General features: G+C 40.2%; 1 protein-coding gene and 1 pseudogene across 8 annotated transcripts; one reads left to right on the forward strand and one right to left on the reverse strand.

Moving 5' to 3' along the window:
- Positions 1-9,553: 9,553 nt before the first annotated feature.
- On the reverse strand, positions 9,554-65,625 carry MTDH (metadherin). Of its 8 annotated transcripts, none has more exons than XM_028109535.2 (13): positions 64,916-65,625; positions 52,689-52,790; positions 39,492-39,576; positions 38,595-38,771; positions 37,119-37,184; positions 35,659-35,745; positions 32,907-32,993; positions 30,599-30,697; positions 24,678-24,802; positions 18,814-18,921; positions 15,806-15,946; positions 13,309-13,465; positions 9,554-12,676 (listed from the first exon to the last, which is right to left on the reverse strand). In XM_028109535.2, the coding sequence occupies exons 1-13, from the start codon at positions 65,294-65,296 to the stop codon at positions 12,606-12,608; spliced, it is 1,686 nt and encodes a 561-aa protein (XP_027965336.2). In that variant the 5' UTR covers positions 65,297-65,625; the 3' UTR covers positions 9,554-12,605. The 8 variants fall into 8 exon arrangements, with proteins under 8 accessions (XP_027965336.2, XP_027965320.2, XP_027965327.2 ...); XM_028109519.2 differs by having other exon boundaries at positions 35,509-35,745; XM_028109526.2 differs by lacking the exon at positions 37,119-37,184 and having other exon boundaries at positions 35,509-35,745.
- Positions 65,626-116,489: 50,864 nt separating this feature from the next.
- On the forward strand, positions 116,490-117,182 carry LOC114216060 (complex I assembly factor TMEM126B, mitochondrial pseudogene; annotated as a pseudogene).
- Positions 117,183-144,179: the final 26,997 nt, after the last annotated feature.

Consider the following 144,179-nt stretch of genomic DNA (forward strand, 5'->3'; position numbering starts at 1 on the left):
TGGACTTTGGATGATAATCATGTGTCCCTTGTCCTCCCCCAGCAACATATCACTCTGGTGGGAGATGTTGATAATGGGGGAGTCTGTACATGTGTGGGCACAGGTATATGGGAAATTTCTGTAACTTCGGCTCAATTTTGCTGTGAACCAAAAACAACTCTAAAAAAAATAGTCTCTGTTTAAAAGTCATTTTAAAATCTCATATATATGTACGTATTTTCTCTTAAGACCTTCAACTGATCGGATGAGGCCCACCCACATTATGTGTGTACGCACACACACACGCACCTGCATTTTATTGGTTCCAATTCTTTGGAGAACCCCAATAAGGGCCTTCTCTGCTTCTCTGCCATCACTGACTGTCTGTATCAGTGGTTTCTATGTTCAGACGAGTTTCTCTGGAACACCTCTTTATTTGGCTGGGATGGTGGTGAAGAATACCTCCTCCTTCCACCTTACAGAGAGGGGAGGGAAAGCCACAGTGAGCTCTAAGCCAACCACATTCTACTCTTGTGACTCTCTTCCCATCTCCCCTCCACAGGTGAGAATTTTGGGTGAGAATCGGGGATTGACAAGATGGGAGAGCGTGGACCAGAATGGTGCCTGGGGATGGCCGTTCTTTTTAGAATGTGGGGTTCCTTAGTGCTCCTCAGTCCTCAGCTGTAGACCTCAGTGGTCAGTTCCAGGACAATGGGAAAACTTCAACTCAGCATCAGTGAGAGTAAGTTTTCAGGATGCTACCAGGCATTCCTTGAAAAAGAAGAGTTCCAAGTCCCCAATATATATTTGGGGTAGCTAAGTGAAATAGAGTTAAACACTTTCACACCAGGTTTCTCTGAAACTTTAACACAATGATGTGGATGGCAAGCTCCTTCGAGAGGAAACGACATGCTGGGATTCCTGAACCTTGACTCTGGAACTCAGCTTTGAGACTTAACTAGTAATAACTCCCAGAAGTGTTTCTAGAACTATATTTCTAGAACAGTGGGTTGGGAAATAGGGAGTTAGCGAGGCAGCTGAGATCCTGGCTCTCCCTTGCTCCTTTCCAACTGTGCAGCCTCTCCGGAATTTGGAACTAATTACTTGACTTCCTGAGCTTTTGTGAGCATCTGAGGATAACATACACAAAGCACCTACTAGAGAATCAGTGTTCCATAGTGATAGCTATTATTATGAATAAGATCTGATGTTCATGGATATGGAATCAACTCATAACCCATCCTACCATCAGTAGGTATATTTTACCAATGACTCTTTTGTTGTAAGAACAATTGAATGTGTGATATACTTTTAAGGGGTCTAAATTCTGAATTGTGGTTGTTTTTTTTTTAAGATTTATTTATTTATTTGAGAGAGAGGGAGAGAGCACTCATAAGTTGGGAAAGAGGCAGAGGGAGAGAATATTCAAGCCTACTCCCCACTGAGTGTGGAGCCCAATACCAGCTCAATCTCACAACCCCCAGGATCATGACCTAAGTCAAAACCAAGAGTCCCGTCTGCTCAACCAACTGAGCCATCCAGGTGCCCCGGAATTGTGTGTTTAAAAACATTTCTGCTATCATCACTCTTTATTTTTCTCTGTTTCAAAATTGGCACATGGAGGAAATCTGAGCATTTTTCCTAACTCTAAGGTCTGGACAGTTTTTATGCTGGTCAAGTTAATTTTAAAGAGATCAGTGAAGTCACAGAGAATGGTTAAATATTAGAAAACTTGATTTCCTATTACAAACATGCATTGAGTAAACACAATTTCCTACAACAAACAAACAAGTAAAGCCGACAGGACATGTCCTGAGTTAAGAGGGGTTGGGATATAATTAGATTGTCCCCATCCTCTGCCCAGCCCCCTTCTCAGGGGCAAGAGGGGACTCTGAAGGGGGAGTTTCTTGTCTTCTTGCGGGGAGGTGGAGAAGAAACTGCCTTGTGATGATCATTCAAAACCTCAGCCCAAGTTTCGGTCAGATGTGCTCAAGTCCCTTTATCTTTACTTTTGTGCTCTATGAGACAGTACAGATTGGCTGAAAACTGGTGTTTTTTGTTAGTTTGCAAAAATACCACCACCTCAGGGCGCCTGGGCGGCTCAGCTGGTTAAGCGACTGCCTTCGGCTCAGGTCATGATCCTGGAGTTCCGGGATCGAGTCCCGCATCGGGCTCCCTGCTCAGCGGGGAGTCTGCTTCTCCCTCTGACCCTCTTCCCTCTCATGCTCTCTCTCTACCATTCTCTCTCTCTCAAATAAATAAATAAAATCTTAAAAAAAAAATACCACCACCTCATATTTTATGTGATTTATGTGATGAAATACTTTGGAGTCCATACATCTATTATTACTGTATTACACAGCATTGAAGTTAAAAGCTATATAACATTTAATCATTAAAGTTCTCAGAAAGGGAGCTTCTTGTACATAAAATATTTAAATTTATGATGATAATATACAGAGTACCATACATTTTCCAGGAAAGACGTTTACCCCCAACTGACTACTGTTTATATTGTTGATGTCTTCGGGGCATGTGATTTGTAACATCCTCCAGCCTCTTATCCTCCCTGTATAAGAAAAGACAATGGCTGGGGCAGTACTTTGTGTTCAGAGTTCAAAGATTCTCAGTCTCTCAAGGATGCTGCTGTCAGAATCTCATGTTCCCGATTTTCATCGAGGCTGTGTTAAAAATGTATTTATTTATTATTGTGGTTAGAACACAACATGAAATCTACCCTCTTAACAGAATTTTAAAAATATTTTAAAGTAAGCTCTACGCCCTACATGAGGCTCGAACTCATGATCCCAAGATCAAGAGCCGCACGCTCCACCGACTGAACCAGCCAGGCACCCCCACCCTCTGAACAAATTTCTAAGTACACAGTACCGTATTGTGGATTAGAAGCACAACGTTGTACAGCAGGTCTCTAGAACTTCCTCGTCTTGCATAACTAAAACTTTGTACTCATTGAACAGCAATTTCTCACTTCCCCAGCCCCTGGCAACCCCCCGTCCTGCTCTCTGTTTCTAGGAGTTTGACCCTTTTACATATCTTATGTAAGTGGAATCATGCAGTATTTGTCCTTCTGGGGTGGGCAGCATTACATTCAACAGTACTTATCATTTCACCCTGAAAAATATCTTTGTTATTTTGCTAATATATCTCCAGTAACCACTATCAGCCCAGAACGCACTGGCCTCACCACATTTTTTATCACCTCCCCGTAGGGTGCATAAGGAGATGAATATTCAGAATGTAACATTCACTTCAGTTATTCAGACGTGATGGAGCTTTAGGTGATAACAAACCAAACCAACCGTCCCGAGGGGAGTTTATGGTCTGTTATGCAGCAGCAAAATCTAATGTGGAGACCAGAGCTCACCTTGGTCTAAAGCCTTACCTTCGTCTAATTTAATAATTAATAAATCACCTGATTTTCAACAGACTTGAACTTACTTTCGAATTGGCCTTTGTTTTGAAAACTTTGCTTTTTGGAAATGCAAAATGGTACATCCACTTTGGATAAAGAGTTTAGCAGTTGCTTAATAAAGAGGGAACAAGCAATTACCATACAATGTAGCTAGCAATTTCCCTCCTGAGCCTTTAGCATAGAGGAGTGGAAACTTGTGTCCATACAAAAATATGGACACAAATGTTTATTGCAGCTTATTCATAATAGCCAGAATCTAGAAACAATCTAACTGACCCTCAATGGACGAATGGTTAAACAAGCTTGGTATGTATATACCATGGAATGCTAACCAGCAACAACAGTGGTAAGAAAAGGAATGGGCTATTTTTGATACAATAATTTGGATTGATCTCAAGGGAATTATGCTGGGTGGAAAAGGCCACTCCCCAAAGGTACAGACCACGTGATTCCATTTACATAACATTTTTAAAATGACATTATAGAGAACAGAGCACATGTTGCCATGGGTGAGGGTCAGGGGTGGGGCTGGGAAAGCAGGTGTGGTTATAAAAGGACAGTGGGGGGGGCGGGGTGAGGGGCTGTTGTGTACCTTGACTGGTGCTGACTACACGAATCTACATGTGATAAAATTGCACAGTAATAAATACCCACAGAGAAGGGCGCCTAACACTGAGGGAATCTGAACAAGATGGTGGATTATATCGATAACCGTTTCCTGCTTACAATATTGTCACTATCATTTTGCAAGATTCTATCTTGGAGGGAAACTGGGTAAAGGGTTCTGTATTATTTCTTAGGACTGCATATGAATCTACATTTATCTCAAAATAAAAAAGTTTAATTGAAAAACAAGGCTTTGCTTGTAGTTGAAGATATTGCAGGGAAAGCAATCCTTTAAATCTGATAGACCGTTACAGAGCAAAGAAAAGTTTTCCTCCGTTTCTCCTGAGGAATATCATACATGGCAAAATAGAACTGTAGGCCTCAGGAAAGTTACAAATCACTTCTGTTACCAAGAAAGCAATTTGGTATCAGTCTCCTCTAGAAGTCAATGAAGGAGAAGAACAGCATGAGATGAGAGTAACCTCAATTCTCAATGAATTCCAAAGATGAACTTTTTAATCACTGTTCTTATTTTTTAAGCTCAGAATTAGAGTCTGTACTTATGCAGTTCCAGACTGCAAATTGCACATCAGCCAATCTTCCATCCCTGCTCTGTGGAAGGCACTGCGGGGGTGAGGGGGGCAGAAAGATGAGACAAGAAGGTCTCCAGGAATTTACAGTGATATGAAGGGTAATGAGTACACCTCTGAAGAGATACAGATAGAGGCCAGGGCTGTGTGTGTGTGTGTGTGTGTGTGTGTGAGAGAGAGAGACAGAGAGAGAGAGAGAGAGAGAGAGAGTTAGAGATGAGGACTAAGGAGACAAGGGAAGGATTAGAGGAGATGGTATTTATTTATTTATTTATGAATGATTTTATTTATTTATTTGACAGAGAGAGACACAGCGAGAGAGGGGCAAGGGGAGTGGGAGAGGGAGAAGCAGGCTTCCCGCGGACCAGGGGCTCGATCCCAGGACCCTGGGATCACGACCTGAGCCACCCAGGCAACCCTCCCCGAGCACCTCTTGATGGGGACCTGGGCTGTTTTCCAGTCTCTGACTAATACAAGCAAATGCTTAATGTATAAGAAACTTCGTATTTTTGGCATTGTCCTCTTGAACTCGGTGCTTCCGGTGGTGGCCTCCTCGGGGCCAGCCTAGAACCCACTTCTCTAGCCCTTTCTCATTTGGAAAATAGCCGACAGGGGATGGGGTGAGGGTCGAGGATGCCCTGTGTTCAAATCGCCACCTTGTGGTGGTTTCAGATTCCTTCTGAAGGTTTTGTTTTTTGTTTTTAAGATTTTATATATTTGAGAGAGCACATGCGCACGCACAAAGAGAGAGAGAGAGCACGTGCGCATGGATGAGCACAAGCAGGAGGAGGGGCAAAGAGAGAGGGAGAAGCAGACTCCCCGCTGAGGAGGGAGCCCGAATTGGGGCTAATCCCAGGACCCTGAGATCATGACCTGAGCCGAAGGTGGACACTTAACCGGCTGAGCCCCCCAGGCACCCCTCCTCCTGAAGGTTTTTAAACCTACCTCGAGGTGGGCAGTGGCAGACAGCCGGCGCTGGAGGACTGGAGGCCAGTCCTGACCACTTCCCAGCAAAATTGCTTGGAATCAAAAAAAAGCACTGAGTGAATATATGGAATTGTTGAATCACTATATTGTACACCTGAAACTAACATAACACTGTATGTTAACTACAATGGAATTAAAAAACCTTCACACATTTTACAATAATTAACTCAAAGTGGATTATAGATTTAAATGTAAAAGATAAAACTAAAATTTTTAGAAGAAAACAAGAGAAAGTCTTTGGCACCTAGAGTGAGGAGAAGAGTTCTTAAACATGACCCCAGAAACATGGCCCATGAATTAAAAAGTCAATACATTGGACTACAGCAAAATTTAAAACTCTGGCTCTGCAAAAGGCCCTGTTAAGAAAATGAAATGACCAGCTATAGATTGCGAAAAATTATTTGCAAACCACATATCTGGCAAAGGATTTTTTTTCATGGAAAATAATGAAGGACTCTCAAAATCCAGTAGTCAAAACACACCACCCAACCAGGAAATGAGCAAAACATCAACAGACATTTCACCAAAGGTGATGTACGGATGGCAAATGAGCATGAGAAAAGATGTTGAATATTATTAGCCATCAGGGAAATGCAGATTAAAACCATGATGAGGTATTACTACACCCCTATTGCAACATACTGTACAAAAATGACACTATCAAATGGTGGTGCTGGATGGCCTGGGTGGCTTAGTCAGTTAAGCATCTGCCTTCGGCTCAGGTCAGGATCCCGCTGTCGTGGGATGGAACCGCACTTCGGGCTCCTTGCTCAGCGGGGAGTCTGCTTCTCCCTCTGCCTGCTGCTCCCCCTGCTTGTGCTCTCTCTCTGACAAATCAAATATAAAAAAAAAAAATGGTGGTGCTGATGTGCAGGAACCGGATCTTTCGTATATTACTGTGGGAATGTAAAATGGTAAGCCACTCTGGAAAAGGATCTGGCAGTTTTTTATCAAACTAAACCTGGGCTTACTGGTGGCTCTCCTGGCCCTCCATGCTTCTCTTGTGCTAGCATTTGTCCCCTTGTCCACCAACACCGGCTTGCTTGTCTGTCCTCTAGGCCGGTAAGACGAGCAATTGATCTGTCATGACGCCTTGGTGACTGCCGAATCCCTGCCCTAGCGCAGGGCCTTGAGCCGTGGAGATGCTTAGTGCTGCGGAAGGAAAGCGCAGCTTCTTGACTGTTGACTTGGGAATATAACACGTGACGTGCGTCGGCACTGTTCGGCTCAGCCCACCTTCTCTATAAAATGGGCAACACATCTGACACGGATCCGTTTATTTATGTGGTCACTGAACAAATATTTTTTGGAGCAGCTAAGTCAGCCTTGTTGTAGTTCAAGGAGCCAAAGTGAGCTAACCAGACACGGTGTCTTACTCAGTACTGTGTTTAGAACAAATTCCTACCAGCAGATCTAAGCCTTGCTGGGCCCACCCTCCTTTCTCCGTCAGATGCGTTTAACGCTATGCTTTTCATTTGTTAGGTTATTTTTCCGTCCTTTTTTAAAGACTTTAGTTTCCATTTGGTCTTGTATTTTTCTTGAAAAAATTTTTTAATATTAGACGCTTCTACTTTTTCTCTTCTGACGTTAGTTTTAAAATTTTATTATCTGTTAATACCGCTCCAAGACAGTCTTGGCTAGTAGGTAACCCTGCTCTGCTCTGATTTCAATTGAGATGATTTTAGTATTTCCCTTGTTTTTGTTTTTGTGTTTTAAATCTAAATTGGGAATGGCTATTGGATTTTTTAAAATACTTCTTCAGCAGTGTCATGTGATCATAGGCCTTTTCTGCTTTAAGTTTGTGGTGAAATGAAATGTTACTGGATTTCCTGATTATCAGCCCACACTTGCATCTTTCATGGTGTTCTATTCTGTTGATAAATTATTGGATTTTGTTTGTTAATAACAGGAACGTCCCCGGGCTTTTGGCATTTGGATGTCCCCCTTTCCACTTCCAATACTAAGGCGGGTTTTCTTCCGTCTTGCATTATTGTGAACATTTCAATTTTGATGAGAAATGGGAATAGCTGCAATTTCCCCGGGTAATCCTGTATTTTAGTAAGTTGTTATAGTTTCAAAGAGAAAGAAATCATCCATAATTACACTATCTGAAGTTACTCACAGCTCCTGTTTTGCCATAAACCCTTTTGTGGTGTTCGTCAGAAAATCGTCAGCCCCTCAGCAAACTTCACCAGGAATCCGCACCCTAAATGGGCCACGTGCTGCTCTTCTGACTCCCGGGGGCGCACGTGGGTGGGGGGAGCTCCTGATGGAGCCGCGCTAGCCTCCTTCCTCATAGAAAAGCTGTCGTGCAGACTGCGCTACACAGCTCTGGGGGCACCATTCACATTCAGCCATTGTGCCTCCATGTACTTACTACGATTTCCCAGCAGATGGCAGTGGACCGAGGGGCGCCAGTGAGGCCAGGACTCCCCTCCGAGACTGGCTAGAGGTTACTTGGACCCACTGCTACTCTGGGCATGCAAAAGGGCCCGTGCCAGCTTGGGGTACCCGAGAGCAGCTATCTTCATCCGTACCTTGCCCCCCAACCCCGCCTTGACCCTGTTAGCGGACAACAGCAAAAGTCAGGCTCACCCCCAATTTCCCCTCTGCTGGTAAGGTTCTAGTTCTTAAGCGGAATGGGTTTTCAGAGGTGTTCATTTTATTATGCTTTATACTTTATGTACATGTTACATATATTCATTTTGAATGCTTTGATACAATAAATAAAAAAGGAAAGCACACATATACAAATAAGAATGCCAGTATCATGGGGAAGACCTTGTATCTGCTGAAATTTTTCTTCAATTAGCCTATTCATAAATCTCAGTACTGTTAACTATTAAGTTAGCAAACATGTCACAATGTACTTCCTGTCTTGATGCTAGAGTTAGAAATCCTTCTCCAGTTAAAGCATTTAGAAAGAATAGTAATGTTTTTTTATTTTTTAAAGATTACTTTATATAGCAGGGCAATTTTTCTACTGGAACTCGTAACTGACAGTTGCAGTAGAGGCATGATAGCAGGCTACTTGAGTTTCCTTCAACCTGTCTCTAGAATTTAAAGCAGGAATTGAATGGCAGGAATTTCTTCCAGAAAGCTGTTACATGTAAGTTTGAACATTACTAGCTGCTGCTCTTGAGCAGTATCTGAGAGATTTCAGAATTTCTGCTCTGTTGCAAACGCTAAAACCTGACCTTAGAAAGGATGCCTGGGTGCAGGAAAAACGCAGCGTTAGGTCCAACCCTGTGACAGGGACCGCTAGCTGGGCTCGCTGTCCACCTCCCCACTGCTTCCTCCGTAAGGAATCCTGGAATGTTCATTGGCCCACGACAGCCAGAATAAAGACTATTATTTCCTGTTCTCTTTGTAGCTAGTAGGATCAAGTGATTAAGTTTGAGTTGATGAGCCTATGTGGCGTAACTCGAGAAGTGCTCTTAAAGACAGGGGCGGCATTATCCAGCTGTGTAGCTGTCGGCAGCCTCGACATGGAAGCCGTGTGTTGCGCGTGGGGGGGACCGCGGTCGAGGGAACCGGGAGTCCTGACCCTGCAGTGCTGGAGCAGCGCCGGACCGCCTTCCCAACTTTTCCACGCACGCACAAGAAATAAACTTGTATCTTGTTTAAGTCACTATTTGGGGACACAGCCCAACTAATAAATAGTGTCAAATTTGAGTCTCATTTCCTTAACCTAAAACGTTGATGCAAGTTAGACGCTGCACCTGATGGCGGGTGCATCTACTGCTTAGATGACGGACGGAAGCGGGTTCCCACGGAGAACATCGTGCGTCACAAACGGCTATTTTACGAGGTGCTGAACTCCAAATATCTGACCTCCCACTGGTAAAGCGCATCTGTGGTTTTTGAAAGCATCAAGATCAAAAACTAATTGCCTTTAGACTAGCTTAAGATGCAAAGTGACTGAAGTCCCTTCCCATAAGAGAACTGTAACGAGCAATTTAAACAAAACAAAAATGGTTTGTTTTATTTACAATACTCAATGCATTTTACAAATAACATATTTGCATTCCCTAAGTCTTTTGGAAAGTAATTCCAGTTTGTGCAATGAGTTTACAGAAAAGTCTTAAGACATCTCTTAGACATCTTAAACCTAAATTCTCAATTTTGAAAGATATTTCACACTACATTAACAGAGGACTGTTTTTAATTAAGAAAAATTAAACTCTGTAGTTAAATATTGCCTTTCAATTATCTTTAACCCAAATACAAACTGGATTAGCCTGTGAAATAATACCATTAGATTTGGATAAATTATTTCCACTGCTTCCCCCACCCCCAAAATGCATGCACAAAGTAAACATGGTAAATTACATTAACGACATGTTATTTCAACACTTTTTTTTTTTGGACTCTCTCAACTATTGTTTTGCTCAATCTGGGGTACAGATAGGTAGGATTCCAGTCTGGGGAAATCCTAAACCCCACTCCAGAATAGGGAAGGATTTTCAGTAAGTCTGAGGAGACAGGTCAGGATTAGGGAGATTTCTAAGCAGGTTCTCCGAGGAGGCCTCGTCTGCTAATTAGAACCAGGTTCCCCTTCAGGCCTGATGAAGCCTAAAGGAGTCAGTTATCTCCCTACTGACAGTCTGGGGAGCATCTAATGCGAGTCTCCAAAGGACAATAGGTTCCTCTGTCTCCCCTCTTCCCTGAACCGCTACCTTCATTTTAGTGCCTTCTAAGGTTGATGATGGACAAAAGTTCCTGTGTTCAGATTCCAGAAACTGATTTAATGCCATATCAAGATCTTCTGGAACAGGTAAAGAGCAATGAACAATGACACTTTAATTGTGCAAGAGTTTTCATCTCATGCATGTGAAAAAAAATTTTATCACTCATAGCTGCCATCTCTTAAAACATAAAATCCACGTCCTCGCTCTTGAGCTGGAAAGACAAGAGACATCGCCACATCGGATCCACCCATTTAGCAATGCACTTCTCCATCTCCACACTAGATCTCTCCTTAAAAGACAGTGTCCCTAACATCCACTGTCGGTGGCTGTCTGGGAGATACTGAGCCAGAGAAACAAAGCCCAACATTTGACACAGCCAACAAAATTCTAAGATAAAGAAATGGTGAGGTAGAGTTGAGAGAGTTCAACTGAATTTTCTGAGCATATATCTTTTGGCACATTCTAAAATTATACAGACTCCTTCTCAAACTCTCTGTGACACCTTTACAAAGTGCTGGCAACTTCAGGAATCCTTGATCTATTTAGGAAACATCTATGTAAAGCTCACAGAATAAAGTCATTTGAAGAAATGAATTCCTGGCAGTTGAGCTTATTTACCCCAATATTGAAGCAAATAAACACAATGCTATCCATTTGCTGAATTTATTTAAACAAATCAATTTAGAAATCTCATAGAATGAAACAAGACTTCTGACATGTAAACATACTGCCGTGTTCCTGAAACAGATGGTAACACCTGATAAAAGTTAATAATCGCTTGTTAGGAAAGCTGTCCATTAATAAGGCCAGTCTTCAGCAGTTACTAAAACCATTGTGTTTCTTTAGCTTTCCTAGCGTGACAATGCAATACTATCAAACCACAATCAGATCTAATAAAAGACAAGATTGGATGGACAGATCAGTACCATTGGTTACAGCTGTTAAACAGTTTCATTCTTGGCGCCACGTAAAAACAAGCCAATCACATCAAATAAATCATGGCTTTTTTTCTTTATCACAATTCACTAAGTGATGTTAATTATGGTCCTTGTCAAACACGTTTGGTAAAGGCTATTTACAGTGTACATGGCTGAGCATGCACTATTTATAGTTACAAAGATACCTGCCAGTTTATTACAATAGAATTACACAGTGCCTGAAAATGGTGAAACATCTCACACGTCATTTAAATCAATAGTTTCAAGCAGAAAACGTTCCTTATGACCACAATTGCAATAATTACATGAAAATTCTTATAAAAACACGAATCCCCCTCAAGAAATTGATGCATATTCTACGCACTATAGGTTAAGGCAGTAAAAAAATGTATTCCTGATAACTGGAGGTCTTGACAATGTCAATTAAAGCTGTCCGACTCTAGTTTTTCATTCTCCATCGTATACTCAAAGTTCTGTCTGTGTAACTAATCTGTGAAAGATTTCATTTTTAAAGTTGAAGAAGTATTAGCAATGAAGAGAAGAGCTGACGTTGGAAAAAGAAACTGCTAGGGAAAGGGAGAAATGTTAAGTTGCATTTTGCCTGAAAGTTTTCAAATTCTAAACAAGAGCATTATTTGTGAGTCTGAACCTTAAAAGTATAAAACAAATACATATAGTTTACCTTTCTTAATTTAAAATATACTGAACTTTGAACAATTCAAGTAATGTAAGACTATCAAAAATAACTTCATAAGCCATACAAGCATCAACTGCATGTTCAATGTTTTTAATTAAGAACTTTTTAAAAACTGTAAACTAAACCAGGAGTTTAGTTAACAAATGGTAAGTGACCTTTTATTTGCACTTGTGATTCCTTTAATACAAATTGCTACCAACATATATGTAAAGATATGGCAGATTATGCATTTGATCAAAGCACTTTGATTTAAGCATAAAACAGATTCAAATGGTTTAAGTTCCGTGCATAAAGATCGCAGATGCTGCCTACGCATCCGCAGGCAGCTCTCTCTCTAATCAGAATCCTTTATTCCTCAGCTGCAGATGAGACAGGGCACAAGCTGTTGTAAACAGGGCACTGCTGTAAAACCAGGATAATATTCTTAAATTAAGATCATTCTCGTTCAATTGAAAAGACTTTCCCCAAGTGTCTTCCAGCACTGGAGTATATTCTGCTGACCTCTGAATTTCATAAATTAACTTTCCTTTGATTCCATTTTTACGGTGGTTGTGTTCACAGTTTTGTTCTAAAAATTGGTTTGAATTTATATAAAACTCTGTACATGTTCACAAATTATTGCATAAACAGCATAATCTTCCAGACAGTGTTTGAAAACACATGTCCAATTCAGGAAAAATATATTCACGTTTCCCGTCTGGCTTTTTTCTTCTTTTTTATTTGTTTGGGAGATTCCCAGCTAGTTTCAGACTTGGCTAAAGGGAAAAAAAAGAAAGAAAAAACAGGAGTAAATACTGTTATGTCTCAAAAATGTAAAGGTAGCATCAACGGAAACATGCGTTGAAATAGCTCCGCCGGTAATGCTTCAACCTTTGTGTTTACATCCCCAGCCCCAGTGACACGTTCTGTAGGTGAGTCCACGGCTGCCGGCCCCTTTTCCTCTGAATCCCAGTGTATTGTTTTTTTGTGACATGGGAGGTATTTCACCGGTTTTGATCTAGAAAACCCACCATTTAATACGGCTCAATCTGAGTGATGAAAGTGAAAATGGGCAAAAATGGACACTGAACAGAGCTGAAGGGAGCAACGGAGGGAAAAAAGGCACAGAACGATTCCCAGCCCCAAGAACATGCGCACAGGAAAAGGGAGGGACCAGACAGACAAGGGCATGTATCAAATCCTCCACCGTCCATGTCCCTGGCCACCCCCTCTTGCTTGGAGTGATTTCAGTCCCTGGGCCCTCACAGCTGAGGTCCACAGGGTTCCAAGAAATCCAGCCTTTGCCAAGGAAGGAAGGATTATCTATCAATCCATCAGCCTTCGAAGGTATTAACGCTTATCAACAGTACAAGAACACACAAAAGAACCAAAACGGAGGATTACTCACTCTGTGAAGGAGGCACACTATTTTGCTTAGTATTTGACTTGGATTTATCTGTCTCTTGTAGCATCGGTGGCACTTGGGACGAACTCTTGTCAGAATCACTTTTTGATAAAAGAACAGATGGCTCGGGAGAAATAGCAGGTGGAAGAGTCTTGATAGGCTATTTTGGGATAAAATTATCTTAAGTTCTTTTGTAAAAACTTTCAAATAAAATTAAATATCATAGTAACACCAAGAGGCTGTTCAGGAACAAGTGAATACTAACACCGTTTCCAAACAATTTACCAGCGGAAGCACTACAACTCGTGCCTGCCCTCTAGCGGCATAACCAAATAAATCCTTACCCACAATAACAAATGGACGAAAGTATAAAATTAGAAGATGTTTACGGAATCTCAAATAGGGGTGAATAATTCCATCTCCATGAACCTTTACATTTTTCTTTTTCATTACAAATATAATGATTTTATATGTTTTAGTAACTCAATGTCCACTTCTTACCAACTCTTTAATTCCTCAAAACTTTTTCATGTGAAAGACAGAAAAAGGCTAATTTCTGAAATGCCAATAGGGGATGCTCCCTTCTCTGCTTCTTGAGAGGTAAGGTTAACTCAACTCAAACAGGGCAGCAATCACTTCCGTTTCCTACCCACAGAAAACGGCGGCCTCAGACAAAAGCGAACTATGGCTACTAGTCCTATCCATTAAAGGAAGCAGTAAAACTCAGGTCCAAATTTCCAGAGTTCTATCCAGTCTTTTAGTGAAATCATAATGCTGAGGGCCTAGGCTCCTACGCCTTGCTTCTCCCCACCAACCTGGAAGCAGAAAGGCCTCTGTGAGACCTGTTAATGCATGGTCAGGAGAGGTAAGGATGGAAACCCCAGTATTTGGAGTGCCTTGAGGCTGTAACAGAGATCATCAATTCATCCTTAGCCTTATCATCATGATTGAATATAGAAACAAGGCTAAGTGATGTTTCTCTTGCCCCTTGTTCCGCTAGGCTTTGTGGGTGTAAGAAAGCTCAATGGAAAAGGAAACAAGAAGAGGAAGCTGTGTGCACGCGGGTAATTACTAGGATTCCTTCCTTCTGTTTCAGGTATCTGAAAGAAGCTGCATTTGTCCTGCTTGGCTCAGCTTTCTTATTAGTGTTCTCCATATTTATTTCTTACCCAAAAGTTTTAGTATTTATTTCCAGTATTCTTTCTCCCCTCTATTCTCTCCACTTAATCTATGATAAATCACAGAAGGACTCAAATAGTCTTTACAAAATGGCTTCTGAAAATGACTTACTAGTAAGTAAAACATCAAAATGTCAAATGACCCTTTGTTGCCCTACTATTAAACCTATGCATGTACTGAGATCACATCCTTACATCTCAAAAGGGAATTCTTCTCTTAGGGAATTAAAAGCAGCAAATCCAAATAGGAACTATGGTTAAGATTTTATTTTGGCACAAGACTGTTACCAATTACTTCTTTTGGCGGTAACTCAGGTTCTTCTTTTTTAAAGATTTTATTTATTTGACAGAGAGAGAGACAGCGAGAGAGGGAACACAAGCAGGGGGAGTGGGAGAGGGAGAAACAGGCTTCCCGCAGAGCAGGGAGCCCGATACGGGGCTCGATCCCAAAACCCTGGGATCATGACCTGAGCTGATGGCAGACACTTAACGACCGAGCCACCCAGGCGCCCCTAAAGATTTTAAGTAATCTCTACATCCACTGTGGGGCTGGAACTCACAACCCCGAGATCAAGAATCATATCCTTTACCAACTGAGGCAGCCAGGCGCCCCTGTAACTCAGGTTTGTGTCTGAAGCTGTTTCATTAAATATGTACACTTCAAAAAGGCAGATTTTTTTTGATCTGCTTTGCTCTCTGATATATCCTCAAATAGTGTGTGGCAGTGTAGTGGGTTCTCAATAAATTTTTTTGAATGAGCATATAAATGAACCATGCAACTCTAGTAGGATTTCATAGATTTCTATACAATTTACCTTTTTAGAAATTACATTTTAAAAAACTATGCATCACTGGCCTAGACCTCTTGTAAAATGATCCTTTCTGACACATCAAAATTTTCTATCAATGGCACATATTTCAAGAACCTGTCACCAATTTTAAACAAATGTTAAATTTTGAGAGGTTGGACCACAGTCATTATATATTATGGCATGCTTTTAGGAAAATGCAACCAGTTACATTTTCTCTAAGCCATCTATCCCCTGTATGTTTAAATATTTAATAGGAGAAAACATAGTCTATTGGTTCTGGTTTCACCACTGTCAGGCAGCTTGGGACTAGTTATTTAAGTTCTCCAACCTCATTTATATAATAGATCTTACCTTTCTCATGGGGTTGTTATGAGGGTTAAATTAGTGTATTTAAAATACTCAGCACTTTAGTGATTAGCAATGCTTAGCACTTAGTACTTCGATAAAATATGAGTTATGACACAACTCTCAAGTCATCAAAATTTTATTCCTTAAATATCAAAAAATTACCTGGCTATTTTTGATGAGTGCTTCAGCTGGATCACTAGTGCTTATGGTCTTCAAAGAAAAAGCTTTTTCCTGTTTTGGACGGACTTTTGAGGTATTCACTGGAAGCTCTTCCCTAATCTCTTTTTCTAATTCTTCTGTGTCCTACAGAGAGAAGTAGTCTATTAAATGATATAAATCACTCTTTTTTACTAATTAAAAATCTATCTGGTTTGTAGTGTTAATGTCCAAAAGATATTCCAAGAAAATAATTTCACTTCAGTAACTGTCCAAACAGCTTAACAGAGCATATAAAAACAATCATTCAAAGATTTAAAATATACAGGTACATCTGGAACAACAGTGATCATCCCTGCTCTCGCCAGGGACTTAAATCAATTGGGAATTAAAAACCAATACACTCCCATCCCCAAATGCAAACCATTCTAATTTACTAAACCAACTAAAACGAAATAAACTAGAATTTTGTCTTTTAAACAAAATACACAGTGAATTAGGTGATACTCGAACTAAGACTTTGGAAGTAACATTTCAGTTAATGACTTCTTCAAGGAACAAAATATTTGTACATAAATACATTCTGTAGATAAATGAGGCTGACACAGTAGAAAGTACTTTTCAGTTCTGGTCTGCTGCAGCCTCGCTGTGTAGTGTCAAAGACAAATAATTTCATTTCCCTGAACCTTAGTTTCCTCCCTCAACTATAAAATAAAATGTGCCTAGATAATTTCTAAGGTCTTATCCAAGCTTTAACATTTCCATTCTTAGGCCATCAGACTTTATTTTTTAAAAAAGATTTTATTTATTTAACAGAGAGAGAGAGAGACAAAGAGCACACACACAAGCAGGGGGAGCAGTAGAGGGAGAGGGAGAAGCAGGCTCCCCGCTGAACAGGGAGCCCGATGAGGGGCTCGATCCCAGGACCCTGGGATCATGACCTGAGCCAAATGCAGATGCTTAACTGACTGAGCCACCCAGGTGTCCAAAGGCCTTCAGACTTAAAAAAGTTTCAACAAAGCAATTCTAAAGCACATTACATGCTTAGGTATGTGAAATAAATATGAAGTAGAATACATTAAACAGGACCATCGTTGCTAATTGTATTGTTCTTTAGCCAACACATACATATAAACCACTGGCTAGGATGATCTTGGAAGTTTTCTGCCAATACCGATATTTTATAAAACTTGTTCAGGATGGTAGTGGGTTTAGACAGTAATAGAAATTTTGTTGTGAATTTAAGTTGAAGAGTAGCTCTGGAAGTATATATGTAGGATTTGCCATCTGCACAAAATTAACGTGATGACATCAGTGAGTTTTACCCTAAGCTGTATCCTAACAGTAAGACGCCCGCCAACCACGTACCCACAACTAAAAAGAACAAATTCCCAAATGTATTACGGACAGGATACTATGTTCTATGAACCTGACACAGAATTTCACGGTTGTCTCATTTAATTCTCAAAGCAACCTATGCAGTTAAGTCACTTGTACAAAGAAAAACAAACAAAAACAACTAGTAAATGGCAAAACTGAAATTTGAATACAGATCTGACTCCAAAGCCTGTATACTTACTCACTGTTATTTATTTAAAAGATTTACTGATTTAAGAGAGAGACAGAGGGAGGGAGGGAGGGGCAGAGGGTGAGAGAGTCCCACGAAGACTCGGCGGTGAGCGCAAAGCCCGATGAGGAGCTCAATCTCACGACCTGAGATCACAACAGGAGCCAAACCGAGTCAGATGCTTAACCAACCGCGCCACCCAGCTGCCCCATACTCGCTGTTATTTTTAAAAACCTATCAAACATTTTTAAAAGGAGTATCAGAATACCAAAAGAACTTCCACAAGTTAATGACCTTTGCCAGTAAGTTGAAATTTACAGATTACATCTGTCCGACAAAATTTCTTTTTAAAAGGAACTCATCTAATCCACAAACCAGAAAAGCAATCTTTAGTAAAGGCTATAAATTTAAGGCACAGAAGTCCAGGAAAAGTTTGGCTAAACAGAGTTCAGACAGTATTACCAACAAAAGACAGCTGTCAATAATGGTTCTCGTCAGACAGCTCAGCTAACAAGAGAAGCACCCTTATTATGTAGTGTATCCACTGAGCTCAGTTACATATATTACTGTGAGAAAAAACTAGCACTGAAAATGGATTAGTGTCATTTATGATGGGCTGTGCCTCCCTCAACAAAAAATGAACGCAACATGTATTTCCTTATATAGCAACTTTTCCCAAAGAGAATAAATAGGAAAATTACTATGTAGGCTATCCTCTAGAAACTCTGGCTATCTCCCACATTTAAAGGAATAAAAACAAGTAGCCACATGTTTGTAGGTAAGGAATAAGATTTTCATAATTTGTAATATAATGGTGATAGTGCTTTCAAAGAGAAACCCATGCATACTTCTGGTAATCTAGTATGTTTGCAATTAAAATACCTTTGTTTTCATCTATATTGTCACTTAAAAATTTTCCCAATAGGAGAGACCAATGAAAAAAGAAGGAAAATGGAGGAGTGACAGAAATAGAAAGTTTCTGTCAGAAGCCAACAAGCAGATGGAAGATACTAAGTGAAGGTATTAAGAGGATACTAAGTGAAACAGACAGCAGACTCAGAGTGACACTCCACTTGTGACCCACATGTTGTTCTGAGCTAAAATTCTAACTTGCTAAATTCCAGTTATTCAAAAGGCATTTGTGTATGTGAGAAATACACAAGGTTACCTCTTTTTCCATTTTACCTTAATATAAATCAAAATGCATCTAATTTAATTTATTACTTTGGGGTTTACACCTTTGGTATGATTTTTTTAGAGCAATACAGTTATTATTACAGTAGGATATAGAAGATCTTTAAAACATTCTGTGACTTTTCAAATGCTCTGCAAGTAAACCTATCTCCTAAAGTGTCTTTTAACTCTACATATTCTTAGTACCTGCCTATTATCTTTTCACATTTGAGCAGTAGGTGCTTAACGAATGACATCTGTTTTGATACTCTACCTGTGCTGGAGAGTTATCTTCACCTTGCTTCTTCTTTTTCTTTTTTTTCTTTTTAGATTTCCCAGTTGGAAGAGCTCCCTCTCCCTTTTCTTTATCATCATCTGAAACCTGATGTTAAAAACAAAAGTATTAAGTGAAACAATTGGTTAAGTTTTCATTATTCAGAAATTATGGAATAATTTCATTCATTAGGCTCAGTCTTTATCTCCTAAATGCTAAGTAAGAATTAGTAATGAGTAATAAAATGGATCTAAAATTACATATTTAAAAAGAACAAAGTACACGGAACTTCATTCCCCTATTATCTATGATAGACCACCTTTTTTATTTTTTTTTACATATTTCTGATTGTTTTTATATGCTCTGTTAAGAGAATGACAAGCTACCGAGTGGGAGAAAATATTTGCAAACCATATATTCAACAAAGGACTCGTGTCTCAGACTATATAAAAAACACTAAAAATTCAACAGTAAACAATCCAATTAGAAAATGTGTAAAAGATATGAACAGACATCTCACAGAGAGAGGACAGACAGATGGCAAAGCAGCACATGGAAGATGTTCCACATCATCAGGTATTAGGGAAATGCAAAATTAAAATCACAGTGAGTTCACTCACACCTACCAATAACGGCTAAAATAAAAAACAGTGACAAGCAAGTTCTGGCAAGGATTCAGAGAAATACGATCACTCATTCTAGCCCCAAGCCAAAAACAATCCTGATGTCCTTCAACAGAATGACTGAACAATCTGAGGCATATCCACACCATGACTACTCAGAAGTAAAAAAGAACCAGCTAATGATGCACACAACAATCTAGATGAGTGTCTAGAGAATTATGCTGAGTGAAAAAAATAACAGTATGAAAGGTTACATGCTATATTATTCTATTCATAGAACATTCTTGAAATGATAAAATTATGGAGATGGAAAGAGATTACTAGTTGCCAGGGGTTACGAGGGGGGTGGTGACAAGTGGAAAGAAAGGGTGGCTATAAAAAAAAGGGCAACATGAGGGGTCCTTGCAGGATGGGAATGGTTTCTGTATCTGACTGCATTAATGTCAATATCCTAGTTGTGATACTGCTCTCAAGTTTTTCAAGACGTTACCACTGGGGGGACTGGGTAAAGAGTACAGGGGATCTCTCTGTATCATTTCTCACAAGTGCCTGCCACTCTACAGAAGGCTTAATTTAAAAAAAATTGAATTTGAGATGGAATGTCATTGAAAATAACATTCTGCAGGACGAAAACAGTGATCTAGAACGTTAAATTAGTATTCATAATATCCCTTCACACATACCATATAGTTGACTTCTCTATGAAAAAGTGCTTTTTGTTTCTTCTGCACAGATGGCAGCCAACATTCCTAGCCTATCCTTATAGGATGAGATGATGGGGTAACTACTATTTCTCCGCTCAGCAGCATAGTCATTAGGATGACTCTGGAGGTCTCATGAACCACCAAACAGTTCACAGAAATTACTAGCAGATGGAAAAACAAAATCCTACACAAACTTAGCTAAGAGATGTTCAGTACAAGTTGGTTGCCAGTTGTGGAGAAACTTCCACACAAGTTTTCACCGTAAGCTCATTGTGATTAAAATACCACGTGAAAAAATGTATCCTATAAGGAATATTCAGGTCACAATGACTCTGGGCAGCCTGCTTCTCAGACAATTATCATCCAACCATAAGAGAACCGTAGTTCCTGACTGATGGCAAAACACTATTTTTGTTCATGGGGAAAAAGGCTGAAATCAACTCCATACCATCTTTTAACTCGCACAAAAGAACTGACGCTTTGACACATTTATTTTAGATTATTAAAAGACATTATTGATAAACTTAAAATTCCATAAACCCTTCCCAATCCCATTTCCACACCACCTCCCCTGGGGGTTTACCCTAGGCTTTATCACTACCATGCTAATGGTCTACCATTACCATTACCACGAACCTCTTTTGTGTCCCTCCAGTCAAGCTTCTTTTTATAAATTCTGGTGTGTTCACACATACAAAATTTATATAAATGGTATCATACTGTATCTTTCCATAAACCTGTCCATCATTCAACGTTTTTGAGATTCTATTCATGTTGATATTAATGTAACTTGTTTCATTGATTTTTAACATCTAATATGTGATTGTACAAACCTGTCACATTTTCTTTCTCCATTCCTCAACTGATGGGCATTTAGATATTGCCCCATTTTTGCTAAGATAAATGAAAGACGATCTCCAAATATACTCAGAAAAAGAACTGCTATGATATGTAGCAGTCTTTACTCCGTTCAGTGATTCTACTCTGTCATTCTGATGATCAGGCACAAGGAAGTTTCAGTTAAAAAACAGATTTTTGGTTGCACATTCACTAAACATTCAACAGATACCAGAATGATTATGGTGTGTGTTAAGGTACCGTACCAGGAAGCTTTTCTTTCCTTAACAGACTTTATTTTTTAGAGCAATTTTAGGTTCACTGCAAAACTGAGCAGAAGGCAGAGATTTTCATGTACTCCCCACCCCACACATGCACAGCCTCTCCCACTATCACTATCCCTCCCCAGAGTGGGGCATTTGTTACAACTGATGAGCCTACACTGACACACGATTATCACTCAAAGCCCTAGAATTTACCTTAGGGTTCACTCTTGGTGTTGTACATTCTACAGCTTTGGGAAAAATGTATAATGACATGCATCCACCATTACAGTGTCTCTACAGAGTAGTTTTACTGCTCTAAAAGCCCTCCATGCTCTGCCTGTTCATCTCTCTCTCCCCCAAACCCCCTCGACCTTCATATTACCTATCAACTGCCCCCCTGTACATTTCTTTACACCCTTAACAATAAATCCCATTACTACCTCTTCCTTCCTGTGGTCTCTAAAGATCAGAGGTACTACCATCCTACTATATTAAAGGCCAACCCACAATCCACTCATGCCTAAGAGGTACTACCATCCTGCTACATTAAAGGCCAACCCACAATCCACTCATGCCTAAGATTCCCCTACGTCTACTGCCAGGAACTTACTCTATTAGTCAAATCTCTCAGTTATGTTTAGCTTTTACTTTACTCTAGATCCTTTCCCTTTGTGACCACAGATATGTTAAAGCAGGGGTTGACAAACTACAAGTCTGGCCCGATGCCAGTTTTTGTAAATAAAGTTCATTTCCCTATAGTCTACGGTTGCTTTTGCACTACTGTATGGGACTTTAATAAAAAGTTTACCGACCCTGTACTAAAATCTCTCCTATCATTAAAACACAAACAACCCCCAACAAAACCCTTCCTGATACTACAGTGTGCTGTCATCCACTACCTCTCCTCCATTTCTATCCAAACTTACTTTAGAAAAACCTTGTAATTGTTACTACTCTTTCCTAACCATTTACTCAACTTACTGCAATATGGTTATTAGTCCAAGATTTCTTTTTTTTTTTTAAAGATTTTATTTTTTGACAGAGAGAGAAAGTGAGAGAGGGAACACAAGCAGGGGGAATGGGAGAGGGAGAAGCAAGCTTCCCGCTGAGCAGGGAGCCCGATGCGGGGCTCGATCCCGGGACCCTGGGACCATGACCTGAGCCGAAGGCAGACGCTTAACAACTGAGCCACCCAGGCTCCCCTAGTCCAAGATTTCTAACGAAACTGCTCTTAATTACCAGAGAGCAAATGTCTCAGCCTCTGTGACCCAGAACTCTCTTCCCTCAGTCTCTTTCATGGGCTTTTTTCTCCTTAAAAGTTGGGAGTTTCCCAGATTCCTATGTTCATTCCACTGCTCTTTTCAAGTCTACAGACTTTTCCTAGATATTTCACCTACGCTCAAAGTGTTTAACAACCATATACTAATAACGTCTAAACACATCTTTTCCCTAAGCTTTAACGTGGCACAAAACCAACTTCTCTTTGGCATTTGAACAAAACGCTCTGCATTTAACATATCCCAAATGGAACCAACCACCCTTCCCCCAATTAACTAGCCTTTGCTCCTATATTTTCTCTGTTGGGAGGACTACTTCCACCTTCCCAGTTACCCAAGCTAAAATCCTGGAAGTCATTTTGATGACTCCTCCTCCATTCAATTCTTTTTTCTTTTTTTTTAAATTTTATTTTATTACGTTAATCACCATACATCACATCATTAGTTTTTGATGTAGTGTTCCATGATTCACTGTTTGCATATAACACCATTCAATTCTTTTTTTTTTTTAAAGATTTTATTTATTTATTTGAGAGAGAGAGAATGAGATAGAGAGCACGAGAGGGAAGAGGGTCAGAGGGAGAAGCAGACTCCCCGCCGAGCAGGGAGCCCGATGTGGGACTCGATCCCGGGACTCCAGGATCATGACCCGAGCTGAAGGCAGTCACCCAACCAACTGAGCCACCCAGGCGCCCAACACGATTCAATTCTAATCATGTTCTGTGGATTTTATTTCAATGTATTTTTCAAGTCTGTTCTGTATTCCGTGTACCATTCTTACCACTACTGTCCTGGACTACTAAGCAACCTCTAAACTGGTCTTCCTGCCTTTTCCCAGATATGCCTCCACCTTTTTCCACATGGGCTACCAGTGTAACCCACAGAGAAAAAAAACACTTTAGCTTAAAATCCTTCCATTACTTACAGGATAAAATCCATGGTTTTAAATATGACATTCAAGAACTTCTAGGATCTGGTCCCTGCCTCCCTCTCTAGTTTAATTTCTGACGACTCTTTGTTTCGCATTCTGCTTTTACCTTCAGGATGCTTTTGCTAAAACTCCCAAGTGCTTCCCTAATACCCAACACATACTGTAACATGACTTTTACCTGCTGATGTGCGGGTCTCCTTCCTCTCCTCCCTAACCAGACTGTAGGCTCCTGGAAGGCAGTAATCGTGTCTTATTACCGCTTCTCTACTAACCAATCAATACCTGACTTATGGCAGATGTTCAATTAATATTTGTTGAATACCAACAGCCCTATTATCTTCAGAGACTCCTTGACTTTCACCCTAATTCCTATAGCCAACCAGATGCAGTTTGATCAGGAGCTTTATATCTCTGGTAAACACCACTTCCATTTATTTTTCAAAGCTATCAATTTAGTTCATTATCTCCTACCTGATTCATGTAACTGCCTCTTTAACACTTACCCCAAAATAGTACAAAATAGCTTCCCAAGCTGCTTGTCTTTCCACTGTATCCAGCTTAATTTTCCTAACCCCAGTGATGATTAGGTTATCCCTAGTTAAAAAGCCGCCAACAGGTTATCATCTACAGAATTTCACAAAAATGTGGCAAGGTTACCTATCATTCCTTTCATTTATTTACTGAATGCCAAGCATGTTGCTAGAGCTACAAAAATAAAAACTTCATGGTCCCTTTCTTTAAGGAACGTAGCCTAGAAGGAATGTACTTTTCATCAACTGATTCCACACATGTGTACTATTTACCTCTCCACTAAATTATTACCTATTTTCTTGCCTTGATGGTTTTTTCATGGTGTTCTCAGTCTTGTCTGCTGCTATGAACCCTTCCTAAATCTTTCACTGGCAACTGATCTAGTCTTCTCTAAACACACTAAGAGTTGATATAATACCAACTATTATTAATTCTGATAAGAGGAAAGGAACTGTGTTTTCTTATCAGTGCCTAATAGTGCTTTCCACATATCACAATTCTCAATAATTTGTGGAAAGAAAAAACAGTGATACAGAGAAGGCATGCAGGCATAAGGATTGAAGCAAATATAATCAGAATGGCTCAGAAGCAATTCTACCACTGGATGTATTTATAATACAGAATGTAACCCCTAATAATTATAATATAGTTGGGTGCACAAAGAAATAGACATACCCGCCAATGCCTTTACTCACTTTTTGATCATCAGGAATTGGTTCCTGGGACTTTAGAAGTGAAGCTCTTTCTTCATCTACCCAATTTCCCCACTCTTCTGCTGGTGCATTCCAATCAGAGCTGGGATCAGCAGAAGACAGACCATCTAAAATTTAACAGTGTGAATTAGGAATCTATCATTTCTGCCAAAAACTAAAACGCAAAAACTAAAACTCCTTATGTTGAACTAAGCTGTATTTTTAAACTATTGTTCTTCCTTCTTTCTCCCAAGCACATTTTAAGAGCTAGAAGAAAACCCCAATAACATGATGGTAAAAACCTTTGTCCCACTTGTGCTAGGCACATCATATGGCTAATTAAATGGAATTTCTAAGAAACTCTAGGAAACTTAAGAATTACCTATTTAATTTCACTCTCCCAAATTCCTCTGTGATCAAACACCTGACTTTGCTCTGTTTGTACTGTTTATGTCTAATTTGGTCTGGGTCCTGGTCATTTTTTTTCTCCTCCTTGGTCATTCCATTTTTGTACTTGATTTATTTTCTAGGGTACAGAATTAGTGAATCTTGAACAGCAGTGCCAAAATTATGGTCCCCATCCGTCCTTTTACACTACACCTCCTCCCCTCCTTAGGAGCTTTTCAAGATTAGGTTCTTCAAATTCACCAAGTCACGACAGAATAATGTCTTCTTTCTTCTTTTTGGGGAAACAATTACTTTGTGACTTTTAATGGTTAATACTTCATCTGTACCTTCTTACATTTTCCAGATTATTCAATGCTACTTTTATCATTCCAAAATATTCAAGTCACTTTCAGGGTTTCTATCATCTATTCTCAAGAATAAATTTATATTTCAGACCTCTAGATTCCTCTCTTTCACTCTAAAAGGCACTGAATTTTACCTCCTTTGGGAAGCTATCACTTGCTTATTCTAAAAAGGGAAAACAATCTTTGGCTTTATCCTAGTTAAGTAGCTCTCAAAAGTCAATTCTTCTTTCCTCTCCCTGGATTTCTGAAATGCTTCCACATCACTTCTGCAATGACTACTTACAGCCAGGTTTCATTTCCAGTGGTTTAAGATGATAGGGGTTAAGCTCTATTTCTAAATGGTAAACAAGTCATTCTAGCACTGCTTTATTGAAAAATCCAATCTTTTCCCATTTATGTCAAACGTTATTATTAACTACTGAGGTCTTTCACATACACTTCAGCCTGTTTCTGGAATTTCTATCCTATTTCACTGATATATTCCTGGGATGGTGCCATATGTGACTCTGTAATACTTTTTAGTAACTCAAATGACAAATCTGCCTGATTCTTATTTTCTTTGCTGTTCTTATTTTTTTATGTGAACTCTATTATTTTTCTTTAAAGGGGAGGTATTATGATACCTCATGAAGGCTTTAAAACCTATGTTTCAGAAGAATATAATCTGGGAAAATGCTCACAGAAAAAAAAATAGACAAAATTGTCTTTAAAATATGATCCCAAATTTATATGAGGAAGAGACTGAAGAAAATAATACAGTAACAACAGATATATCTTAATAGTAGAATTGCAGGAATTTCACCTTATTAAGCACTTACTATATATTAGAACCTGAGCTGGGTAGGTACTAGACATACAAAAATGAGTACAATATACCCCCGCCCCCAACATGGAGCTCCTGGTCTTATCTATTCAGAGATGAAGATAGGTAAGTACAAGAGACATTTAAGTACAGAATGAGACTTTCTGTCACAAGGGTATGGAAAGGGAGAAGAGGGGTTAAAACAGTAGAGGATGGAGAGAGACTGAAAATAAGAACTGGTAGTCTAAACATGTAACAAGTGATGACAACTGTGAAGTATGTTACAATAAAGGAAGTCCTTTCCTAAATTTACTACCATTAGCAGGAATCCAGAGGCTGTACTGCACGGTACACCCACATTGGGGTTAAGGGTATGGACCTTGGAGTCAAATAGATCTACATCTGAATATTGATCTAATAACTATGTGATATGGGTCAAATTTCATAATCTTAGTTGGTTATACACTAACTCTCCAGGATGACTGAGAAGATATTAGATACATCTAAAGCAGTGCACAGCAATGCAGTATGTACTCAATGAATGGCAGGTGTTCTGTTTATGTAGCACTTATGACATTAACAATAGAAAGCCAGTTTCTAAGCTATCAGGCATACACAACTAAGAATCTGTTTCTTACAACCCTGGTCAATCTTTCAGTAAGATACATTTGGTGTGTCATAATGTAGAAATCATTTTTATAAGTATAAAGGCATCTAGCAGATATCTGGAACCAATTGCTCATCTTACATTAAGCATTCATTAAGAACACTGTTAGGAGATCTGAATGTCACAGGTTTTGCTTAAACCTCACAAATAAGAAATGCAGATTTGGCAAATTGCTCTCCATAAGCCAGGTCTCTAAGGCCTTTGGCCAGAAAACACACTTTCTTTTATAGGAAAAAAAAGTTTAGACAAGTGGGTGGGCATTATACTAACATATAAACTATTTTCTTTCCTTTTTTTTTAGATTTTATTTATTTGACAGAGAGAGACAGCGAACATAAGCAGGGGGAGGGGGAGAGGGAGAAGCAGGCTTCCTGCTGAGCAGTGAGCCTGATGCGGGGCTTGATCCCAGGACCCTGGGATCATGACCTGAGCGGAAGGCAGATGCTTAACGACTGAGTCACCCAGGCACCCCATAAACTAAATACGGTGGTGTGGGGGGGATAACAGGTAAAAATCTAGTAAAGTATTTAGTAACATTACTTTTTTAAAGGCTTAGATAACCAGAAAGGCTGGGGAATGACTGCAGCCTACGGTTTAACCCATGTAAGAACATTAACAGAAGCACAAATCTCTATTGGCTCTATAAAGGTTTATGGTGATTTTTTCCAGGTTTATTGATTTCAGTTTTGTTTTCTTATTAACTGGGATCAAATAAAACTACTTTATAAAACAAAAGATTACCTAAACATAAAAGTTGTCACCAGGAGACTTTTCAACACATAATTCTTAAGATTCATGGGCCTAATATGCTAAAAACTTCTTTCCTTTAAGGAAACTATACAGTATAGTTTCATTCACTGGATAGTTTTCTCCATTTATAAACAGAGTAACTTCTCATTTCTCAAAATTTTCCCATCAGTTTGCCAATATCTTTTCAAAGAGCTGTATTAGTGTCTTTTCAAAATGGTAAGGAATTTATTTAATTTGCTTGAATAATGCTTTAGGTTTAAGCATCTCATAGCTAATCTCTTATTTTATCTCAGTAAAAAAATGGCTGTCAGCTGCTTCTGGTCAGAACTTTAGTATTAACTTTAATACAACAAAACAATTATGTTAGAAAGACTCTCCAGTGTTCAAACAGACAATACTAATTGACTCCACCAAGTAGACAAATGTTGCCCCTAGAAGAATATCAACAGCACCACAGCACTTACTGAATATTCAGGCAGTGTTCTAAGTGCTAATATTTATATACTTTATTATTTAATTCTCTCAACAACTGTGGGAAAAGAACTATTCTTTTTACAGATGATGAAACTGAAGCATACAATGACCACGTACCTACCTAAGTTTATGTCAAGGCTAAGATTCAAACCCAAGTAGTCTGTCGTCAAAGCTCATGCTCTCAACCCCTAACTATGCTGCAGCAATTCGCTCACTCTGGTGTGCCAACAAAAACAAAGTTCTATTCAAAATCTGACTTTTTACAGGGGTTATGATGATGATGTTCGTTTATGATCCAGACAACGGATAAGATTAACATCTGTTTTTAAAAAATTTATCTTCTGTACTTTAGCATCTTAACTTTATATTCAAGTGTTTGGGTAAATCCAATGCCTTTTTTTCAGATAATGATGTGTATGCCTCAAACCAGAGGGTCAATATATTAATCATATCACACTATGAAATGTAAAGCTAGCGTATGTGTATACATACACACACACACACACACACATATACATACTCTGTGGATTAGTAATCTCAAATACTAAATCATGCATTTTGTAAATTTAGAAGGAATAATTAAGTGCACGGAGTACCAAAATTAGCCACATTATAGATGATAAAACAAAAAATAAAATTCACAGAGAAAAATGAGGTTAAAGAGAAACTTTGGACTTAAAAGGCTGCAAAGAGCCTAGCCAATGAAAGATGGTGTTTCTGATACATTTAAACTTTCAACAGAGTCCTGTGGATACATCTTTTTCTTCAGTCTTTTATTTCGGCAGCCAATCATGTTTTTCATGTTATAAGAATTCTAAAATGGATAAAAGTGGAGTAATTCTGTGCAGGCAGGGAAGCCTAGAGCCCTGATGCTCAGCTGTCCTCCGTCTCAGCCCATAGCTGCCTCACCGCTATTCTCTGCCATTCCTACAACCCACTCTTCAATTCTATCCTGCACAGAGCTGATCTTTCTTCCCAAAGTGCAGAGACTTTATTTTCCAAAATCATTACCTTCACATCCTGTTAATACCCTGGATTTATATGGTACTTTGTAATTTACAAAAAGCTTTCATGTTCATTCATTACCACATTAAAACCTCACAACAATCTACAGAAGTAGATGGGACAGATTATTTGCTCCATCTTACAGCTCAATTAATCTAGATTCCAAGGTAAGTGCTTAAGTCAAGCCGTATAAGGTACAACGTTTTAAAGTGAGAACTAAAGTAGGAAATACCTTCTTCTCAAGTAGCACGCCAACCCCACCTCCCTAATCTTTAGCCAGCAATTCAAGGCTTTTTATGGCCTAATTTACCTTTCCACCTCACTTCCTTTAATCTGTAGGAACTGTGCTTTGGTGAATCTACAGAGACTAAGTAATTTACAGACTAATTTTTGTACTGCATTGCAAGTGTACCTTCGCGATTACAATCATCACTAAGACTGGACCCTGTGGTGGTTAAGAGCATGAACTCTGGAGCCAGACTACCCAAGTTTGATACCACTTCCTCCACTTAACTAGCTGTGTGACCTGGGTTAGAAAACTTTGCTTTGCCTCAGTTTCTCCATCTGGAAAGTGTGGGAAAAAAACACGTACCTTGTAGAACTGTTGTAAGCATTAAAATAAGCTAATAAAATGCATAAGACTTAAGACGAGTGCCTGGCACAGTCAGCGGTTTGCTTTTCTTATTATTACTACTGAACACCTCTGTATAAAGCACTGCACTACGTACCGAGGATCCAAGAGTAACTGAGAGTTGCTATTTTTAGAGGGTTTCATTTCAACTCTACTTGAAGAAACACAAGATATTCTTCAAGAATTTTTTTTTTGCACTAGCCAAATGGTGGAGAAGTCCACAAGGTAACATATAAATGCTAAATAAATAGAAAAGAATGGCTGTAAAAATTCTAAGGAATACATTCTGAGGTTTGAGGTTGTGTGGGAAAAAAAAAATCTCAGATATTTTTTTTAAGTGAAGATGGCATAAGTTCTCTGAACATAAAAACCGTATTCTTTTTCCCTCCTCCTCCTCTTTTTTTTTTTTAAATAACTCTTGTCATTAACCTTCCTAAGTTTCTACTGGGAATCAGGCTAAGAAAATTATTTTATAATACAAAATTTGCATACCTCACAAACTGAAAGCCATTCCTATATATTATATTCACTCTATTATACTAAAACTAAGAAGAGAAACAGAACGTTCATATAAAACAAAAAATTTTTAAAATAAAAAACTATAGAGCAACTATAAGAAAACATGTTTAAATATTGCCTCAATCACAAAAAGTGTAAATTTAAATTCTACAGTTATTCAAACATCAGTTTACAAGTAGTATACATCTGGTATTAAATTATATTACTATGGCCTAAGAGGTGAAAATTAGGATTAAAATTAAAACATAAAGCATGAATTTAGGGTGCTAGAAAGGAAATTCTGAAAAAAACAAAAACAAAAACATAATTTTTAAAAGGACATACTTAACCCAGACCATTCATCATCGATATAGGGTTGATTACGGCTAACATCCCACTGATAATCAGAAGTGGTAGAATGAGAAACTGGCTCAGCAGTAGACCCTTAAATGAAAACGAATGCAATAAAATTAAAAATGGAATTTTCTAATGATGCTTCATAACAATAGTTCTATACTTTGCACACGGAGTCTAAATTATTTTTTATTTCCCCTAAAAGGAAAAATTCAGACATTAGAAAAAGAGTTAAGATAAGGAAAAGTAGAATTGAGGGTAATTTCAGATTAAGCATGATAATCACTTGACTGAATTCACTGCCTGGAACTATATATTGTCCCTAGTACCAATCTATTCGATTTTGTCTTTTATAACACATATTTCAAACTGATTATCTACAAATTTCAAGAAGGTGAAAAAAGTTCTATTTTTGTTCTTAATGAAAAATAATAAAGCACAAAAGAAATCCTGAATGTTTCAGGATATGCCTATAACCTGAGAACCTTGAAAAGAGAGAGCTAGAAAATATCTAGGTTTGCTGGAACCTTCTGCCTAAGAAAAAGTTAAAGAAACATGATTATCTAGAGAGGTGAGAGACAGAGGGAAGCCAGTGGTTTAGAGGCCAAGTTAAGTTCAGGTGCACTTAAAGAGAAGAGACTATTATCTCCTAAGTTCCTTCTGTTTTCATTTTTGGGGAGGAGGTGGGGTGAGAATGGGGTCACATAGTTTTTAGAATCTGATGAAAGCTGTGATGGACTCTGTCCAGAAGCTACACAAAATTTTGCAGATAATTTTGGGGGCACAGCAATTCATGGGTGCCAGGTCAAAAACCCTTGTTCTATAGCTATAAATTCATTTTAGAATGCAAACATAAAGCAAGGATTCTCCATCAGGAATACATATACCCCAGACCTTCTGAATCACAATTTTCACATGTACTGGAATCCTTGGGAGACTCTGATCCTCACTTTGGATTTGCAGCCACTGATACAAAGAAATGGTTAAGAAAACCTGTTACTGTAAAAGACTTACATACAATCATGTCCTCTTATAAAAGTCCTTCCTAACTTAAACGTTTTCACCTGGTTATAGATGATTTTACCAGCCTTCCATAATATAATGGCTTGATACATACTTAAAGTAGTTATGTATTTTTTAATAAAAAATTTAACAGTAGAACCCTATAAATCCATATATAATTAGTATATTAGCTGCTTATAAGCACCACAGTAACACTACTGCTATTTCTTTAGCAGCCCATGCTGCTTTCTCTTTCTCTGAATAATGAAGAGAATAACATCTGTGCTGTACCAAGTCACCAAATGAAAGACGCAATTAATTCTATCTCTGGAACTGAAATGTAGTCTATGAGACCAGGGGCTGGCAAACTATGACCCACAGGCCAAATGCAAACAGTCCCTTTCTGTGTGACCCATAAGCGAAGATCAGTTTTTATATTTACAAATGACTGAAAAAAGATCAAAAGAATAGTATTTCAAAACCAGACACAGCCATCTGTTTATATGTATCATCTCTGGCTGCCTTCCTGTTACAATGTCAGAATTAAGTAGTTCCACAGAGACAGTATGGCCCACAAAGCCTAAAATATTTATTATTTTGCCCTTTACAGAAAAAGTCTGCTGACCCCCTAGTTCTAGTGACTCCAGACACTGTGGAGCTACATAATTAGTACACTGGGTCCATGAATTCCATAGTGAACAAAATGTTACAAACTAAACACCTCCCACATTTATGTAGTATTTGTTAAGTACATATGAATTCTACATGATTAATAAAAGGCACATCCATTACAGCATTTAAGTAATGCTGAATTGGTAATAGTTTATTAGTAATACTGTATTTTCTAAATCAATAGATACTCTAAGTAGAGTTATTATGTGAGGTTCTACATAACCTAAAAGGCTTAGATATAAACGCATGATGAATAAGGGAATAAGGGCAAATAGAAATAGCAAACTGCAAGTAGAAGTATGGTAGAAATACACTAGTAACAGGAAAGTATGACCCTGAAGGAAAGGCCTTCTATTTCTATTTGTCTGTGTGACAAGGAACTTTCAGTTATGTTATGCCACAGAATCTTCCTATCTTCACTACAGAAAGGAACCAAGCCACTTGCAGGTAAGAATTTAGGTCTTCTTTTCTCCCCTTTTATTAAGGCCTCCGCTACTTTATATTATATATCTGTTATTTATGTTGATAGCAGTACTTGACTCCTTCATTTTTCAAATAGCATGAGCTACAAAGAATTTAAACAGAAATTCTTTTGTTAACTAAATGAAAGACTGTTTTCACATACCAGAAACAGCAGAGTTAAGTGTGAGAGATGCAAAAGAAGAATTCTGTTCAGAGGTATTCATTCCCCTATCCACACTAGACCAAGCAGCTGTTAAAATAAAGAACGTCACTTGGAACCTTCAATTTGCAAAAGAAAAGTTGAAAGATATGTACAGATTTAAACTATGATAATAATATTTAAAGATAACCTTGGAAATTAGGACAATACAGCAATAGCTACTATTTCTATGACAGGCCAAGCTCTTCATACCAAACACCTCTAATCCTAGGGTAACCCTCCTAGGCACAATTTCAGAGTAGTTAAATGACTTTCTGACAGCCAGAAAACAGCTGAGCCATGACTGGAACTTAAGCTGATTTCCAAAGCCTATGCCTTTCTCCACTTTAGCAAGCTACCTTATTATTTACCATAATTATGCTACTACTTGGGGCCAGGCACCGAACTTGGTACTTGACTTTCATTACAGCCAATCCTCACAACTACTGAAATAGGAGGTTCATACAGGTTAAAAAACTAAGCCTGATTTCCATAAAAGTTATTATGTGGGAAAATAGGGATTCATTCCAAATAGGTCCATTTCAACTAGTCCACACTCATTCTACTATACTGTACTATTTCCTCAATACTTTCAAGCTATTTCTTACTTATATAAATGAGTATTTTAAGGAACGTATACATCCATGAGACCAGTCACACCAGTCTCTTCTTAGTGAGTCACTACAAACCCAATTTAATATAGTTCCCTTTCAATTTCAACAAAGGTCCTAATCCACTTAGGCAGGAACTCTAACCTGCTGCTTAATTTTATCTGTAGCAACCATTAAGCAAGTACCATCTAATTTATGTCCTAATTATGAAAATGCTACATAGCTTTTATAAGTAAATTGCAAATATCTGAAAAGGCCATAGTTTTTAACATTACTCGATAAAATCTGATGATCTTTTGTTAAATATGAAAGGATGCTTTAAAGCATAGACATTTCTGCTTTCTTCACTATGGAAAATGAGGCTGGGAATTTAGGGACTGTTTACTTCCAAACAAATTTTTATATTTCTACACAATTTCTGGACATTGTAGGGAAGAACAAGCTTAAAAATAATTATCAGTAAATGATCTAGAGTTTGCTTCTTGGGGACAATAGTCAACATGAATCTTTTTAGGCTTAAAAGTGATGGGAAAAGCAAATAACACTGGAAGAAAGTTTTTTTGTACTTAATCACTAAAAACTCTGTAGTGTCTGTTGCTCTCCCAAATAAAAGAGATAAAACAAAAATATCTGCAATAAGCGTAACAGAAAAAAGTATATGTTTAATGTACAAGGAATTACAACTTGATTAGAAAAAAAAATAACTGAAACAAGAGGCCATTAGACAAATGGGCAAAGAACATGAATAGACAATTCATAAAACAGAAATGACCAAGAAAATTGTGAAAAATATTCAACCTCATTTAACCAGAACAATTTATGTATGTATTTTTTGTTTATCAAGTTAGAAAAGATTTTTTAAATAAGAATACCCAATCTTGGTCAGCACAGGACAAATGGCACTCATATCGATGCTGACAGTATAAATCAGAACTACTCTCTTAGAAAATACTTTGACAACGTGACAGAGCACTGTATGTTTATACTCCCTTCAGCCCAGTAACATCACTCCCAAGAATCTATCCTAAAAAAATAACCCGAAAACAAATATATTAATGCAATGTTACTTACAATGGTTAAAAAACAGAGAAAATTCTCTTGATAATATGGGAATAGTTGAATAATTTATATGCTATGCTTATACGATATATTATAGGGCCTTCAAATAAAAATCCTTACAATAAGGAAAATGTTCATGTTATAATAGTAAGTGTGTGTGTGGGGGGAAGGGACATAAAAATGCATTATCTAATTTAGATTATGTAAAACAAAAAACAAAAAACAGAAAAACTACACAGGAAAAAAAAGACCATTAAAGAAATATAAAAAACAGTGGTTGTCATTGGGTGGTGTGATAACAGTGGGTTTTTCCTTCTCTTTTAAGTTTTCCATATTAAACATGGACTTCTTTTCTATAACACATACACATACATACACACACACACACACACACACACACACACAGGAATTAAGTTGTTTATTTGATGGCTTTCAACAAGAATAAGCTTCTCAACTACTGTCTTTATCTTTAAAACCGAGGAGAAAAATTAATTATATATACTGCAAAATAGTATAAAAGTGGATGCTGTAAACTTTTATTATTCTTATTTAAACTCAATAGAACTGATGAAATTAATCAAAAAGTCTGCTCACACATTACATTTATAACATCACTAAAAATACACAATTATACCCCTTAGCTACACTGATAATCAGATGTGATAAAAGTATGTGAGAACACTAAACAAAGAGCGAGTAATACATGCTATTATTGACTTTTTTAGTTACCACTTTGCTCTATGTGAAGGTTTGAGATGAGTTAGTTATTACTATTATTTCTGAATAGCTTTACTCATTTTTCTACTCATGGATTTTTTTTTTCATTCCTGGAAAATTCAAAATGTACTGGAAATAAGCAATTGTAAATGAACTTAAAATTTTCTAACACTTCTTACCAATGCCAGAAAATATTGAACGGTCACTCCAACTCCTTCCCCAGTCTTTTCCATTTACATTAGCATCTCCAGTGTCTTGACCCCAGGCAGATGGCTCACTTTTCCTCTTGCCTACAGAAGCAGGTGAAACAGAATTCCACTTCTCCTCACCTGCACTGATCTGTGAGGAGAGTTTTACAGACTTTTCATTCCAGCCTCCTCCATTTACAGTGAGGTTTTCGTTCAATCCTGAAGGAACTTAAAGAAAAGAAAAGAAGATTAAAAACTGATACATAACTCCTTAAAACTGGGATATTTTCAAATTTCTCTGATTGCTTGGTTTATATTTATCACTCATTTTTTCCCCTACTGTCCTCTAAACAGCTTGAGCTTTAAAAATAAAAATGATGTCCTAAAAGTGACATGACCACCGTGGATGACTTTAATTTAAAAACTAAGAGTAGGCTTGAACTTTATATTTTAATGATGTTTTCAACAGCAGAATGACTTGCTCAAAGAAAGTACAAAAGAGCAAACAGGAAAACAACACATATTCTGCTATGCTCAGAATACTCACCCACTAAAAATATGAACACTTCTCCTTAGTTCCACGTTCTTTTCTTATTTACACACACACGCACACACACACACACACACAGTATAAGGCAGTGATTCTGAAACCTGGCTGCACGTTAAAATCAACTGGAAAATTTCTTTAGACACTGGAGCCTCAGGCCAGACTAATTAAAATCAGAATCTCTAGGGGTGCCTGGCTGGCTCAAGTTGGAAGAGCATGTAACTTTTAATCTTGGGGTGGTGAGTTTGAGACCCGTGTTGGGCATACAGATTATTTAAGAAAATAAAAATAAAATAAAATAAAATCAGAATATTTGCATGCAGGTATATGTACATATGTGTGTGTGTTGTTTTTCTAAGCTTCCTAGATGACTGTAATGTGTAGCCAGGATTGAGAACCATGGGAATGAAGGAAGCTGACAGGGTTAAAACAAGCCTGAAACAAGAAGGTGCTTTTCATTTCTGAGTTTATATTTTACTACCACACTTTTAGTTTGCAGGTAAGGTATATCCCTCTACTTAATTCAATCTTTATCATAAACAAGTAAATAAAATATATTTTCTAATTGTGAAGCACGGTATAACTTCAGACTGTAGTCCATTTATTGTAAAATATTTGATATTGTTAAGGAAGCAATTTAAACGATTATAGGTATTAAGGTTGTTTTTTTTTAATAAACGGGTAAAGTCTTTTATCCCATATATGCCTATATTAAAACCAAGTCCTCCACCACCCCAAATCTTTCTTTTCTCTATTGGCTTACACAATGCAAGCAAGAATAAAAATCGCATGTAAACTATTACTAAAAAAATGTTTTTACATATGGGGAGAGGGAGAAACAACTAGAACATACCAAAGACTGTTAGGAAGTGGGAATGATTTTTCTTTTTATCCATTTTCCAAAATCTCTGGATTGTGATTATGTTACTTTAGTAATTAAAAATCATTTCTAAGCCTTTTTTTCCTTCTGTATCATTCATGTGAGGAAACAGACATGTATATAAGTTTCTATTTTGATGGGCCTTCAATTTAAGTTACATGTAATTTCTCTCACCCTGAAGTGTAGAATCTCCTTTTCCAGACTTAAAGTTGCTAACTTGGACATTTAGATGAGAATCACCTGGTTGAAATAGAAATAAAATTTATTTAATACTAAATAGGCCACTATGCACATTAAATTAGGAGTTAACAAAGAAATTAGTTTTCACTTATTATTTTTAATAAATTGTTTCTTCAAGTACTAAATTCTTATACTGGAGAAGAGTTTTACTCACAACACACTTGACATATCCTTAAGGAACTGAGTTCTATACCATATTCTCAGTCAACTAAAATGGCAATATAGGAACTAGAAAATCGCTTAAGTATATGTAGAGTCTGCTGTTCTGTAATGCTTATGAGATTCTTTGAAGTAGGAACTGGAAAACTGGGGCTCTGTAATTGGATTCAACTTTGCCACCTCTCAACAATACCAGCTGCCTTTTCAATAATCCTGGAAGCAAACACATCCAACTTAAGAAGAACACTGCCAGTATTTGGGACCAGGACTTAGGAAATATGGCAAGAGGTACGAATACATATTATAACAAAGATACCATTTCTCTGACACTAAAAGGCATTTAATGATTACAATGTATCAAAAAGCCAGCAGACACAGGATTGTGCTAGCAAGGGAGGCATGCACAAGACAGTGAAAAAGGGTCCCCAACACAAAGGAGCTCTAAGGCATGGCTAATATGTAACAGCGAAAATGCATAAATAGAAGTCATTGCTGTACCAAAGCAATACATTCCAGCAAGTCATCAAGCAAAAAAGTAAAATATACCAAGGCTAAGAAAGTGGTCTGGAGACAAATGCAGGGTGAGGAGGCAATTAATAAAAAGGTGAAGAAAAGTCAATGCCCAAGTTGAATACTATCACTCTGCAGACTGATGTCTTCAGGGTAAAAATGATGGCAATGTAAAGAGCTTTAAGAAGCCATCAGTACTGGATCGTGTGAGCACTTGAAATACTTGGGAAGAGTACCAGCTCAACAACCTCTGAAGTTTCAGTCTAGCTTTATCAAACACCTATGGCATTCTCAAAAAGTTAGGGTGATAAGAAGTCCAGACAGAGCCTGCACTATCCAGATCATGCTTGCTTCATCTTGGAATGAAAGCATCCAACATGCAGAAGAGTGACAAATAATTTTATTTAATAAATGTCTTGTCCACTCTAAGAAATGGAGATGTAAGAGAGTTGCAGCAAAGCAATGCACACAAGAAAAAAAGGCAACATCATTTTCTCATGTGACTCAAGGCAGAAAGGCAATTTTAATTTAGCAGGCCATTCATTAGGCGGTACGTAACAAGTAACACTGCTAGTCATCAGGTAAACCAATATGTGGTCCACAGTGCTCTCACGAAGAAGGGTATATCAGCACAATGATGTAAGCAGTTCAAAATAGTCAAATTTTGACATAATGATATTTTGTACATCTGATTAAAAGGAGCTGGATTTGATGTATGACTCTTATGTTCCACTAATATACCTTTATTCTTCTTGGAACCAACAGGAAATGATGCAGTTGTAAGTTGCTCGGTGGGAACTGTGATGGTATTTTCTATCCCAGGGATAGTTGAATCCAATGAACCAGAATCAGTCTGCACCTTATCACGTTTACGCTGCTGTCGTTTCTCTCTGTGACTAATTTTAGTTTCCCAGGCTCCTGACATAGCCCCAGAAAAAAAAGTGTTATTCAGTAAAGGGGAAAACAAAACGTTGTAGTTCTGAGGGGGGAAATGAGGCAGGGCACATAAGATATCATGATAAATTAAAAGAGTAAACTAAAAACCCAGGGTACTGATTATATTAATTTATCCTAAGAATTTATTCTAATCCCAATATGTTGTTTTAGCAGCTAACGGCCATTATTATTTATTCTGGTAATTTTTATCAACTGTCACCTATGATTTAGGAAAAATGATAACTATAAGTCATCCTGTAGATCTTTTTATCCCGCTGCAGAGAATTCAGAGTGTTATAAATAATTACTCATAAATGGGTTTATTTGGTGATGACAATAAAGGGCTTCCTCAAGAATTTTGTACACAGCCTTCTAGGGACAGTGTATTTGAGAACAAAAGGGGAAAAGTCCAAATCATATTTCTAAGAAACAAAGACAAAACAATTGCTCAAGATACTGAGCTAGACCTTAAATCTCAAAGTGGTTCCCTTCAGGAAAAGCACTATTAGATTCTTATAACTTAGATTAAAAAAAAAAAAAAACTGTTTTCTAACAATGTCACAGATCTGTACATTAAAATCTGTAATTATTAAAAGAAAAGCTAGATACAAGATTAAGCGACACAAATGCAGCTTTTATATAATGCACCATGGTAAAAAAGGATTAAAAATTTTTCTATAGTCCTTTCACTTGCTCAAGTACCTTCATCAACTTCCTTTCCATCATGGCGTGAACTGTTTTGCACTGCTTTAGCATCTGACTTTGATTTCTTCTTATTTTTCTTTGACTGAAAGTAAAATAGAATGTTACTTAATATTTCATTATGTTTTTGAAAAGGTAGGAGTCAGTAAGATACATAATGAAATGTATGATGCTGACAACCAAAAAATTTAATGTTTGATTAAAAAACTTAACATTAAATGGCAATAATAATATGAGGTTACCATTTATTGAGTGATTACTCTATGCTAAGTACTTTGCACTCATTTTCTTTATTCCCTAAAAAAAAAAAAAAATCACTAGAGAAGGTATTATTCCCATTTTAGAGATGAGGAAATGGAGACTTAGAGCTGTTAAATATTAAATAGGCTGTCTGGGGTCACATTAAGAGCTAGTAAATGGTAGAGTAAAATTAGGAAATAGGTCTATCTGGTTCCAAAGTCTGTGCCCTTAGAAACATGCTACCCTAACTTACATCATAAATAAGGTACTATAATATGTGTTCAGAACAATAAAATAAAAACCTACTGCTAATGTTCAGAAAGAAAATGATGCACTGATTATTGGTTTTTGGATTTCGTAAAACACATTGCTGGAATACCCTACTGTATAGCAAATTAGTGAGTCAACTGTACAAAGTAGATAATATTTTGTCAGTTTCAGAGCAATGTGAAAATACCTAGGATTCGTATATGGTAGATGTTTAGTATTTAGTAATTCATTAAAGAAAAAATATCTACACACACAGAAGGTAAGGATATTCTGAAATAGCCTTCCAATTCCCTTCCGCTAATATTTTCTCTTCTCAAAAGCTCATTAAAACCTCATAAAGCCATGATTCCTATAGATTAGTGCTTCAAGAAGAGTACTAACATTCATGAAATAGTGATTTTATTTATAATTTGTATTCACTCATTTAACTATTTATTGAGATTGGCTACACATATGTATTATTGTACACTATCTTAAAATTAAGTTTACCACCAAAAAGACTGTATCTTGATAGTAAGCCTTTTTCATGGGTAAAGCAGTAAAGGATAGTAAGTAATGAATGACAGCTCTTAAGAGTGATTAAAAATTCTTTGACAAAAGGAGTAAACACAAACTATTCAAAACAATGTTTTTTTATTTCCCATAGTTGATCTGTACTTGTTTCTTTGCATGTTCTCATGAACATGTATCACGTCTCGCGTACTGCTTTATTACACCTACCAAACCAGGCTCATATCCACTTTATAAAAACTTTACAAAAAAGAGGCATCATCTACATACCATAATATTTATCCTTAAGTGTACAATTCAGGGGCGCCTGGGTGGCTCAGTTGGTTAAGCGACTGCCTTCAGCTCAGGTCATGATCCTGGAGTCCCGGGATCAAGTCCCGCATCGGGCTCCCTGCTCAGCAGGGAGTCTGCTTCTCCCTCTGACCCTCCCCCCTCTCATGTGCTCTCTTTCTCTCTCTTTCAAATAAATAAATAAATAAATCTTTAAAAAAAAAGTGTACAATTCGGTGGTTTTTAGTATACTCGAGGTTGTACAATTATCACCATTATCTAATTCCAGAATGATTTCATCATCCCGAAAAAGAAAGCTGGTACCTAGTATTAGTCACTCCCCACTACCCTCTTCCCATTGGCGTCCACCACCAGGCCACTTTCTGTCTGTCTGTCTCTCATATCCACTCTCAAGTACACACAATACCTTGAGCACTTTTCAATTACAGTCTAAAGTAGGGGTCAGCAAACTTTTTCCATAAAGGATCAAACAGTAAATATTTTAGGCTGTGCAAGGCATATGTGTCTCTACATGTAGCAATTGTACAACTCTGCTATTATAGCATGGAAGTAGCCATATACAATATGTAATTAAATGGGCATGACTGTGTTCCAACAAAATTTTATTTACAAAAATAGGCACCTGGTTGGATTTCGGAGGCCAGAGTTTGCCAACCTCTGGTCTATAGAGCAGCACCGTCCAATAGAAATATAATGCAAGCCATGTTAGTAATTTAAAATTTCCTAGCACACAAGTTAAAAGATTAAAAGAAATAGGTAACATTAATTTTAATAATATATGTAAATCAACACGTTCAAAATACTATTTCAAAATGTAATTAATATAAGAAACTATTAATAGCATAGTATGAGAAAGAGTGCCCAATAGCCATGTAAGTAGCTACCACATTGGATAGTACAGACCTACAGGAACTAACTAAAGTACCCCCATTTTATAGATACGAGAACTGAGGCCATAGATTATATAAATTGCCTGAGGTCATAGGGTTATTAAGTGGTAAAATGAGCTAAAATTCAGTTCCGACCCTAGATCCTGCCCTCACAAATACTCTGCTATTCTGTCTCTCTACATTTAAGTCTAAATACAAATTTAATCATGTATTAGGTATGTGATTTTGGGCTAAATCGCTCTAAACCCTTTTCCCCAACTGCCATATAGGACAAAAATTCCTAACCTCACATAAGGTCTTTTAAGGATTAAGTAAGATGTGAAAGCGGATTGCTAACTACGAAACGGTATACATAAATAAGACTCTTTCAAGGAAAGCAACTATGAAAAAAGGATTGAAATTACATTCACACTGAAATACTGTGATCTGTCACTAAAATAAAATCTGCAGAAAAATAAAGACAACTATCTTGGCTTAGGTCTTGTTTTAGTTACCTTTAAAAGTAACTAACCAAAAAATCATGCTTACCCAGATGAGACTTAATAACATATTATAAAAAGCATTAAAATGAATATGCATACATGCTATTTGCCCCAGTCATCCTCTTCAGAGAAACACCTTACTTCTGGGCAGCTCCACTACAGTTAACACTTTTGAAGGAAAACTGCAAATACAAAGTTCTAGCTCCCTTGTTACCACAGTTCTTTCCCCCAGTTCACTGTCAGACTCTACCATGGAGCTAGCCTTAGCCTCCCTTGAATGGCTGGTCATCATGCAATCAAGATTTATTAAATACCTACAAAGTGCTAGACATACACTCCAAAACACTTACTTGTAAATTTTACACATATCCTACTACTGATGATGTATACATGTGTAAAACATGAGAGCAACAGGACTGAATACGCTTCATTATTTCTGAATAATCTCCTAAATGCATGCATTTTAATACTTTCAATATTAAAAAACTATCATACCTGACAAAGGTACAGAGATCCATTTAAATGAAGGCCATGCTTACTAAAACATGACATTAATTCTTCCACCTCATCCTCTATGTAGGCAAAAGTTTTTGTGGAAATATAACTAATAAAATTTAGTCTTCCTCAACACCAGGTGTTCCTGCAATTGAATCTGATGGTTTTACTTTATTTTGGCATTTTTAAAAAATGGATTCACTAAAAACACTTAAATTAAAAAAAGCTGGTTGTAATTGCTATCACTTATAGACCTTTCTAATTAACCCAGTTAACTCTCAAAATAGCTCTATGAGGCAGATGCTATTATTTCCACTTTACAGGTAAGAGAAGGGAGGCACCAAGTGGTTAAGTAACCAACCCGAAGATCAAATAATTAAGTGCCAGAGCTGGATTTGATAAGCATGCTCCAGAACCTGGGCTGCTATGCTATTTTTCTGTTAGAAAACTGCTCCCAAGCTATTAAATTATGCAGATATGATAATTTTCACAACAAATAATTTTTAATAAAATCACACAATGATGTAAACTTCTCAGAATATACTCTCCATTGCATGAGTTTCTTACAAAACAAAACAAAACAAAACACCAGCTAATTTCTGACACATCTTGTTAAAGTTTCCTTAACATTGACAGGACAGATTAAGTACAAATTTTTCCCAAAAAGATCTGCTAAGTATAATCTGTCATTATAAAAAAGATCAACATATTTGAAAAACATATTAGTAAAAGAAACATATTAGTAAAAGAAAAATGTCTGGCTCGCTTTTTAAGGTGGTCAGCTTTTATAAGTATTTTGACAAATATAATCAATGAATCTCTTTTTTGTAGAATAGAAGATGATGATTCCCACCTTGCCCTTACTATAAATTAAAGGCCTCGTCTTCCAGTTTACAGTCTGGCTTTATACCTTTTTTGCCACCACAGATTTCTAGAAATAATGTAGTGAATGAATTTTGTGCACGGTGCTATCTCTATAACTTCATCTCCCTATTCCCCAAATTTTATTTTTTTAAATTAAATTCCAGTTCACATGGGCCCTCCATCAGTGGCTTTTATTTAGTTTTTCCACACCAAAAAATTTAAATTAAGTGATCTATTCTTGAGAATGTATCTTTGTTAGGTTTTTTTTTTTTATCTTTAGTTGCTCACAAAACTAGTTCTTTATGCATTTCATTATTGAAATAGAATATACCAAGTTCCCCAAGTGTAATGTCAGAATCATCTGTACATTTTTCCAATTTGCAATCTGCTCTGCTACTGATTTACTTAATTCATCAACAATGTTTTTATGCTGCACCCAACAGTATATGCTGATGAAAGAATGTGTTCTGGTTGATTGTCATATTGTTTTTTGCGATTTTACCATGGCAGAAAGAACCAGTGTTTCCCCACATGTCTTTCCCCTTAAATAAGAAACCTCAAGAGTGGCTTCTAAGCATTCATAATTATATTTAGTAAAATTCTGTACTATTGGGTACTGCATAAATAATCACCTTTAAAAAAAAAACTGCAAATCTTCACATTCTGAATGCTTAGATATCCTGCTGATTTGAGACAGTTTCAGAATATCATTAGCTAAAATCTTAAGTCACAGTATAAATGGGCAAGGTTTCTTGCCAGAAGTAGGAATATATTTCTGTTTCACAAATCTTCCTTGATGATTCCAATTTTTTGTGACCAATTTCTTATCAGGTCTGATTAAATCATCTTAACCTCATGATGATGTGATTGACAGAGGTCTTAGTAGGAATAGCAGTGCCCACTCTATTTTTCTGTTTATTTGCATTATTATCATCTACAGTTGGCAGCTTCCTAGCCTGTTCACTAAAGGTTAGTCTAGTTTAAACTGGATAACACAATCAAGAAACCCACAGAGTTGAGCACACATCAATTGCAATCTGTCAAAATATGTTATGAGAAAAGAACCAATGAGGGCAGTCTTTCCATTGTAGCTTCCCATTCTTCTTAGGATCTGGCCCGTGTAGTGTCTTACTACCCTCTAATATTCCAAATGAGGATGCCAATGACATCATATATTGAAATGAATAAAGCTTAATTTGTTTTAATAAAAAACTAAGTATAAATAGAAAGCCCAATATTCTCTTCCTTCATCCCAGTGGATGCTCCCGTGTACTCCACTCTGGAGACAATGGCCTTTGCACATGCTGAAGCAGTTCTAGAACTACAAGTAATATGCTTTTGAATTCACAGAACTTAAAATATCAAAAAATTATAAGCTGAGTTATCAAAAAAAGACACTAAAGTGACTTCCATAAATAAGCTCAGCCTCTACCTTTAACTTCCTAACATGAATGAATATTCCTAGTGTTAGACAACACCCAAAAATAAGTGACAACACTTATTAGAGCAGCAAAAGGTATATGTTGGCAGCAAAAGTAGATCTACCGAAATGGCTGCTTCTTAGCAGATTTTAAGGAATTATGAAGTATTTAAAAAAAAGGGGGGGGCAGAGGAGTGCTCAATTTTAGGGAGTCTAATTAAATATTCATATGGAGTCAAAAACTATCATTAAGAGAGATACTGTACACATTTTAAGTTAGAGGATACTTTATTTTGCAATTAGTTATTTGCACCAAGGTAGGCAGCCAGATTCTAAATGTAATCCTTACTCAATTTGTTAATTGTCTTTTTTGGGAAATACTGGTCCTTAAAATTTTGGTGAACTGACATAACTGATATTTAAAGCCCTATAATTATCTAAAGCCACTGTTGGTAAAGTTAGGAGTGATAAAGGAAATGGAAGCTGAAAAAGAGGAATGCTGAGTATTTCCTAGAGGTTAGAAGTGGATACTATGACGCTTTTGTCTGCAGATGAGTGGCTAGTATGTAAGATTTTCCACTAATTCATGGCAAAAACTATTCCGTTTTCTGAGATTTTTGTTCTTTCTCTTTCCACTGTGTCAAAATTCCTTTTTTTTTTTTATAATGGTGACAGTGGTTTTAAAAATGTACATACCTGACAAAATTAAAATCTGTTAGTTGGTGAAATCAACTGCCACTTGGAAAATCTGAAAACTATTGCTTTAAATCAATCTCATCCGCTTCCTGCCTAAACAAATACGGCAAGTCCTTATTTTACATTGCTCCACATTTAGCACTATTTTTCTCACTTGTCTCAAACATGTAAACAAGCTGGGCATGGTTAAATGGCAAAGGATGGATGGTCCAAAGAGTATATTACTTACATTATTTTTCTATACCAGCAATTCTTAATCTTAGTAACTTGGTGACACAATATTAGGATGAGGTTAATTATAATAAGTGTCATAAACCTTTTTAAAAGTAGAGAGACTTGCAACTGATGTTCCCCCTTCTCTGCAGGTGGTAGTGGTGGGGCTGGCAGAGGCGGTGTAATTCAAACTAGAGCCCAGACTATTCTACTCATTACTATCCTGATGCATTTTCCTAAATGCAAGGGAGGAGCAGGATTGCAGGTGCAGGGAAGTGCCCACAACTTAAACTTTACCTCTTTCTCCTTACCCTAATTAGTTATATTTTCTTTCACAGCACTTACCACCATCTGACACGAGAGAGTATATTTGCTTGTTTTCAGTTGTCCCCTCGCTCCCATTTTATCCTGTTTTATTAACTATTATATCCCTAGTGCCTAGAATAATGTACCTTGCAGATAGAAGGTATTCAATTAATATTTGGTTAATCAATGGAAGGGCCTAAAAGTAGACTGCATTACATATAGCCCTGTCTGCCCAACTCTCACTGTCCCCAAAATAAAACCTCTGGGCTATCCTATTTGTATACTTGATCCATCATCCAAGCCATTAAATTATTTAAATATGTTTAGTATGAGCTCATGAATTATGGTACACCACATAAGTAGCATGGCTATCAACCCAGAATCTTAAAAAAATTACAAGAAACCTTCCTTAAGAACTCTTTTTATCTAGCCCTGAACTCTTTCCCAGATATAGTTCTCACATTTCCAATAGTCTAATAAATTAATTCCACTTGGAGACCCCATTTTTACCTCAATCTTAGTATGTTTAAAACCAAATTCATTATTTCACTGTATTTCGATCCCCTCCTGCCTCATACAACTACAGCATCATGGAAAAAGGATGGGCTCGGGTGGAAGTCCTGGTTCTGGTCTCATTTCTGCATTTGTCAGAATTTAGACAGAAAATTCTAGGAGCAGAAATGACGTTTCTCTAGTAAGATATACCCTCTTTTATAGAAAATAGTGTTTACCTTAAAGGGGACACTGAAAACTAATTCCTTGGATGGGAACCCAAGACTCATGAAGCTATAGATTTTGTGGCCCAAGGAGCCCGAAAGGTCAAGAATCTAAGACCTACACAGTCAGACTCAAAGCATTCCAGATAAAAACATTTTAATAAATCCAAAAGACTATATTGGAGTTTAAAACAGGGTTTCAGCAACAACAACAAAAAAATGAAGTCAGACAGTAAATATTTTAGGCTTTGCAGACTATAAGGCCTCTGTTGCAACCACTCAACTTTGCTGTTGGGAGTACAAAAGCAGCCATAGACAATAAATAAGTAAGTGTGGCTGCATTCCAACTCACTTTCAAAAATAGGCAGAGAGCTAGACATGGCAAATAGGTCATGGTTTGCCAGTCCCTGGTTTTAAATTAGTTTCTACGATGTATTATGGAAGGTAAAACACAAATGCATGTAAGCTCACTGGGCACGCAGGTGTTCTTTGTTTTGCTAAGAGCTGCTATACCTTACACTTGCTTAAAATCTATGATGCCTTGGAGTAAATTTGTCTTTGGTCTTCTAAACAATGATTACTCCTAGAGTGGTGGTTCTCAAACTTCCTGGATATAGGATTACTCTTAAAACAGACTGAGGATGTCAAAGAGCCTTTGTTTACATGGATTATACCTACCGATATCTACCATATTATAAATTAAAACTAAGATATTATTTAGATATATATTAATTTCAAAAAATAGACTAATTACATATTGTATAATTACACCTATATGAACTATATTTTCCACAACAACAAAAAACATTTTAGTGAGAACAGTGGTATGCTTTACATTTTGCAAATATCTTTAGTGTCTGGCTTCATAAAAGCCTGCATACCTGCTTTTGCATTTAATTGTACCGTGTGACACACTATTTGAAGCAGATGAAGAAAACCTGGCTACGTACACATACATATGTAACTGGAAAAAGGACTGTCTTAATAGTTTTTTCAGATAATTGCATTCTTCTTTCATATTACACCAAAGATTAGTGGTTGACAGGGGCTGGGGCTGAGAGGAAAAGAGGGGAAAATGGGGCATGGCTGGTAATGGGCACAAGACTTCTTCTTGGGAAGAGGAAAACGTTCAAAAACTACACTATGACTCTGCAGATACACTGAAATCATATACTTTAACAAAATAAATTTTACAGTATATCTCAAAATAAAGCTGTTTAATAAAAAAGGAAGACAGAAAACCAATGTGTTTGGGCTCAGGGAGGGTCAGGGATAGGAAGAGAGACTTGAGTGGTTATGTTCAAGCCTGTGGCATAAGAGCAATGGGAAGTTGTGAAGTTTTAAGCAGAGGAAGGAAAAAAATATTACGCCAAAACTTGTCAAGTGGTAGTTTCTTAAAAACTGTTGCAACATGAAATCTGTATCTACGAACTTTCCCATACTCTATTGGTCTATCCTGCACTTTGAATGAATCTTTTACACTTGCCTGATTTTGTAACGTGCAAGCATTGGTCATTTGGAAAATACCAGTTCAGTGAGTCACACACATCTTCTAAAATGTTAAAATATTCCATTGTATACTGTATTTTTAAAAATCACAATTGTTAATATCACAATTGATCTCATCAGAAGTTCTTTAAGCTCTGAGATGCTGTCAAGCTCATGGTAGCAGATACAAATTTTCTAAATTTCTAATTTTCACTTGGAAACAAATCATTGTATCATTTGCAATAAATACTAAATGTTGTTTTCCTTGACGTGACAGGATCATCTTGACTGTTTTTGAGAAAATGTCTGCAAATACCCAAGTCTAAATCACCATGGCCTATCTATCAGCTCTTCTTTCATGTTAAAATGGAGCAATATGAACAAAGTGGGGGCTAGTCAGGACTGTAATTCAACTGTACTGGTGTTTTTCCTCAAGACAACCACTGTTCTTCACTACACAGCACACCGTATATATAGTTCCCATTTCATCATACAAAATAATTAAAAAGCCTGTGTTCAAAGGTCACGATTTAATAAAACTAATAACGATCATTTTCTCAGCTTAAGGACACTCTTAAGTGAAACTGGCATTCTTTTTCTTGTTAATTGTGAGTGGATTGCAATAAAGAATACAGCTACTAGTAGTCTGGTGTCACAATCATGATTTGTGCTAGGGAGGTCAGCAGTTTTACCTGCTATTGCTTCTGTACCATTAATGCAAATATCAACACACTGAGAAAGGCAAATGTCTCTTGTTATGAAAACAGCTGGACCCAACAAAAGGTCCCCGAGGCCCTTTCCCAGGGGTCCACAAACCACACTTTGAGAAATGGTGCCCCTGCAAAATTGAGGGATCATTATTTACTAGCTATGTGATATTGGGCAATCCACTAAACTCTTTTTAATGAGCTGGATTTGAAAAAAATGATTATACTCCCCTCCTTCCCCAACCAAGAGTTATTCATCAGGGTCAAGAGATGTGAAAATATTTGTATTATTGTAGCATCATAAAAATGTAAGAGCTTATTAATACTTATCATGAGTGATATTAGTATTTCAGTAGGACACCACTGACTTCATCCTGAACAACCTGACAGTGACCAAATTTCATACATTTTTGTTTCTCTTGTTTCTCTAATGATCTTTACACTTCTGTTTTAATTCAGACCCTCATAATCATTGATGCAAACCTGATTTGTTTTCATAAATGTTGCTGCCAGCTGAACATACCTATTTTTTTAAATTTTTTATTGTTATGTTAATCACCATATATTACATAATTTGTTTTGGTGTAGTGTTCCATGATTCATTGTTTGTTCATAACACCCAGTGCTCCATGCAGAATGTGCCCTCTTTAATACCCATCACCAGGCTAACCCATCCCCCTACCCTCCTCCCCTCTAGAAACCTCAGTTTGTTTTTCAGAGTCCATCATCTCTCCTGGTTCGTCTCATACCTATTTTTATCATACCCCCAACCCCACTGTGACCAGTCAAACTTGTCTAGGGCTTTCCATTGAGTATGTCTGAATGTGCTTTTTTGCTTCAGCTGCATAATGTCTGATTGTGTTCATTTGTTTCTCTCACCTGCCAGAATTGGCCTCCTCACTTCTAGTTACTGAAATACCATCCCCATCCTTAAGAGTCCTACTAAGTCAATCTTTTCTGCCCACCCAAATAGAATAGATAATCTTACTCCTCTGAATATCTGGCACTCAAAGCCTTGTTACCTGGTATCTTCTCTTGTGCTTGCACTTCCTTAACTAGACTGCAATCTCTCTGAGGGCTAAGTACATCTTCCATTCTTCTTATTCCCTTCAGCATCTAACAGCACAATGCATTCAGCCTAGCTAATGGTCCTTGTGGACTCTGCTAGAGACCAGTATCAATGAAGCATTGACCTTCACAGCCAAATAAAGACCTAGACAGCTATGGTAGTTTAACTTGCTTTATAGACTCAAGATCTATAACTCTTGTCAAACATGGTTTTTAGACAATGTTTTTCTCTGTGAGGTTTACTCAAGTGACAGGGCAAGGTATTCAGTATCACAGCTTAGACTGCAATTATTCTATAGGCAACCTGTACTTCTCAAAGTGGCCAAGATGTGGCTCTGAGAGGAAAACAGACAATAATGTGTCTTAAGGTTTCTAAGTAGATCTACGATAAGCATCTTTACAAAAAAAGTAATAAAAAGTCTTAAAATAACACATATTTAAAACGCACAAAAACATACACAGTGCAAGAGCGTAAAAAATTAACTGAAACGAGGTCTCTTGGACTGGAACCAGGTTAAAAAGCATAAATTCAAGACGCAGATGGCAAAAAGAAACACTAGCCATGAGTTGCAGCATTTACTACTATGCAAAAAGTCAAATCAAATAGGCAGCAAACCAAAGGCAGAAGCTTTGTCCTTAAAATCAACAGCAACTGAAAGGAGGCGGTACCATCAAGTGATTAACAAGTGCACGGGCTTTGGCACCAGAGTGAGCTGGATTCGAATCCTACTTCAGCAATCTATGAAATGAGTGAAACTGCAAAATCCCTCTGTGCCTCAGAGCCCTTATCTGTACAATGGGGCTCTTACTATTTGCCTTGTAGAGTTTATGAAAGGATCAGAAATCATACAGAGCAGTAAAAAGCACAGACTTTGAAGTCAGATGGGTCTGGGATAAAACTGACTACTTTTAGTAGCTGTGATAAATTATGCCTCAGGTTTCTTATTTGTAAGACAGGTATAATACCACCTCCTCAGTGCTCTTGTGAGCACAAATAAAGAACATATAAATATTCTATAAAGTCTTAAAAGTATACCCAGTAGGTACTCAGCAACTTGTCTCTCCTAGATATATGTAAATATATTCACACGTATACACACACCTCACTTTGCACAGTGCCTGCCATATTATGGATACTTAACAAATGTCAATTACAACTATTTTCTATCAGAAATTTCAGAATGATTATAAACTCTAAACTGTAGTTTTACATCCTCTCGCACCCAATCTATATAATTCATCAATCAGAAATGAATGGTAGTTCATCAATTATTCCAACTACAAATTTTATAGGATAATTCAGGAACTGGAAGCAAGAACAAGCATAAAATGCTCACTAGTGGAAAGCCCAGAAATAAGGAAACTTTAGATGAAAGAAGTATAAATCCATTATTAGACATATAAACTATTTATTCTGTAAACTCACAATCCCGAAATTGTATCCTTATTTGCTAATACAAGTCATTTACTATTTATTTTTCTGCCAAAGGCAAAATCAGGCATAAAGTTAACTCTTTCCCACAACTAGCCTTCATTTTAAGCCATCCCACCTGCAACTGTCGTGGCCCTAGACCAATTTCATTGGGTTACAGGGGGAGAATTGATCTTGCCAGTTCTTCAAAGACATTTTGAAGTTGCAAGCATTCAGAAACTGTAGTAGCAACCATTTCATACTACTATTCTGTAGGACTGGAGCTGTTGCATTCTGGTTCCTAGAAACCACTTACCTACCTCTGGTTATTTTTTGTTTTGTCTGTCTTTCTTGAAAAGAAGTTATGCATGTGTAGGGTTTTAAAGGGGGAGGGGGAACAAGTATTTAATGTACCAAAAGGACTTAAGTGAAAAGTCACTCTCCCACAGCAGAACAACCCACTGTTAACAGTTTTTTACATTTTGCCTACTTACAAACTAAATTAAATCAAATAAAAACTGGGTCAGTTCTAACACTGAAAATTGAAAAATGAATAAAATCCCAGGAATGTACCATTCATGGGGTATGACAGATTGTCTTATTTGAAAACTTAAGAGTGCACATCCAAACCTTTTAATAATGACCTGAATATAGAACATTCTCTTTTGTTAAACAAAGTCAAACTGTCTAATAAGAAGACAATCATATCTCCCAACAGAACAGAAATTTGTTTCAACCCTTAATACCACAGAACAATTTTGGTAAGCTTTTTATGTCAGAAGTGCACTATTAACAAAGATAACACAATTCTGTTTTCAAATAAGAGGGATGTTACATACCTGGAATCTTACTCATATAAAAGATGTTCAAGTCATGAGTAAATTCTTTTGGCAAAATGAATATTTAATAATGCCACAGCATGTTTAAAATACTTGGTGATATATTCTTCCTTTTTAAAAGTAAAAAAACAAAACAACTTACTTAAACCTGCACCACCTATGTCCCAGATTTTCAGTTGTCCTTAAACGGGGAGTATATGCACACTTTTGTGAAACAGAAAAGCATCATTTTTATATGTTACTCTCTTTATTAAGAGCTTTGCATATAATTTCTTATGTTCTCAAGCTTACCTTTTCATTTTTCTTATCTGTCTCTAAGGGCTGCTTTGCTGTAATACTTCGAGGAGTTTGGACAGCTTCCTCGTCAGCCACTTCAACAGTCCGTCCATTTGGCTGCACAGGCAACAGAAAAGCATCTTGTTATCAAACTACTCAATAGGTCAAACCAAAGATTTATACTCAGGAAACAGAATATACTACAATCAAATTCTACCCCCTGCCCCAAATTTAGAAGGTTTCTGTACAGCCATGTTATCTAAGACCTGGACTACTATTCATAGTAACTGTGTTTCATAATATAATTAATATAAACAAAACTCTGTACCACAAATATATTTTCTGATCTTACTCAGGTATCAGTTGCTCCAGCAAAAAGTAATGGACTGAAAGCAGGAAAAAAGGGAACTATACTGTATTTGCACTCTAACTACCAATTAGTTGTGTCATCTCCGAACATTTCACTCATTATCTTTTAGTCTTATTTCTACATATACAGAATGACAGATCTGATCAATTCAAAGTTGGCACGCTCTGTCAGTAAAAGGACAGGAAATATTTTAGGCTTTGTGGGCCATATCGTCTCTGCTGCAACTGCAAAACTCCGCTCTTGTAGTACAAAAGCAGACACAGATGAATAAATTAATGAGTTTGGCTATTTCCAATAAAGCTTTATTTACAAAACACAGGTAGAGGACCAGATTTGGTCCATGAACCATAGTTTGTTGGTCTCTGTATAAGATTATCTTTAATATCCCTTGTAATTCTATTATCTAATGGCTCTACTGCTCTGGGGTTAAGAAATTTACCAATCCACTGCTAAAGCTTAAGAAAGGCTACCTCAGCTTTAACACTCCTAAAATAAAATGATAGCTCTTAGAGGTGCTCATGAATAAAATTAAGTCTGTGAATTCCAAATTTGGCTTTTCATTAGAATGACTTGTTTCGGGGGCTACCCCCCCCAAAAAAAACCATTTCTGAGCTCTACACCAGAAACGTATTTAGGATTCAGGAGTTTGAAGAATGGGGTCCAGGTATCTGTATTCTAACCTCTTCTTTATGGATCCTACTACTTCTTTTCACTTGCTTATTCTCCTCATATTCCAACACAATGAGTTAGTAAATCAATACACTAGTTTCAGTTGCCTTATTTCCAGTTCTTGCAGAATTGACTTCCACCAGATTACTCATTATAGCAGAGCCATACTCAAGAAAACAATATGAATGTTCAAGTTTCTATAACTCGACTTTCCCTGAGTTTGTTCAAAATTATCAGGGATATATAGTTAGAGAAAGAGACCATTAATATTCTAAAATCCAATTTGTAGGCTTCACAAAGATTTATGGAAGAAAAACCAAAACAAAAGCTGTCTTTTAGCTGATGAAATTCCCAATCAATCCCAATTTAATCTGCTGGCTCTTAAAGCAACTTGTTGAAGTCAGATGCCAAAACCAGGTCTCCTCACTCTTCATTTGGTTTTCTTTCTCCTGTGCTGTTTTGTCACTTTCCTGCTGCTTCCTCTAATCCATCTTCCTGTGTATGTATATGTGTGTGTTTGGGGGTGGTTGGGGGGTACTACAGAGAAAGGTAAGAAACCCTAAAAGGAATTTGGACTTAGAGCCATAACCACAACAGGAATATAAAACTGTTTAATTCTACTTTCTAATATCCAACATATGCTAGTTCTTAGTTCATGCTATCTTTCTAAGCCAAATTTTTTTTCTGATTTCCTGTGGTTGGCTTTACCTTTCTATACAAGCCTTACGCCACCTTAGATCTTGCAGCTCCAATTCCAGTTTCCCACTTCTAACTGGCAGCTCACAGGCTTACATTTCTAAAAACTTCACTTAACTAATCCCTTCAGAAACTGTCCATCATAGTCACTTAAATAGCATTTCCATTTTACTCATATAAATGACTACACGGAGTCATTTTAATTTCTTTATTAACTGCTAAAAGGCAAGAAATTAAGTGGTTTAAAATGACTAAAAAGTTCAGTGTAATTCCTTTGACGCCAACTGCAAACACTGTTGATACAGCCTCCCAAATGAAAGATGAAACAATCTCTCCTCTTGATCAACTAGGAAGTCTGAAGTCCACTATCAGTGACTTACAAAGGGAATACTTAGTTTCCATTTCATAGACTCTGAAAGGACCAAGCCAGAGGTTGGTCCCACACCATCAACCTGTGCCAATTTGACTTCCTTCTTTGCCACATAAACTTAAGCAATGGCTGCTACTGCAGCTGTTCCTTTGGTCTCTGCAGATGTCCCAATGTTCCACTAACTCTGGGGCTTTATATAGCTCTCAGTACTACTGGGAGTCCATAAGTCAGCAACAACTCCCCCCAAATGCCTGATAACATGAAACAATAACCCTCCTTTCCCAAGAATAAAGTCAACGAGCTCTTGGACAGCAGGAGAAAAGGATACAACACTATGGTGGCTGTGCCTCTTCTACCCACCAGCAACACTAATCTGTCCTCTTACTTGCCACTAGCTGGTCAAGAAAGCCTCACCCTGGAAAATTGTTAACCATATTTAAATCAGCAAATCCAGGGGCGCCTGGGTGGCTCAGTTGGTTAAGGAACTGCCTTCGGCTCAGGTCATGATCCTGGAGTCCCGGGATCGAGTCCCGCATCGGGCCCCCTGCTCAGCAGGGAGTCTGCTTCTCCCTCTGACCCTCTTCCCTCTCGTGCTCTCTCTCATTCTCTCTCTGTCAAATACATAAATAAAATCTTAAAAAAAAAATCAATCAATCAATCAGCAAATCCAGAAATGGAAGAATACTATGTAGATCTGCTCACATGAAAAGTAACTAACTGCAAACCAACACTTTAAATACTACCTAACTGCCAATCTGGGTTTTACACAAAAGTATTATCTTCTCTCATCATGAAGCCTTAATATCTACGGTGTGTTTCCATAGATTAGTAATTCCATGAGCCTCTTATTGTACCCTAGTGTAAAATTTTCTAGAACACTCTTAGGGTTCCTTCCAGGGCCAACCAAGGCTAATTTCATATATAGCATACAATCTGTATTTTAAATTAGACAAGAACATCCTCCAAATCTTGTGAAAATCAACTAATAACAGAAGAATGACATAATCATTTCTTATACAGATAAAGTCCTTGTAGGCATCACTATGCATGCCTTATTATTATATATTCCCCAATTCCTATGCCAGATTCTTTTAAAAATGCATTCATGAAAAGAACATGGTGTGTGTGTGCGTGTGTGCGCTTGCATGCATGTGCGTGTGTGTTGGGAGGGGTGGTGATAAACCAGAACGAAAATACCTAGCTGACAATCAAGAAAATAAAATGCAGAAGGGGGACACATAGGGGAGTAGGGTCTCTTATTTAATAATGCCTGATTTAAAGGAAATAAAATTCTTTGTGCTGGTGAACCTTCAATTTATTAATTCCATACAATTCCATAAACGTTTTTAAGTACTAGGCAATGGGCTAGGGACTTCAGGAAAAAGGACACATGAAAGGAATCTGCCCTCCAGGAGTTTCAAAAGTTCAGAATAAGAAGATATGCTTAATAACAGACAGCTACTCCATTTGAGCAGCCTGTGCGTATTTGTCAAACTGATTCTAAATTGCAAAAGAATCTACATCTAAGATAAGCATATTTAAGGTTTAACATTTGACTTCTAAAATGAAACCATTTAGAATCCCATTTTCACTTAGCTATGTAAATTTTATTTCTAGACATAAAATATAAAAATCATGACTTAAATTACTTGGAAACGCCTTAAGTTTAGAAACTAGAAGGGCAGTCTACCAACTACCAAAAAAAAAGGAATATGAAAAGACCATGGGCTCTGAAGGTGGACAAAACTGGGATCAAGACTTGACTTCTGTATTTACTCCCTGTGATTATAAGCATTTTCCTTGACTTAACCCTTGATTTCATCATCTGTAATATATTAAAAAAAAAGTACTTGTCTTATACAAGGTTCTTATTAAAATGACAATAAAGGAGAGAACATGGCTAGGATGGCTCAAATCCCTACCCTCATGTTCTAGCATTCAGGTCACTTTTCAAACTAGCAAGCTCAAAATAAACGTTAAGACCTGGTGGTCAAGAGGGCCAACAAACAGTACATGTGCTCAGTACTCCAGACAAATTCTTTTGGGAAGTTAACAGAATACAAATGATAAGTAAATATATCCTCTCAGAGGCCAGAAATAGTCCAGGCTTCCTCTAGAGACAGCAATGTAATATTATCTTTCTTAAAAAAAAAAAAAAACAACTGCTTATAGTTTCACCATTTTCTAAGAAAAGAAAATTACATCATATTCACTTATGTTCATTCACTCAACATCCAGTAAGTGAACACAGTAGAGTAATATGTAGACCCTTAAAACCTTGAAACAGACAAGTGAGGCATAATCCCTGCCTTCAAAAAGCTTAGAACCTAGCAAAGGAAGAAGACAACATCACATATTAAAATACAAGGCAAAAGGTATACTCTGCCCCCTTTTCCCTACCCCTCCAACCCCACCCCTTAAAGGCAAACAGTATGGGTTTTGAAGGCAAGCTGAAACCACAGTTGAATTCTCAAATGTGTGCCACCTGGAGAAGTTGATGTCACTGGAGTTTCAATTTTCTTGGCTCAAAGTCATACTGAACATACCGGAGGCATAAGTATATACATTACACCCTTCATAAAGAAGATAAAGGCAAGATGTTATAGAAATTCAAGGTGCATCATCTTTAGCTGACAGATTAGACTATAAGACAGCCTGACAATAACTAATAATTTCCAAATATTTGCCATGTGCCAAACACCTTGCTCTAGATGCTTTTTATACACATGAACTTATCTAATGAACACGACCTTACCTCAGTCAGTTTATTTTAGTTTGAAGAGTTCTGATACAAATTCATGATAGAACAATTCCTTGTCATTTATTTGAAAGCACGAACTGTGTGTCTTTTTTCTGCCAAATGTGAATATATCAATTACATGAACTAAATATACAGTAAACTACAGCTTCAGTCATAGTAATTTACCAAATTATTTTTAAATTCAACTCCAATTTTAAACTCTTAATAACCGAGAATAATCTTAAAAATATGGCCTATAATTCAAATTTGCACAATCTTGCTGTGTAACCTGAGATCTTTTCTTTAGTGGTAAAGATCCTGTTGCCTTCTAAGCAGTTAGTCAAAGACCCAACTCTTTTCAGGGATTCCAAACTATCTACTTGTTGACTGCATCAGGGACGATCAGAGCTACTTTCATAGGACAGAGAGATGACATGCCATACCTGTCACCTGGCCAAATTATGCTAAGAGGACTTCTGAAGAATTCAATACGGTATTGGTTTCAAAGGTTTTACCTCTGATGGGTACTGAGATAAGGACTACATTTGATACAGCAGATACACAGCCATGTACTTTCTTGGATCCTGTTGGATGCCCTCTGGAATACCGGCATTCTGTGGCACAGTTCAAAAACTATTAGCATAGCTGGAGAGAAAAAAGTAAACTTTAAAACTGGTCAAGTAACACCAGTTCCTCACTCAGAGCCCTTGATTTTGCCTGAATAATAATAATTTAAAAATACTGTCAAAGCTTTCATGAACTTGAGAAGTAGTGCATTAAGCAATAATGCCCAAATGCAAAAGAAACCCCCAGTGCTCAGAGGGTTTATTGCTGCTCTTGGTATCTAACATAAGCAGAACTATTAAAGGTCTTCTCTACTAGGCCTCTGGCAGGAGAAAATAACAAGATGAAAATGCCCTGTCATATAACCAAACAAGTGGAGCCAAAATTCTGGAGCTTTGGTAAAATCATTACAATTTGCAGTACAAACTTCTGATTCTACAAGTAAATTTTAAGAGCAATAGAGAGAGCTGTAACTCACTGGGAAAATTGGATTTGCTCTCTGAATAAAAGTAACCTCCTTGAACATGCTACAGAAACCAGAGAGGTACACTGGAAATAATGGTTGAGTCTGTAGACTAAAAATCAGGATGCTGTTTAGCCTTTGAAACTCCTTTGGTCTATGACCTTGAATAAGTTACTTGATCTTTATGAATCTCAAGATTCCTTTTCTGTACAATCGGGAATATTTGTTTTAACTATGACGGGATTTTTTTCATCGAATGATTATTCTTTACTTATTTTCAAATGATTATTCTTTTAGTACTTAAACTAAAAGGACTAGTGATTTAGAGGTAAAAAGAAAATCCTGTATGTAGGTGGGAAGTGATATAATTTACCTTTACTAATACCTGGGATGATACAGCAAAACCACTACTTAAGAATAAAAGATATAATTCTGTTGGAGTATCTTAAAAGATAAATTTATTTAGCCAAATAAACTATCCAATTAAACTGTGAGATATCATTATAGTTACTCTGTTCAGAATTGAGTTCAACAAATAATTATCAAAGGCTCTTACATGTGCTGGGCACTGTTTGCCATTGCATTTCAAGGCCAGTGAGGCTTTCCCCTAGTGGAGGCAGAGGACCACCGCCCCGCAACCAAAAGTTAATGGATAAGTAAATAATTTACAAACTGTGATACTTACAATTAAAAAAATCCTCACATACCAAAAGTTGAGACTGAAAATAGAACAGGATGACTATGTGAAATAGGTAATCAGAAAATGATTTTCTAGGAAGGTGAGCTTTAAGGTGAGATCTACAGGCTGATTAGAACAGTGGGGAAAAGATTATTCCAGAAGTGTTAATAATAGTTCATGTAAAGGCACTGGGTTGTGAAGGAATTTGAGGAACTGAAAAAAAGATCACTATAGCTGGAGGTAATAATGAGAGGAAATTAAATCAAAACAGCTTAGAAAGAAACGCAGGTGCTGGGCCACTTAGGAAAGAAGTTGAGATTTTAAATGCAAAAGCCACTGAAGTGTTGATTTTAGACAAGTGTTGGCTTTGGGATTGGAGGCAGCCTGCAGAAGCTCCAGCAACACAAGCAAGCTAAGGTGCCAGACAACAGAACAGAGTAGTCAAACTGAATATACATCTTGGAGATAAAATGGATGGTATTTGCTCATAGATTAGATATGAGGTAGGGAAGATACAAGGAGGTGAGGAAAAGGGAATAATCAAGAATGATTCTCAGATTTTTGGCTTGAATAACTGAATGGGTGGCAGTCATTTACCATTCACAGAAATGGGGAAGACCAGGAGAAAGCAAGGAATCATGAATTGTTTTGGAGATGTTAAAATTTGAGACAAATGCCAGATTTCCAATTGGAGAAGTCAAATATATACCTAGACATGAGGAGATGAGAGGAATGGTCCAATTACAGATACAGACTAGTATAAAGTTGATCTCCGGGGCGCCTGGGTGGCTCAGTTGGTTAAGCGACTGCCTTCGGCTCAGGTCATGATCCTGGAGTCCCAGGATCGAGTCCCGCATCGGGCTCCCTGCTCAGCAGGGAGTCTGCTTCTCCCTCTGACCCTCCCTCCCCATGTGCTTTCTCTCTCTCTCTCTCTCTCTCTCAAATAAATAAATAAAATCTTAAAAAAAATAAAGTTGATCTCCATTATTCAGGGATTCCATATTGGCAAGTTCACCTACTCACTAAAGTTAATTTCTGATCCCCAAATCAGCACTTGAGGTGCTTTCCTGATCACACATGGACGTGCACAGAGATGGGAAAAAATCTGAATTGCCCCACAGGTACAATCCTAGGCAATGCTCTGTCTTCTTTAGATCATAATAAAATATAAAATAAACATATAAAAAACAGATTACCTCTACCTGGAGAGCTAGGGAAGGCTTTATAGTATAGAGAGCACCATAGCTGGGCCTTCCTTGAAGGATAGGTAGAAACTGTACAGATACAGAAAGACAGGCTTTCCAATGGAACAAAATAATATGAATAAAGAGATACTGCAGTCTAGCTAATGGTAATGCATCTGGGATAATGGGTAAGAGATAAATCTAAGATGGGGTTACATCATGGCCATGTCATAGACTGGATTTTACTCAACATGTGACGGGCAAACTACTGACAAGATGTGAACATGAAAGTCACGATCAGAGCTGGGCTTTAAAAGATTTAACTAGCAGGAGTGGGTAGAAAGGAATGGCAACAAAGAGACAGAAAGCAGGAAAACCAGTTAGGATGCTGTTAGTATAGTTGAAGCAAAAGGTAATAAAGTTCAAAAGTAGGGCAATGGCAATGAAACTGGAACAGAAGTAATAATTACAAAAGATACTGCATACTATTAGAACGATTTATTGGCTGTAGAACGATGGACCTCACAAAATTTTAGTCAGAAGAGGCAAACACAGCCATCATCCACTGTAAAAATAAAAAGGTGGCTCATATGGCTGTTTACCAGGCACGAAGAATGGGAATGAGTTGTATAAATACTTTGGTAGGACATCTTACTACTTTATGCATTCGGTAATTATTTATTGAGTGCCAAGCACTAGGCAAGGTTATACAGCAGCAAACAAAACACTGCTCTATTCAGTGAACTTATTGATACCGATGGCTGCGCTATGGCAAATCTTTATGAGAAGTCCTACACCAATATAAAAACAGCTTTTTCACTAAAATGAATTTTTGTTGAAGTTGATCCTGGGTTATGGGCTTCCAGTTGAGATTCAAAGCAATGATTTTTTGTTAAAGACCAGTTATCTGAGATCTCACATCCATCTAAATCACTGCTCAGATTAAGTCAAGTTAAAAATATTTACTGAGTGCTTAACTGGGGCGCCTGGGTGGCTCAGTCGTTAAGTGTCTGCCTTCAGCTCAGGTCATGATCCCAGGGTCCTGGGATCGAGCCCCGCATCGGGCTCCCTGCTCAGCGGGAAGCCTGCTTCTCCCTCTCCCACTCCCCCTGCTTGTGTTCCCTCTCTCGCTGTGTCTCTCTGTGTCAAATAAATAAAATCTTAAAAAAAAAATTTACTGAGTGCTTAATACTCACATTGTCCTAACAATGATTTCCAAAAATGCCAAGAAATAAACCCAGCGAAAAGTGCCACCCCCTCCACTTTTAATAGGGAAATAAACCGCAATTCATACCCTAAAAGACCTATGCCAGGATATTATTAGGGGATAAAAATCAAAATGATATAAAAATTTCAAAAAGTGCTTATGGGTAGATATTAAAGAGCTAAATACCACCTACTCTACAGATAAAAATAAGCTACTAGAAACAAATTTTAAAAACTTGAGTTGCAAAATTTGGAATGACTTAAGAGAGAACTAAAAATAATGGGATAAAAAGATGAGAATAAAACATTTAAGTAAACATGTAATATCCTTTTACAAACCCATAGTAGTTTAGTTGATCAGAGGAAGGTATATCCTAAAATGTGTATCAGAATGATGTAGTAACGAAGAGATGGATTGTAAGATTAAACATGACTCCACTTAGAAACCTCTCCTATTCTATGGATCTTATGGTCTTAGACCAGTGAGTCATTTTTAAACTAATAGCAAGGATTTACCAAGGGATCTCGTTAAAAATGCAGATTCCCTGGACTCAGTTCCAGAGATTTTGAATTTGTAAGACCTGTTCTGGTGCTCAGGAATCTATAAATTTTAGTAAGCATTCAAAGTAACTCTATCGCAAGTAGACAGAGATAACATTTTGAGAAATCCTGCAGTATTTTAACTCAATTAAGATCCTCAATTTATAAACAAGACAAGCTAAACGGAGCAAGGTTAAATGTCTTACTTAAGTTTAGTCCCCATTCCTGACAGGCTGACAGTTAAGTCTTCCTCTACTGGGCCTTTTCTGTTGCTTCAGTCTCTTCCACTACCTTGCTCCTACCCACATTCAAAGCCAGATTGTGTGATAAGGCCGTTCACAGCCTCCTGGGCCCACACTGGGTGTGCGATGTTAATTTTTGTGTGTGTGTGTATCTTTTTCCACAGCGGGAATAAAAAGCTCCCTGGGGAGCAACTGAGCTTTACTTTTGCATCCCCTTCACAATGAGACATATGAATACTGTATTCCTTTTTACTGCCTTCAATTTGCAAGCAGTATGCTGCTTTTCTCCAAGTAAATACTTAGCACAGTGCAAAGCATTTGAGTACTACACAAATGGGTGCTTTTACTTTTCAGTCCCATAAAGCAGTATTTTTCTGAGGGTCATGCCTCACAGTGAAATGTGAAGCCAATCTGATGGGTCACAAATATTAAAGAAAAACAGAATGGTTTGATATGTGGGTGGGGGGAGAGTAGGGGCAGGTACTGTAATGTAAAATGTGTTTCTTACTATAAGTTGCAGTCAAAAAAGTTTGAAAGCTAGAATTTTGTTAATGTTGACAAACTTTTCCAACACTTCTATACCATGAAGTAGGCAAAGATATTTTCTCACCCAATTAACATTCGACCATTTGATTAGTCGTCCCATTCTCCACTCCCCAAAGCTTAATATTAGATTTATTTATTCACTGCCCCATTCCTTAACTAAAATGAAAAAGAGAAGCAGTAAGCCCGAAGTCTGATGGGTATTTTTCACAGTACAAGTTTCATAGAAGTCTGTTCCTTCTTCCGATAGAGGTCATCTGAGTGTTACGATGCACTTCAAATGGGCTCCTGGAGCACCCATCTCTGGACTCAAGTCTATCTGAAATTCTAGACATCCCAAACAGCGCTTTGAAATGTTCACAACCTGCTTCATCCACATAGGGTTTAGGCTAATGTATGTGATTTTTGCAAGATCACCTTCTTTGCTTATTTTGGAACCAAGTTCTCTATGTCCACCATAACATTACTTTCTGGTAACCTTTGATGTGCTCGACAAATTTAATTATATACGTTCCAAATCAGTTCTATTTCCTCTTCTAACTTAAGGTAGAATTCATACTGACAAAGTTGTACCTTTTCTAGATTTTGCACATATCTTACATCCTCTTAATCAGCAGACAAAATGTGATCACTTATCTAGGCCTAATAATGCACTAACTGTGACCTGTCACTTCTCTAATACTGACTTATTCTTTGTACTGGTATCAACAATACTCTCACTGCTTTAGTTTGAGCTCAAATCCCACTTCTTCCAATAACTTTCCTAAATTCCTTCAACGGAATTAGTCTCCCACCTTCCAGACCTCATTAACACCACTTGTGCTCCTATAGCACCTGTCTATGCACTACAGGCATTATTTATGAATCTGTCTCCTACACTAGTCTCCAGGATTGACTCTAACTCCTATGTGTATACCTCCCATTGCCCAACACAGACCAGAGTGCATATCACAAAGTATGGCCTTGGTTACATTTACTTTATTGTACTGAAACGTAAAGAGCTTAATTCAGTGTATATAACAATGCGCTAAGAACGGTTTCTAATTCTCCACATCCTCCAAACTCTGCTCAACTGTAAAGTATTTTAAAAAACAAAACTATGAAAGATACAATGGGAAAACGGCAATAAAGAAAATACAAATGAAACAGAAAGGCATGATAAAATGGATGTGATGCTCTCTGCATTTCCACACGTGGTCCGGTAGGTAAATCGGTGCCTAAATCTCTCTTTCGGACTGCACCATTCTGCTCTGTCATCCCCTTTTACTCTATTTCAAAACCTCGCACACCGCTCAACTTGCCTTAGGTGTCTCTCATGGGGCCATGTACCCCAGAGTAAATTCGGCAACCGACTCCCTCTTGCCTTGCTCCGGTTCAGGCCTCTACTGGCCACATTCACAAGAATAAGAGTGGGCAACCATTTCCCTTAAACAGTCTAACTAAAATGGAAGCGCGTCTAGACCTGGGTACCTTTAATCCTCTGTAAGCCCCAGATTTTTTAGGTCATCGTATTTCCTCCACTGACTACCGTCTCAATGTGACTTGAAGTAGACATCTGTCTTCCAGTCACTGTCTTTCCACAACTTCCCAACACCACCTTAAGGTCCCGTTACTCTGCACACATACAGCCTACCCGGTAGGCCTCAAGAAGGGTTGGTACGTAATTCCGGCGGTCAAGGTTCCCGAAAACGGCTTGACCTCTGGACGCTTTGAGTTAAACGTACCCCATGCCGTCTAACTTCCTTCCTTGAAGCTAGTCTTTCCCACCCGTCTTAACACTTCCCGAGTTTCCACGATTCCCCAGTAACGCGTCCACCGATCACCTCCTCCACCTGAAGAGATCGGAGTCCCAGCTCTTGACTAACCTCACTTTTCCTTCTCCCGGCTCGGGCGGCTGGGGCTCGGCCTCCCGCTCTCTCGAGGGTTTCCACGCCGGCCCCTGGCCCCTATTCTACCGCCGCTCCACCCCTACTCACTTTGGGCTTCTCGGGCAACTTCTTCCGGTTTTTCTTCTTCTGTTCCTCGCTCCTAAGATTCTTCAATAGGGCTAGATCGTCAGGGGCCGGGGCCGGCACTGCCGCCGCCTCCTCCCGCTTGCGGGGCGGGCTCCTCCGCTTTTTTCGGGCGCCGGCGCAAGCCGCGGCCCAGCCGTAGCAGAGCAGGAGAAGCAGCAGCAGCCCCAGCGCGCCGGTGCCCACCAGGATTACCCAGCCCGGGTACCGCTTCGGCTCCAGCCCCAGGTCGAGGCCCAGCTCGGTGCGCAGAAAGCCTAGGCCAACCGAAAGCATTTCCCGCAGCCGAGCCGAGCCCTCCTCGGCCTGCCGGGCCAGCTCGTCCTGCCAGCTCTGTGCAGCCATCTTCCCTCCGTCAGCGAGACTCGCAGGATGACGCTGGGGCGCACAGACGCTGTGTAAGAGTCAAGGGAGGCGAAGAAGGGCCGGGCCGGACTGCCTCAGGCGGAGCGCATCGCGGCCGCCCCTCGCGCCGGAGCCGGGGATCGGCAGCTGCCGCCGCCAGGAGAGGGGGCTCCCAGTTCCCCCTAGCCAGCCTCACTCCGCCGCCGCCAGAAGGAGGGGGGCGGCGGGAGGAAGTGTCTCCAGTGGCGGCCGCTAAGCGGCGTCTCGGCGCCAGTGCCAGGCCCCGCCGTCGTCCCTTGGCGGAACAATGGCGGCTCGGGCCGCGATCCACGCCGCGCGCGGGGATGGCCGCGGGTCACGTGGGCGCCATGGGCGGGTCGTGGGTGTCACGTGGGCACGGGCGGGGCGGGGCGGGGCGGGGCAGGAGCCGTTGGGTCGAGGGCGCGGCTCCAGCGGTTGGCGGTGACCGGTTCTGGCCCTAGTGGAGGCTCGGAGCCTTTGGATCGCAGACCTTGGGCGGGCGTCTGGGAGGGGTTAACTGCAGGAAGCCTCCGCCGGGTAGCTGGTCCCCTGGCGCTAGGAGACGTGGCGCTTTGAATGAGTCCAGGGGAGGGGCTTTCGAGGAAGTCGGGGGTGGGGGGAGAGGGTGAAGAGCGTAAGAGCGGGTCGGGGGGGTCTAGGTCAAAGTCGCCCTAGTAGGTGTAGGTTTTCTCCATTCTTTTTCCGGGAGTGGTGTTGGGGTGGAATCAGCATTTTCTCCCTGAGTCACAGGGCTAGATTCTTCCAGAGTGGGCTTAACTGAGTATGAAGCCAGACGTTCCTCCTCCAAGCTCTAGGTTTCATTCACAAACTGGCTCTTCTTTCTCTTCAGGGCCAACTAACATACCGCGTGCCTATCTTTCGCGGGCCTGGCTTGGGCGGTTCGCATCAATTTCGCTCATTCACTCTTGCTCTGGGTGTTCCCCACAATTCAAAACTTGAAAAGCCCGTGGGCGGCACTATTTTCCTACTAATTTGTAGCTTTAATGAGAAATAACGAGAGAAGCACGTTGGACTGTGTATACGCGTAGAGGTAGCTTCCTCCTTGTGTTTTATTTTAAGCTTTCATACAAGACCACAAAAGGAGTTTGAAAAAAGTCTATTTTTAGAATCTGTGTTGACCATCTCTGGGTAGAGTTAGGAAGAAATGAATTGCCCTTTCATATTTTAATTACAAAAATGATGGTTTGCGGCGTGCCTTGCCGTTTCTTTCCACTTTGCTATAAGGAAGCTGTTTAATCATTAAATAATAGCATGTAAGCAAGTGTCTTAGTGGATTAAATATTGTTGACCCTTGAACAACTCAGGGGTTAGGGGCACTGACTCCTGGACAGTGGAATATAACTTTTGACTTCCCCAAAACTTTAATAGCCTACTGTTGTCTGGAAGCCTTACCAAGAACACGAACAGTAACCTAACATATTTTTGTATGTTATATGTATTATGTACTATATTCTTATAATAAACCAGAGAAAAAATATTAAATTCTGAAGGAAAGTACATTTACAGTATTGTACTGTGTCTGTTGAAAGAAATTCACGTGTAAGTGGACCTAGGCAGTTCAAACGTCTGTTTTTCAAGGGTCAATTGTACAGACTTTCTCAAAGAATAGAAAAGGGGGTAAGATCAATAAGCACCTAATGCCAAATATCTATTAAGGAGTATTTTGACCTACTTTGTGATTAATGGGTGGAAGGGAGTTTTGTAAATAAATGGTAAAAATGAAAGACTACTCTTGCTAAGCTTTATATGGACTTATAATTAAAGACAATGTAAGTTACAAGGCCAAAAACTTAGATGATGACATTGGGATCTGCTTTAACCCTAAAAGTTTCCAAATTCCATTTATATTTATGAAACTAGATTTATAATTCCACATTTTAACATTTTGTTTCCAGAGATGGGAAAGATGATGACTTTCTTAAGAAGTTCAAATGCCCATTCTAGGTTAACACCTGTGGATTTATGAATTAAGCTATTATACGGTAATAGTAGGATGTGCCTGTTCCTTTGGCAGCCTAGCAAGTGTTGATTATGTAAAATAATTTCACTTTTTTGTGACTGTCCCTAAAAATGCCTTTTTAAAAAACCTTAAAAATAGATAAAAAATATATTTAGTAATACAAATATCATTTTTCATATATAACTGTATAGTCATGCAAGTATTTATATTCTAAAAAGAGAAATAAGGTCATACGCTATTTACTGTTTTGCACTTAATGTGGTCATGAACATTCATGCTCATTGAGAAAGTCCATCTGAACACCAGGAACACACCTGTGGTGCCACAAATTTGGGTTTATTAACTTATGGCAGAATGAAGTTTAGGTAAAGCTTAAATGAAGCAATGCTTTGAAAGACTCTAAGCAAAGCAGGCTGTTTGTAAAGGAGTAACCAGTCCTGGCCCAAGTAGATTCAGAATCCTAATTCCTGAGAAGTGGCAAAATTAAGATGAATGTGAAATATTTCTGAAACCTCTTACCTGAAACATGTGGGTTGGAACTAAAAGACTGCTTTTTCTAAGTATCAAAGTGACTCATACAATGGAATACCACTCAGAAAGAAAAAGGAATGAATTATAAATACATGCAACAACATAGATGAATCTCAACATAATTATGCTGAGTGAAAGAAGCCAGGCCCCCCCCCAAAAAGTACATACTACAGTATGATTACATTTATATAAACTAGAAAATGCAAACTATAGTGACAGCAAATCAAGAGTTACTTGGGGGAAGGTGGTGGGAGCAAGAAGTGGGAGGGAGGGATTACAGAGGGGTACCAGGAAATTTCAGGGACTCATAAATAAGTTCATTATCTTCATTGTCGTGATGGTTTTATGGGTATAGATGTATCCGAAAACTTACCAAGTTGTATACTTTAAATATTATAGTTTAAGTTGCTACACCTCAATAAAGCAGTTCAAAGACAATTTTAAAAAGTGACCTGCATGGCTCAGACTCTTATAAGAGTGGGAAGTTCCATGCTTACTGAGGGGATTTCTTTTGTTTTCTTTTTTAAGACTTTATTTATTTGAGAGAGAGAACACAAGTGGGGGGAGGGGCAGAGGGAGAGAGAGAAGCACCGGGAGCCCCACATGGGGCTTGATCCCAGGACCCTGGGATGATGACCTGAGCTGAAGGCAGACACTTAACCAACTGAGCTACCCAGGCGCCCCACTGAGGGGATTTCTAACAAAATTTTTGCCAATCTATGATTTTAAAAAACAAGTTTTCTCAATACTATATCCTTGATGTTTTTGTTTTTGTTTTTTAAGTAGGCTCCATGGCAAGTATGGAGCCCAATTCAGGGCTTGAACTCACAACCCTGAGATCAAGACCTGAGCTGAAATGTCCACAATAGCCAAACTATGGAAAGAGCCAAGATGTCCCTCAACAGATGAATGGATAAAAAAGATGTGGTGTATATATATACAATGGAACATTATGCAGCCATCAATAAAACCGAAATCCTGCCACTTGCAATGACGTGGATGGAACTAGAGGGTATTATGCTAAGTGAAATAAGTCAATCAGAGAAAGACAATTATCATATGATCTCTCTCAATATAAGGAATTTTAGAAAATAAGGCAGGATCATAGGGGAAGGGAGGGAAAAATGAAACAAGATGAAACCAGAGAGGGAGACAAACCATAAGAGACTCTTAATCTCAGGAAACAAACTGAGGGTTGCTGGAGGGGAGGGGGGTGGGGGGGATGGAGTGGCTGTGATGGACATTGGGGAGGGTATGTACTATGGTGAGTGCTGTGAATTGTGTAAGACTGATGAATCACAGACGTGTACCCCTGAAACCATACGTTATATGTTAATTTAAAAAAAAGACCTGAGCTGAGATCAAGAGTCAGATGCTTAACTGACTGAGCCACCCAGGAGCCCCTATCCTTGATGTTTATTAACAAAAGCAGTTTCTATAGGTTTACACAATAAATATTCACTTATTCTATTGTCTGGCTCTACTGTAATTTAACATACTTTTATTGTTGGTTAGAATTACAGCGTTTATTGTTTGTTTTTGTTTTTTTGCTTTTGATTGCAATTCTGGCATGAATATGCTTATAACTAAATCTTTGTGACTATCCATAATTACTTCTTAAGGATATAATCCTGGCAGTGCAATTGCCTGAGTCATAGCCCACAATATGTAATCCAACCCTTTTAATTAGGAAGTTCTAAGGGGCCCGAAGAAGTTCTACTTAAGTCTCTCATTTCATAGAGGAGAAAAAGAAGGCTTCAAAGGGTTGTCATACCCTTGAGTCAGAGTGGCCAGGCTCAGAGTAGAATGCAGTCTTCTCATTGCTTTGACTCCTTGGCTGCTCTTCTTTTTCAGTATACTGTGTGATCGGTTCTTGGGATTAGAATGTGTATTTGTCTGCTCAGGCTGCCATAATCAAACTCCATAGACTAGGGAGCTAAAACAAAAGATTTATTTTCTCACAGGCCTGGAGGCTGGAAATCCAGGATCAAGGTGTCATCATGGTCAGTTTCTGGTAAGGACTCTCTTCCTGGCTTGCAGATGGTCACCTTCCTGCTGTGTCCCAAGAGGTGGATAAAAAGCCGGTGAACTCTCTCTTGTCTCATAAGGATACTAATCCTATCAGATCAGAGCCCTAGGCTATAACTTCATTTAACCTTAATTATTTTCTTAAAGGTCCTATCTCCAATTACCGTCACATTGGAGGTTAGGGCTTCAACATATGAATTTGAAGGGGGGACATAAACCTTCAGTCCATAACAGTGCAGGAAGCTTCCACTCAAGTAACTTATCTTTGAGGGCTGATGAAAGGAAGATGTAGACTTGGGTCTTCAAAATGTAGACTATTACCATTATACACTCCTGGGCCACAGGATTATATACCTAGGAGAGTGAACTATGGTTAGGAAAGGGTTATCCTCGGAATAAATTAGAAGAATTAGTAAATAATGAAATTATCTGCCGAAGTGTCCTAAGCTGAAAGATAATTTATAAATGTGTTGCTGAAAGGGCTAGGATATTTCTAAGTCTCTTTAAAAAGATCAGAGGATATGCTAAGAACGTGTAGGAAAGTAAAAACTGGTTCGGGCCTGAATGGAGTGGCCAGGGAAAACAGAGAAGACTGAATGTAGTAACAAAAGCCAAAGATTCACTCAGTGGAAGCTGTGCCACAAGAAACATAGCAAAGGAAATTTACATTCTGACATCATGTATATAAAGTTTAAAAAGCAGTTTTATAAATAAAAACGTAAAACCATGCAGGGGAATAATGAACACCAAATTCAGGATAGTGGTTATTCCTAGGGAGAGTGAGAGAGAATTGAGACTGGAGTGTTGTATACGGGAGGTGGATCGGGGCCCACAAATATATCTATAATGTTTTATTTCAAGCTAGATTATGGGTACAAGAGTCTCCTTATATTATTTCTACTTTTTATATGCCAGAAACACTTTGTAATTAAATATAAATGACAAAAATTAAATGATTAAAGCAACTGCACAGAATAATGGAAGCTCCCTTGACTACTCAACTGTTGGGTCACTATCATCTTAGAGTGGGGAAAAGGGTTTCAGACCATCTTAGCTCAACAAGGAGCTGCTAAGGTCATTTAACCTCCTTTGCGCTGATTTCATACTTAGCACAGCACACCCATGTGGCCTCTCATGTAGACTTGACTACGTAACAGGGAATGGGTTGAAGAGCTGACTTCAGTACTCTGATCCTCTTAACAGTTACATTTATTGATATAAATTATGCATTCTTAACGGACCAATGTTGCTCCCATGGGGGTGAAAATTACTGGTTCTCTGGGCAAAAAATACTTTTAAAAATATATAACATACAGATAAAATATACTTGATGCACAGATATGCAATATATCTGTGGCATTAAAATTTCATAGCTGGTGATTAGGGAAAAATATCTAAAAAGGTACTTGGAGGGGTGATAATTAAAAAGTGGTTGAGAAATACTGGTGTAAAGGAAGAAATTGGCATTTGATTTCATCAAGTAGGCTCTCATGTTTTTGGTTTGGGTCATTTCTTTAATCATTTCTTCACTGTACTTCCATGAAATTGCAACTCTGATTCAAATGCGTATTGTCCTCAGAAATCTCAGAACCTAGTGAGTATAATGGTCCCTTTATTAAACAGCTTTAATACAAGAGAGTATTGCTATAGTAAGTTGATTTGAACATGGGTATTAGACTGGATGCTGTGATGCCCCTCCCAGATGCCCCTTCAATAATGACTTATTCCCCAACTCTGGAGTATTACCAGAAGACATCCATTAGGTGTGAGACTTTGGGGGTGAGTACCAAAGAAAACCTCCTCAGGCAACATCACATCTCCTTCCAGGCATAGCCCATATCCAGTCACTCAACAGGCTGGGGGTATAAAGTCCTGGCCTTCTTGCCCTAACTTGGGACAATTTTAAAGGCCATCCCAGCCCCAAAGCGCTCCATAGGCTTGGCTGAGGATTGTTAGCACTGCATCACAGCTCAATTTTTCCTCTGCCCAGTCCTCCTTCTTTCTCTCCCTTCCACAGGCACTGTTTCCAAGAGCACTTCCATTTATGCTGATCTATCTTAAAGTCTGCTTCCCAGAGAACTCAACCTGTAACAGGGATGATGAGGTATATACAGTGTTTGGTATCACCAAGGAGGGAGAGATTATTTCTCCATAGGGGTAGCGGAACATCAATGCAGTATGGTTAGGTTAAGTCTTGAAGAATGAGTAGGATGTTGCTAAGAAGAGAAGGGAGGGGATGGAGATGAATTTCTAAACATGGAGACCAGCAAAAGTAAAGGCTTGGGACATGAGAGAATATGGTATATCTGGATTATGGTGAGCCCTGCTGTAACTAGTGATAAAGTCCTTAAGATTTTGGTGAGGTATCGAGGAAGATGGAATGGTCAAGAATGACTCCTAGGTTTCTCACTTCCAATTGGACAGATGGGGGTGCCATTCACTGAACTAGAGAATATTGGGAAAGAACTAAGCTTGGCAAGCCAAAATCAGTAGCGTGGTTTTATATGCATTGATGTGAGGAGTACAAAATATCCAGATGAAGATATCAAATAAGCAGGTGTAGACTCCAAGGGACAGATGAGAATTTGGAGGTCACTCTTGGTTTCTTTGCTCTAATCACACTTTTCATTCCTCACTCACTTGATGCTTTCTGCTCTTATAAGCCCGTTGTATTTGCTCTTCCTCTCTTCCTTGGGCTTTCTCTGGTCTTTGTATCTCAAATGAAACATCCTCCCACAGGCTGTGCCTAACCACCAGATCAGGTCACTTCTTCATGTTACATATTTTCATAGCACCACAAATTTTCATAGTGTTTGTCAAAATTGTAATTTCACATTTATTCATAGAATTATTTTCTCTCTCCCTCTGACTATAATTTCCATGAGAACAGGAACTGTGTCTGGCTTTGCTCATCATTGAACTTCACCTTGTACCTTGTATAATGCCTAGCACATAGTCAATGTTCAGGACCTACGTATTTATTTATTTATTTAGAAAGATTTATTTATTTATTTGAGAGGGAGAGAGCATGAGCACAAGTAGGGGGAGGGGCAGGGGGAGAGAATTTTCAAACCAACTCCTTGCTGAGAGGGTAGTCTGACTCAGAGTTTGATCTCAGGACCCATGAGATCATGCATGATCTGAGCTAAAACCAAGAGTCAGATGTTCAACCAATTGAGCCACCCAGGCACCCTCAGGACATATTTAAAAGAATAGTTGATACTCATGGTTTTGTTTGTTTGTTTTGAGAGAGAGAGATCGAGAGCACGCTCGTATGTGTGCATGCATGAGGGCATGGTGGGAGGGGGAGTGGGGGGGCAGAGGGAGAGAATCTTAAGCAGGCTCCATGCACAGCATGGAGCCCAATGGGGGCTGGATCTCACGACCCTGATATCATGACCTGAGCTGAGATCAAGAGCCAGACACTTAACCGACCGAGCCACCCAGGCACCCCCTTACTTGTGTTAATGTGAATAAAAACCCAAGAGCCATTTATACATGATGGAAATAAAGATATATCCCTAATTGAAGGCATCAGTATTTTGTGGATGAAAGACTCTAAGATTCCCCCCCAGTCATACTCCTCATGTAATCCCTTCTCCTTGAACATGGGAGCAACCCATGACTTACTTCTAACCAATAGAATATGGCAAAGAATGATTATATTACATAAGATGTAGCTGCCATCTTGCTAGAAGATACTATTTTCTCTTTGCTTGCTTGTTTGGTGAAGTGAGCTTCCCTGAGGAAGCTATCCCCATGCGGCAAGAAACTGAGGGTGGTCTCCTACCAGCAGCCAGCAAGAAAGCAAGACTCTCAGTCTGAAGAAACAGAAAGAACTAAATCCTGCCACCAACCACATGAATTTGGATTCAGAATCTTCCCTGGTTGAGGAGCAGGTAAGACTCCAGTCCTGGCCAATACCTTTCTAAGGGCACCAAAGCTGAGCAGCCAGTTAAGTTGCATTCATATTCCTGTCTCACAGAAACTGTGAGATAATAAATGGGTATTGTTTTGGGGCGCCTGAGTGGCTCAGTTGGTTAAGCGACTGCCTTCGGCTCAGGTCATGATCCTGGAGTCCCGGGATCGAGTCCCACATCAGGCTCCCTGCTCAGCAGGGAGTCTGCTTCTCCCTCTGACCCTCTTCCCTCTCGTGCTCTCTGTCTCTCATTCTCTCTCTCTCAAATAAATAAATAAAATCTTTAAAAAAATGGGTATTGTTTTAACTTATTAAATTTGTGGTAATATTGTTTTTTTTAATTTTATTTTATTATTTATGTTAGTCACCATACAATACATCATTAGTTTTTGATGTGGTGATCCACAATTCATTGTTTTCGTATAACACCCAGTGCTCATGCTGTACGTGTCCTCCTTAATACCCATCACCAGGCTAACCCATCCCCCCACCCCCCTCCCCTCTAGAACCCTCAGTTTGTTTCTCAGAGTCCATTGTCTCTCATGGTTCATCTCTCCCCTGATTCCCCCCCCTTCATTTTTCCCTTCCTTCTCCTAATGTCCTCCATGGTATTCCTTATGTTCCACAAATAAGTGAAACCGTACGATAATTGTCTTTCTCTGCTTGACTTATTTCACTTAGCATCATCTCCTCCAGTCCCATCCATGTGGATGTAAAAGTTGGGTATTCATCCTTTCTGATGGCTGAGTAATATTCCATTGTATATAAGGACCACATCTTCTTTATCCATTCATCTGTTGAAGGGCATCTTGGCTCTTTTCACAGTTTGGCTATTGCGGACATTGCTGCCATGAACATTGGGGTGATATGGCCCTTCTTTTCACTACATCTGTGTCTTTGGGGTAAATACCCAAGAGTGCAGTTGCTGGATCATAGGGTAGCTCTATATTTAATTTTTTGAGGCACCTCCACACTGTTTTCCAAAGTGGCTGTACCAACTTGCAGTCCCACCAACAGTGTAAGAGGGTTCCCCTTTCTCCACAACCTCTCCAACATTTGTTGTTTCTTGCCCCGTCCATTTTTACCATTCTAACTGGTGTAAGGTGGTATCTCAAAGTGGTTTTGATTTGAATTTCCCTGATGGCTAATGATGATGAACATTTTTTCATGTGTCTGTTAGCCATTTGTACGTCTTCATCAGAGAAGTGTCTGTTCATGTCTTCTGCTCATTTTTTGACTTGATTATTTGTTTTTTGGGTGTTGAGTTTGAGAAGTTCTTTATAGATCTTGGATACCAGCCCCTTATCTGTGGTGTCATTTACAAATATCTTCTCCCATTCTGTGGGTTGCCTTTGTTTTGTTGACTGTTTCCTTTGCTGCACAGCTTTTTATCTTGAAGTCCCAAAAGTTCATTTTTGCTTTTGTTTCACTAGCTTTTGGAGATGAATCTTGAAAGAAGTTGCTGTGACTGATGTCAAAGAGGTTATTGCCTATGTTCTCCCCAGGATTTTGATGGATTCCTGTCTCACATTGAGGTCTTTCAACCATTTTGAGTTCATCTTTGTGTAGCGTGTTAGAGAGTGGTTGAGTTTCATTCTTCTGCATGTGGCTGTCCAATTTTCCCAGCACCATTTATTGAAGAGACTGTCTTTTTTCCATTGCATATTTTTTCCTGCTTTGTCTAAGATTATTTGACTGTAGAGTTGAGGGTCCATATCTGGGCTCTCTATTCTGTTCCATTGGTCTATATGTCTGTTTTTGTGCCAGAACCATGCTGTCTTGGTGGTCACTGCTTTTGTAATATAGCTTGAAATTGGGCAACGTGATGCCCCCAACTTTGTTTTTCTTTTTCAACATTTCCTTGGCGATTCGGGATCTTTTCTGATTCCATACAAATTTTAGGATTGTTTGTTCCAGCACTTTGAAAAATGTCATTGGAATTTTGATCGGGATGGCATTGAAGGTATAGATTGCTCTGGGTAGCATAGACATTTTAACAATGTTTATTCTTCCGATTCATGAGCATGGAATATTTTTCCATCTTTTTGTGTCTTCTTCAATTTCTTTCATGAGTGTTCTGTAGTTCCTAGAGTATAGATCCTTTACCTCTTTGGTTAGGTTAATTCCAAGGTATCTTATGGTTTTTGGTGCTATTGTAAATGGAATCGTTTCTCTAATTTCTCTTTCTACAGTTGCATTGTTAATGTATATGAAAGCAACTGATTTCTGTGCATTGATTTTGCAAATATCCTGCCACATTGCTGAATTGTTGTATGAGTTCTAGTAATTTGGGGGTGGAATCTTTTGGGTTTTCCACATAAAGTATCATGTCATCTGCGAAAAGAGAGAGTTTGACTTCTTTGCCAATTTGAATACCTTTTATTTCTTTTTGTTGTCTGATTGCAGTTGCTAGGACTTCTAGTACTATGTTGAACAATAGTGGCGAGAGTGGGCATCCTTGACATGTTCCTGATCTTAAGGGAAAGGTTATCAGCTTTTCCCCATTGAGGATGTTATTCACTGTGGGTTTTTCATGGATGGATTTTATGAACTTGAGGAATGTTCCCTCTATCCCTATACTGAAGAGTTTTAATCAGGAAAGGATGCTGTATTTTGTCAAATACTTTTTCTGCATCAATTGAGAGGACCATATGGTTCTTCTCACTTCTCTTATTAATGTGTTCTATCACATTGATTGATTTGCAAATGTTGAACCACCCTTGCATCCCGGAGATAAATCCCATTTGGTCGTGGTGGATGATCCTTTTAATGTATTGTTGGATCCTATTAGCTAGGATTATGTTGAGGATTTTGGAGTCCATATTCATCAGGGATATCGGTCTGAAATTCTCCTTTTTGATGAGGTCTTTGCCTGGTTTGGGGATTAAGGTAATGCTGGCCTCATAGAATGAGTCTGGAAGCTTTCCTTCTGTTTCTATTTTTTGAAACAGTTTCAGAAGAATAGGTATTATTTCTTCTTTGAATGTTTGGTGGAATTCCCCAGGGAATCCATCAGGCCCTGGACACTTGTTTTTTGGGAGGTTTTTGATCACTGCTTCAATCTCGTTACCGGTTATTGGCCTATTCAGGTCGTCAGTTTCTTCCTGTTTCAGTCTTGGCAGTTTATAGGTTTCCAGGAAGACATACATTTCATCCAGATTGCTCAGTTTATTGGCATATAGTTGTTGATAATAATTCTTAATAATTGTTTCTATTTCCTTGGTGTTAGTCATGATCTCTACCCTTTCATTCATAATTTTATAAATGTGGGTCCTTTCATTGATCTCTGCTCTAATCTTAATTATTTCTCTTCTAATGCGTGGCTTAGGCATCGTTTGTTGCGTTTTCTCTAGTTCTTTAAGGTGTAGAGTTAGTTGGTGAATTCGGGTTTTTTCTATTTTCTGAGTGAGGCTTGGATGGCTATGTATTTCCCCCTTAGGACCACCTTTGCTGTGTCCCATAGGTTTTGGACCGATGTGTTTTTGTTCTCATTGGTTTCCATGAATTGTTTAAGTTCTTCTTTGATTTCCTGGTTGACCCAAACATTCTTGAGTAAAGTGGTCTTTAGCTTCCAAGTGTTTGAATTTCTTCCAAATTTTTTCTTGTGATTGAGTTCCAGTTTTAAAGCATTATGGTCTGAGAATATGCAGGGAATAATCTCAGTCTTTTGGTATTGGTTGAGACCTGATTTGTGACCCAGTGTGTGGTCTATTCTGGAGAAAGTTTATGTGCACTCGAGAAGAATCAGTGTTCTGTTGTTTTAGGGTGGAATGTTCTGTATATATCTATGAGGTCCATCTGGTCCAGTGTGTCATTCAAAGCTCTTGTTTCTTTGTTGATTTTCTGCTTAGATGATATGTCTATTGCTGAAAGTGGAGTATTGAGGTCTCCTACAATTAACGTATTGTTATCAATATGACTCTTTATTTTGGTTAACAGTTGGCTTATGTAGATGGCTGCTCCCATGTTGGGGGTGTAGATATTTACAATTGTTAGATCTTCTTGTTGGATAGACCCTGTAAGAATGATATAGTGTCCTTCTGTGTCTCTAACTACTGTCTTTAGTTTAAAATCTAATTTGTCTGATATAAGAATTGCTACCCCAGCTTTCTTTTGAGGTCCGTTGGCAGGGAAGATGGATCTCCATCCCTTCACTTTCAGTCTGGATGTATCTTTAGGTTCAAATGAGTCTCTTGTAGACAGCATATGGATGGGTCCTGTCTTTTTATCCAATCTGCAACCCTGTGCCGTTTCATGGGAGCATTTAGGCTGTTCACGTTGAGTGTGATTATTGAAGGATATGAATTATTATCATCATGTTGCCTGTGAATATCTTGTTTTTATAGATTGTCCCTGTAAATTTCTGTTGTATATCACTCTTGGGGTCTTTCTCCTTTGATTGAACCCCCCTTAATATTTCTTGCAGGGCCGGCATATTCTTTCAGCTTCTGCCAGTCTTGGAAGCTCTGCCTCTTTCTATCCATTCTAAATGACAGCCTTGCCAGATAAAGTATTCTTGGTTGCATGTTCTTCTCGTTTAGTACCCTGAATATGTCTTGCCAGGCCTTTCTGGCTTGCCAGGTCTCTGTGGATAGGTCTGACATTATTCTGATGTTCCTCCCTCTGTATATAAGAAATCTCTTCCCCCTAAATGTCCTTAAGATGGTTTCCTTGGTTCTAAGATTTGCGAGTTTTACCATTACATACCAGGTGTTGGCCTGTTTTCCTTGATCTTGGGAGAGGTCCTCTTTGCCTCTAGGACATGAATGTTTGTTTCATTCCCCAAATTAGGGAAGTTCTCAGTTATGATTTGCTCAAATATATCTTCTAGTCCTCTCTCTCTCTCCACCCCCTCTGGGATTCCAATAATTCTGACATTGGAACGTTTTATGGTGTCACTTATTTCTCTGATTCTGTTTTTGTGGATTCTGAGTTGTTTTTCCCTGGCCTCCTCTTTTCCCTTTTTATCTATTAAGTTGTCTTCCAGGTCACTAATTTTTTCTTCTGCCTCACTTACCCTAGCTGTTAGATTATCTAGATTAGATTGGATCTCATTGATAGCATTTTTAAGTTCTGCCAATTCAGCTTTCATTTCTGCCCTTAGAGACTCTATGTTGCCATTAATTGATTTCTCTATTCTAGCCATTGTCTTCACAATTGCTAGCCTGAATTCCATCTCCGACATCTTGGTTATATCTGAATCTATTTGTAAATCTGTGGCATAAGTCATAATCTCTAAGTCTTTCCTATTTTGGGGGTTCCTCCTCCTAGTCATTCTGTTGAGAGATGGTTGAGGGAATGTATAGAGTCCAAATTATTCTCACAACCCAAGCAAGATACACCTGTTTTCTAGGGACCTTAGGGTTGCTAAGTCAGCGAACTTCTGATGTCTGACTTAAATTTGTAGCTTTCTTGCTTATGACTCACAAATCCATCTGCCAAATCATGAGGTGAGGTAATTTCCAGGCTAGGGGTTAATTTTTCATCTTCATCTATGGAATAAATCCCTTGTTGCTGCTTCTGGACAGTTGGCTTCACCCTCGCGAAAATCCGTATGGTCTGCTTCAACATCTCCTCCAGGCTCTGCACTGACTCGGTAATATTGTTTTGTAGCAATAGATAACTAGTTGTGGTATTTGGGTACCTGGTAGAGTGGTACTGCTGTAATAAGTACATAAAAATGTGGGAGTGGCTTTGAGACCAAGTAGTGGTCAGAGGCTGGAAAAATTATGAGGAGCATGAAAGAGAAAGCCCAGTTGCCTTGACTGGTTTGTGAGAAGAAATACGAACTTTAAAGACAATGCCAGTAAGGCTTAAAAGGAAATGAGGAGCATGTTCTTGGAATGGAGATCTTTGGAGGAAGGGATGTCTTTGTTTTGTAATGGTAACAAATTTAGCCAAATGTCTCCTGCAATTATGTGGGAAGCAGGACCTGTAAGTGATGAACTTATATAGTCATGAAAATTTTCCAAACAAAAGTGTTGAAGGTGCCACTGGGTTTCTTCTTAATATTTATAGTAAAATGCAAGAGGAGAGAAAAAAAATAAGAGAAAAACTATGAAACAAAAGAAGCCAGGATTTGATGACTTTGAAAATTTTCAGCCTCTTCAGATGGAAAAAGTTGCTAAAGCGGAGGAATGGATTCTGAGCACTGACTGGGGAAAGTGGCATAGAGGAAAAGCTGAGCGTGTGACTGTACAATCTTTTGTTAAAACCTCAGAAAGATCAAAGGCTCAGACTATTCAGTCACACAAAGGAGCTTTGAGAGAGATTAAAGGTAGGCTTTAAGAAACCTCTGAATTAACCCATAGGCCTTTTAGGAAGTTTAAGGGCATTTTTTCCTCAGCAAAATCAACAGGGCCCCAAAATAGAGACGGTCTTACCCAGAAGAGATTTTGGATTGGCTTTTGTCCAATGGAATCAACCCAAAGAAAATTCATGGTTCACCCACCAAGTTTATGAGAAAATTACATCACTCAAAACACTGCCACTTTGGACTGAGTGGGACAGAGGATTACAAAATGAAAAGAAGATGTTGGGCTTCCAAAATTCTACGGGCAGGAGGCAGGTGAGAAAAGTATGTATCCTGCAAACTTGTACTACCTTTCATGAAAAGGAACAGAGATTCAGAATATGGAACCAAGAGTCTAGAGGGTGGAGCCAAGAACCACAGAGAATTATACCTAGACCTTGAAGCCTAATCAGAGAAGGTCCAGCATTTGCTGAGATGTATTTCTGAATTGCTCAGGACCACTGCTGTCTTTGTACCTACCATTTCCCCCACATTGATTGGGAATGCTGGTAGCTGTTTTTCTTTGCCTGTCACATCATTGTACAATAGGTGCCTAGGAGGAAAAAACTTATCTCTTTCACAGATTCCCCAAATTAAAAGGAATTGTGCTCCAGGAGATATACTTAACAGAACTATACCTAAGGATCTTCATCTGTAGCTGGACCTGATTTAAATGATAAGATTCTGTTCTTTGAGCAGATGCTATAATGGGATGAAACTCTTGAGGGCCTTAGGAGAGGATGATATGTGTTTTGCATGTGGAAGTGATGTGAATCATTGGGGACCGGAGGGTGGACTGTGGTAGGCATTTTCCAAGATGGCCCTTAATGATCTCTACCTTCTGGTATTTATGGCTTTGTATAATACCATCTCCTTAAATAACTTGCTTCTAAGAACGAATAGACTACCTCAACATTGAGGAAATGTCATTTCTTTTCTTTTCCTTTTTTTTTTTAGAGAGAGAGAGAATGGCGGGGGGAGAGGGAAATGGAGAGAAGAATATAAAGCAGCCTCCACACCCAGAATGGAGCCCGATCTGGGGCTCGATCTCACAACCCTGAGATCATGACCTGAGCTGAAATCAAGAGTCTGATGCTTAACCCACTGAGCCATCCAGGCGCCCCAAGGAAATGTCATTTCTGTGATCAGATTACAAAAGATTCTGAGTTTCATCTGGCTAGCCGACTACTCCCTTGATGGTTTTGATGAGGCAAGTTGCCATGTTGGAGAGATACATGTGGCAAGGAACTGAGGGTAGGCTCTGGTCAATAGTCAGCTGCAAACTGTAGCCCTCACTCCAACAACCCAAAAGGAACTGAATCTTGCCAACAACCATGTAAGTGAGCTTAGAAGCAAATCCTTCCTTAAGTGAACCTTCAGATGAGACCCCCAGCCCTGGCTCATGCCTTGATTGCTGCAAAAATTGTGAGGGAACTTAGAGGGCCCAGTGAAACTGTGCCCAAACTCCCAGTTCACAGACCCTGAGAGATAATGTATTTGTTTTAAGTTGCTAAGTTTATGGTAGTTTGTTACACAGAAGTAGAACTAATATACTTATTATATTGCTGGAGTTGGACAAGATGGACAAAACTCAGTGTCTGCAAGGCTGCAGGGGCACAAACATTCTCACACAGTGCTGGTGAGAGTACAAACTTCCTGACAGCGATTTGGCAATATAGGTTTAAGAAAAATCAAAAGCTCAAAAGGTGGATATTTTTGATCCAGCAAAGTTCACTGTTAGGAAATTGTCCAAAAGAAACACTTGGACAGATACACAAAAGTGAAATCACAGAGTCATTACTTTGTAGTTTATTCTCTCAAAAAATTAGAAGCAACCCAAAGAGGGATTATTTGAATACTTTGACATATACAGGATAGGAATATTATGCATAGGAATATGACATATATCTATGCATATCAATTATCCACTGACGTGGAAAGCCACACTGCTAAGTGAAAAAAATCAGGTTACAAAATAGCATCCTTAATATCAGATCACTAATATTTTAGACCGTGTATATGTGTATACATGAATAGAAAGACATCTGGAAAGATATTCCCCAAAATCTTTATAATAGTTTACAACAGTCACATTTAGGAACTAGAGTTTTTAGGTTGTTCTTTTTTCCTTTTTTTTTAAAGATTTTATTTACTTATTTGAGAGACAGAGTGAGTGAAAGAGAGAGAGAGAGAAGGAGTACGGGGAGGGGTAGAGAGAGAAGGAGAAGTGGACTCCCCGCCGGGCAGGGAGCCCGATGTAGGGCTCCATCCTGGTATTCTGGGATCATGACCTGAGTGGAAGGCAGACACTTAACCGACTGAGCCACCCAGGCACCCTGTTCTTACTTTTTTCTATATAATCTCTAGAACTGTTTGAATATCGGGGCGCCTGGGTGGCTCAGTCCTTGAGCGTCTGCCTTCTGCTCAGGTCATGATCCCAGGGTCCTGGGATGGAGCCCCACATCGGGCTCCCTGCTCCGCGGGAAGTCTGCTTCTCCCTCTCCCACTCCCCTTGCTTGTGTTCCCTCTCTCGCTGTGTCTCTCTGTCAAATAAATAAATAAAATCTTTAAAAAAAGAGAATTATTGAATATTTTATGTGAACATATATTATCCTTTTAATCAGAATAAAGTAAGTGGGGTTTTGTTTTTTTTTTTTTGCTTTGTTGAAGCTTAACCTACAGAATGATTGTGCACCACATCATATAAACAACCTCAAAAATCATAGAAACAGAATGGCAGAGCTATGTCTATATGCTCAGAGAAGCCATTGAGTTTTGGTGACATGTAAAATCTGAAGAGTGACTAAGAACAGACACACACTCTGAATCACACAAAATCATTCATTGTCTCTCTACCGGATAGAGCTGAAACAGTGGGAACTATTTATACGGTACACGTTTGGGCTTCACCCATGAGCGGGGTCACTGAAGGAATCTGTTCAGGGAAGCCAACCTCTGTCCTCAGAAATATTCTTTTCTTCCTTCTTCCTAAAAGAAGTTTTCATTCACCTTTTAAAATTTGGAAAGAAGCTTATTATCGACACATAGAAAAATTTCTCCCAAGAGGATAATCATTTTCTGGGTAATATATATTAGTTAGTGTAATTTAAATTTAAAATGCCTTCTTGGGAAGTGCTTCCTAAGAGTTATTATATTTATTTAAGTATTATATTTCATTGAGGCCCACTTTGCTGAATAATGCCAGTACTAAATTTGAAGATATGCCAGCTCATGTCATTTATTAATATAACCAGTGGCTGCTAAAGTTCCAGTTAAATTTTAAGATTTATTTCTGAACCTGTGAAACGTTTATTACCTAAAGGAAACCTTCTTTAGAAGGTGATGAGTAGACTCTGCTGGAAGAGAGGAAAAAATAATACCTCAAACCTCCTTTGGGACTTCATGTCCATAAAAATGAGTAGCTGTTCTGGTGGCTGAGCAGAAAGGAAAGGCACAGGTGCACTTTCTGGGAAAGACCAAAGTGTTCATGTAAATTAGGAACCTCAGATACTCAAAAGCTCACAAAGGAACCGATATTGTAATCTAAAAACACCCAAAAAACAAAAAACTTTGTCAGTTAGTAAGTTTATTACTCCAATGTGGCCTTACTACATCTAATAAGTCCTAAATGTGATGACTTACTTGAAGTCAGTGTGTGTGTGTGTGTGTGTGTGTGTGTGTGTGTGTGTGCGCGCGCACGCGTTTTGTTAAAGCTTAGAATATGGGGCAAGTGAATCACAAATATGAAATATGGTTGATATTTGGAGAAATTCCTTTTGTTCATGTTGTGACCCCTAATCCTGATGAGTCATGTTGTGAACATATGTGACAACTTCAACCACTTCAGTACAAATCTATCATCTTTGCCAAAAAAAGAATATTTTTGATATATAACCTATCTTTTTCAGATAAATATGTTATGACATTTTTTTCTTGGAAAAATCAAAACAAAAAACTGTAATAGGGAATACCTAATTATTTTAAAATACTATTTCATAGTTGTATCTAGTTTGGCCAAGACAATTATCGGCCTCTTACTCTTCTATTGGCATCGAATGAAATCCATATTTGTGAAAGGGATGGACATATGCAAATTTACCAAGCGGGCAATTATTTTATGGTTCCTGCCCTTGAGAGGTTCTTTAGTTCCCTATGTGCATTTTGTCTGCATTTAGAGTAAGAAAACTCCCATTAGTGCTTTAGTTATGGCCTCCTCTTCCAAATAGACTTCAGTCACTGGCAGGAAGAACTAAGAGAGAGATTAGTGAACTTGGCTTACAATTTTGCCTTAAGAAATAATGAAGTCTTTATTAAAGCAGTCAGGTAGAGTGATGATGAGGAGTTACACGAACAAAGGTTTAGAATAGAGAAATGGGGTGTCTTTGGAGAATTTTACGTAACTGGAGCTGAGGACTGGCATTTGAGAGTGGTGCCTGTGTGGTGGGAACAAGAGTAATAGGATGTCTTTGGTCAGCTCAGGCTGCCATAAAAGAGTACCACAGACTGGGTGGCCTAAACAACAGAAATTAATTTCCTCACAGTTCTAGTGACTGGAAGTCTATGATCAAGGTGCCAGCAGGGTTGGTTTGTCTTGAGGCCTTTCTCCTTGTCTTGTAGATGACTGCCTTCTCCTTATGTCTTCACATGACCTTCTGTCTGTGTGTGCATGGAGGGAGAGAGAGCTCTGGTGTCTCTTCCTCTTTTTATTCTTTATTTCATTCATTCATTCATTTATTCATTTAATGTAAGCTCTATGCCCAATGGGGGCTTGAACTCACGACCCTGAGACCAAGAGTTGCATGCTCTACCAACTGAGCTAGCTAGGCACCCCTCTTCCTCTTCTCATAAGGCCACCAGTTTTACAGGATCGTGGTCACCTTTATGACCTCATTTAACCTCAGTTACCTCCTTAAGGGCCCTATCTCCAAATGCAGTCACACTGGGGGTTAAGGGCTTCAACATACGAATTTGGAGTGGGGTTAGGGGGGTGGGGGATACAAACATTCCGTCCATAACACAAAAGATCTGGGATTGTTCTGTAGAATCTTGGAGGACAAGATACCATAAAATTGATTTGCTCTCTTCCTGTGATAGAACATAAGCCCCACGGGGGCAGGAAGAATGTCTGACTTGTGTACTGTGATACCCCTAGCACTTACTGCAGTGTCTGTTAGTATAAATGTTCCACTAATGAATTAATGAACATAGTGACTGGAGAGTAGGGTGGAAGGGAGGCTGTTTGATACCAAGTGCCTGAACTTAGTGGTGGTGGAAATAAAATGAAAGGGTGACAATGAGTGACAATAAGCAGTGACAGTAAGAAAGTAGGATAAAAGGGAGGGAAGAATCATAGATAACTGACATCCTGTGATAGTGACATGGTGATCATTATCCCATTCGTGAAAATTAGAGACATTGAGAGACTTTATTACTATGAATTCTCATTTTGAAATGAGCTGCCTCTTAGGACTTGCTCACGGTTTGTGAAACTGAAAGTTCTATAGCTTCTCCCAGATGTCCCCTAAGGTTTCCCTGAAGGCCATGTGATTCCTTTCTCTTCCAGCGATATTTATGGCTTCTATTTTCTAACTTAGCACTCTCACCCCATTTTGGTAGCCCAAAGAGAATCAGAAAGACCGGAAACACACATTTCTTCTCCTCTTTTAATAATACTACTTCTCCCTTTACTGCCTGTTATTTGTGGTAGCCACAATAGAAATAGGAATTATAGTCATACTGGGCATTACAGTGAAATAAAGTTTCTAGTCCTGAGTGTTCTTTATTTTAAGATGATTCCTCTTTTCCTGACTACTTCCTCGTCTGCATAATTCTAATAGAAATGACTCATAACGTTCTTTCTCCCCTAGTTCTTTAGCTGAGTTATTTGCAAGTAGAAATTAGCATCGAATAGCAATCTACCTTCTGAAATTGCTGGTAGTTACAACAGCCTCAGTTTACATCAGAAACTTTTTGAAGAGGTCTGTTACCTCTTCTGAACCAACGACTCTTAGCCAACTTTACAACTGAAACTCAACAGGTTGTTAAATATAGAATTCAAGTAATTCGTTTACATCTGCTAAGAGGATTTAGCAACAGGAAATTGTTTATTTCGAATAATTGAAACACGTTCTTCTAGCTTTTGCCCTAATTGCACCAAAAGTAAAATGTGTCGGTGCACTCCCCTAACAGCCTGTGTTCATTGTCTTCATGAGTAAACAGCATTGGGCATAACTTTTAAAATAGGGTTTGTTCCCTGGACATGGACTTTTATAATCAGCCAATAAAATGACCATTTTGAACTATTAGATGATGTCAATGCCCATCAATTTTAGCAAAGTTATCAGCCTTCTTTGTACAGAAATTTGTGTAATTCTTTGAATGTTTTATTGCTCCTTGACTTACTTTCAACAACTAGTGAACATAAAATAGCAAAAGCCAAGAGTCACCAAAAGCAAAAATTCTAAATGTAATATAATTGAAGTTGAAATTGTAGGGTATTTCAATTAGGATACAGATTGATCTGCTTTAATAAAGACAGAAGTTTAAACAATATAGAATTTTATTTTCATTTAATAATCTGATATATTTCTCACATAATATTGATGTGTTGGCTCCTTCCGTCCTGCAGTGTCCTTTAAATATTGGCCCCATCTGCTTGTTCCTAGATGACTTGCAACCATGTCTAGGCACTGGATGGCAGAAGAAGAGATAGAATAAAAAGATACATTTTCCATTTCAGGAGCACAACTCAGAAATTGTCACTTCTGCTCACATTCTATTGGTCAGAAGTTAGTCATATAGCCACACTTAGCTACAAGGGAGGGTGGGAAATATGCCCAGCCAAAATTTGGGATTCTATCTCTTAAGGGAAGATGGATATGACATGCCAAAGGTTGTGACTCTTCAGTCTCAAATGAATGCTCATTGTATTAAGCTGGTTGGCCATGGATACAACTGTATCCATGAAAAAAACAGAGGCAAAAGTATGCATCATTAGCAAAATGTTGAAAATACGTTGTCAAAAACCAAGTCTAAAAGATGTAGTATAAATAACTATTTTATAAAAGTTGTGGGTCTCAGTAATGGAAGCTCTCCTTATAACTTGGAAGTTTATCATTTGACTTTCAAAGATTTGGCCTTTGAATTTATTTAGAGTAACACACTTTATATGAAAACAATGAGCAACATATCTGCATGAAATTTTCTGGCTTATCCTTTGTTTTGAAATTTTATGGTAGAATCAGTGTTACTGAGAAAGCTAGATGCTTTGGGTATCCAAGTTTTCAGTGAGGAGTACATTGTGGTGGGTGTCAAGACCTTCTAGATGAAGCTTCTCTGTTGAATCTTAGAAAGTGCTTTTGAGTTTGGGTACAAGGAAGACTTGGTCATCAGGCATCATCAGTGTCCATCTTAACCAGAGCTGCTCTGGAGGAAAGCTGTGTTTTCTAGTATCCTGGCAGGGGCTCTGGAGGGCGCTGTGGATCTGCCTGGGGAAGGGAAGAGGTGTGGAGCCTGAGAGCAAGTGAAGTGTCAGGAAGCATGAAGTGGCCAATGCCCCAGCCTGGGCTCTGGTGGCCTGGAGAAAAAGCTTATGGCAAAGGTCAGGGGTCCCAACTTTGTAGGGAGAAGAGTCACATGATTCTTTTCTGCTCTGCTCCATTCAAGGGCCTCGGAACCTCAGCCGGTGGTGAGGGAATGATGGGGATGGCCATCTTGTTCGACACCAGAGCCATTATGGTTTGAGGTGTTTCATACCAGACCAGGCCTAAATAACCATTGGCTTGGGGTTCTTTGAGGAGTCCTTCAAGTGCCCCCCAGTCATTTCGCCCTTCATTTAGTAGTCTACCACAGCCCTCAGGGACTCTAGCAAATAGGAGACGCCATAGCTTCCTTCTGGCTCCAGTGGCATAAATTCTCTACCACTGAGAGCAATCCTTCAGGTTAAGCAATAGAAGTGAAGACACAGTCTCTAAAAGCCACAGTCTGTTAATATTTTCTGGGAGGGCAAGGGAGTGGGATGTTGCATCTCTAGTTTTCTTTAGTTCATAATCATTTATAACTGACCTGTTTATCTGATTAACTGGTTGCCACATTGGGAGTAAGAGAAGTTTAAATAAGCGTGTCTGCAACTATACAGTCTGACTGGCAGAGGGGCTCTTGGTGGGGGGATAAGCTAAGGAGGACAGGGCCTGGGAATTGCTTTGTACAGAGGTGGGTACTTTGTGACTGTGGACCAGAAAAGTAGGAGTGGCACACGAGTTTCATCCAGGGAAACATATCCTCCAAGGCTGTTCCTGCTCTGACTTCTTCTAGGCTTAGAAAGTCTGGATTGGAAGCAACATACATTATTATGGTTGATCAATTCAATGTGGTTTAGTAAGTGGAATATTTTTTCCTCTAAGAATTCATAAATTTTTTCAGCTAGTCATACCACTGCATTTTCAACACTGTGATCTTTAAACAGATGTATTATGATGAATTATGAATTTGGGTTAAAGCTTTTTACTATAGCCTTTGATGAGCTTAGCATATCTCTATGAGATCTATATCTCAGGAATAGTACAGATCTTTAATGATATTATGTCTCCTTACCTAAGTCAAATAACTTAAAAAATGACTACATTTTTTCATGTATAAATGTTTTTATAAACCTTTCTGGGATTAAAGATAGTTCCTTCAATAATGAAAGAGAGACTGTCAACAAGGGAAAGTGCACCACACCTGGATTCAGAGGTCCTAGGTTGTCATCACAGGTCCTGCTGAAATGATTTTGTTGTATTTTAACTTTAATTTTTTTTAAGATTTTATTTTATTTATTAGAGAGAGAGAGAGCGGAAGCAGGGAGAGCGGCAGGCAGAGGGAGAAGCAGGCTCCCTGCTGAGCAAGGAGCCCAATGCAGGGCTCAATCCCAGGACCCTGTGATCATGACCTGAGCCGAAGAAAGATGCTTAACCACCCAGACATTCCGATTTTGTTCTATTTTTAATCAAGTAGATACCTTGTTAACAACTTACAATGAGAGATACACCTTCCCCATGATCAGAACAGTCATCTCAGGGTCTACGACCAATGACTAAGGGTCTAATCCCAGTATTAGGGTATTGGGAAATAGGTATCATATTATTTCTGATGTGATTTCTTATGATCTTAATTTATCTTTTGTTATCTTAGAGGTTTGGATAAGATAACCTTTAAAGTTCTTCTCAATTCTAAAAATTCCTATTGCATGGTCTGCCTCACGGAAAAGGGAAGCCCTACACATAACTTGCAAAGTGGATGGGTTCAGTGATAAACACTATACATTATTTCGTTTCATCCTCACAATTCATAAGGTAGGCATTATTATCATCCCTTTTTTACAGATGAAGAAACTGAGACCTATAGGAGTTAGGGAACTTGTTTAATATCCTACAACTGGTGAGTGGTCAAGTTGAGATCTTGAACACAGGCATGTGTGGCTCCAGGGTTTGGGGACTGAAGACTGGGCTTCTTAACCACCTTGTAGAAGCAGTTTTGAGGAATGTTTACCCAAGAGCAATAAACAGTCCCATTAACAATTTTTACTTTTTAACAAATTATGTATCAGCAATATTTCTCCAGATATTTTCTATATGCCTATTATAAGTTTATAAGATTTGAAAATCAGAAGGGCAAAGTGACCTCTGAATACAAATGGCGAAACAAAGCCAGAATAAAGAATCTTCCCTCAAATCTAATGAAGTGAACAGAAGCAGCGAGAAAAAGGCAACAATTCATGAATGAACAAAGAACAACTTTACAGCATGAACTTCAAAAAGTGATGGGTAAGGACAGTGACAGAAGTTTTGCTGTTGCCCCTTTCTTCACATCCACTCACCAGGAGAATATTGAGAACTCTGATCATCTTTATTAGTGTAATCCACTTTGGACAGAAGCCATCTGAGGGAGTGATCAGGTAGCCGTGGGTAAGTAAAGGAAAATGGCTTCAGTGTAGCTGACCCTACTTCTCCTTAGGGGGCCTGGTCCGAGGCAGGAAGGGCTTCTGATCTTCCAGGTCCCTGGGTAGGGTGGGGGGGTGGGGTGTGGTGTAGGATGAATGAGAGGGATAGCCCCAGCTGGCTGGGGCGGGCACTGGTGCAAGATGCTTCACTGGACTTCAGTGGAGAAATCAGAGCCTCCCCCGACCTAGTGTGGGTCTGCCCTCACTCACACGCCTCCCACCATGCCCTCCATGGATGAGTGGATCGAAAGTATCTCCAACACATTGAATTAGCTCCAAATGGGGCAGACAGACTGGTCCTAAATAAAGTGGAAGCATTATATCAGACCAAATAAGAAGTCAGGACAGAGCTATCTAATGAAAAATGAAAAGAAATGGCATGACGATAAGCAAACCCCTTAGGACAAGAAGAAGAAAGAGGAGAAGGAAAAGAAAAATGAGAAGAAAAAGAAAGAACAACCTTGGTACAAAAAGGCAGATGTTTTAAGGGGGAGAATGGGTTTTCAAATAACAAAAATGTAGCTAGCTTCTCCAAGCAAACAAGATCCCCTGAGAGAGCTTTAAGGTACAGAATTGCTTTATGAGACTGTTGTTCTATAAAACTCAGGCCCTAAAATGAGATAATAAAACAACAGAATAAAGTGAACAAGGAAATTTCAGAACTAAGAAAACTAGTTGAGACTCCAAAGAGCACCATTATAGATCTAGGAAATTATTTAGGAAGAGCAAGGAACAAGAGAGACAGTGGTTGAAAATAAAATTAGTGGAATGGAGGAAATGCCTGCAATAATTAGCTAATGCAGAGGAAAGGGACAGAGAAATTAAAATATGTAGAAGGCAGTCAGTATGGAGAACAGAGACCAGTCAACATAGACAACAAATGGAATAGGACAAATACTTAGATATGTAATAAAAGAAACTTTCCCTGAAATTAACAAACTAAATCTTTAGCTATAAGGGCACTCTGTATGCTAGAAAAATTGATACAACACAATAAACATGTGGACATACTTTGGTTAAGTTATTGACATTAAAGGATAAGAAAAGAAATCTTTAGCTGCTCAGGAAGAAAACATAAGTCACCCATAAGGAGGAAAATTAGGGTTGCCTTAGATTTCTCAGCAATATTTAAAGCCAGAACACAATGGAACAGTATTTGCAAACTTCTGAGGATGAGAAAGTGTGACCTAGTCAAAATTTGTTTAGTTATAAAGTCAGCGAGCAGGCTTTTTCAAATATGAAAAAACACAGGGAAAGTAGTGTTTAGAATCTGGTGTGTAAGAGATACAAAATCCGAGAGCCTTTCTTGGAAAAAAACAAACAAAAAAAACACAAAAAAATAAAAACACATTTGACATTGAAATTCTGCCAAAGAAATGAATGAAAACCAAGAATTGAGGAGTGGCAAAAGAATCAGAAATGAGCGCTGAATCCATTTTTAAAAAGAACAAAGATTAAATAACTATGAGCATCCCAATTACAGAACACAATGTGATGGTTTATAACCCGGCAAAGTAAAAGTATAAGCAATGAAAAATGGAACAGGGCAAAGTGTAGGTAGGAGGAATAACAAAATTGTATCACTTCATCTTTCATAGCAGAGAGTCAATTCATGCTATCTAAAATTAAACCACATAGTTAAAAAAAAAAACAAACAAAAACCAGCAGCGGCATTTCCACGGCTTTCATGATTTTTATAATCTCTTTGCTTAACCTAAGAGCCAGCAAGGCAAAGCAGCCTGTGAGCCAGATTCACCTGCTGCTGTGTTTGGGTTTTGTAAGGCCAGTTCAGGGTTTTTAAATATTTTAAAATCTGCATGTTTTTAGGTGCATCTTATTTTCATCTTATTTCACACTCCTAGGGCTCTGTCTGGCTCGGCCTTTGGAGGACTCCTGAGGAACTAAATTCTCTTGTGGTGAAGAATCGTGTATCTGAACTTCAACAATTCCTAGCATAAGATGAAATAATAATTGATCAATAGATACATTCCTCTCATTTGTTTTGTAAACCAGCGCATTTTCCTCTGGCACAACAAATGGCATTTTCCCATACGTTATAACGACAGAAATCTGTCTCCTGGCAAATGGAGGCAGTTACCCACTGTTTGCTTCATTTGGCTGCCACCAGGCATCCACTCCAGTGCAGTCATAAGTGATTAACAGAGTGACTTTCCCGAAAGATCCCTTTGACTACAGAGGAACACTCCAGGGAAGCTTTTCCTTAGGCGGTGTCTTCTATTTAAAGCCTCAGGGGCTTAGCTGCTGTCACCTGCTAGCTATTTCTCTGGGTCAGTTTTAACTTTCAGCCCTTTAAATAGAGTAAAGATTGAGACTGAAACGGAGCCAGAAGAAACAGCTGATTGGCTGCTGTGAAGGCCCTGGGGGAGGTTCTGATCCCGGACTTACAGGCTAAGTGGATCATTCTAAGAAAAACTGCTTGGGCAGCCCCAGGGTCTACTCTGATGTCTGGAGGAGGGGCGTCTGATGGGCACTGGAAGGACTCGTACTCCGTCCGGCAGGAGACCGGTGATGGGGCACGGCAAAAAGAACTGCAGAATTCGTAAATTACTATTTCCATACGCACCGACTGCATTTGTTCAACAGTTTGCTGATGACAAAAGACACTACCTTTGGCAAAACTAGTCATTTATTTAAATCAAATCCTGCAGTAATCAAGAGAGAGATGCCTCTGGCACTTAGGCTTTGAATTTGTAAATATTTCCCTATTTAGAAGACGTTCCCTAGGAGAGAACAAAGGCTGGGCTTTGTGGGGGTGGCAGTACGAATGGGGGGTGGGCTCACGGGGAGGGCTGGACCTACCTCCTCCCTCCCATTCTCATGGCCACCATCATACAGTCAGACCACAGGAAGAGAAGAACAAAGTGTGTTTCCTGATTGGATATGGGAACGGGGAAGGAACAAAGCTCTGTAACTTGTAACAAAACTCTGCCAGCTTGTACTTGGCAGGTCACAGGAACCATGGCCAAGTGGAGGGTTTTACACACTTTCCTCAAGGTGTTCTCACTTGCACACTGATCGCTTTGGCAGGTACTACATTACAGTCAGAGCATTTCCTCTAGTGAGATGACTTCCCTCGGTCTTAGCAGCGCTTTCGACAGTTCTCTTAGGGTAACTTCTGAAAGCACCAGGACAAATTACCCGGCGCAGATGGACTCCCTTGTACAGAATATTTTTGTTAATGGAAAAAAGGTCATAAAGTTGTGTAAAGTTGATCACAATTAACATATTGATTGACTTCAAAGTTCAGCACCAAGAAAGGTAAATTGCTTACTACTACAATATTTCAGGCATATATAGCCAAGGATAGATATTTTTTAACCCTTTGGATGGAGATTGTTAGTCTCATTCTGCATGGCATTCTGTGATGTCCTTTGAGTTTGGTTGTATTCTGTGGAGTTTGGTTGTCCCCCGGGGGTGGTTGCATTAGAAAAAAACAGTCCCTTTTCCTCTGTGTTTCCTTTACTACTCACACAGAACACTTCACTTCTGACACTTCTGGTCACCAATGTGTGGGGGCTTTCTCCCACCAAGCAATTCTCTGTGACACCAGCTAGGTGTCCCGCAATTTAATTTAATTCTGGCACTATCTTCCTGGAAATAGCGTCAGCTCCCACAGGTTAGGGGCTCAGTCCCACTGCTGCTGCCCACTTCAGATGGTCCCCAGGTCACCCATAACTTCTGTCGGATGCGGCAACAAATTGGAGGTTTCCATGATATCCTCCTCCTTGGATTTGACTATTTGCTAGAGCAGCTCACAGAGCTCAGGGAAACACTTAACTTACCACCATTTACTAGTTTATTAAGGAATATGATGAAGGATAGAGATGAACAGCCAGATGCAGAGATACATAAGGTGAAGTCTGGGACTTGTCCCGAGCACAGGAACTTTTGTCCTCATGGAGTTAGAGCGTGTCACCCTCCTGGCACATGGATTTGTTCACCAATCTAGAAGCTCACTGAATCCCATATTTTGGGGATTTACTGAGGCCTCATCACTTAAGCATGGTCAATCATTAACTCCATTTCCAGCCCTTCTCCCCTCACTAGACAAGTAGCCAATATTTCTTTTTTTCAGGGGTGGGAGGGGCACAGGGAGAGAGAGAGAATCTTAAGCAGGCTCCACACCCTGCACAGAGCCCAATGTGGGGCTCGATCTCACAATCCTGAGAGCATGACCTGAGCCAAAATCAAGTCTGACACTTAACCGGCTGAGCCACCCAGAAGCCCCAGTAGCTAATATGCTAGCATTAATATACAAGCACCTACTATGTGCTAGTTACTATGGTGAGCACTTTATATGCATTACCTTCTTTCCAGCACTCAAGAACTATAAGGTAGCTCCTGTTATTACCTCCAGCTTATGGATAAAGAAGTGGAAGCTTAGGGAGGTTAACTAAGTTGCCCAAAGTCACCCAGTGCTAGAGTTGGAGAGACATTTCAGCTCTGTCCTCCTCCAAGGTCATGCTGATGACTGTGGCCTATTGATGAGATGTAAACCAACGGTGAGCTGAAGTTGGATGTACTTGGAAGCCCATTATGTACATCTCTTCTCAGCTCTGAGCTCAGAGAAGTCACATTGGTAGCTTGAAATCAGCCACAGTGAGAAATTGGCAAATGCTACACATCAGGTCTCTCCCGGACTTTCCTGCCCTGAGAACCGGCTGTTAAACATTGACCAGCACACCACTGGATGGAATACAGCTGCTTTAGAAAAGCTATGGATCAGGAAACAGTGAATCTGGTGGATAGCAGACATTAAAATTTTGAGTAAATGAGGGCAGGAAAGCCTCTTGAGCTGTTTGCCAGGCGAGATAGATTCCTGTGAACAGGGGAATAGAAGGACCGTTGGGGCTATAGAAAGGGGAGTGAGGCTGGAGTGAGCGTCTGGGAGGGTCTGAGAATCTCACAAAAAGGATATAATGTACATTTCCCCATTATTTCAAGATCTTTTTTTCAAGCCCCTTCTCTGTGTGGGTACTTCTATGTGTCAGATAGAGAAACATAAATAAAATAGAATCTTTTCTCTTAGTGAAGCAAACAGGTATGCAAATAATTACAATGTAATGTGAGAAAAAATAATAAAAATCCGGGCACATACATTTTTAGCGAGGTGGTAATTTGTCATAACTACTGCAAATAACCTTCTTGGTGCTTCATGGATCTTCTGAGGTGAAAACTCTTTTATTATGATGGATTCTGTTAAGGCTCAGGTTGCACAACATTGTCACTGTGTTGTCTCAAGCCATGGTAGAAGAGATAGAGACCAAAAGCACCCTAATAACATCTATTTGTCCAGGTAGGTTGATAAAGAGGGTCAACTTTAGCCCTTTGAGGTTGACTTTCTGCCCCTCTGCAGTAGCCTTCATGTTTCCCAGTGTTCTCTTTGGCTTGTCGAAGAGGAAAGGATCGGATATGTCACTTAAACATTTATTAATGTGCTGTGTGCTTATCCCTACTATGGACTCTTTCCATCACTATGTTACTTGAATACATTTTTAGTGTTTTCTTTCACGAGGTATAAATGCCATAACATTACGTTAGTTTCAGGTGATAACATAATGATTCTGTATTTGTACGTATTGCGAAATGATCACCACTCTAAGTCTAGTTAACATCTGATACCAGCTACAATTTTTTTCTTGTGATGAGAACTTTTGTTTTCTTTAAGATTTTATTTATTTATGAGAGAGAAAGAGAGAGAAAGTACAAACAGGGGGAGCAGCAGAGGGAGAGGAAGAAGCAGGGTCCCCGCTGAGCAAGGAGCCCGACGTGGGGCTCGATCCCAGGACACTGAGATCATGACCTGAGCCGAAGGCAGACGCTTAACCGACTGAGCCACCCAGGTGTGCCACTTGTGATGAGAACTTTTAAGATTTACTCTCTTAGAAACTTTCAAATATGCAGTACAGTATTAGCTATAGTCACCATGCTGTGTATTAAATCCCCATGACTTACTTCACGACTGGAAATTTGTACCTTTTGCCCCTCTTCACCCATTTTCCCCCACCCTCCCCCGCCCACCTCTGACAACCATCACTCTGTTCTCTGTATATATGAGTTTAGTTTTTTCCTTTGAGCATTTCAACAGCTATTATGCGTCTGACTGCATACAAAATATTGACACATTCTTTTTAGTGGAAAAAAATGATTAAAATAGAAAATCTACTACAACAGTTTTAGATTTCCTAATTTACCTACGTTTATATTACTATGTATTTTCTCAATTTTTATTGTTCTTTCTTTTTAAAACCACTTTGGGCATTATGAGAGAATCTATGTGGGGTTTTTTTCCCCTAAGGTTTTTATTTTTTACCAGAGGATTTGCATCAAACAGTGATTGATTCTGAATTTTCTGTACTCTCTCTCTCTCTCTCTCTTTTTTTTTTTTTACCTCTTATTACCATGTGACAGGCTTGAAATTCAGTAACATTGTGATAAAACAACTCTGGTTGTATATCTTTCAAGATGGGGAAAGGGCTATTGAAAATCTATTCCACACTCACTTCCCCCATGGATCTGGTAAGATTTAAAACTCACCTTTTTTATATCAAGTATTTCATCTCTGGTGTCTGAAGGATCCTTGTGAATATTGTATCACTGTTTCTCAGAAAAGAGCGAAGCATTAGGCTGGTCTCTTGCTGTATAAAAAGCGATTTCCTCCCAGAACAGAATGTTTAGGGGAGATAACAGTTTTCAACCTCAAAGCTATATATTCACGTCAGAGACTTAACATCTGGGTTGTTGGATACAAGCAGAATGATAAAGTTAGCTTTCCTGAGTTACATTCGGGGGAAAAGATAATGCTGGCCCTAAATTAGACCAGGGATGCTCTCCAGGCGAATTTTTAAAAACTTGGTAGTAAGTCACTCTAAGTTTGACTCATTCTGTGACTGAAAATTCCTCTTTACTATCTCGATGAGACACTTCAATTTCTTTGAAGTTGTGGGCGTTGGGGTCGCTCCTCTTTAACCTCACATTGCGGTTCCGCAGGTACCGTAAGAATGAACAGACAAGCCAGCGCTGGGGTCAGCCCGACCGGGGTGTGGCCAGCACGTCCCCGCCTTCCAGCTGGTCTTACAGGTGGGCCAGCAGGCCACTGCCTGCGTCTTCTGATTGCTACCGGAAATGGACCAAACTTCATACATCGAGCGATCTAAGAAACAGGCTGCTCTCCATTGTTCAAATTTTTATATTCAAATTCATACTCCCTTAAGGACCATTTGTGTTTTTGCTTGTCTATAAGTGTTATGCTTGCTTTTTCATTCCTCGAAACCTCAGTAAATACTTTTTTGGGGATAATGTGTTGGCTTAAATGGGCTTTTTGTCATGAATAGAAGTAGAGATCCATTTTTCCTTGACATGGCTTACACAAGCTGTTGTTATCCCTAATGACTTTGGTTATGTATTTCAGAAAGTTAACATTTTTTAAATGACTGAAACCCAGATGTCAACTGTCCCCAAGGACACCTTCTGTTTTTGGTTCATGCAAACCTACACCCAGGACTCAGCACCATCATGAGGCAGAAAACCCACTTACAGGATGGTGGTTAATATGGTGAATTTGCATCTTTGTCTCAGCTGTGGAACCTACAATATCTTCATTAACCTCTCTGCCTCAGTTTCCTTATCTCTAAAATGGGCATAATAGTAATAGTTGTTGCCTGGGTGAAATAAAAAAATTCATATTAAGTGTTCAGTAAATTACAGCTGTTTATTGGGGGGGCAATATAGATTTAAAAAACTTTTTTTTAAAGATTTTATTTATTTGATAGAGAGAGACACAGTGAGTGAGGGAACACAAGTAGGGGGAGTGGGAGAGGGAGAAGCAGGCTTCCCGCTGAGCAGGGAGCCCCATGTGGGGCTTGATCCCAGGACCCTGGGACCGTGACCTGAGCCGAAGGCAGACACTTAAAGACTGAGCCACCCAGGCACCCCTAAAATCTTTTTATTAAAGAAAATTTCAAACATGTAAAAACGTAGAGAGGAAAGTACATCGAACTCCTCCTGTACTCATTTCCCAGCTTCAGTGATGATCACTTTATGGCCAATCTGATGTCATCTTATTTCTTACACCTCTCCTTAGTATTCATTTGAAGCAAATCTCAGATTTTGTATCTTCTTAGTGTAAATATCTTGGTATATGTATTTAAAAGATAAAGAAAAGACTCGTGTTTTTAAATAACCATAATACCACTGTCACATATTGAACTTAATGAAAATACTTCAATAGCAACTATCAAACCACTGTTCAATTTCCTAATTATCTCATAAAGATAATTTAAAAAAATCCATTTACTTGTTTGAATCTGGAACCAATTAATGTCCACACATTGTGATTATTAATACGTGTCTTAAATCCTTTTTAATCCAGTTATTCTCACTCTACCTTTGTTTTTTTCCTCTTGCAATTATGGGAAAAAAATGGTCATCTGAATTTTGCTAGTTGTTCACTCAGACTGTGTAGTATTTTCCCTTTGTCTCCTATGGTTCTTGGGAACTGGTAGCTGGATCTTTCTCCAATGCAGCTTTGAGTTTTCAGCAGGACCACTTCGTAGGTCATGTGGTCCTTCCATCTGGAGGTACCTGATGTCTAGTTGTCTCTCTTTGTAATGCCAGCAGCCGTTGATGGTTCATGCCTAGATCCATTAATTCATTCGGGGCTGCAGAATGGTGATATTCGAATTCTGTTTTTCATTCTTCATTTCTTGGCTGGACTGCTATTTGGTTACACAGTGTACAGATTATATAGGAAAGGCAGGATAAATGCTTGTCTCCTTTTATCAATTTTCAAAATAATAAGCTGTCTCACTTGTATCCTTCAACAGTGATCAATAGGTTTATTTTGCTTTACTATCTTTATAAACTCATGAAGTAAATGTATTTGATGTATTTAAATTTTTTGTTATAATTCATACTGATGAATTATATTATTAATATTAATTATATGTTCTATTCATATCGATGCTTATCTTTGGTCAGTGGGAGCCCCTTTAAATTGTCTCCAGAGCCCTTTTGACGTGACTCTGTAGTCTTTGATAGCTTCTCTGTTATCTGACGGGACAAGATGTTCCAAGTGCATCTTGTATTTCTCCTGCCCTAGAATTAGTTCTTTTTAGGAAGCCCTATCTCTTTTAGTGGAAGTAGAATTTCAAGATCACAATTTGGGCACTAGAGTGCTCATTGCTATGTTTTTGGCCATTGTTTCTAGAACTTTTCATCAGACAAAGCTAGGAAATAGTTTTTATTTTTATTTCATAGATAAAATGCATCATTTTCAAATTCATGACTACAGGATTTTTACTTAACCTCTTCTATTAAATTTATTTTCTTCCTTCATTCTACACCAAGAACCCCATTTCTCAATAACGTGGGGAATGAGCGAGTTGGAACATCACATAATTATTCATTTGCTGTATCCCAAGTTATATACATGACAATCTCAAATACCAACAGTATAAACTTCAAAATTTCAAAGATTTTCTTATTAGTGGGTTTTTTTAAAAATAGCTTCTCGCATCCTCAGCCTTAGGCTATATCTCACAGAGGATGCCACTGAAATTACTGTGTTTTTAAATCACTTAGAATGGTTTCTCTTGGTGGTTTTGCCACCAACTGGATACACATTTACGTTAATTTGTTTCCTTTCATTTTTTTGATTTTAAGGATTGCTTTTCCTTATGAATTATGTAAACATTTACATGATCCCAAAGTCAAATCTACCAAACCAGGCCCATCCTAAGAAGTCTAGTTTCTGTTTGTTTCTTCTCCACCTTATTTCCTCTCCCACTTCCCCAGGTAGGTATTATTATTTTTACTTTGTGGTTGTTCTTCTATTGCTTAAAAAATATAATCGTATATATTTATTTAATAGAAACAAATATATTTGTATATATTCTGTTTTCAGGTAAGCTGTAGGATAGTATACAACTTTCCTAAATCTTGCTTTCTTCACTTAACCATATATTCTGGAGCTTTTAATAGATTTTTAGAAATGGGTTGATAGGTATAAGAAATATAGATTTGAAAGCAGAAAGACAAGAGGTTTGTTTGTTTGTTTGTTTGTTTTCAGTATTTCTCTTCTCCCCAGTCCCTTCCCCTACACCAACAAGTATACTGCAGGCTCCAGGCTCCCCACTCTCTAGCTCGCTCTTTTTATTAATGCAGATCTCTTTAGGACTCACTCCCTCCTCCCTCCTACCCTAGTAACCCCCACGCAACAACCCCCAGCCCTCCCCCCATCCTACTGTTGGAAGCCCCTGGGATCTGTTTTAAAAAAGACAGCAGGCCCAAAATGGAGCGATATATGCTAAGCTCCATGTCACCAAACGGAGACTTAATTATATTTCGGCTGTCCCAGAAATGGAATCTTAAGCCAGTCAATCAGGAATGGCCTGATCAGCACTAGTTAGGTAATCTGCCCAATAGATAAATCCCTGCCATCCCCTAAAGGAAAGTAACCTTGATGAACCAACTCCTTACTCACACTCCGTATAGCTTCCTTGTTCCTTCTGTCCAGCCATACAAGTCTTTTGTTTTGTATAGCATCTTCGAGGGCCTTTCCATCTGTTAGATTGGATGCTGCCTGATTCATGAACCATCGATCTTTAAAATTTACTCAGTTGAATTTTGTTTTAACAGACCATATATATAATATATAATACGTATATATAATATGTAATGTATGTAATATATATGTAATTCAAAGACATTTTTGATCTTTAAGTTATGTAATTGCAAAATGCAGATTGTAACACCCCTGTAAAAAAAGAAAACATGTCTCATTGATGGGGAAGTACGAATATTTTTCTTTAAACAAACTCCATAGAAAGAAATCCAGTTAAGAACGGAACCACTCACACCAGTGGTTTCCAGGTCTCTCGTCCATCTTGAAACTGTCATTTCTGCTAAGCTAATCTGGTTACCATCCTAACCAGGAATTACTTGCTCATCTCTATTTCAGTGCCATGAGCACGCACTTCCCACATTTGGAATGTCTTCTGTTTCCATCCACTGCTTCCGTCAGCATTTGGCTAAAAACTCACATTCCGTAGGAAGCTTATCTGACCAACTCCACTCTATGAGGATCCTCACTGTAGTCCACATACCTCAAGTTCAGTGTTGCCAGATTTGGCAAACACAGGATGCCCGGTTAACTTCGATTTCAGATAAATAACAAATACCTTTTCCTCCTCTTTTGAGCATGGGACATGTTTAACTAAAAATTATTTGTTGTTTGTGAAATTCAAATTTTACTGGGGGTCTTGTATTTTATCTGGAGACTCAAGTTTAAAGGTCTTGAAAAAAAAAACCCTCCCAATATCGTTACACTTTATTGCGTTTCTTCAAATTTTTCCATGAGTTATTTTATGTTTATATTTTGCTCTCTAAGTAGATTATAAACTCTGTGAAAGTGGAAACCATGTCTTCTGCTTTTGCAGGCTCCTCCTCCCCAGGCTGTTCCCCCCACTATGCTGGTCATCAGTTCTGAGCTGCTGTTTGATGAATGAATACACCCAGTGAGCTTTGAGTTAAAGAGAAAGCAACCTCGACCCTTGAGAGAAATCTTTGATTTAAACATGAAACGCTATAAAGCTGATTTTCAAATCATTTTTAAAACCAGTCAAGGAGGGGTAGGGGGATGGGTTAGCCTGGTGATGGGTATTAAAGAGGGCACATTCTGCGTGGAGCACTGGGTGTTATGCACAATGACTCATGGAACACTACATCAAAAACTAATGATGTAATGTATGGTGATTAACATAACAATAAAAAATAAAAATAAATAAAACCAATCAAAATTGCTAAGGCTGATTATAGTACAATCAGAAGCTCTTACTGTATTTTCTCCTTACAAAATTGTACCATTATCTTACCTGCAATATAAATTTTTATTAATTAAATTTCATAGCTGCTTCTTGCTACACTTAAAAAAAAATTGTAGTGGGCGCCTGGGTGGCTCAGTTGGTTAAGCGACTGCCTTTGGCTCAGGTCATGATCCTGGAGTCCCGGGATCGAGTCTCGCATTGGGCTCCCTGCTCGGCAGGGAGTCTGCTTCTCCCTCTGACCCTCCCCTCTCTCATGCTCTCTCTCTCTCTATCTCATTCTCTCTCTCAAATAAATAAATAAAATCTTTAAAAAAAAGTGTAGTAATAGTTGCTTCCAGTCACTTTAATCGCGAAGCCAACCACAAACAATTGCCTTATGCCAGAATCACCATGTGCCACGTCATTTTCTGTTAGCAAAACGTGGGTCCTTTTGAATCAGCAGAGGGAGCCAATTTCAGTTTTGACTTCCCTTCGCGGCTAAGAATTAGCTGACTTCTAAAGGTTCAAATGTAGAGCTACTATCTGAAGGCCATTTATTTATTCTTAGTATCGACAATGTGGGCTTAGAGGCAAGAAGCTAATGAATTCAATCACAAGTATCAGATTGTATGTTAACAATGGAGTGGGGTGCAGTTAAAGCTAGTACCGTGAACTGTGGTTATCAACACAGTTTAATTTGCTGTTAATTCTCCAAACAAAATGTTCTGGTGTATGTCAGGGTTTTGATATTTTAATCTTGGGTTTTGAAGGAACTGGCAAAGTTGCAAAGAAAAAAACGTAAGGGGCAAGGGCTGAGGAGTGCTTTGTCCCTGGGACATGGACAAAAGGCGAACAGGCCAAAAAAAAAAAAAAAAAGAGGAAGGTGGTTTGAAGGGTGGGTGGGCAGAGGAGGAGGGGGAGGAGCTGTTCTTTTGATCTAAAAGGAGCCAAAAGGGAAGTGGTAGTAAAAAGGGGGAGAAATGGTGTGACTGGCGGGAACGTAATCAGGGGGCTTTTCAAGCAAGGACTAGTTTGGGGCCGGTGGTAGGAAGAAAGGCAGTAGGAACAGAGCTGGAGGAACCCTGTGTAGCCCACCTGGAGGGCTGGAAGGGGGGCCGGAGCCGAAATCAGGGGTTGCTGTTGCTTCTGGAGTCATCCGGGGCTGGAAGGGAGGGCCCAACAGTGACAGGCTAGAATTAAGTGCGGGTATGAAGCAACCGTCGACAGAAGTTAGCCTTCTGGAAAATGCATGTGTCCACATACAGATATAATGGACATGTAGAAAGGCAATGGGATCAACTATATGTAATAATGGTCGCAAACACCTGCCAGGAGCTTAGTATATGCCAGGCCCTGTTCTCAGGGTTTTCCCTGTAATACTGATTTTAATCCTCACAAAAAACTCAGCGAGGTAGTATTATCATTCCCACTTTATAAATGAAGCCCAGAGAGGTTAAGAAACTTGCTCAAGATCACACAGCCAATAGTTGGGATTTGACCCCAGACCATCTGACTCTAGATGTGCTTTTATTTTTTAATAAATTTTTAAAAGATTATTTATTTATTTATTTGAGAGAGAGCGAGAGCATGAGTGGGGGTGGAGGGACAGAGGGAGAGGAAGAAGCAGACTCCCCACTGAGCAGGGACCCCGATGTGGGGCTCGATGCCAGGACCCCAGGACCATGACCCTAGCCAACGACTGAGCCACCCAGGCACCCCTCTAGATGTGCTTTTATAATAAATTATCTTTTCATATTAGTGCTCTGCACTCTGCTTTCTTTTCACTTAAAAATGACATACAATGGGTGATTAATATAACAATAAAAAAATTTTAAAAAATGACATACAATGAACATCTTTCCATGTCAATATAGATCTTCACCATTAATACCAAATATATGTAATCAACCCTCTTCTGATGGGCGTTTGGGTTATTTCACATTTTTTGCTACCGGGCCCATACGTCTTTGTTCATTTACTTTTTAAAATAATTTATTTCTAAAAGCGGGATTTTTTCTTTTTTTGGCGGGGGTGGGGAGGGGTAACATTGTGAATTCACTGTGAGAAAGATTCTCAATGACCATTCCACCAGCACTGGGCTCTGAAGGCTTGCTAGCTAATCCTGGAGTTGGACTCGCAAGTCAGGATTCCCTAGTGCCACCTAGTGGTACTATCTCTAAATTGTAGTAGCAGCATTTTGAGATCATTCAAGAACACGCCAGGAAGGATTTTAAGCAAAGTGTTGTTCATTTTTCATTATTATAATAATACTGTAATTATCAAAATTTATTCATATTTAAGATTCCTTCTCTGGGGAATAGAGTCATAAAAATTCTATACATTGTCAAAAGGCATAAAGATTAATTTTTTGATCTCACTATCATACAATTTCACTTATATGTGGAATCTAAAAAACGAAACAAACAGAACAAAACCCAGACTCATAATACGGGGAATAGATTGGTGGTTGCCAGAGAGGAGAGGGGTTTGGGGTGTGTGTCTGAAAAATGGATGAAGGAGATCAAGAAGTACAAACTTTCAGTTTTAAAATAAGTCATGGGGATGTAATGTACAGCAGGGAGAATGTAGTCAATAATATTGTATTAACTTTGCATGGGGATGGACGGCAACTAGACTTACTGAGGTGATCATTTTGCAATGCATAAAAGGTTGAATCACTGTGTTGTATCTCTGAAAATAATAATGTCTGTTGATTAATAAGTAAAGGTATGGCAAAAAATCAGAAAGTAGTTTGTTACTGATGAAAATAAAAAAGTTCAAAACAAAAAATTTTTTGTCTCATTATAAATGTAATATGTATTACAAATGTAATAGAGAACGGAAATTACATTAAAATATAAGAAAAATAAAATGAACTGCAATTTCATTAGCCAGTGAAATCACTTTTTAGGGACAATTTAGTTAAATTTCATTGCGATATTTTTCAAAAAACAAAATTAATGTTACAGGTATGCACAGTTTAATAGCCTGCTTTTTTAAAAACTTTTTTGTTCTTCTGTTTTATAATCTGACTTCCTCAAGGGGCCTTTAAGATCAGGAGCTTTGCCTTATTTATTGTTGTATCATTGACACTCGCAACAGTGTCGGGCAAATACCAGTTGACCAAGCAAGATTTTGCAAGAGCTGAAATTTGTGCGTGGTTTTTTTCTTTCTTTTTTTTTTTTAAGATTTTATTTATTTATTTGAGAGAGAGAATGAGAGATAGAGAGCACGAGAGGGAAGAGGGTCAGAGGGAGAAGCAGACTCCCCACTGAGCGGGGAGCCCGATGCGGGACTCGATCCCCGGACTCCAGGATCATGACCTGAGCCGAAGGCAGTCGCTTAACCAACTGAGCCACCCAGGCGCCCTCTTTTTTTTTTTTTTTTTTCTTTCTCTCCACCGTTCCTCCGTCCATTTCTACAAGGTGATGTCTCCTATGCTATGCAACTCCTGATTCTACCTTAAGGGGAAATAGTTTCAATATCGTAATTTGCTGATTGTTTGAGACTATTTTTATCTCTGGGCTTTGTCCTCTTTTCCCTTAGTTCTTTCTGCAGTCAGCTGGAGTGAGAGAGAAAAGGAACCCCCTAGATGGGTTTAATTAGAAAACTTTCTGTAAGAGAGAAGTAATCTGGCAGGTGATTCAGTGGGCGGAGCCAGGTGGGCAGAAAAACAAGGTGCAATCAATATGTCCCTGTGGTCATCCCTTAGCCAACCCCTTGGTTTCCTGGTGTGGAAAACGGAGCGCCTGGCCTCTAGGGTCTTCTGCAGCTCCAATCATCCTGGAGTTTAGAATCCTAATGTCCAGTGAAGTGTCATCTCGTAGAGAGAGGCAGAGGCATGAGAAATGAGGCACCAGCAGAGAGGGAGGGGCAGGGCGTGCTGCGTGCTTGGGGGACCCCGTGCAGGGGCAGCTGGCTCCAGCACGCAGGAAGGCCCCACGCTTGGTTTAGTGCTCTGCTTTTGCCATCTGGAACATTTTCAATAATATTTGAACAAGGGATCTCACATTTTCACTTTGCACTGGGTCCCACATTATCCAGTGGTCTTGGAGAGGGAATAGGATGGAAGTGGGAGGACCGAAGTAGCACAGATGGAGGAGCTGGCTGTGAAGAGAAGGGGGCTCTGTCCCTCTCCTACCCCCTGCTGTTGCCCCCCCCACCCCCGCAAAGCCCCATTGAATGCTCCACCCACTACCTGAATGCTGGCGTCCCCATCAGCCTCCTTCACACATCCCACAGGTGCAACGTAGACATACTTCCAGTATCTACTGTTCTCCCCCTTCACAGATAATTATCAGCTTGGGAACCTTCTTTTAGAGCAGTGGAGTTAGTTTTTTTAGTTGTTTTTTTTTTTTTTCTGTGAATTCAGAAGTTTCACCTTAATACACTATTTCCGGGGGGCTGGCTCATGTCTAATTTGCCTGACATTTATGCATAGGCCTGCAGAATAAGAGAGAATGAGAGAGATCATCTGTCCAGGGTGTGCACCTTGGGTGAGGGTCGTGAGGGGCCACACTTACCCAACTCGGGTGTTCCTTTGTCTTCCCGGACACAAAAAAGCCATGAGAATCCAAAGGCATTCTTCTTCTTCTTCTTTTTTTTTTCTAAGATTTATTTATTTTAGAGAGAGCGTGTGTGCCTGCAAGCGAGGGCAGGGGCAGAGAAGCCGACTCCCCGCACAGCGTGGAGCAGGATGTGGGGCTCAATCCCACGACCCTGAGATCATGACGCCAGCTGAAATCAAGAGCCCTACGCTCAGCCAGCTGAGCCATCCAGGCGCATTCTTTGCAGAGCCTGTAGCAGCTCCTCCTTTGTAGAGGAAGCAAGGCCATGGAGGCCTGGCCACAGTAGTCTGGAGTGAAACTAGGTCTCTAACAAAGTACAACATAATTGCTAAGTGTAAGCAGTTGTCTCTAACAGAATCCCAGACATTGAACTCTCACAGCTGAACTGACAGATCACCTGTTGGCATCAGAAAGAATTGAGAGTCAAGGTACCAGGAAGGAATTTAATACGGAGTTATCCATCTTAAACAACATGCCAGGTGCCATGATAGGAGCTTTAAATATACTATTTCAGGTAATGCTCACAGCAACCCAGGGTGGTAAGCGCAGATTACTGGTCTCAGTTTACAGACGAGGAAATTCAAATACTAATGCTGAAAATGTGTCTTAGGTCTCAGTAGTGGAATCAATATGCAGAGAGGTTTTAGAGGGTGGTGAAGGTGGTCCTTAAGGGCATATAGAGACTGCTAACCTCCCATTTACTTGACTCCTTCCTAGACATAAAAAATTGACTTGAGTCTTCAAGGGCCCCCTCTGTCCAGAGCTTCCCCTGACACCAAACGTCCTGTCTGGAGTTGGGGGCCTGAGACTTAGACTTCTCAGACTCCTCAGCTCGAAAGGGAACAGGCAGAGCAACATGGTCTACCCAACAGGACTTTTTCATTCGATCTTTCTTTTCACTAACCTCTAACTGAAATTTACTATTTCCTTCAATTACAAACATAGGCAATGAACCACAGTCTTGTTTGCAGTTTCTGCGACTTTCTCATCAATAGAAATCGCAGATATTTTCATTTCATATTATGGGAGTTATAGATATTTCCAAATATCACTTACTCCCTTCGCTGCTTTGAAATTATAGTAGTTGAGATTCATGGCTGGATCTTGTTATTTAATGCATATTACTAGATCACAAAATTCTCAGTATTTTGTCATCATGGTAAAAATATATACACAGAAGTTGCCATTTTTAAGCGTACAATTTAGTGGCGTTAATTACATTTACACCGTTGTACAACCATCACCGAGTTTTAAAAATATCTTGATAGCTCTACATTAATGTCATAGGTTTCCTTGTGATTCTGCTTGTTTTGAGTATACATTTAAAAACATTAGTCTCAGAAGGGGTTCTACGCTTCATCAGACTTCTAAAGGGCTCCGGGACACATAAAGATTAAGAAGCCTCGATTTATAAGGTCTTTCCACTTTTAATATTCTGTGATTATATGAGTCTAAGCCAATCAAACTTTCTATTAATAAATGGGGATTATAATATTTCCCTGCTAGACATCTAACCTTGGGGATGGCCACTTAATGAGCTTCCTTGAAGTGTTCTGGAACAACGAGGGTGGGCAGGCAGGCGCTGAGCGTTTCCTTCAGCACAGCATGAATGTTCTTGGCAAGATTTTGGCATGTCGAAGACTCTCTGGAGACCCAGGGCCTGAGATCACGGGGGACGGGCTGGGGCCCTCTCTCTGAGAGCCTCCTGTAAGGCGCCACTGTCAGCAAGGGGACATCGCATCACTTCTGGGGCTCGGAATCAGGCCAGGGAACCAGAGACCAATAGGCGGCCTGCTTCTCCGGACCCTGTTAGCTGGAGAGCGGGACTCACCCACCAAGTGGTATCAGACATTTGGTATAGTTGGGAAAGACGGACCCTGTTAGCTGGAGAGCGGGACTCACCCACCAAGTGGTATCAGACATTTGGTATAGTTGGGAAAGTATCCATTCATTCAATTTATTCATTTGCTTAGCCATGTAATACATTTTTACTGAGTGCCTACTTCTGCACCAGGATTACTGCAATGAAAAAAACACACAAAAGTTTTTGCCCTAATGGAGCTTACCTTCTAGAGGAAGGAAGGCACAGACAATAACCAAAATTTAAAAGTACATTATATAGCATATAGTGACAACAAATTTTGGGAAACAATAGAGAGAGTGCTCTGGAGGAGTGGGCTGGTTGTAATAATTGTTACCGTGTCTAGGGAGGGCATTACTGAGAAGGTGACATTTAGTTAAAGACTTGAATGAGGTTGAGAGAGTCAGTGGTGCAGACATTTGAGGCCAGATATGCCAGGCGAAGGGAGCAGTGCAAAGGTCCCGAGGCAGGAGCACACATGGCATGTTTAGGAAACACCAAGGAGGCCAGTGTGGCGGGAGCAGAGGTGTGCAGTGCAGATGACACACTGTTTATAGGACCCTGGAGGGTCCTTCAGGGCATCAGGCTTTTCCTTTGAGAAACATAGGAAGCTATTGGATGGTTTTGAGTAGCTAATAAAAATATCTGCTTTAAGTTTTTACAGGACCAGTGGGAGGACAAGGCCTGAAAGTGCAGAGACCAGTAGAAGGCTGTTGGCAATAATTCAGGAGAGGTGACGGTGGCTCGGATCAGGATGGTGATGATGGAAAGGGCAAGAAGTAGTCAGATTCTGTGTATGTTTAAAGGTCAAGCTGATGGGATTTGCTAATAATAGTTGGGATGTGGGGTGTGATAGGAAGAGAGGAACAAAAGATGATTCCAAGGTTTTTGACTTGAGCAACGTGAAGGAAGGAGGGAGTTATTTGGTGGGTGTCTACTTTATGGCAGGCCAGAGTTAAACCTCAGGGGGACAACAGTGAATGGAACACAGTCCCTGCCTTTAAGCAGCTTCGAGTCCAGGGGATGGGGTGACAGGAGGGAAGGCAGAAACACAGGTAGCCCTCAGACACCATCGGAAGTCTGGGAGGGACACCCCGTACCATCTCAACAAGTTAGTGGATGTCCCTACAACCTTTGTCCTCATCTGTACCATGTAGGTCATAATAGCACTTATACTGGGTTTCTACATTGAATAAACAAAATAAAGCGTGCAAAGCACTTAGCACAGTGCTTGGGACATAGTAAATGCTCGGTAAATGTTAGTTAATATTCATCACCACCACACATTAGCAATCTCTGGTATACATTTTAGTTGGTGCCGAAGGGGCAACCATATTTCTTAATGATAATTTGTTGGGCAGTGGAAAAAACAGGCAATTTACACGATCAGTTAAAATGCATTTGTGCCACACAGTATTCCCTTCTGTCTATTCTGCTCGGGGCTTTTTGGTGATATTATTTCGGAGGGTTCAAACTTCTGGATTTGATAGTTGAGTAATTTATCTGTTGATCTCTTTGGCAAAGAGGAGTTGGATTTTATAAGTATTAGTTTAGATAAATATAGAACAATCGAATGTCCCTCATAAGCTATTACCATCTGTGAAAACCATAGCTGTGTACCTCCAGATAGGATCTGCCCACAGCCTGGCTACTCTTCACGGGGCTACCAAGGAAATAAGGGAGGGAAAGGAGGAAGAATTTTCAACCAGAGGCCCAAAGCTGCAAAGTTCCTCATTTCTTCTATAAAAGCCAAAGATCAGCCAACAAGTATAGCACCCAGTAGAGTTTGTTTGCACATGGTCTACTCTTAATTACTTCCTGGATGAATGACAGAGTGAGTTTGAGGGCTGAGTTAGGCAGAGATAGATATGAATACACTTTATGGAAAAATAAGGACCTTCGGGATTTTCAGAGCAGGTTGCTTTTTGCCAAGTTCTTTCTTTCTTTCTTTCTTTTTTTTTTTTAAGATTTTATTCATTATTTGAGAGAGAATGAGAGCCAGAGAGCACGAGAGGGAAGAGCGTCAGAGGGAGAAGCAGACTCCCCGCTGAGCAGGGAGCCCGACGTGGGACTCGATCCCGGGACCCCAGGATCATGGCCTGAGCCGAAGGCAGTCGCTGAACCAACTGAGCCACCCAGGCGCCCTGCCAAGTTCTTTCATGGACATTACACCCTGCCATCCTGACACCGGTTCAACAGGTGGCCAGATGGGTATATCCTCAACTCCATTTTACAGAAAAAGTAACTGAAACCCAATCACCTGCCCAAGGTCAAACTCTGAGAAAGTGGGGAGTCCCCAAGTCCTCATGGGATGCGCTGCCACCATCACAGAGCAGCTGTATGAAATCAGGACACCAATACTCAGATTCTGAGATTCCAACCCAATTGAGACAGTCTTACAGCGCACGTGGTGGCCTCCCATACGAGGTTAGGTGGGGCCCAAATCTTCTCTTCCCGCCAGAAGCTTCTGGCCCCTCTCACTCCATGCCCAGAGCCTCAGCCTCTCTGCGTCACCTGAGCCCAGATGCCACTCTGGGAAGCCTGGGAAGACTCCCAGACCCTGAGCTCCTGGCCTCAGCATCAAGTCACCTTGCTGTTGGCACAGTCCCGACCCTGGTGGCCCCATCTTGAGGGCAGGTTTCTGTCCTAGGTAGACCAGTCTGGGGACACTGATTTTGAGCAATTGGGTTTATCTCTTGTTAGCTGCCCACCTTCTTCATGGCTGGTCTGTGTTCCTGATAGATCAGTCTGTCTGGATTTTGGGGGTTTCTATGTTTCTCGGGTCTTTGCCTTGAGTGCAGCTGGTCAGAATCCCTTCTCCAGGGTCTGTGGACGTCTCACATCCACTCTGAAAGGCGAAGGGCTCCTGGCACTAACCATCGCTCCGCCACTGCTCTGGACTTCATGCCTCAGCACTGTTTCTAGCAAAGGGCTCCCATGGTCTTGGGAAATCCTGCCTGCCTGTCCCAGAGCAGGCCGGTTCTGCCTGGCCCCTCGATCTCTCCGGGCACGGAGCAACTTGGGCTGGAGTTGGGGCATCCGAGGTCTGTCACCAGTGCCCTGCTGGGCCACATAAGGAGAACTGCGGGCCCCTATAGACACTTATCGAATATCCTCCCAGATTTTGAATAGTCCCCAAACACGACTATAGATAAAGTCCTGCATTACTCCATGTGTTGGCATGCTCCAGCATGCCGTTGTCAACCTTCATAAACCTGCCCAGTGGTGGACTCCACAGGCAGGGCCTGGGAATAGCAGGCTGATTGGAAATGACAATCATTACTGCACAATGCAGAGCCATAAAAGAACCTGTCTTCATTTACAAATTTGTTTTGCCCACCATAGGTTTTTTGACATTAATTTTGATTTTTTAAAATTTGCATTAAAATTTTACTTATTTTGGTTAATGAGGGTTTTTTGGCACCCCCTTAAATTTTGTGCTTCAGGTAAGTTGCTTTGTCCTATCCCCAGCCCTGCCCTTCACTTGCGGCCGGGCCTCTCTTCTCTGTGGTCCTTTATCGCCATAAAAGCCAAACCCACCTCCTCCCCTCACTGCGCACCTCTGCTCTCTTGACATCCCTGCCCTATCTCCTAGTTCTGTGCCCGCTCAGCCCTGGGTCCTCCCAGATTGGTACTCCTTCCCGGCACACACTTCGCAGGGTTTGGTCCATCGTTTGCAACCTCCTCAACATCTCACGTGTTTTCAGACTTGTTTTTCTGAGTCCTGGTCCTCACAAAAATCTGGCTTAGTGCCCAAAGATGCTACTTCTGCAATGCTCACAGTCTCCCACCTGAGGACCACTGGTGGGGGAGTGGCAGGAGCACTGTTGGCTTCCTCCTGACTGCCCTGGGCCAGTCCTCGGTTGCTGGTTCCCTGTTGTCACGTAAAAGGACATTTTCCTTTGAGGCTCAGGGTCTCTCCTCAGAGTGACCCACTGGGAAGCTGGAGCCCACCTGCCTTACTCACTAAAGACTGAAATGGAGCTTACTCATCCCGCTGAAGAAGCAGCCTACCCCAATCAGGGATATTTTGAAGTCTTGTAGCTTTCCTGTCCCAAACTTGGCCTTGTTCCTGAACTTCCCCTTCTAGTCCTTTATAGCCACCTGCTTCCTGGGTCACATCTTCAATTGTTTGTCACTGGAAACAACTCCCACATTTAGCCTTAATTTTCTACCTTCCAGGGGTGCCTGGGTGGCTCAGTCATTAAGCGTCTGCCTTCGGCTCAGGTCGTGATCCCGGGGTCCTGGGATCGAGCCCCGCATTGGGCTCCCTGCTCCGCGGGAAGCCTGCTTCTCCCTCTCCCACTCCCCCTGCTTGTGCTCCTTCTCTCACTTTGTCTCTCTCTGTCAAATAAATAAATAAAATCTTAAAAAAAATTTTTTTTTCTACTTTCCCCCTTCCCCCCAAACATCTGTCATTTTCTCTCTCCCGTGGCCTCCCTCCTGCTCGGCCTACTTCTCCACCTCCTCCCTAACTTTTCTGACCCTGGTCACCTTCTTGCAGCCTTTCAACCCTTTACGCTTCATCCACTACTGGCCATTTCATGCATCTTCACCTGAACTGCTCTATCAATTCCTGCCCATTGACCCCTCCATCATTCACCCACATAATTCAAACCCTAAACCGATTTGTCTCCTCTCTTCCTATAGACTTATGGTTGGACACTGTTGGAGAAAGACATAAAGCAGTGCAGCCTCTTGCTCCAGCATTAGCTTGCTCCTCTGCTGGGACCCCCTCCGCATAGTGTAATCATGGCCCCCCAGTTGCAGGGGTGGAGGGAGGAGCATCTAAGTAGACTCAGAGCGTTTGTAAATTGTACCTTTGCCACCATTTGCCAGGCCTCATCCTCAGTGGTCCTAGTGGTGACCTTCTTTTCTTCTGGGTTCTCTACATTTTGTGGTATTTAGCATCTACAGAATTCCTCACTTAGATCTTGGGACCAAAGCATCACTTTGAGCCTTATACATCTTTAAGTCCAATAAACCAAAAATATCATAAATATTAAACCTCTCAGCTGGAAATATACCTAAGTATATGCCACTTAAAAAGGAGACTAGAACACATTTTAGGCTAAAGGGAACATTAGGCATCATTAAGGAGTGAATTACCACCACAATACTATCATCCAAAGGAAAACCAGGCCACGTTTGAAATAACTACTGACAGACTGGTGTCCCTTAAGCCGAGGGCCTGGTGTAAGTCTTCCACTTCCCTCGGGGGGGTAGCCCCACCTTCATACTGTCTGCTGAACTGAGAGCCAGGAGAGTTGCCCTGGGGCCCACCACAGCAAAAGGCAAGGGGATCCTGAGTCCTGGGTGAAGAATCATTTGGAAGCTGTGGCAGAAACTCAGGGGTACCTGTAGGTATTAGCTTGCAAACTCAGGAGCTTCTCAGGTGTAATGTGGAACCAGCCCCTGTATGTGGAGGGCAGGGAGAGACTGAAGAGTGAGGCCAGCCACGCCAGGTTGGTAGGTGGCAGATCTAATAAGCGAGGGAACTTACCTACAAGCCTGGTCTTAGGAACCCTAAGATGAGTGGATCTCTGCCTCTGCCTGCCAGAATCTTAAAGATTTATATAGAGGCTTTAACTGGGTTCAGTCACATATGCTGTCCAGATGGTTTAAACAAAACATGATCTCAAGGCTATGTTCTTAAGGCAGCTTCTGGGAGTGGGAGGGCACACAGAATGCACATTCCAAGGACAGGGCAAGGGGTGAGGAGCTCTGATTGCCAGGGTCTAGATCCCGGGTAAACTGGTCGTCACATCCTCTCCAGGACCTCCCCCAACAACAGGTGCAGGCAGAGGTGAGGCTAAAGCAGCCCGGGAGTCTCACCTGTCTTGGACAAAACGGCGAGGCCAGCCCAAGGAGTCTACTTGCAAAAGTAGGAAACAGTGACAGGCTGGAAGCTTGTTCTCAGGAGGGGAAAAAAAAAAAAAAGCCCAAAGCCCAATTCATAGTATTTGCTGATTTCTGTGGTGTGAATTCTCCTACTATGACTGATGATTGCAAGCTATCTACATGATGTTACTGAACACAGAGTGGAGAAAAGAGGTGTGTGATCAGTTCTTGATGGCCACTATGAGCTGGCTCCAGCACGCCATTATCATTAGTGCAGGCAGTGACCAGAGGGACAAGCGACCGATTGCCACAGAGGCCAGCAAGAACTCAGAAGCAACAAAAGGATCCAGATGCTGTTCTTGCACCCTCTTTCCCTGCCTGTGAAGTTACATTATCCATAGCTCAAAAGCCTACATTTTCTCTGCATGTCTGACTGAGTTGAACTAAGAGTAGATTTGGGGCCATCCTACTAATGGGATAGAATCTAAGCTGATTTATGTGGCATTTGGGACTAAATGATCTGCTCCTGCCTATTTCCAGATTCATTTCTTTTCTTTAAATTTAAATTTAAGTTAGTGAATGTACAGTGCAATATTAGTTTCTGGAGTAAAATTCAGTGATTCATCACTTACATATAACACCCAGTGCTCACACAGCAAGTACCCTCCTTAATGCCCATCCCCCATCTAGCCCATCCCCCACCCACCTCCCTCCATCAACCCTCAGCTTGTTCTCTATCGTTAAGAGTCTCTTATGGTTTATTTCCCTCTCTCCTTCTCCCCCCACCACCTTCCCATATGTTCATCTGTTTTCTTTCTTAAATTCCACCTATGAGTGAGATGATACGGTGTTTGTCTTTCTCCGAATAAGTCACTTATTTCACTCTAGCTCCATCCATGCTGTTGCAAATTGCAAGATATCATTTTTTTGATGGCTGAGTAATATTCCATTGTATATATACACCACATCTTCTTTATCCATTCATCAATTGACGGGCATTTGGGCTGTCTCCATAATTTGGCTATTGTTGATAATGCTGCTACAAACTTCGGGGTGCATGTGCCCCTTTGAATCTGTATTTCTGCATCCCTTGGGTAAATATCTAGTAGTGCAATTGCTGGATCTATTTTGAACTTTTTGAGGAACTTCCTTACTGCTCTCCAGAGTGGCTGCACCAGTTGGCATTCCCACCAACAGTGCAAAAACTGTTCCCCTTTCTCCGCATCCTCGCCAACACCTGTTGTTTCTGATGTGGTTAATTTTAGCCACAGATTCATTTCTTATTTTTTACTATGTGCATTTTTTTTACCTGCCTAACTTCTATGCATTTTTAAAGACTTGCCTTAGACATCAAAAGGCCTTCTCTGAATTCTTAGAATTTAGTGCCATCTAGAACATTCTGCAACAGTGGAAGTATTCTATATTTACACTGTCTCATGTGGTAGCCATTAGCCACATATGGCTCTTGAGCACTGGAAATGTGGCTAGTAGGACTAAGGAACTGATTTTTAAACTTTAGGTAATTTTAATTAATATAAATTTAAGTAGCCACAGGTGGTTAATGGCCACCATATTGGGTAGTGCAGCTCTATATTGTTGTGGGTGCCTCTTTTTGTGTTCATGAAATACATTTTGTGTTGCTCTAACTTTGCATTTACCTTATTATGTCACGTTTGTTGTTTTCCTTTGCCTGCTTCTCCCCACCTGATGTTGCCCTTATTGAGGGAAAGGAATGTGCTTGCAATGTGGCAGACCCTCAATAAACACCACTGAATGTGTGAAGAGTGCTGGATCTTTCCAACACCAGTGTCTGCCCCTTAGAGCTCTCCCTGTAGGCTCAGCTGCCTGAATGGCCCTTGACCTGCTGGCCACCAACTAAAGTTCTTCTAGACTCACTTCATTCCTGTTGAATGTCTACCAATGTAGTTGGCTTTTCTGGAATAGCAACTCACTCTCCACTTCCTTACCTCTACCTAGATTAGCATCTAAGGCTTCACTCAGACCATTACTTAAGGTAGCCATCTCTCCATCTCTGGACTGATATGTTGGTTTTTCTTCTGGTTCATGCTTCTATATGCTGGCCTTTACAGTTATATCCTCTGACTTCATGTACATCTAGCACTATTTTAACCAATATCAAAAGTATACCTACATTTGGCCTGAGTCTTGCCTTCTCTCAACCTTTTCCAACCTGCCACCTCTGAAGAATTGGTTTTGCCTCACTGGTTTATAAGATCTACACATTTTCTTTTATGATCATCATCATTACTCTTGATATAGATACGCCCATTCAAGAGATTCCTCCAGGTCCTTTAAAACCTGATCCTGAGTCATGTGAGCCACCAAAATGGCGGCGCTCTGGCGTGAGGCTAGGGCTGACTTGAAGGATGCAGGTGTGGTGCCGGTGAGAGCTGGGGAAGTGCCCAAGGACATCAGAATGGCAACATACACACATGGTCAGCCCAGTCTTTCTCTAGGAGATACAGAATTCAGAAGACCAATGGTCATCGAAATCATAGAAAAAAAATTTGAGTATCTTAGAAAAGAAAAGACGTTAAATATACATGGCACAGTGTTCTTTGGAACAGCAGCTAGTTTCTCTGGAATAATGGCCAACTTCATTTTCAGACACTGCTTCAAGGTTAAACATGATGCTTTGAATACCTAAGCATCACTGACTACACTTCCATTTTTGTCTACTGTAGTCACTTATAAGCTCCTTGTAACGGACGCTTTGTATTTGGGCAATATAAGCCAGGAAAATTGTGTTCTGAGAAGTTCACTGATTGGCATAGTATGTGGCATTTTATATCCCTGTGGTTTGGCTTTTTCTAAAAATGGATGCCTGGCAGTCAAGTATCATACTGTTCCACTGCCACCAAAAGGAAGGGTTTTACTTTACTGGCTGCTGCTTTGTCAAACAGAGATAAAAGCTCTGATGATTCCTCTAGTCCTTCAGACGGTATTTGGAATATTTAATGGTCTACAGCATTATGCAAGATTTGGAAGTACACTTGAGAAAACTGTACATGAAGATTAATCAAAGAGTGAATGGATACTAAATCAGCAGAATGGGTTTTTTTTTTTTTATGCTGAGGACTCAGGCATTGCTGAAGCAGTTAAAAGTAACTCTGGACAGTTTGTTTCTGTTCCTTTTGCCTGGTATACAGCAGGTACTCAATAAATATTCAGTAACTCAGTAAAAAAAATAAAATAAAATAAAACCTGATCCTATAATTACTGTAAGCCTCTCTTCTACCATGGTCATTTTGTCTCACTATAAGGTTTAAAATAAGCCAGGTAATTAGCTGAGTGACAATTAATGTGTACTGTTCAGTCTTTGTGCTTTTAAAAAATAAAAATATGTTTAATAACTATCCATGCTGAACATTAAATAACATTTTATGTAAATGGTTATATAATTTTCTCCTTTATTCTGTTCATGGAATGAATTACACTGATTGATTTTCAAATATAAACCAGTCTTGTATTCTTGGAATAAATCCAACTTGGATGTGATATATCATCCTCTTATAGCTAGATGTGGTTGCTAATATTTTGTTTTGGATTTTGGTATCTATGTTCTTAAGAGAGGTTGGTCTATAATTTTTCTTTCTTGTAATATTGTTGTCTGTTTTTGGTATTATGGTCATGAAGGAGTGATAAAGTACAGTTGGAGTATACATACTCCAGTTCTCTTGCTGTTTGGGTGAGAGAACTCAGAGACATGAGGTATTCCAGATTTCCCCCGTGGACTCAGGCTTTGGATAATCAGAGTGGCAAATTGTGTGATAACGAGCTCTTTTTTGTCTGCCTTCCGTTCCTTGTCTCACTTCCCCACTAACCTACTAATGTTTCCTCTAATCACCTCCTTAGACTCATCATTCTCTTCAATTCTGCCTCTGGAAGGAACATAAACTAAGGACTGTGGGCTCTCAATTCCTGACAGTTTTGGTAGCTTTGGAATGCCTTCAAACAAATGCGTGGTGAATTCTATCCAACTTTTCTAGTTGTTCTTGGTAAAAGAGTTGGTTGAGTATAGCCTAGTCCATCATGGCTGAAAGCAGGAATGTTTACTGATCTTCTATTTACACATCATATATCTATTATAAAAAAAATGCCTATGTACAATTCAATAATTTTCCTAATAGTTGAATTCAGTCTTTAACATCTAGGAGTTCCAGTTTAAAGTAACCCTGAGGGCGCCTGGGTGGCTCAGTTGGTTAAGCGACTGCCTCCGGCTCAGGTCATGATCCTGGGGTCCTGGGATTGAGTCCCGCATCGGGCTCCCTGCTCGGCAGGGAGTCTGCTTCTCCCTCTGACCCTCTTCCCTCTCGTGCTCTCTATCTCATTCTCTTTCTCTTAAATAAATAAATAAAGTCTTTTAAAAAAAATAAAAAAAAAATAAAGTAACCCTGAAGGGCACCTGGGTGGCTCAGTCATTAAGCATCTGCCTTTGGCTCAGGTCATGATCCCAGGGTCCTGGGATAGAGCCCCACATCGGGCTCCCTGATTGGCAGGAGGCCTGCTTGTCCCCCTCCCAGTCCCCCTGCTTGTGTTCCTGCTCTCACTATCTCTCTCTCTCTCTCTCTCAAATAAATAAATAAAATCTTTAAAAAAATAAAGTAACCCTGAAACTAATACTACAATATATGTTAATTAATTGAATTTGAATAAAAATAAAAAATAAAAAAATGCAATATCCCCTTGGAGGGGCAGCCCCCCGCCCCGCCCCGAGAAAAGTAACCCTGGTAACATAGCCAGTCTTCATCTTTATTATTATTATTATTTTTTAAAGATTTTATTTATTTATTTGACAGAGAGAGACAGTGAGAGCAGGAACACAAGCAGGGGGAGTGGGAGAGGGAGAAGCAGGCTCCCCGCCGAGCAGGGAGCCCGATGTGGGACTCGATCCCAGGACCCTGGGATCATGACCTGAGCCAAAGGCAGACGCTTAACGACTGAGCCACCCAGGCGCCCTTCATCTTTATTATTCACTCTGAAGGCTTGTCTTGGAGTCAGAAGTCTCCTGAGAAAGGTTTATACTTCTGGGACTCAGGCCAGTTTGGGGCTTCTCCGCTTCTCCCAGTCCCCTGTGTTCTCATCTGGATGTGACGTTACCCAGGTAATTAAAGGTGAGCAAGTTTATCCTTCTAGCTTCCCTATTGCCTTGGAAGGTTGTTGGGGCCCCTGATTACCCTACATCTCTTCAAAGCAGAAAAAGAGACAGCAGACACTGAACCTCATGCTCACTATGACAACGACAAAAGCTCGTTCTCCTGAGCAACAAGAATCCAATTTTCACTTTATCTAGAAAGAGGGAAAAATTTCTGTTCTCAGCCACTACTGCATCTCGAGCCTCTCACATATTGCCAAATTTTAATAGGAGAGCATTTCCCTCATTGTTTGAGCTGTCTCCACGAATCTATAACTTTTTATAAATAGCACTTCTTAAAAGGGACACCTATCTTTTCACAGAATATTTTTAAAAACAACTTTGAAACAATATTGAGCATTTTCGGAAGCAGAACAAAAGCCATGAGGCGGGGTTGAGCAGGTCAGTGATCTTGCTGCGGGAGGAGGTGTCAGTGACCCAAGGTGGGGCGTCAGAGCCTGAGTGAGTTAAGGTGGATGCGCATGCACGAAGGCAGGCCAGCTTGATTCTCTTTTTTTTCCTCACAATTCTGTCAATCCACCTTTCCTGCTCTCCAGTGTTGCAGCCCTGGTTCAAGACCTCTAGACTATCGCAACAACCTCTCGACTAGTCTTCTGGTCTACACAGCAGCCAGAACATTGGCTAGAAAATATCACTCCTCTACTTAACACTCCCATGACTTCCCATAGCAACCAGAATAAAACTCATGCTCTCTTCTAACCTACAAGGGCCTACATAATTGGGCCCTTAACACACACTCTTGGGCCTCACCTCCTCACCCCCTCTTGTTCACATGGCCTGTATTAGTTTTCTATTGCTGCTGGAACAAATTACCACAAGCTTTCGTGGCCCAAACAATACACATCTGTTCTCTTACAGTTTTGGAGGTCAGAAGTCCTAAAGTCAAGGTGTTGGCAGGGCCGTGTTCTTGCTGGAAACTCCAAGTAAGAATCTGTTTTTTGTGCCTTTTCTAGCTTCCAGAGGCCATTTGTATTCCTTGGCCCATGATTCCATCTTCAAAGCCAGAAGCCAGCAGTATAACATCTTCCATTCCCTGTCTCTCTTACCCTTCTGCCTCCCTAAGAATGCTTGTGATTACATTGGGCCCAGCTGGATCATTCAGGATACTCTCCCTATTTCAAGAGCCTTCAATTAATCACACCTGCAAAGTCCCTTTTGCCATTAAGGTAATGTATTCACAGGTCCAACGGCTTAGGTTACGGGTATCTCTGATGGAGGGCGTTATTCATTATTCAGCTTACCTTATTGCTCTAGTCTCATTGGCCTTTCTTCCTCCCTCCCTCCCTTCCTTCCTTCTTCCCTTCCTTCCTTCCTTCCTTCCTTCCTTCCTTCCTTCCTTCCTTCCTTCCTTCCTTTCTTCTTGTTTCTCTTCTCTTCTTGTTATTTATTGAGAGAGTGCGAGAGAGGGTGCATGTGAGGAGGGGGAAGGGCAGAAGAGGAGAGAGAGAATCTCAAGCAGACTTTGAGTTGAGTGCAGAGCCCAACTTGGGGCTTGATCCCAGGACCACAAGATCATGACCTGAGCTGAAACCAAAAGTCGGACATTCAGCTGACTGAACCACCCAGGGGCCCCTCCCTGGCCTTCTTTCTGTCCCTGGGTCCACCCAATTTATTCCCATCAGAGCCTTTGCCCTTGCCATTCCTTCTGCTTAGACTTTCCTCCCAGTTGGCTGAGTCCAACTCAAATGCCATTCCTTGGAGAGAACATCCAGATAGAGAAGGTTCTTCCCCTACTTCCCTTTCTTATATTGCCCTATGTTATGTTCTCCATAATTTTACTTGTTTCCAAAAGTATCTGATTCATTGTTAAAGGGGAACATTTTTTCTCTGCTCTTCTGATTTTCAGGAGGAAGGCATTTCTCCCAACACTCCTGGCCTTTTGCTTCACTCCTTTCTCCTCCCTACAAATGGGAAGCGGGTTGTCTGAGGAATGAATCTGAGGAGGAACGGGACATGAGTAACAGAGACCCTTCTACTGCCTTCTCTCTTTGGGATCTGCCTGACTGCAGAGAGTACTTGTTACCATTTTCAGCCCTGTAGAAATGGTAAGGGCCTGTGGTGTGGGGACTTCTGCCTGTGGTGACCCAGCACTTCTGTGACTTGCGTGGATAAGTTGTCAGGGGCACTGGGCATTGAAAGCTCATTTGGCTCCTACATCTAATGCCAGGTTTTCTGTGTCAGCTGTGTCAGTATTAAAAGTGATATTTTGGTTTCCACATGCAGATGCTTTTATTTTCTTTCTTAATGGGCTCAGAAGGCTATTTATTGGTATCCCCTCAACTCCTTCAATATCTCTGTATTTGAGTTTTTGGTGCTTCTCTTCCCTTCTGAAAGTGAATCCTCCAGGACTGGAAAGCTGATGGCCTTTTCCTCTGCATACGATATCCCTACCACCTAGGGCAGGGCTTGGCACAAAGAATGTACTCAGTAAATCTTTATTTACTGGACAAATTTCATGTTAAAATACAATAGCCAGTGAACTTTGAGGGGATTTGTCAGAGATTCACTGTGCTGTAGGTCAAACTAATTATTAGAGCAAAGGCATTTTTGTTGTTGTTGAAGTTGCCCCTGTTAACCTACTCCTTATTTAAAGGAATCACAGTACTTTCCATGGAACATAAAACAGGCCTTTAGACGTTATTAAATCTTCTCTAAAGAGCAAGATATTGGGTGATTTTTTTTCCTACACAACTCATGTTAACTTGACAGCTTCCACAGTTATCATTATCATCATTATTTACTTGTTAAGCCTAAGGGGAGTCAGTATTTAAGATTTCTACCATCATAGCATTTAGTCTAGCCTGAACAGTAAAATAGTACACACGACATTTCAAGATCTTTAGCTATCTGACAGCCAATATTAGTAGACATCTTGCAACTACTGTGTGTGACATAATGTGCTTGGCATGGGCTTACAGAGGTGAATAGCACACCCTCAACCACTTGACTATTGAGAGGTAGGGCTATGAAATAATATTAGGGCTTACTCTGTGCCTGGCATTATCCTAAAGTCTTTATTTTTTTTTTAAACACAATATTCATGACAACCTGGTGAGTTAGCTACTATAACATTCCCTGCATTTTATTGAACACATAAGCAAACAACCTTGGGAAATGTAGTGAGTGTCTCGCTTTGGAGCAAAAAGCAGTTTACCTAAACTCAGAGTTGCTTGCCTATAACCAGGCTGCATGTGCAGATGCCATCTGGCCCTTTCTGCATCTCCTTGTGGGAAACGGGGTTCCAGGAATCAGAGCAATATATGCTGATACTCTGGCTACCGCAGTTGTTGTCAATAATAAACTGTCCTTCATCTCTGACCCAGGGGTTTCATATCTTCTACCAGCCTCCATGGAACAATGGCAGATGAACTTGCTTGTTTGCAAGTTAGTAGGTAACATCTCAGACTTTTCACAGTTCTTGATGCTCGTGAGCAAGTAAATGGAAAGAGGCGAGTCAATGAGTTCAATTTCAAGCATATGAGGTTTGAGTTGTCTTGGACCATCCAACTGGTGATATATCCAGTAGGTCTTTGATCATATATGGAGGAACCTAGGGCATAGATTCATATTTGGTTACCAATTATGTTAATGCTGTTGCTGAGATGATGAAGTGGTAATAGAATGTGTAGATTCCTCTTTCTAGAAGCATGGCTAAGGAGAGACAGAGACAAAGAACCACTAGCAAGGATGAGAATAAAGATGAAGAAGAGAGAGGGGAAAGTTGATGAAGCAAGACCCCTAAGGAAATAGAACTGATGGAACCATGTCATATCTTTTCCACTGAGGAGGGAAGAAGGGAAGGATAAGGGGCTGATATTTGTTTAGATGTCAGGATGGCATGGCAGTTGAGGGAGTCCTTCTCTAAAATTGCCTAGGTCACTGCTAAAAGGAACGAGAGAGGTGTTGGGGCTGGAGGCTCCAGGAGAACAGCATAGGTTAGAAATAGCTGTAGGAGGAACAGAGGATGGAGCTGTCTGTAGACATTGACTCTCTTGTGTCTGGCCCAGGGCTTTGCACATAGTAGGCACTCAGTAAAACCAACTGAATTAATGAATGGACACATTAGATTCTTGGGTAACACTGAGGTCAGCTGAGGTTGAGATGTTGAGTTAGATGATGTTATGGGCAGGGAGGAGTATCCTATTTGGTGACTGCTTGTAGCCACTAAATAGGTAGTGTTCAGCTCACCTGCTAAGAGATTGCAGGATGGTTTATCCTGAGGCACAGGCAGGGCCAAAGCTCGAATCAGCTGGGATGAGGAAGGAATAGTTGAACTTGAGTGCTTCCCTCTGACACTATGAATGCCAAGAAGTTAAAGCTTGACCGCACCTGAATTCTAATCATAGTATAGAGCAAACAAAAATTGTTTAAGTCATGATGCGATCCAAGAATAAATTCAATGATATGACCTCATTCCAAATGGGATCAGTTTTTATTTTTAATGTATTTATGGAGTTGAGGTTCAGGCTTCCAAGAGAATGAGAGAAAGGGATAGAGGTCAATAAAGGGGGTGAGAAAAATAGTTCAAAATGAGCCATGGGGCATTCCACTTAAAAAGAAATGTGTTTGTGGGCAGCCAGAAAATGATCATAATGGCTGGAAGCAGGCAACAGTCATCAGAGAAAGATTTAAGTAACTTTCCATTACTTGGCAGTGTTTTTAATTTGGCTATATCTGACACTAACAAGCGAGGGAGAAAGCCAGCCCATAATTCTAAAACTAAATTAAAACTGCTCTTGAGGCATCTGAAGATTTTGATCTTGGAGAATAATTGGTTTTTGTTTCAGTTCATGCAAGTCAGCAGGCAGGGCGAAAAAAGCACTGACCTGCAACAAAGCATTAGCCTTCCCAGCAGTGGGCCTTGGCTTCCACAAGTGCAGTTCGGAAAACGACTCTACAAACCTTCTGCATCTACATTGAATGGTGAAAAAATAAATACACTCAATGGTGTACAATTTTAATGTACAGAAAACTCCACCCATGTGCGTTTGGCAGGTGTCCACAGATACCAACAGCTCATGGTCTTGACTTACAGCAAAGGACGAGTGATGGTCCATCCCAAGAGAGCTATTTATAGGACACTAGTGCATGTCATTTTCTTTAACTATCGCCTAATTGATCTTGATGTTTCTGGGGCTCTGCCATTTATTTCCACGTTAAATTATAAGTTTTTAAAAACGAGACCATTCTGCAGTGTCCTATCACTCACCTGTCACTGCTTGGGAAAGTCATCTGAGGAAATGTAATGAGATCACTGGGGCAACCCCTTTTCAAGGCTAATTATTCCAGCACACTCTGTCTTGCATTGTTATTTTTAACTTATTAACATTAGCTTTCTTTCTTCCTAAGAAGACTTGAGTCCACTCAATTTCCCTGTCAAAAACGCAGATTGCAATTTTATTTTTTTTCTTATTTCCTGGGAAACTATAACCCTCATGTCCAGCTCCATTTTCTCTTCTCTCCTCTTTGATTCTCTCACAGAGTGGGGATTAAGACTGATCACTGCAAGATGACACTGCAAGGCAGGCTGGACACATTTTTAAGTGGCCTGAGCTTTGGAGGTGAAGGCGGTTAGGAAGAGCGGCTTCCATCCACAAGGCAGCAGCTCTTAATTCGTCTTCCCGTTTTGCCCTGACCCTTCTCCATCTGTTCTTGATCCAGTGGCCAGGTGCTCCTGGGAAGACCTCAGGGGTCAGATCAGTCCTCTACCCCAAACCCTACCCGATCTACCCTCCCACTCTGTCCCCAGCTCCTGTTACTTTGCCTTCACTCATGCCATTTGCCCCAAGGACTTCCTTACTGTCCCTCGAACCCACCAGGTGTGCTCCTGCTTCAGGATGCTTGTTGTCCTGGCTATTTTCCTAGAATGCTCTTTCCCCAAATACCTTATCATGTTCTCTCTCACGTCCTTAACAACTGTTTTTGGTGAGGCCATCCTTGACCATCCTATTTTAAATCGGAAGGTCCTTCCCCAGTCCCCACCTGGAATTCCCTCTTCCCTGTTCCTGTGCTACTTTTCTCCATAGCATGCATCACCCTCTTTCTTACTGTGTACATTTCTGTTTTATTTTTTCATGTCTTGTTTTTCCTTACTGGCACCTGAACTCCAAGATGACAAGACGTGTTGTGCATTTTGTTTATTGCTGTATCCCTACCACTTAGAATAATGTTAATAAAGTATGTTCCTAACTTGTGGTTCATTTCAGGAAGCCTATCAATATTTTATGACGTCATCCCTTAAAACTGCCCCAAGTCTCCCTTATCCAACAGTGTGCTGGTGGAATCCTTCCACAAGTAGAAACCATAAATACCCATAACCACCCCAGAAAAGAAACCCAGAAAGATGCAATGGGTTTTTAATGTATGTTTCCATTTTTGAACACTTGGAAAATAGGTCATTCATGGTCTTTCCCATGTAATTGAGAATTCCATTAGCACTATTAGCAAGTTATTAGCAGTGATTTGGAACTAAGTACGTGTGTCATAATCTTTCCCCGAATAAAGAAAATAACTTTAATAGCTCTGAAATATATCTTTAATGGAATTGGTTCAACTTGGTTTTATTTTTCGCAGAAGTGATTTCTCTGCATTGGGGAACAAGTTTTTGACTTTTTAAATATTTATTAAACACCTTCTATATTCCAAGCAACAATATGATGCACTGTGTTGTAGTTATTTCATTTATTAACTTCTATTAACAGTCTTGAATTGGGCTTTTTGGGTTTTTGTTGAGCCAGGCTATTGGTAAAAACATTAACTGTTTTCCCTTTTCAGAATCCCCAGGAGTTTACACCCTTTGAGAGACACGCAGTTCAGTCTCCTGGGGGAGTGGCTGGCTCTTTGGTAAGTTCCAATCTTGGTCTCAAAGGTCCGTCTCTGTCTCACTTTCACCAGATTCCCAAAGCAACCAACAGCTAGGAATCCCAGAGCAGTTTCTGCCATTAAATATGCTAGACTCAGTTTTTGCGGGGAATTACCATGTAGCGTAACAATACTCTTTTGTGCCAGTTTACTCATTACTCTTTCAGGGACCGGTGGGTTCTCATTGCGGTTTGTACTCCCTTCTTAAATATCATCAACATATATCCTCTTTTTTAAAAAATTTATTTTTATTATTTGTTTTTAATTTTTTTAGTTTCAACATATATCTTCTGGTTTAACTCATTCATTCATCATTCATTCATTCATTCTAGCAGAGTGGTTAAGCTTCTGGACTTTGGTATGCCAGGTAAAAATTTCAATACCTTAAAAACGTAACTCTCATATAAATATAGAATGAACATGTGTCACAGATTTCATTAACTCGTTAATGAGGGAACTAGCAGGATGGTAAACCTGGTTCAAAGGCTTACAGTAGAGATGGGAGGATTTATAGTCACTGAAAGCAAGAATGCTGGAAGAAGATTGCCGCAGTAGCTGGGAACCGGCGAATCTCCCGGGGGACAATAGAACTGTCACCTTTGGAGTGAGTTTTTCCACTGGAGGGAAACCCCTTCTCATTGCTGCAGGCCAGCGATAATTTGAGTCGCTCTCAGCTTGGTACAAGTTAACATCCACCCTCACGAAGTTGCAGAAGACCCTAATCAAAAGTAAAGCGTGAGCCATTAGGGTAAACCCCGTGGAGGGCAGGATAATTCTGGCATGGGTCTGTCGCATGTTCCAGTACGACCCTGAAAAGGCAGCCAGCCACCTTTTTGTCCACTTCCAAGTTTGGGATATTTTTGTCTTAACTGCCATCAGGTTGCCGGGAGTCAGATTCTGGTCCCCACACTCAGTAGCGGTGACTGCGGCCAAGATATTTAACTTCCCTAAGCCTCAGTTTCCTCATCTGTAAAGCAGAGTTAGCAGTAGTTTCTACCACATTGGATTATTGTGAGCTGTCAATGAGCTGACCCGTGTGAGGAGAGTAGAATGGAATATGATCGCCCGGCATATAGTAAGTGCTCCATGAAGCTTGGCAACTATGATTTACGTGGGCATTAGGCTGAACTGTAGGTGATCAGGGGAAAGGCTGGTGTCCTCCATGTCCTGGCCTTGTCAGGGAGGGTGCTGAGACCCTAAGGCCATCACAGATTTGGTTGTAGTGGTCAGAGGGAGTTCACATCATTTAGGAACCCCAAAGAGCTCTTACCTCCAGCCTGCAGTCCGAGTAGCTACTGGCAGTCCAGAGCAGAGCCTGGATGGAGGCAAAGAAGGGGGGCCCATGTGGAAGAAACAAGAGGTAAAACAGAGAAGGGAGAGCTGAGGGCCAGGTGTCACCCACAGGTGGGTGGGGGCTGCGAAGCCCTAGACATTTGAATCTTCTTTCCTTTCTTCCTTTCTTTTCTCAACTGTTGAAGTCTCCGTGCAGGTACTAGGTACTCTTCTAGTACTTTTCTACTCTTCAGAGTTGAGTATGATCTAGTCCCAACACTTAGGGAGTTCATAGACCAGCAGAGGAACAAATGTGACCCATCATTATAGAGTGTGGACAAAGGGCAGTGTATCAAATGAAAGATATGCCTGCAAGAAAGAAGGCTTTTTGCTTCCTCAAGACTGTTCCGGCAGCTCCCTGGCCTGGGACGGACCTCAGAAGGGTGGCAGTGGGCCTTATGAACACATTAGGAGAGCAATAGTGATTAATTAGGGGTTGCGTTGTGTACCCCATGATACATATTGAAGTTCTAACCTTATTCGGAAATAGGGTCATTGCAGACATAATTAGTTAGGATGAGGTCATACCGGAATGACTGGTGTCCTTATAAGAAGAGGGAATTTGGACACAGACACTCATAGAGGGGGCAGTCGATGGGAAGACACACAGGAAGTTGGCCATGTGAAGACGCAGGCTGAGATCGGAGTTATGCTGTCACAGGCCAAGAAATGCCTGGGGCTACCAGAAGCTGCAAGAAGTGAGGAGAGATCATCCCCTAGAGGCTTTGGAGGGAACATGGCCCTGCCAACACCTTGATTTCTAACTTCTAGCCTCCAGAACCATGAGAGAATAAATTTCTGTTGTTCTAAGCCAAGCAGATTGTGCTACTTTGATATATCAGCCCTAGGAATCTAAACAGCTTTTTTGGGAGGTGAGGTTATTTACAGTTTGCGTTTAAAAAAATCACCGAATAGGGAAACATTGGTCTATGACTTTTAAAGCACAACTGACAAGGCTCATTTCTGAAATGGTCTGGCCAAAGGAGCAGGTCTGTCAGTCCAAAATGAGGAAGAACATGGGGTCACATTCACTGAAGGCTTGCGGTGGCCCACGCCCTTCTAAGTGCTCTATATGGATTAATTCACTCACCCCTTTAACACCTCCTGGGAGTTAGGTGTGACCGTCTCCATGTTACAGATGAAGAAACTGAGATATGGCCCAGGGTCACGTGAGTACGTCACAGGACTGGGATTTAAAAGCAGGCAGCCTGGTTCCAGAGCTTCTATTCTTCACTGCGACAGGGGAGGACCTCAGAGGAGGGAAGGGACATAAATCCCCAGCAGTGTCCCCTCCTGTCTGCTGTCCTCATGTGCTCTTTCTCAACTACTTCCCGCAAACACTCTCCCTGCAAATGTTCCCTAGTACTACCTCCTCTTTCCTTTTTTAAAAAACTGATTAAAAAAAAATCGAGGTGAAATTCATAAAATTAACCACTTTATTTATTTTTTTAATAATTTTATTTATTTATTTTTAAAGATCTTATTTATTTATTCATGAGAGACAGAGGGAGAGAGAGAGAGAGAAGCAGAGGGAGAAGTAGGCTCCCAAGGAGCAGGGAGCCCGATGCGGGACTCGATCCCAGGATCCTGGGATCATGACCTGAGCCGAAGGCAGATGCTTAACCATCTGAGCCACCCAGGCGCCCAAAATTAACCACTTTAAAGTGAACAGCTCAGTGGCATTTAATAACTTCATAATATTATGCAGTCGCTACTTCTAGTTCCAAAACATTTCATCCTCTCCAAATAAAAGCCCCTGTCTATTTCATAGAGACACAGTCACTCCGCATTCTCCTCTCCCCCAGCCCCTGGCACCCACCGATCCACCTGCATTCTGTATCATTGGATTCACCGACTCTGACATTTCACATCAATGGCATCACGCAATATGTGGCCTTTTATGTTTGGTTTCTCCCAATGATCATGCTGTTTTCATCCAGCGTGTATCAGTACTGTATTCCTTTTGATGGCTGAATAATATTCCGTTGTATGTATATACCACAATTTGTTTATCCATTTGTCTGTTGATGGGCATTTTTTTTTTTTAACCTTTGGCTAATGTGAATAGTGCTGCTGTGAACATGAATGTACAAGTGTGCATCTGAGTATCTTTTTTCAATTCTTTTGGGGATATGGAATTGCTGTCTCATATATTATTTCTTCTTTCTTTCTTGTTTTTTGGGGGATGATATATCATTTCTATGTTTAACTTTTTGACCTGGTGTCTCTTGTTTCTCATTCTTCCATATTGATTCCTCATCACAAATCCCTGCTTGGAGTGTGGGGAAGTCAGAAAGCCAGAAACGGGCCAAGGAGTAGGGTCAGGGTCAAGGAAAGGCTGGGACCATGTCCACCTTAATCATCATTTACTTCATCTGTCACACTTATTATGTGGGGCTATTCTCAAGTTTGGGGAAAATAGACTGAAAGTTGGCTCCTTAAAATGGAATTGTAGAACATTCAAGATTGAACAGATGTTGCAATTTGGTGAATTTTCAAACTTTCCTTGACCGACTTCTTACAGGCCTCATGAGGAGGGCCTTGGGGCCCTCCCATGTCCCATTCACCCCTTAATTATATTGGCTCTAGTTTTTATCTCTTCTACATTTTGGGTTTTGGGGTAAGATTTCACATAAAGAGCAGAGGAATGATATTTTAAAATTTAAATTGTTTTTGTTTCGGGTATTTCCTTCCACCCCGGGTCCTTGACCAATTCATTGAGCATGGTTTTCTGTGTCCATTGCCTTAGGAGAAAGATGACTCAGAGAAGTCAGAGGGACAAAAAAAGGGAAGGCATTCTTGGGTTGTAAATGTCAAAAACCTGGGTTTCCGAGAGGGCAAATTTCTGTGTGTAGGATAGAGATTTGGGAAGTGAGGAAAGGCGAAGACTGCTGCCTTGGGAAAGACTCTCAGAGATGGGAGAGAGGGAAAGATAGGGGGGAAGTGAATAGGAAGGGAGGTCATTGGGGTGTGGGTGAGGGACCAGATTCCGATTGGTGCAGAGTCAGCATCTAGAGCCTGCCAGGCTCCCTGGCATCTAAGTCATCGACGAATGGCTCACATATGTTGGATGTCAAAGGAAGCCAAGTCTTCATTGGAGTGAGTACTGTGTCCCCTACAAGGAGGAGTTTGGCAATGGATTTCTTGGCATGTGGTGGAGACTCCCTCTTAGCCAGCCATCTGCGTATCATCTAATGACTAGCATGACGACCTCCATCTCTGTTCTAATACCTTCTCACTGTATGTATGGCACATACAGCTAGTAGCCTCCTCAGTTTCCATCACCTCTTTCCCTTGCTTTTATATCTCCAGTTTGGTTCAGGGTGGTGACGTGTTCATCAAAAAATTCTTAGGCTTCCTTTAGGGTCATGTGGGCAGTTTCTGGTCAATGAGATGTGAATGAAAGTCTTCCATGTTCCACTGGATGAGGCTTCCAGGAAAGCCATTGCTTTACTCATAAAAATGGAGAAAATCGGCTGGCATGAACCTTTTGCCCTCTCCTTTCCCTCCCTTTTCTGCCTAAAATGGAGAAATGATGCTTGGAGATGCCCCAGACACTCTGTGACTACTTTCTAAGGATGGCAGAGCAGGGATATAGAAGAAGCCCAGTCATTAGGCAGCCACACTTGGGCTGGCTTACCTGCTACTCAGTTTCCCTCTCAAATGAAAGAAATAAATCCCTCACTTAATCCACTGTTTAGCTTCTGAAACATGTGGCTGAGCACACTTGGAACAGGTCCCATGACTCTTACTCCGTGTGGACAACTTGAATCAGAACACTCGTCCCACATGCATGAGTCCCATCCCCACAGCTGATGGCAGACATGTTTCTGGAGACCTGCGGAGGGGGTGCAGTGAGGAAGGGAAAGCCTCCAGCGCTTGGGTGAAACCAAATGGAACCCATTTGCCATCTCTCTAGAGCCAGGACATTGATAGAATATTTTCCTTCATTACAGAAGAATGGGTTCACTTAAAAATGAAAAGTAAAATCCGCTACTGCATTCCAGCACTCTCTCATGTTACAAAGGAAGGGAATGAAATTGACGGACAGGAAGTGACTTGCCCAGGGCCCTGCAGGTAATAATGGGTGGCTAATGTGGTTTGAAAGGTAGGGTCTCTCCCACCCTCCATGTTTTTCTACCACTAGAGTGCTTCTGAGCTAAATTCCTTCATCTTGTGCGTTGCTTTCTACTAAGGCGATTAGCTGAATATCTGGTGTGCTAAATTAGGGAAATTTGGTCTTTTAAATGAAAGTAAACAAGGATTAAACAAATCAGATAAGTTAAAAGAAATCCAGATGGTAATTAAAAGGATTAATCCTGGTGTTTCTAAATGACAAACAGTTCTCTTAATCTTAATTATTAACTGCTAAATTAAACGTTACAGCCTCATATATTCTCATATTGTTCTGATTTATTCATCATCAGTGTACTTAAGAGAAGTGGAAAACATAAATTAACGATATGTAAATTTCCATATTCATGAGCAGATGCAAGAATAGGACGGGTCTACTCCCGCAAAAGGGTTATAGCTGACATAGAACTCCGGTCTGAGGCAACACTGATCCCACGTGACTCTGTCTGTAAGAAATGGTGTCCTGACCTGGAAATCTAGAGCTGAAGATACAGTGCTTTCCCATGGAGCACAGTTAATGGAGAATTGGTTGGGAAAACAACCATGAGAGCTTTGAGACTGGCCCATAGCAGTCTTCGAAATCTGAGGGCTCTGTAGGGAGCTCATTGAGGCAGTTCCTCAGATTTTGGTGGAGCACCCTCTGGTGGCCCAAACTTTTTCCTGCAGGTTTCTCTGCAGGAATATGGAACCCACACTCCCGAGTGGAATAACTTTGGAATCACTGTTTTTGTGGTGATTTTTACCTCTTTTAGGAAAGCATTCTTATGCTTCAAATATTTTATGTTCAACAAAATTTTACTAAATCCCAATTTGCATTGCCTTTGACGCTGTTTAGACTCTTGATTTTTCTTTAGTTGAAGCAGGTAGTAATGCTTATTCCACCACCTGAAATGTATACTTTCAAACCCTGCGTTTAAAGACTAATCTTTAGTGGACCAGTTAGAAGGAAGGAGACAACGTCTCCTAATTTCCTTCAGTGTAAAAGGGGAACTCCCTACCACACCAAGGTGTATTTTTTGGATTAATCTAACTTTAAAATTATTTTTTAATGTATGTGACTTAAAAAATTATAAAAGCCTGCACATATCTAAGTATTATCTGCTTCTCTGTCGTCTATCTCAGGAGAACAGGAAACAGTCACTAAGTTCAGCTATAAAGGCAGAGAATCCTCAACCAGAGGGTTGGAAGATCAATCTTTCATTCCCTCGTCAAACATTTATTAAGCACCTGCAGTCAGCAAATACAAAGAAGTTCTTAAGGAGTAGATGGAAGAGAGGGGGAGAGAAAAACATAAACAAGCAGTTACAGCGTATGAGTGCTTTTATGCCCCTTAAATTCCTTTTCTAGTCACAATAACACAAAGCCACTTTAATCCATATGATTTGGACATACTATCTAAAGACATATATCATTTGGTAGCAGTTACGCATTTATATTATATAAAATAAACTCACCTCTATTAATCATGGAAGAATTCACTGTTTTAGAGGATACCTTAAAAGTTTCCTTCTATCCCAGTGTTTTCTGAAATAAGAAAGAACACTGACAAATATAAAAAAACGAAAGAAAAGAAAACCAGAAGACTTTGTGGCATGCACAGTGTCTGACACACAGTAGAGGCTCAACAGTATTTGAGAAATGAACAAATACATTAATGGCAAGCAGAGGGAAGGGGTTTTTCTATTTCTTATGTGAGCATTGTTCGGAATGTCCATTTTGGAATTCAGTACGAGGCTCTTTCATCCTAGTTATGAACATGTTAACATCTGTGTACCTCTCTATGTATGATTCAGTGGGAAAACTGTGAAGGGTTCATACAAAGGGTGCTGTGGGAGACTACATTTCCATCCTCCTTGTAGCTACAGGTGGCCAGTGAGTTGGAAATGGAAGCATAGAGAGTTGAATTGGACAGAAGGTAGATTCTTTTGTCCTACCCTTTCTTTGTGTGTCTGAAACATAGATGTACTTATTGGAGCTCCAGTAGCCATGTTGAACCATGAGACAACGTGGAGGAAGAAGATCTGCTAAGGATGATGAGGAGCAGAAGGAAAAGGAAACCAGGTCCCGGATGATCCTGGAGCCACGAAGCCAACCTTGAACTGTCAAGGTCTTGACTTCTTTTATGTGGGAGAAATGAAACCTTTTTTCTGTTTAAGCCTAAAATTGGATTTTCTGTGATACGCAGCTGAACCAAATGCCTACTTAAACACTGCCATTTTGCTGTTTTTCTCAGGGGCTTGAGCCAGCCATTGCCTTTTATCTCCCCTCACAGCTTTCCTCGCTACAACCCCTCCACCTATCCCTAACGCCAGGCGTTGAGAAGCTATTTTCTTTAAGGACCATATGGTAAATGTTTTAGGCTGTGCGAATCATCCGGTGTCTGTTGCATGCTGAGAGCAAACTCAACTCTTGTCTCTGTAGTGAGAAAGCAACGACAGGCCCTGTGTAAGCAAAGGTGTATGGGGGTGTTCCAGTAAAACTTTATTTATAAGCCTGTGCAGCTGGTCTGCATGCCCTAGGCTGCTGACCACAAACTTTTGGTCCACAGACTTAGGGGAAATGAAAAATAACTTTTGTTCACAAAGTGTTTGGGGTTAGCCCGTTGTCCAAGGATGTCTCCCCTCTTGGTCCTTGACTTTTCCAAGGCAGGGGTCGTGCTTTAGTCACGTGTATATTCTCATCACCTGGCACAGCATTTAGCACACAATATGGATTCAGCATATATTTTCAAACAAATAAATGCGAGTAAAGCACCGAGTCAAGGAGGCAATGAGTCCTTTGAAGGCTGAGAGATTGAAGTTGGTGGTAGTGAGACAGCGAGCTCTGGTTTCAACTAAAAAATTTTTTTTCAAGATTTTATTTATTTATTTGAGAGAGAGAGAGAGAGAGCCAGAGAGAGAGCACGACCAGGGGGAGGGGCAGAGGCAGAAGCTCACTCCCCCCCCCCCCCCCCCCCGATCAGGGAGTCTGACATGGGGCTCGATCCCAGCACTCTGGGATCATGACCTGAGCCAAAAGCAGACACTTAACTGACCGAGCCACCCAGGTGCCCCTCAACTAAAATTTTTAAAAGTAAAACCCCTTTAGGGGTTGTGAAAACCTGAATTTACCATAAATTTCTCTTCTTATTTCCTGAGCAGATTAATCTGTGTCTCCCATAAAGTCTTTTGCACATTGAACAACAGATGAAAGCATCCCCTTCAATTCCCACACACACTTGGAGGAGAGCTTAGGTCCCAAGGATGGAGGAGGTGTTTATCTTGGTCCAAGTTGCTGGGCTGGAAGGACATGAAGACAGTATGGACCGGGGCAGGCCACTCTGGTGAGCTGAAGTGAGTCCCTGCTACACTTAGCCTGAGGCACACACCGTTTTCAGCAGGGGGCTGCTTCGAGTGGCTGGTGGCCGCGGAGGGAGACTGGACCACCTCTGTGACCAGGAGCCCATTGGAGGAAAGATTTTGTCCCTTTCCTCCCCAAGTGATGAATGAAAATAGTGCGTAATGTCTCTGGACAAGAGTGACTTCTGCTGATCCAGGGACAAAACTCACACACCCTACACGCAACCTCACACAGCCATCCTTCCCCATTAATCTCACAGGAGAAGCTCACGGTTTGCCTGGCACAGTACAAGATACAAATGAGAATTAATGCTTCTGGTGGCAAAGTGTCAGTTCCTGTGTTGCTTATTTCCCTGTTAATTTGCATATACAAGGTCCACAGTCCCTTATCCAAAACCCTTGGGGCCGTATGTGTTTTGACTTTCAGATTGTTCTGGGGGATAGAACGGTAAAATGGTGTTATATATAATTTAATGTCCCCAGCACAGTCTGGGGAAGCACCCCTTGACCAAACACATTAAAATTTGTGCAGAAAAATGTGAATATTCACACTCAGTAGGGCCAATGAAGATCATAAGTAATCTCATTCACGTCAGGGCAGATTTGGCCACCAAATAGATTTTGATGCCAAATGCATTACAAAGAAAGAAAGAAAGAAAGAAAAAAAGAAAGAGAAAGAAAGAAAGAAGGAAAGAAGGAAAAAAAAGAAGAAAGAAAAAAGAAAAGAAAAGAAAAAAGTTTTCAGAGTTTTTTGAATCTCAGAAATGTGAATCAGGTTGTCAGCCTCTATTTGGTCTTTCTTAAAGTGCCATCTTCCAAAGAGTCGTCATTCATTTGGTCACAGAAGCACATCTGTCTAGTGCTTTATGTTCAGCACAGTAACGTCATGTTCTGACTTGTCCATCCTGCCGTCCTCACTACAGGCCAGCTAGCCTAACTTTGTGAGTTTTTGTTAAAACGAATAACAGTCTTGCAAATTAGAAGTTATGATAACAGTATATTACACTGATAAAACCAAGTCCTAGATGGTTCAGGGGCTTGGCCGAGGGTGATGCAGAGTCTTGAACTCCTGGTGTTCCGTCCTCACCATCCTTGCTGTTTGCACACAGTATGAGTGATGGTAACAACACCCAGGTTTTGAAAAGAAGCTGGGTCTAATCTAAAGTAGTGGTTGTGGTTCTCAGCAGGGGGCGATTTTGCGCCCTCTCACTGCAGGGTGCCTGGGGGACTTCTCAATGTCTGGGGTTAATTTTGATTGTCACAACTTGCCTGGGGATTCTAGTGGCATCTAGTGGGCAGGGATGGTGCTAAGCATCCTATAACACACAGGACAGTCCCATAACCAAGAATTAGACAGTCTGGAAAGTTTATAGTGCTGAAATTGAGAAACTGTAGTTTAAAGTTATCACTCAATTCAGCTTAATTCAGGAAAAATAATCGGGCACCTGGGTGGCTCAGTTGGTTAAGCCTCTGCCTTCAGCTCAGGTCATGGTCCCATGGTCCTGGGATCGAGCCCCACGTTGGGCTCCCTGTTTCGCAGGGGATCTGCTTCTCCCTCTACCCCTCCTCCCACTCATTCTCTCTCTCTCTCTCAAATAAGTTAAGTAAAATCTTAAAAAAACAAACAAACAGGAAAAAACATCAATAGCCCTCTTGAATTAGGAGACACCTCTGATGCCTCCATGGCATGAACTTTGTGCAAACCCCACCCCCAGACACTGCACAGGGACTGCTCCCACCCCCTGCTCCCTTCTACCCTGCAGACTGGATCAAACCTGCCTTCCCTTCCCACCAGTTGATTCCTCTGACTTGGGGACAAGGGGCTTTGGAGTCAGCCTGAGGTCAGGCTTTGCCACTGGCCCCAAAGGGTAAGTGAACAAATAGATTTTTCTCTCTGATGAGGAAGCATGCTTAAATCACTTGAAAACCTGGCCAAAGGTGCAAGAGATCCGAATGATGATTTTTACGTATCTCCTCTCTTTATCACTTTGTCTTACAAAGGTGGGAAAGGAACACGCTTGCCTTTGGTAACTTTTGGATCACCAGCAGAGGGCAGACATTGCTTACCTAAAGGAAAAACCCTAGTTCGACCTAACGTTCAAGTACAGACTGAAATGCCAGAATCTGCAGGAATCCACTAACTCAACTACCTCTCCTGGTCATTCCCTTCTTCCCTGTCATAGCTGCTGTCATTGAAGTCGTCTCAATCAATTATAATTTTGTGTCTGGAAGGATATGTTGTTGTTGTTTTTTCGTGTTGATGACTATTTTAAGTGATTTGAAAATCTTTCTTGAAAAAAATATTTTTTCTTCCTAATTAAAAATAATGCATGAGCTTGAAAGAAATTAGGAAGAGATGTAAAAAGACAAAGAAATTTTTGCCTCCCAGAGATGATCACTGGTAATTAGCTCTTTGGTGCTTTTCCTTCCAATCTCTGTTCCATGAGAACTTCTGAAATGTATTGGTAGCAATGACACACTGAGAAATGTATATACATCTGTGTTTTCTTGCCTCCCTATCTTTGCTCGCCCAGCTCAACTGGAAGTTCTTTTTCTAATCTCTGAAAATCCAAATCCTAGGTGTTTTTCAAGGTCAAACTCTTACGTCTTGACTCTCCCCAGCAGTAGTTGATCTATTTTCTCCATATTTTTGTGTCACTGTGTCTATGAGTTTGTTATGGTGATTACACCCTTCTGCTTTACATTACAATTTTTATGTACAGTTGGAAGATTCAACTTCCTATGATTCCTATATGAATCTTCCTACAAGGTCCAGATTTTTTGAATGTGGGGATCTCATTTTATCTTTCTATATTCCATAGTACCAATATTGGGTTATCACATAGTAAGTACTCATAAGTATTTGTAAAGAGCAAGGAAGGAAAGAAAGAGGAAGGAGGGAGGGAAGGGGAAGAAAAGGAAGGAAGGAGTGAAGGAAATAAGGGGGAAAGAAGGAAGAAAATTTTTTCATTATAACTTGCAACAAGTTTTTTGAGGAAAACAGGAAGTCTTCTAGTTTCACAGGGGAGGCCCAGAGAGTCTAAGTGCTGGCTCATGTTTATAATGCCATTTGGTGGAATTTTCTCAGATTAGAAGATTCAGATTTTGGGTATTTTTGTGGATTGATCTGTGTTCTCCAAAATGATATATTGAAGTCCTGACCCCTGGTACCTGTGAACGTGACCTTATTTGGAAATAGGGTCTTTACAGATGTAGTCAAGTTAAGATGAGGTCACACACTAAATTGGAATGGGCCCTAACTCTAATGACCAGTCCTTACAAGGAGAAGGAGGTTTGGATGCAGAGATACACAGAAGGAGGACGGCCATGTGAAGACCAGGCAGAAACGGGAGAGATGCGGCTCTGAGCCAAGGAAGGCCCAGGATTGCTGGCCACCACCAGAAGCTAGAAAAGCAAGGAAGGATTCTCTCCTTGAGGCTCCAGAGAGAGCATGGCCCTACTGACACCTTCATTTCATACTCTGGTCTTTAAGACTTGAGAGAATACATTTCTGCTGTTTTAAGCCACCCGGTTTGCCGTAATTTGTTACAACAGCCCAAGGAAATTAATGCATCATGTTGACAACTTCCTAGTAACAAGAGGCCCACTTGGGGAATGAAGGGAAGTCCTACAGATACTTGGAAGGAGGTCAAGATGCCAGGGAGATATAGAGAGTCCTTGGTGAGGATCAGACAGAAGGGGCTTGTTGTATGGGTTCAGGGATAGCTTCCAGTTGTTTCTTCCCCAACATTTTAGCACAGGCAAATCCTTCTTTTTCCCTCATTTATCTTTCAAGGTATTAGGCCTTCTTGAAGGTCTTTGGAAAATATTGCGGAAGTTAACCATCTAATTTCTCTGGTATCATCAGTGGACTCTTTCTAAATACATGGGACCATGGTTGGCAATTTGTTAGCTCCTAAGTGAATGGCTGCAGGGCATTAAATCCTCATATTTTTTCTAAGAGCGTGATCTGGGTGGCCACTAGTTCTTAGCTTGTCATATTGTCTTCCCAAATATATCACGATATGACAGAAACCACTTAGAAGGTTCTTACAGGATTCTGAGGATTAAATTGTAACTGGGAAAATGTTGCCAGGGGAATGGAGTCTCTGAAATAAGCCTAAATGTCCCCCACCCTCACCCTCCAAGACTCAGGTAATTTAGTTACTCTGGCCTCAAGATAGAAAGATCAATTCTTAAAATAAAACAACTTGCTGGGAGGTAGAGGTGAGACTGCTTGATAAATGTCATTGTCTCTCTCCCCGAGGTAGGAAAAATAAGTCAGCAGACATGGGGATGACTTTCTTTCAGTTCCCAGGCAAACACTATTTATTCCGGAAAGGATTTTAGCTTAGGAGTGTCTGGCATATGGTATCCCCTCTATGAAAGTTTTCTGAGTGAACGGAATACATGAATAAGCGAATGAATGACTTTGTGGAATTGGACCCCTCATAGCAGTGCCCTTTATTGCTTTGTAACTGAGTTTGTTCCTGTAATTTCCCTGCAGGATGGCTAGGAGTGAGGGAAGCTCTTCAAACTGACAACACATGGCCAAAGCCACTCATTTCGAGTAGTAGTGAGTTTTGGTTTTTCTACATCACTTCCTGTCTTTTCAGGGTCACTGGCTTCTGAGTGTTATCATTGGCCTGGGACTGGATCCTAGTCAAAGGTTTCAGGGATCTGCGATGCGTTGTCTTCAAAACCAAAGGCAACTCAGTCGAATGTAGCAATGACCGTGACGTTCCTGCTTTCAGTTTCTGCTAAGCCCTTGGGTTAAGTTCCTATTTGGCTAAAAATAATATTGCCATTTGAGTATCTCTTGACCTTATAGGACTCAAGCCTAACTGATTTATTAAACAAATATTTTGGGGGGTACCTAGTATGTGCCAGTTTCTTTTATTGAAGATTTTTTTAGTGAACAAAATGCCTCCATGGAGCTGAAATCCCAGGGCGGAAAGAGTGATATTAAACAAATAAAAGTGTAAAACAGTGTAAGGCATTGACCATGCCATGAATCAGAACAGCAGAATAAGGAGATGGAGAATGTTGGGGAGGCAGGGGTCTCTCTTTCAGGTAATGTGGCTTCTCTGAAGAGATAACATTTCAGCAGAAACCTAAGTGAGTGAGGGAGTGAATCCTGTGAATATATCTGGGAAAAATTGATTCCAAGAAAAAAAGCCTAAGACCTTTACCTCCTACTATCAACACCCCCCAAAAATCATCCATCACGAAAGCGTCTAGGAGTAGCATATTTTGGAATAAGAGCACTGGCCAGAAACTCATGATCTGGTGTCTAGTTCCCTTCATCTTTGTCTTGTCATCCACAGCTTCACACTGTCAGCAAAATTGCTGCAACACAACCTTCTAAAAAGGACAACCTAGGGGCACCTGGGTGGCTCAGTCATTAAGCATCTGCCTTCGGTTCAGGCCGTGATCCCAGGGTCCTGGGATCGAGCCCCACATCGGGCTCCCTGCTCCATGGGAAGCCTTCTTCTCCCTCTCCCACTCCCCCTGCTTGTGTTCCCTCTCACTCTGTCTCTCTCTCTCTGTCAAATAAATAAATAAAATCTTTAAAAAAAAATAAAAGGGACAACCTACAGAGTCTTTCAGTGGCTCTTTAAGAATTCCAGTTAACTAACTGGAATTAAAATAAAAACTTAAAAACAAAAGAATAGAGATGGTCCCTAGCTGACTTGCAGCTCCTTAGCTATCAATGGCCAATCACCGCAAAGGAGAGGCAGTACCCTCAGGGGGATTGCCGTTGGTGGGGGGGGTGGGGTGTGTGTGTGGGGTTGTCACCTTCCCTGAGGCACTTGGCTGTGTTACATCTGAGCAAAATTATGGTTCTAGTAGAAAAAAGAGGGGAGGATGGGTGTTTGGTAGGCAAACAACGGTGCCCACTACACAAAACCGGCACAATTCAATATGGTACAGATGGTACGTAGTTATTTTGGTGAACTGTGGTAACACAAAAAAACACCCGTGTTTGTTACTTGATTATCAGGATAGTTAAGGAAGCGACGGTGAGTAAGAGCACGCTATATACATGCTGAAGTTTTGTAGTCAAGCACAGTTATATATAGGATTGCTCTGTTGTTGTTCTGCTGATGAAGTCAGGCTTCCGCAGGGAAAACAGCTGTTTAGAGCAAAGAGTTGGAAGAGAGAAGAAATGGATCCAAGTTCTGCTGCATAATATTCAGGTGTTTCATCAACTTAGCTGTTTGAGTCCCTGGAGAGAAGGCAAGATGCTCTGATTCAGATGTTTACATGCAAGTAGTAGGTCAAAAATAAATTAGCCTTTTGCTATATCATGCAGCCCGTGGTGGGGTTCAGTCACATCAGATTTCTTATGTATCCGTATTAACAGTAGGAACCAACGGGATGAATATAATAGGTAGGACTGGATCCAGACCATATTCTCCATTGGGAATAGTGGGAAGTTCTGCAAACTCTTGATTATTTGCAGCAATGGATGGGAGCAAGAGCACAGCTAATCTAAATTGGCAGTCAAAAGGGTTTCTTTCTCAGCAACTGTGACTTGCATATGAATATGACTGTGATCTGCTATTTTGTTACTGAAAAAATCTGTCTCCAGAATTAGAAATCTCTCTATTTCTCCACTTCTGTCCTCCTGCTGGTCTTTGGCCCTTCTATTTCATCAGAGGGAGTGAACTCCATGCCTTTGTACATGCTGTTCCTTCTTCACCTGGCAGATCTGTACTCTTCTTTCTAGACTCAAATCAAGGCTTTGGAAATTCTCCCCCAACTAATAACTCCACTAATAACTACCACGAAAGTGAGTGAAGTGTTTCATGGTCCTCAGAATGTTCCCAGCCTAATGGGGAGTTCTTATTAGAAGGATGACACATTGTCCCGGTTTGCCTGGGACTGGGTTGTAGGAAAAGGGTGTCAAAGGATGTGGGATTTTCAATGCTAAAACCACAGAAGTCAAGGGAAAATTGGGGTTGAGTTGGTAATCTCAGGACACCAGCCACTTAAGAATAAGGAGGAGGGGTACCTGAGTGACTCAGTCGATGAAGCGTCTGACTCTTGATTTTGGCTCGAGTCATGATCTCAGGGTCATGAGATTGAGCCTCGCATCAGGCTCCATGCTGGGCATGGAGCCTGCTTAAGATTCTCTCTCCCTCTTCCTCTGCCCCTCCCCACCAACTGTCCCCCCTCCAGCTCTCTCTCTCTAAAAAAAAAAAATAAGGAGGAAAGAGAGCCAACAAGGGTTGGGAGGCAAGAAGCAGGAGGTGAGGGAAAAGGGGGGAAATGGTGGAAGAGCTCTCATGAAATCCCTCCCTCTCAAACTTTAAAGCTCATCACACATTCCAGGCTTTGAAAAACAAAGGAGAATGGAGACAATGAACTTTTGGTCTTTTCCCTTTAAGGTTGGTCTTTTCCCTTTAAAATGTGTACATGAAAAGTATCACCAAACCGTAAGGGACTCTTAAGCATAGGAAACAAACCGAGGGTTGCTGGAGGGGAGTGTGGGGTGGGGGGATGGGGTAACTGGGGGATGGACAGTAAGGAGGGCATGTGATGTCATGAGCACTGGGTGTTATATAAGACGGATGAATCACTGACTTCTGCCTCTGAAACCAATAATACATTATGGGTTAATTGAATTTAAATAAAAATAAATAAATTTTAAAAAAGTATCACTGTTAAATGGAAGCAATGACTATTGAATTGTCATGATCACTTAGGCACCTTGGAAGCACTTGTTGAGAGCTCGATCTTGAAAACTGTCCTGGCAACTTATTCCCCATTCAACAAATATTCACCAAGAGCCAGGCACCACGTGGGTGCCGTCCGCTGGGAGGAGCCCTGGCGAGGACCCTGTGTCCCCCCCGGGGCTGTAGATCAACTCCTTCCTGAACAGCTTCTTGGTCATAGGTGAGGGCTTGACTGGGCAGGACATCTTAGTAGACTTCCAGAGCAGCCTTTGGGATCCAATAGCCAGCAGAACCTCGGCAAATTTGAATATAGCTTGAGACCACGAGTAGTCTGAGATACCCAGGAATGAAAATAGCCAACAACAGTTCATCCCCAGCCTAAAGACCACTGTGAGATCAGAGCAGCAAATTGAAATTATTTATTTAGTTAGGTGTCTTCGTCACTAGATTGTGAACTTGCTGGAGGAAGGACTGGGTCCCGCTCAGCACAGAGCAGTTGCTTAATAAATGTTTATTGAATGATTGAAAACGAGAATAAAATAACATTTCACGAAAACTAAAGTAAACATAGATTTCATGATTTGGGCGGTCAGTTGACATGTTAGTTTGGTTCAGGAATATGATATTCAAAATATTTATTACTCTTGAACTAGATCATCAGTGGGAATAGATCCGATCCAGTGGTGCTGGATTAAAGTGCTAGAGGCTCCTAACGTTGTGCCAGATGTTACCCCTTTAGTTGCTGACCCCTGGGATTGTGGGGGATCTCTCAGGAGGAGCCTGATGTCAGGGGTGGGGCATGATGGAAACCTGATTATTGACCGATTGATACTACAGTATTTCAATATTTTAACAACTGCTGTGGTCATCCATGTGCATTCGGGCCACATTTCAGCCCTGGTCAGATTCATCTTCTCATTAAAATGGATGCTGTAGGATTTGTAGCAGGAAGAGAAAGCCTGCATTTTAAATTGCCCCAGATTCCCCTGGTGGGATGACCTGTGTAATCTTATCAGATATATTTATGCACGGGGAAGACTCTTTATGCAGTTTCCATCACAGTGTAGAGAAATATTGATTTTATCTAGAACTCCCTCCATCGAAAGCCAGGCTGAGGGGGTTCACTGGGGCCCACCCTGGGCCGCTGTCTCTGATGTTGCATTTAGTCAGCCCATCCTTTGGGAGAAGTCGGGATAGGATGATGGCAGCCAGGCCATCCTGGGGGGAGCTATGCCCCCGGGAGCTTCCTAAAAGATGCTGACCCTTGAATCAAGAGTTTTGTAGCAGATAAACAACCCCACACCAATGGTTGCAGAGCCCGAGAGTGCCAAAATAAAGTGTGAAATCATTAAGAAATGAAGACACTTGGATATATTCGAAACCTTGGATATATTTGAAACCTCTTTGTGTTTCCAAAGACTTTAAAATTTGGCTTCATTTAATTTAGCCATAGGGAGATGGCTGGTATAGATCTGTGGGCCTATTTTGCTCAAGCACTGAATACAGAAAGGTGT

This window comes from Eumetopias jubatus, unplaced genomic scaffold (assembly GCF_037043125.1).
Source record: "Eumetopias jubatus isolate StellerSeaLion01/CBP00866 unplaced genomic scaffold, mEumJub1_p1.0 scaffold_4, whole genome shotgun sequence".
NCBI classification, from domain to species: Eukaryota; Metazoa; Chordata; class Mammalia; order Carnivora; family Otariidae; genus Eumetopias; species Eumetopias jubatus.

What these genes read in the sequence shown, in the direction of transcription:
- MTDH (XM_028109519.2), bottom strand. Translation starts at nt 65,296, where the DNA reads ATGGCTGCACAGAGCTGGCAGGACGAGCTGGCCCGGCAGGCCGAGGAG. An exon ending in AGTTGCCCGAGAAGCCCAAA is followed by an intron (nt 52,791 to 64,915) that starts GTGAGTAGGGGT and finishes TTGCCTGTGCAG; the next exon opens with CCAAATGGACGGACTGTTGA. An exon ending in CAGATAAGAAAAATGAAAAG is followed by an intron (nt 39,577 to 52,688) that starts GTAAGCTTGAGA and finishes TTTTACTTTCAG; the next exon opens with TCAAAGAAAAATAAGAAGAA.